The sequence below is a fragment of the Muntiacus reevesi genome, chromosome 1 (assembly GCF_963930625.1).
Source record: "Muntiacus reevesi chromosome 1, mMunRee1.1, whole genome shotgun sequence".
Lineage (NCBI taxonomy): Eukaryota > Metazoa > Chordata > Mammalia > Artiodactyla > Cervidae > Muntiacus > Muntiacus reevesi.
The window spans coordinates 92,539,524-92,678,849 of record NC_089249.1 but is presented as its reverse complement, the minus strand read 5'-3'; the positions used below and the strand labels follow the sequence as shown (position 1 = coordinate 92,678,849).

The 139,326-nt window shown below is 42.8% G+C and overlaps 1 protein-coding gene, 1 non-coding gene and 1 pseudogene across 3 annotated transcripts; 1 reads left to right on the top strand and 2 right to left on the bottom strand.

Moving 5' to 3' along the window:
- Positions 1 to 4,789: 4,789 nt before the first annotated feature.
- LOC136156624 (U6 spliceosomal RNA) lies at positions 4,790 to 4,896 on the bottom strand. The gene has a single exon (XR_010661117.1). It is a non-coding gene; the product is annotated as a U6 spliceosomal RNA (small nuclear RNA).
- Positions 4,897 to 40,747: 35,851 nt separating this feature from the next.
- On the bottom strand, positions 40,748 to 69,627 carry LOC136162809 (monocarboxylate transporter 1-like). 2 transcript variants are annotated; one of them, XM_065927264.1, is made up of 5 exons: positions 69,589 to 69,627; positions 49,694 to 49,954; positions 48,347 to 48,490; positions 43,046 to 43,912; positions 40,748 to 41,088 (listed from the first exon to the last, which is right to left on the bottom strand). In XM_065927264.1, exons 2-5 carry the CDS (start codon positions 49,908 to 49,910, stop codon positions 40,841 to 40,843), a joined length of 1,476 nt encoding a protein of 491 aa, XP_065783336.1. In that variant the 5' UTR covers positions 49,911 to 49,954; positions 69,589 to 69,627; the 3' UTR covers positions 40,748 to 40,840. The 2 variants fall into 2 exon arrangements, with proteins under 2 accessions (XP_065783336.1, XP_065783330.1); XM_065927258.1 differs by having other exon boundaries at positions 69,518 to 69,626.
- Positions 69,628 to 103,429: 33,802 nt separating this feature from the next.
- LOC136162797 (ribosomal protein eL22-like 1 pseudogene) lies at positions 103,430 to 103,795 on the top strand (annotated as a pseudogene).
- Positions 103,796 to 139,326: the final 35,531 nt, after the last annotated feature.

Here is a 139,326-nt window from a genome sequence, read left to right as displayed (position 1 = left end):
GCTATTTCTGCTTACTCATCGTGCTTGGGAACATGCCTGGTTAAGCCTGTCAGAGACACATGGCACAGAGTCAAGTCCCCCCAGTCATTCTAAGATGTCATTCCTAGGTCACCCAACAGCTAATTAGTTGTTCCATTATTTAGTTTTAAAAACATGAGTAACTACATATATATTTATTCATCTCTCTGTATTACTTTCTTGGGTTTGCTGTAACAACGTATATCACAACTGGGTGACTTAGAAATTTATTTACTTTCACATTTCTGGAGGCTAGAAGTCTGAAATCTAACTGTTGGCAAGGCCCTGCCTCCCTCTGATTGCTCTAAGAATCCTGCCTTGACTCTTACTAGCTTCTGGTGGTGAATCCTTTGCATTCTTTGGCTTGGACCTGCATTACTCCAATCTCTGCCTCTGTCATCACGTGGCCTGGCTTTCTTTGTCTCTCTGTCTACATTTCTCTCTTCTGCTAAGGCCACCAGTCACTGGATTACATTCCACTCTAATCCAGTATGACTTCACTTAACTTGATTATATTTGCAGAGACCCTATTGTTTGTTGGTATGGGAAGGTCCACCTCCCACCCCCACCCCTGCACACAGAGTAGAATTGAATGTAGAGCCTCTAAGCTGGTTATTGGGCGTCTCTAGCTAAGGATTTTGGCTGCCTAGACAGAATGTACCCAAGATCATTCCCTTGACCCTGGCCTGAGATTTTCACACTGTACCTGGAAACCTGTGCCCCCTACTCCTAGAAAAGAGTTTGCGAATCTGTCATTCCTGCTCCCTATGAGCCCTCCTCCACCAGCCCCAACATCTGGCTCTGCCTGATGAAAGGCCAGATTATTCATGACTCCCCTTCCAACATTTCCGGTTAAAGTCACTTCCCACAGCTGTTTGTATTTTATCAGAGGCTTTGGCAACCTGACTCTACCACCCCCAAAGCCATGTTTCAAGGGAAGATTTCAATATGGGACATTCAGATCAGCAGCAGCCTATCTGCAGGCTTGTTTTTATCCCCTGCAGTCTTCTTATTTCTAGGCTTGAAGGAAGCAGATGGGAGCTATGGAGGGAGGTAGGATCACGAAAGAACCCAAGAATGGGTTATTTCCTCCCAGAACAAACGAATCAGTGTCTGAGGAAGCCTGAGGCAAACCTTTCTGAAGGGGCTGGAGACAGCGGAAGGAATTTATTGTGAAAAATGAAGACCCTCCTGATTGATTTGTGGCCAGAGAGTTCCAAGCTCATTTGTCTAATTGCTCCTAAATCTGCTGCTTGGGGGGCATTGCTGGGGCATTCAGGGCCACCTCCCCCATCTTCCTCACACCTTCTGAGGTCCCCCTGGCTTCCTTTATTCTAACTCTGATTAGGGTAACATTTGTAACATTTGTCTGGTGTAACATTTGCCTCTGGAAAGCCAATGGCTTGGAGTTGGGGTGGGATCTTCGTGGGGTCCTGGTGCCACCATGATCTAACTGTGACTTTGAGCAAGTCATCATTCTTCTATGGAACTCAGTCTCCTGAATTATAAATTGGGAGCAGAATCTCAGCCTCGTCTATTTCACATGGCTATTCTGAGGGTGAGGTGTGATGATGGAAATTTCCTGTTTACTTGTTTGACCTACACATTTCATGCTCCAGGGAACAGAAGTATGTCTTCCCTGTTAATTATTGTATTCCCAGCACCCGGAAGAGTCCCTGGCATGGAAGCTCAATAAACACATGCCGAATAAATCATTGTAAATGTGCCTCATCAGCTGTCAAATACCATTACATAGAATTCTATTTACTGCTGCTCGGTCTGATTTATGGGAGGTCCCTCCATGTCCTCTTCGGTGTGGCTTGAGTTGTGGGTCTGCCCCTCCAGGCTGGGAGCTCCCAGAGAGCAGAAACATCTCTACCTCTGTGCACCTAGCACTGTACCTGCCACACAGCTTTAAAAATGTCTGAGGAATGAATGGATGGGTGAACAATACAGAGTGTTTAAGTGGTTTGCCTGAGATCACTCAACTAGGATTATCAACTGAAAAGCAGACATTTTTTAAAAGTTGAATAAGCGCACTACGAACCTGGGTTTTTGCGAAGTATTTTTCACTACCTCATACGAGGTGTCCTGACTTACAGTGCCATATTCTCTCCGTTGCCCTTTCATGAGCACACCTCACTCATCCCACACTGGTCAATGGTGAGATTAGTACTTTCTTGTGAGGGCAGGTCATTCTACTTGGAACCCACCTCAATGGAGGCTCTAGGGGAGCCCTGCTCCCCTACTGCTGCTCCCCTCAACTACTGTTGTTGCTAACACTGCAGGGCCAGAAGTTAGAGCAACAAAAATTGAAGTGATTTGTCTTAGCTTGAGTTTTGCTTAAGCGGACCCTGAGACATAGATGTGGATGCAGAATGTTTTGGGGAGGTGATCCCAGGAAACATTCGTGAGGGTTGGGAAAGTGAGATAAGGAAAGAAAGAAAGCCAATGAAGGGCTGTTACCAAGCCAGTTACCACTGTGGACACCTGGAGTCCTGTCCTGCTGGGGAGCCATAGGAGTTGGTGTGGCGCGTGCTGTAGAGTCATCTCAACTGAGGACGAGGAGGCTAGGTTCTTATGCCCTACCCTGTTGTCATTTGTGGAGGGCTGCTCCTTCAACTCTCTGGTACTTCTGGTTTGCCAGACATGCAGATGTTCTAGGTGGCACCTTTGGAGTGTGGAGGTAAATGCCAAGGATATGTGGCAGAGCATGCGCAGAGTCCACCGAGGTCTCATCAGAATCCCAGCCTGGCTTGGTGTCCTTTGAACCTCATCTTCATCTTCTGTTAAAGAGAGGTAACAATCCACCTCCCCAGCTAGGCTGTGGTGAAGTTAAAGGAGATGCAGTTAGTTATGTGACATCACTTACAGGGTGATAATCGACATTTGTGACTAATGGCCAGTCCCACTTTTCTAGTATACTAAAGAAAGATTTAGAAATCAAATGACAAAGAGAAAGCTGGGCAGGTCACTCCAAAGGGGAATGGCTTGAGATTTAGATCTTGATTAAATTTCTGAGTTGTGTAATGATGGAGGCAGGACCACCACCAGGCTGTGCCCAGTTACTGGTCAGTTCACATTCAGCCCATACCCAGACCTCTGGGAGGAAAAAACACTTTCATCTCAGCTCCAACTCTTGGCTCAATTAGGACTCCCCAGTAGGCAGGGATGGAGGAGGAAATGGCAACCCACTCCAGTATTCTTGCCTGGAGAATCCCAGGGACAGGGGAGCCTGATGGGCTGCCGTCTATGGGGTCACACAGAGTCGGAAACGACTGAAGTGACTTAGCAGCAGCAGTGGGCAGGAAATGCCAAAGAAAAAAGAAAGACAAAGTTGTTAAGATAAAAAGGGCTGATTGCTGTTTGGCAGGAGGGAAGAACAGGGCAGGATGTGGGGGAAAACAGATGAAACTGCCCCCATGGATGCTGATCATTGAATGAATGGCATGTGTGATTCATGTGCTCTTACCCTTGAAGATCTAGAAGTTTCAGGGAGTGGGGAGAGGGAAGGAGAATGAAGGAAAGCCCTAAAAAAAGAACAGAAGTCTCTGTTTACTCTGCTTTTTCTCCACTACTGGCCAAGGCTGCTGGCAGTAAACTCAGCAAATCTATTTGATGTTAATCTTGTTAGACGAATTTACTGTAATTTGGTTCACTAGGGCGGTAATCAGATTTGTGTAAACTTTCGTAATAATCTGCAAATGGTTCATATCTCTTGACAGATACAGTCTTTAAAATGCCTGTGCTCTGCTCTTAGTAAAAGAGAGACTGGGCTGATGGGGACCTTGGTTTTAGGAACCAGAGAGGTGCGCAGGCCTGCTTTTTCCTCTGGACTCCCACTCTCAGGCTTTCACTCCACCCCTTCCTCAATGCCTGGCTCCAGAGTTGATGGGGTCCTCTTGGTGGGTGGTACTGACAGTAGCCTGGGAAAGCAGTATCCTAAGGGTGAGAAAGCCCACCAGGTCTTCCCTGGTGGCTCAGTGGTAAAGAATCCGCCTGCAAATGCGGGAAATGCACATTTGATCCCTGGCTTGGGAAGATCCTCTGGAGAAGGAAATGGCAACCCACTCTAGTCATCTTCCTTGGGAAATCCCATGGACAGAAGAGCCTGACAGGCTACAGTCCATGGGGTTGCAAAGAGTCAGACACAACTTAGTAACTGAACAACAACAACAAGAATGAGAGAGTAATTACTCTCCATGTCCCCAGATCTAATTGTTCAATAATTCCTGATCAATCAACCAATGTATTGCCTTTAAAAATCTTTGTTTTGCAATTCCTGTAGCAGCAAACTTGATTCTTACCAATATTTTTATAATTTTCCAATTACCAATAGAATTATTTCTGTTTATATTTTATTTATTTTTGCTTTTAATTTGCTTTATTTTTTCCCCCAATTATTTTTATTAGTTGGAGGCTAATTACTTTACAATATTGTAGTGGTTTTTGCCATACATTGACATGAATCAGCCATGGATTTACAGGTGTTCCCCATCTTGAACCCCCCTCCCACCTCCCTCCCCATCCCATCCCTCTGGGTCATCCCAGTGCACCAGCCCCAAGCACTTGTCTCATGCATCCAACCTGGACTAGCGATCTGTTTCACACTTGATAATATACATGTTTCGATGCTGTTCTCTCAGATCATCCCACCCTCGCCTTCTCCCATAGAGTCCAAAAGTCTGTTCTATACATCTGTGTCTCTTTTTCTGTCTTGCATATAGGGTTATCGTTACCATCTTTCTAAATTCCATATATATGCGTTAGTAAAAATATGGAATGCTTCATGAATTTGCGTGTCATCCTTGCACAGGGGCCATGCTAATCTTCTCTGTATCGTTCCAATTTTAGTATATGTGCTGCCGAAGCGAGCACTCTGTTTATATTTTAAAACCATAAAAATACTTACTCTTTGCACTTTTTCATGCCTAGAAAACTTGATATAAATAGCAACTATTTCAGTATGATAAGCATGAACTATCCTTTTAAGAAGCAGTTGGGATTTTTTTGTTTGTTTATAACAATAGGAACTGGATTCTTGGAGCAAATGGTGGAAAGTTAGAGGTGAAGGGGGAAAACTAGGATCTGGGAGGACAACTGGGGCAACTCGTGTTTCTTGTAGGATGGCGAGGTCCAGAGGGCATGAATTCGTATTTTTTAATGATGACATGAAACTACCCATCTCCTTTCCTCAAACAAAAATAGACCACAACTCCAAGCGAAACCAAGCCTAAACATTTTACCATAAAATGTAACTCAATGTGGCCCATTGAAATCAAGTCTGGCTTCTGTACCCTAACACCAAATTAAATCTCAGAGATAAGTTTGGGGTGACGTAGAAAAGAACAGTTTTATGGCTTTGCCAAGCAAAGGGAACCAGAGTAGGCTAATGCCCTTAAAACTATGTATCTTCACCTGGAGGGGATAGAGAAGAGTTTTGCAGTAATGGCTCAAAGAAGGCATGATCTGGGTTAAAACTCCACACTTCCAGGAGATGTGTCCGACTCTTTGCTACCCCATGGGCTATACAGTCCATAGAATACTCCAGCATCTGAGAAGCCACGGGGAAAAATGTCCTCAGGAGAATGGGCTCTGAGACAAAGCTGTATCAGCTTGGTGAGGAGAGCTAAGGCCAGAGTGCTTTCAGAGAAGTTGAGATTCACTGCAAAAAAAAGGCAATTAAAGCTGATATCCAGATCAGGTATGGGGCTGGGGGCATTGGAGAGTGATAGATCTAGAATGGGGCTTCCCCAGTGGCTCAGCGGTAAAAAATTCACCTGCAGTGCAGGAGACGCAGGAGATGTGGGTTTAATCCTTGGGTCAGGAAGATCCCCCTGGAGGAGGGCATGGCAACTCACTCCAGTATTCTTGCCTAGAGAATCCCATGGACAAAGGAGCTTGGCAGGCTGCAGCTCATAGGGTTGCAAAGAGTCAGACATGACTGAAGTACCTGAGCACGGCACAGGACACACACACACATCTAGAATGACTGTAGGTTTGTTAGCTTGGGGATAGGAATATGGTGGTATGATGAGAAATGGAACCATTGGGAAAGAGGAGCATTTAGGTAGAGAAGATGATTAACTCAGGGTTGGTCACATTGAGAAGTGGCTTTGGGCAACTGACAGAAACATCCTACATTAATGGTTGGCAGAGGACTGAGCAAATAGGGCAGAAAATAGAGAACTGAGAATTACATAAAGAACCTTTAGCGAGTCCCTGCTGCATGCCAGGAGTTCAGGTAAATGCCAGGTGGAGAGGTGCCTGGGTCCACAATCGGAAAGTGGGGTGATGAAGTGGTCCAACTTTAGATTACACAGATCCGTGTTCCAGTTCCCACTTTGCCACTTACTAGCTGTCGGCACCTTGGGCAAGTCATTTAATGTTTCTAAGCCACAATTTTCTCATCTCACAAAAAATGTGGAAAAGCATGTCTGGCACACAATCATCAATAATAAAGGGAGTTTTCATGAAGATTGGAGAAGATAATGCATATAAAGTGCACAGCACTGTGTGTAGCATACAGCAGATACTTAAAAAATGTTACCAGTTATTATCAGGGAAAAAAAAAAGCGTGCTTTAAGGCACCCCTAGTCTAGTATGCTCTATGAAATCGATATGTAGTATCTAGTATGAAAACAGCAAGATAGGAGCTCAGCTGAGCTGGAGTAGAGAGAGAGCAGTAACTGAGCTCAGTTATCTGTGTAGCTGATTCAACCAACTGTCAGGGAAGAAGAAATTTTCCTCTACCCTTCTAGGTTCTTCTGGCCAGTTTAAGATTAACAGATTAACAGGAGAAAATAATATAAAAGTTTAATACCATATATGCATAGGAGAGGCCCAGAAAACCTGAGTAACTGGCCCAAATGACCCCAATTCTCACCTTAAATACCATCTCCAGCTAAAGACAAAGAAGAATGTTGGGGGTAAGATGTTGGGACTTCGAAGGGGAGGAAGGCAATTGACATGGAGATGGAAAAGCAAAAGTCTGGGAAACAATTGTTTGGTGGGCTAGGCAGAGGCACTGGGACACAGAAGACTTTTAACTGACTTTGCTAGGGTCCTCCCTTTCTACACACCTGGTTCATACTACAGTTATCTGTGGTGATGACTGCCTTCCTGCAATAGGTCCCCTGTCTATGTTCTTCAGGCAGTTAGGGGGAAGTTCAAAGTTTCTTCCTGAGACTCCTGGGCCTTGGTTGTTGTCAGCTCAAAATAATCTTCATACTGAAGAGACATTTTGGTATCTTAGAAGGTACATGACAGAGGAACGTCAGCCCAGCAATGTTTCTGTGACGATAAGGCCAGCCCAGCGAATGAGATCCCAGGTGGCCTCTGCCTGCAGCGGCTTGAAGTTCCCTGTCCAGAGACTGAGGTCAGGTCACAGTGGTGAGAGCACCAAATCCTAGCCACTAGGCCAGTGGTCAGTGACAAGGCCCTGGCCCTTCAGCTTTGCAGAAAATAATTCCCACAAAGACAGAAAGTAGTGAAACAAGTAAAGTGTTTATGAGGGGGAAAAGGGGAGCAGTACGTGTTGATAGACACATGGGCAGACTCAGAGGGAGAGTCCTGAGTCGTGCCTTCGTGGCAGTTTAAATCACTAGTATGGGGGCACTTCTTCTGGGTTTCCTTTGGCCAATCATTTTGATTTGCCTGGTTCAGAGTCCATATTTAATATATCTCAGGATCCTCCCATGTGTGTGCATGCATCTCTTAGCCAAGGTAGATTCTACTGCAAAGGCCTATGAATACAGCATCCCTCAGCATTACTTCCCTTTGACCTCTAAGGAGCCTTTCTGTGTGTGTGTGGTCAGGAAGGTCTCTTGACTTAGAGAATGAGAAATATGTGGTCTGGGCAGGGCCCAGCCTCTTCTCTTAATTGTCCTGCTATTCTCTTCGTGGAGTTTCAGTCCATAAGGAATGAATCTCCTATCACTTTACCCTGGAAGGGGGGCATCTACTTCCTGGCTCCTGTTTCTAACAGGAGCCCACAGTTGTGAATGAGTTAACCTAGGCTCTGAATTTGGAGTTCTCATCAACTTTGCAGGATACTTTAGTTCATCAGCACCCTTCTCTGACTCTCCTTGGTCTCTTTCCTTTTGGTGTTATAGAGTGAAACAAGGTGACTATGTTTTCATTCTGACTACCATACCATACCACATACCTCAGATATGCAGATGACACCACCCTTATGGCAGAAAGTGAAGAGGAACTGAAGATCTTCTTGAGAGAGTGAAAGAGGAGAGTGAAAAAGTTGGCTTAAAGCTCAACATTCAGAAAACTAAGATCATGCCATCCGGTCCCATCAGTTTATGGCAAATAGATGGGGAAACAGTGGCTGACTTTATTTTGGGGGCTCCAAAATCACTGCAGATGGTGACTGCAGCCATGAAATTAAAAGACACTTACTCCTTGGAAGGAAAGTTATGACCAACCTAGACAGCATATTAAAAAGCAGAGACATTATGTTATCAACAAAGATCCATATAGTCAAGGCTATGGTTTTTCCAGTAGTCATGTATGGATGTGAGAGTTGAACTATAAAGAAAGTTGAGCACCAAGGAATTAATGCTTTTCAACTGTGGTGTTGGAGAAGACTCTTGAGAGTACCTTGGACTACAAGGAGATCCAACCAGTCCATTCTAAAGGAGATCAGTCCTGGGTGTTCATTGGAAGGACTGATGTTGAAGCTGAAAGTCCAACACTTTGGCCACTTGATACGAAGAGCTGACTCATTTGAAAAGACCCTGATGCTGGGAAAGATTGAGGGCAGGAGGAGAAGGGGACGACAGAGGATGAGATGGTTGGATGGCATCACCAATTCAATGGACAGGAATTTGGGTAAACTCTGGGAGTTGGTGATGGACAGGGAGGCCTGGTGTGCTGCGGTTCATGGGGTCGCAGAGAGTTGAACACGATTGAGTGGCTGAACTGACTGACTGACTGACCAGACCTGTCCTGCATGCTGGTAGTTACCTGCAAGGCCACTGGCTATGAAAGTAACATGTTCAGTTTAACGTGAAGAACTGGGTTTTCATTCTGTTTAGTAGGAGTAGAAGACAGCCCAGGGAAATGGTAGAGGTTTCTTTCCCACAGAAGTGTTGGCAAATGAGTTTTCAAGTAATTTTCTCCCCTTTGTCCTTTAACCCCAGGAGATAAACGAGATGGTTACTGACAGTTCTTACAATTTGCGTGTCAAAGTAATGTATGCAAAAATGAGGCATTTTAGCACATGCTTCAAAAGCATATTAAAACAAATTGGCTTTGGGTCCTTGCCATTTATATCTTTCTCATTCTAGCTCCATGTCCCTTAATGCATTTAGGAAGAAAGGAGGAGAAACAACTTGGTAGAGTGGGGAAGAGAGAAAAGGGCTTCCCAGGGGGCTCGGTGGTAAAGAACCTGCCTACCAATGCATGAGGTGCAGGAGACATGGGTTCAATCCCTGGGTCAGGAATATCCTCTGGAGTAGGAAACGGTAACCCATTGCAGTATTCTTGCCTATAAAAATTCCACGGGCAGCAGAGTCAGGCAGGCTACAGTCCCTGGGGTTGACGGAGCACGCATGCTCAGGGAAGAGAGAAGCGTGAAGCAGGGATCTATAGCGCCTGCTGTGTGTTTGTCTGGAGGGAGTGGGAATCTTACTCATCTCTTTACCCAGGCTCAGGCCTGTGGTATTCAGAGACCCTAGAGTGAAATGATTGCTGTGAGATGAGTGTGTGAAGACATCCTATTCTCTGGGGAAATGAGAGGAGCCCTCCTTGGGGACACCCACCACCGCTATCATCACCACCCAAACATCCTGTGGTCTCTCTCCAATGCTAGTATAATTAGATGATGTGGTGTCTATGGGTGCTCTTAGAGGGGATAGAAACTGCAGGTCCCAAGAAGTTCCCCTTGTCAAAATATAATTTTCAGAAGGTAAAATATGGCCCTCATGTAAAGATATAGTGAGCATTTATTTAATTCATTAATGAGGGAATGGGTAGAATCATAAAGCCTTGTCAAAGAAGAGTATGTGAGACAGTATATACAGTAAGAGAAAGAGAGATTGCTAAGCTAACTACAAATCTTGCTTAATTTACTACAGTGCAAGAAAGCTAAAATGTTTGCACCCCTAACTGGACCAAAAAAATCATTTGCAACTTATTAATTATCTAAAAGTTAACATCTCACTTTACAGAGTAAGGGTCCCTGTCAAAGTCAGACAAAGGTGTAGTCCCTCAAAAGTCAGGAGATGCTTAGGTAGGCTCATTGGGAAATGCTCTAGTGTGAATTTGCTAGTGTATGTGGTGATATCTTTGCCTTATGTACAAGTTTTGGATAGTTTTTCTTAAAACTCAGAGTATACCCCAACCCTACCATAGTTTTATAGTTCAACAATTTGGCCAATATCTCTTTGAGCAGGTTGGGAGTCAGGTTGGAAGAGGCTTTAGGCCTGAGGTTCACCTGGACCTCTCTCCGTCCCAGTCCTCCCAGTTCTTCCATCCCATCCCTACACCCAGTCCCTGGAGATGAGACTGTAGGACCCTGAGTCCAGAATGGGAGCCCTGGAGCTTTTGTTGGCTTCACACGAGGGCACAAATAAACTCCATGCTTCAGTGTAGTGACGGTTTCTGCCCCCTGTCCCAAAGCATAAGAAATTCCCATAGTCGAAGGTTAAGGGTGTGGAGCCAGACCCCCGGCCCTGAGGCCTGTGTGTTTGTTTATGAATTACCCCTCCTCCTGCCACCCACACACAACCCTCCCATTGCCCACAGAACTGCTTACAGCCACAAAAATAAACAGATGTGCACCGTGCTGAGAACTGACAAAGACTCTCTCTTTGACCAAACTGACAAAGGCTCTTCTAGGCCTTTTTTCCTTGGCCCCCATCCTATGTCCTGCGCTGGGTTGCTGCATAGCCCAGTCCCAGCAAAGAACCCTGCCTGCTAAGTCCGTGTGGTGAGAAATCCCCCACCTTTGACATCTGACTTTCCTCATCCCTACTCCATCTTTGATGTAGAAGTTTTTGACTTTTCCTTTGGTAAGAGTCTGGTTAAGTCAGCTTAGCAAGACTCCTGCTACCCTTGATGTCTTCTCTTAAAAATTTTCCATCCACTGACCCCCCCCTTATTCTGCTCATTGGCCATAAGTCCCCAGCTGCCTTTGCTGTATTGGGAGTGAAGCCCAATCTCTTCCCCCTATTGCAAGTCATGAATAAAATCTTCCTTACTAATTTAACGAGTGTCACACTAATATTTTCTTTAACGGAACTAAAAATAAAGTGTACCCAGTACAAATCCAGTCCCTCATGCTGCTCTCAGACCCCCACTGTCAGAAGGAGTCTCCATCTGCCCCAAGTTTCTTCCACTGGACTTAATTGCTGCTTCCATTAGGGAATCAACACGGATGGGGCCTCTTGTTCGAAAGCAGGGAAAAGTGCCATTAAAATCGCTAAAATATAAAGCCTTTTTCTTTCTCCCCTTTCTTTGTTTCTTGATTCATTATGGTGTTTATTTGCAATTTAATGTCATTTTCTTTCTTCTGTTACTTCCTTGAATTAGCCAGCCACTAATACGGAAAATGATGGCATTGAAGGAAAGGAAAAAACAGGACCACTCACAGTTCCTTCTCCTTTCAGTCCTTCTTTAGTCATTGACAAGCTGTAAGTAGATAGAACTGGTAGGATGTATACATATCAAGAAGTAAAATGAAGGGACTTCCCTGGTGGTCCAGTGGCTAAGACTCCATACTCCCAGTGCAGAGGGCCCAGGTTCCATCCCTGGTCAGGGAGCTAGATCCCACATGCTGAACTAAGAGTTCACATGCTGCACCTGAAGGACCCTGCCCCCTGCAATGAAGACTGAAGACCCCACATGCCACAGCTGAGGCCTGGCACAGCCAAATAAATAAATAACTCTTATTTAAAAAAGAAGAAGTAAAATGAAAGCAGCTGAGTTAGTTTCATGCCCTTCTATTCTTTTGATAAGAACAAAATATGCATAGATGTACAAATTATGAAAGGTGAATTATGTAACTTCGGTGATTCTGCATATGAACTAAATGACCTTAGATTTGCATTTAAAACTGGGATTGTGCAAAATAAAGATGAACAGTAAAATTTATGTTAATAATCCAAAAAAATTTTAGTTTCTTTTTACTTAGAATGACATTAAATAGCAAATAAACACCATAACGAGTCAAGAGAGAAAGGAAGAAAAGAAAGAAGACGGTTTTATATTTTAGTAACTTTAATGGCAAGTTTTCTCTGCTTTATGGTTTCTTTAATTTCTTTAATAAGGAAAAGATAAGGCTAAACGGATAGTTCCGGTGGGTCAGCTGGATGAAGTTCCATGAGTTACCCCTGTGGGCTTAGCCGAGAGTCCACTCCTCTGACCCTTCCAACAGTTGTACGAGCCCCTCATTCTGTTTATTAAGTTTCTCGCTGCTTCAGATAGCTAGAGTGGTTTGTTTCTTGGGCAGACCCTGACTGATAAATGAGTTTGACAGCACAGGCCAAAGGGAGTAGTGTCAGAGACTCGATGGAAACTGTGTCCTGCGGGACAATATAGATCTGCTCTTTGCTGGGAGCTTCTCTGTCAGATCAACCAAATCCCTCTCTAATCAATTAAGCCCATTTACTCCTTTACCATCCTCTGCTGAAAACCAGAAGAGCTAGACATTGGGCTCCATTTCGGACACTGGGGAATTAATATCTGCTGGAGAAAGCGGAAGCTTAGCCTGCCCTGGTTTTGTCTGGGATGTGGTGGTGTGACTCCTACTCACACAGTGGTTTAAGAGGCCCTCCTGACGAGCCTTTGTGAGCTCTGTTAGAAGCCAGAGCGAGATTGGATAACCACAGGGCCACACCTTCCATCCATGCAAGATTGATTTCCTGAGGCAAAAGCACCTCCTGCCAAAAGCCTCTTACCTTGTTCCTTGAAGCTAACTTCCATTTGGCTGACACCATGAAGCAAAATGCATTAATACCCATGATGGGTGATCAGCCTTCAATAAATAATGCTAGTTGTTCTAATGTACCTGGTATGAAATATTTAGAGCTATTAATGCGTTTCTGTTTAAATCGTCACCAGGGCATTAGTCCAAATCAGTGATGAACTTAGGTTCTATCATCTTTTTCTGCACAGATCAGATGTAGAGTGTAGGCTGAGGGTTCCAGGAAATAGCACCAAGGAGCCAACCCTCTGCAGAATGGAGGAGACTCTGCGTGTAAGAAGATGTGGTGGGGGAATACCAGAGTCCTTGCTTGGGTTCCAGGGTTCCTGTCCTAACCTGGCTGCACTGAAGGACTTGATAAGCAAAATTTCAGAAGCGGAGACCTGATGGAGATGGAAATAAAGAGGCATTTATTTGGGGTTTGTTAGGACTACAGCTTGGAGACAGGGATTCAAGAGGCAATTGAATTGTGTTCTGCTGGACTACAAAATGGAGAAAGTTTATAAAAGCAAAAACCTTAAGGTTACACTTGGTTACATGAGTTGTTTATCAAGGATTACAGTTGGAGCTGGCAAGAAGTAAGAATGTCTATTTAGCAAGGATTGATTGAGGTCTGAAATATTTGCATGGTTACCAGGGGGAACGATCTTGGGACTCAAGGTTGCAGCTAGCAGATGTGTTAAAAATGGCTGGTGCCCTTGGGTTTGGTACAGTTCACAAAAAGTTTAAGTTCTCAGTGAGGCAGGGGCATGTCAGACCAGATCCTCCATAGCCACTTAACTCCATTTTGGATGCTCAAACTATGATTACTCCATCAAGATTTCAATCCGTCATCATTCTCAAGGCTTCTGTGGTCATGGGAAGTCAGATTAGAGCATTATAAGATGTCTTCTCCTCTCCTTGATTGTAAGCGCTTAAAATGCTTTCAGTCTCTCGAGGCTATAGAGGGAAGGAACATTGGGGAGTGGGGGAGCCTAAACAACCACATAGATTGGGAGTGGGACTCAAATTACCAAGCACTAGGACCTCCGCAGGAAACTTTGGGTAGTGAGAGATTTGAGAAGGTTAAACTCAGATATCCTGGCACTGTGGAGATGGTTGACAGGTTTATAAATTATGTTTGCTTGTGAGCTGTGGTCCTGATTGGCAGGTAGTGAGCAATAGGAAGAATCTGAAGAGTGAGCTGACAGAAGTGGATCAATAAGGACCAAGTGGGGCAGGAGTACTTCCTGCCTCTTTCTGCCTTGTTTGTTCATTTTTAGGACTTTAAATTAGAGGTAAAGAATTGTTGGCATGGGAGAACTCTCCAGACAGACAACTGAATTGCCTAGGTGCCCCCAACACCAATGTCCCCACACCCTTCTCAGATCCCTGGTTTCCCATCCCGCCCCATCCCAGGTGAAGTCCATTAAGAATGTAATCCAGTTTTTTAAGAAATCTCCACACTGTTCTCCATAGTGGCTGTATTAGTTTGCATTCCCACCAACAGTGTAAGAGGGTTCCCTTTTCTCCACACCCTCTCCAGCATTTATTGCTTGTAGACTTTTGGATAGCAGCCATCCTGACTGGCATGTAATGGTACCTCATTGTGGTTTTGATTTGCATTTCTCTGATAATGAGTGATGTTGAGCATCTTTTCATGTGCTTGTTAGCTATCTGCATGTCTTCTTTGGAGAAATGTCTGTTTAGTTCTTTGGCCCATTTTTTGATTGGGTCATTTATTTTTTTGGAATTGAGCTGCAGTATACTAACGCATATATATGGAATTTAGAAAGATGGTAACGATAACCCTATATGCAAAACAGAAAAAGAGACACAGATGTACAGAACAGAATTTTGGACTCTGTGGGAGAAGGCGAGGGTGGGATGTTTCAAGAGAACAGCATCGAAACATGTATATCATCTAGGGTGAAAGAGATCACCAGCCCAGGCTGGATGCATGAGACAAGTGCTCGGGCCTGGTGCACTGGGAAGACCCAGAGGAATCGGGTAGAGAGGGAGGTGGGAGGGGGGATCGGGATGGGGAATACATGTAACTCCATGGCTGATTCATGTCAATGTATGGCAAAAACCACTACAATATTGTAAAGTAATTAGCCTCCAACTAATAAAAATAAATGAAAAAAAAAAAAAAAAGAACGTAATCCAAAGGGATCTGAAAGGAAGAACAGGGTTATTTAGTTCCACTAAGGGTTCCCTGCTCCTCCCTCCCCCGAGCAGAAATGGATGTAGGAAGACGAGATTTCAGAGGCAGAATTAGCTCCCTGAGATCTACTCTCTGAATCCCAGCTGAAAGCCTGTCTTATCCTTATTCTTATGTAATCCTGATCGCCCCCCACTCTTGCCTCTCCTCTCACCCTTCCATCGGCCTAGGTCACTCAAATGCTTTCTTCATGGGTTTCTGACATTGTCAGTTCCCAGCAGCTCCATTCCAATCTGTATGCTAAAAAGCTGATCTCCACTGTCGTCAATATGGCAATTCCCTCAGCTCATGCCAGTTCTGCCTGATCTTTGCTTTACTCAACCACTTCTTCACTCTCAGAGCCCATGAGGTAAACATGGCAGAAAGCAGTAGTCAGGCTGGCCTTAGGGACTAAGCAAGAACCTTAATGTGTGCCGGTTATCTAGCTATTGTTTCTCAGCTTCAGTCTATCTTTCTGTCCTCTGCTTTGTGATGCTGGGGCTAGAACTTTGAAAGCTACTTTTCTGCTCAGCTAGTTAGCTCACTGTTAGTTTCTGCCAGTAGGGGTTGCCAGAGGTAGACTGGCAGGCAGAAGGGATACACTTTTCACCTGTGCTGCGCTCAGTTGCCCGTCCGACTCTTTGAGACCCCATGGACCGTAGCCCACAGGGCTCCTCCATCCATGGGATTTCCCAGGCAAGAAGACTGGAGTGGGCTGCCATTTCCTTCTCCAGGGAAACTTCCCAACTCAGAGATCAAACCCATATCTCTTGTGTCTCCTGCATTGGCAGGCGGATTCTTTACCACTCTGCCACCTAGGAAGCCTCCACACTTTTCCCCCAGCCTTGATATTTCACAGCAGATGAGGCAGTTCATTCAGTAGCAACAGTTGGTTCCAATTTGCAGTTGCTCCTCCTCTGTTCAGCTTCTAAATGTTGGGTGATCCAGGGCTAAGGTCCAGTCCTGCATGGCCTTCATTTCTCTGTGAACACATTTTGAACACTTCAGCTGGTTTATGGATTTATGTGCCAGATATTCTGATGACTCTCAAATCTGCCTCTCTAACTCTGACCCTTCCCTATACTCCCTATTTGAAATGTTAGATGCATCTTCAATTTAACATGTCCAAACATAATTTCAAATTTCTCCTCTTCCAAATAAGGTTCTCCTTTTGTCTACTTCACCTCAACTGACCATGTGTCACCCTCTTCACCACACCACCCTCATCTAAGCAAGCATCAGCTCAGAGTGAGTTGGGTAGAAAATCAGGAAAATTCTTGCAGTAAAGCTCTAAAGATATTTTTTAAGTATTTATTTATTTACTTATTTGGCATGCGAGATCTTAAATTGCCACATGCAAACTCATAGTTGAAACCTGCAAAGTCTTAATTGTGGGATGTGGGATCTAGTTCACTGACTAGGACTCGAACCCAGGCTCCCTGCATTGCAAGCACAGACTTAGCCACGGAACACCAGAAAAGTCCTCCCAGTAAAGCTTCTAGAATGTCCAGTTATAGACTCTGAGAGCACAGTGAATTTCTCCCTGAACAAAAGGAAACGGGATAACAAATCTGTCGGGAGTGAAACCAGAACTATGAAAGGAAGGAGTCATGAGGGAACATTCGTAAGAAGTGGCAAATTAAAAAGGGAAATTCGCCCTTGTTGATGACCTCAGCCTCCCTGCCTCTCAGGGGCCGCGTGCTCCTGCTCATTACTGAGACCGTGAGCTGTGCTGGGGCTGGAGCCCATCATTACTCATAATGACTTCACAGAGCTCAGCCCAGGTAGGAGCCCAGACATTTCAAGATAATGGCTTTTCTTCCCTTTTTATTCTGAGTGTGCTAGCTCCCTGCATGGATTGAAAGGCGCTTATTGAAAGTGCCTTTGATAATTAGGTTGGTCCTGGCTTCATTAAACACCGATAAGCTTCCTGCTTCTAGGTCCAAACATGATGAGTCAAAAATCTGGATTCGCCTTTAAATGAGGCCTCGGGACACAGAGAGTGCAGAAGTGCTTCCCTCTCTGTTTCTGGGTTGAGTTAGTTGGGGAGTGAGGTTGGGGGGTTGTGCCGGGGGTGGCGGGCAGGCAGGAGGCAGGTCCCCATGAGGCTACTGAAGGAAGTCTTTTTTTCCCCATTCATGCCACCCATCAAGGCCCAATCAGGCCTTGATTTTCTTTTTTCTTTTTATTTATTTATTTGGCTGCACTGGGTCTTAAGTTTTGGCATGCGGGATCTGGTTCCCTGACCAGGGATCAAACGCGGTCCTGCTGCATTGGGAATGCAGAATCTTGGCCTCTGGACCACCAGGGCAGTCCCTAAGCCTTGATTTTCTTATCTGTTATATGGAGCTTAGAACCTGGAGAATGTCAGAACCAGAAAGGACCTCAGGTGTATTGATGCCTACACCTTTACCCTACAGAGGAAAACATATAGCTATGGAGGCCCAGAGAAGGAATGCAACTTGCCCAAGGTCACACAGTTCAGCTGTGACAAGGCCATGCTCAGAACCCAGGTCTTTTTTGGTGGCTCCAGGCTCAATGAGGGCTTCCCAGGTGGCACTAGTGGTAAAGAATCCACCTGCCAATGCAGGAGACACAAGAGACATGGATTTGATCCCTGGGTCGGGAGGATCCCCTAGAGAAGGAAATGGCAACCCACTGCAGTATTCTTGCCTGGAGAATCCCATGGACAGAGGAGCCTGGCAGGCTACAGTCCATGGGGTCACAAAGAGTTGGACACGACTGAAATGACTAGGCATGCACACAGGCTCAGTGATCCCCAGTGTATCTCAAATGATTATGACAGAACCTTAGAAAGTAGGAGAGAGAAGATGAAGTAGTTTGAAAAAGGACACATGCTTTGCAGATGTGAGGGAGGGGTTCCTGTCTGGGGGATGGAGAGGAGGAGGTTCACGGGTCTCCTGGGTTTAGCCTCTCCTACCAGGCATGAGAGCATGCCCAGGTCATTTGGTCTCCTTGAGTCTCATGAGCTGCCCTGCTTACCTCACAGGGCTGTGGGGAAGAGAGGGTGAGGTGAGAGAGGAGACTTGAGAAAGTGCCTCAATAAACACAGCCCATCAGTCTGCATGAAAGGCTGGCTTTGTGCTCACTCCCTCCTTGTCTGCCCCAAAGTCATCGAAGGTACTGCTCACAGTCCAGTCTGGCTCAGACCTCCATTGGCATCGGCAAGTCACTTCTCCACATGCTTCCTGAGTTATTGAGCCCTCATCTTCCCGACCACCCTTAGACCTTTGACAACATCAAACCTTTAAAAAGGCCTGGGCCTTGACTTGGGTGACCATTTCCTTACTGTGCCTGCCACTGTCTCCACTGTTCAGAACCCAGAACCCCATGAAGAAGGCTCAGCTCTGCACAGATTTTCCCTTTGGCTGTGATTGTGGTGGTGGATTTCACCTGGGTCCTAATTCAGGACAAGGCCCGGCCCTCAGTGCTGCCCTGGACTCACCCCTTGCCATGGGTTCTTCCATCTATCCCTTCCCAGCACTCGCTGAACATTGACTACCCTGTGCCCAGCTAGCCCGTGGCTGTCCCCGGGCTGGAAGCCTCCCCAGGAAGCTGTTTTGTCTCCTCTGCTCTCAGACTGGTGCAGACGCATGTTAGAGACAGTTGTTAACTGCAGCTCTGTCTCACCCCGACCCCCACCCCCACCGTATCTCCTTCCTAGGGAAGGTCCAGAGGGTGAACGCTTGGGTGTCCACATCAGTCCTGGAAGAACTTTTGTGTGGACTATCCAGCAGGTGCTGGTTGTTGAGACAGCCCAGAGGAACAGCCAAGGGAGAGAGTGGTGGGACCACTGGGGGTTGGGGATGGGTGTCAGGGCCAAGAGGATAAAGTGTTGTGTGGGGCTCAGGAGAGTCCCACTGAGATGAAAGGAACCCTGCCTGCTTCTGAGAATCTCATTGGCCCATTTGTTTGTGGGTCCTGCCCAGATCAGCCAACCATTAACAGTCTATCCCTCCTCTCCATCCTGCCTTACTCTGGGCCCAGCCTGCAGAAACCTTTGGTCAGCTCACCCCACACCCCCTCCACCTTCCCCACAACCTCTTCTGGCTGACTCCCACCCCTCTTGACCTCTCAGCAAATACGTGTTTAATGAACAAGTATTGCTCTGAGTCCTGGAGGAAGGAGTGGGCCTTGTCTCCAATGGGCTCTGATTGTGACCTCATTTAAGGCCTAGGCCTGGGGTCCAGGAATGGTGTGCGAGCCCCTCTGCATCCATGCAGTCACGTGGGTGTGTGCTGGGTGGGCTGGCTGGTGGAGCCAGGGCAGGGACCAGTATGAACAGACAGCTGCACCTGGGCCCAGAGCAGCACCAGGGTCCTAGAGTCAGCTCGGTAAAGGGGCGTCACTTAGGGATTCCCTGGGCACCGGCCAATTCTTTAGCAGACCAATGGCCTTTCTGACTTACGGGGGGTGGGGGGAGGTGTGATACAATCTCAGCCTGATTGGCCCTTGGCGTGGGCACCTGTGCTGCTGAAAGGGGGGCCCAGGTCAGGCTGAGGATACCCGTGGAGAAGCCCCAGGTGGGGACTAGGCTAATCAAAAGCACCTGGAGGAACTTTCCCTGGTGTTGCAGTGGCTTAGAGTCTGAGCTTCCAATTACCGGGGGCCAGGTTCACTAGTAAAGATCCTACCTACCACAATGAAGATGGAAGATCCTGCATGCTGCAACCAAAGACTTAGAGCAGCCAAGCCAGCGGCTGACTGGGCTGCTTACAGAAGCCAAGTGTAAGGCCGCGGGGTGACCGTCTCACTGTGTGTCAGCCCCGCTGTCTGGGGGCAGTGCGGCACCTCGGCTGAGGGTCACATGCGCGTTCTCAGGGCTGCTGAGGGGCGGGGGCAAGGTCTACCCGTCCCGTCTTCCCCACAGCCTGGCCCGTCCTGCCCCACACAGGTCCTTGTGCTGTGGTTTCCCTGGCAGGAGCTGGCCAGTATGAGAGAAGCCGTCAAGCAGCCCCCACTGTCCAGGCACTGGAAGGGCCACTCTGAGATGATGTGTCCCTTCACGGTCAGCGTTCCACCAGGGCCCCATCAGCTGGGTCAGATCTAACCGCGTCGCTGTGTTGGGAGGGAGGCTGGGCTACATGACTTTTGAGCTTCCTTTAGTTTATGATTCTATAACCAGGACACTTTTTAAAAAAATTAATGTATTTATTTAATTGGAGGCTAATTACAGTATTGTGGTGGGTTTTGCCATACGTTGACATGAATCAGCCACGGGTATACATATAACATGGACACTTTTAACACTGCTCAATTTAAATCTCTGTCACAAGTTGGGATGCCTGAGAAGCAAACTCTGAGAGGGAGATAAGTGTGCAGGACATTCACGAAAGAGTTCTCTTGGGATTGCCACCTGTGGAAGAGGGTGTGGCAGCAGGGTTGGCCAGAGGCGTGAGCCACACTGCAGTCAACCCTCCTGGCAGCACAGGAGCTGACAAGGTGTTCAGAGGTGACCAGCCTCATGTTGCTCTTCAGCTGGTGCTGGCTGGCCTGGGAAGGCGGTGTGACCTCAGGCAATCCGGAAGGGTGGCTGCCTGTTGGCAGCAGTCCCAGTGGCTGGGGAGTGCCCTGCATGCCTGGAGGGGCCTCTGGGCCTCAGAGCATCCCAGCATCTGCCACAGTTCCTGTGGTGACATTTTAGGCAGCAGTGAAGCAAGCAAGACTCAATGGATGTGAATTAGAGCAAACTCCTGGAGACAGTGGAGGGCAGAGGAGCCTGGCGTGCTACAGTCCGTGGGGTTGTCAAGTCAGACATGACAGCGACGGAACAACAAGAAACAAGGAAGAACGGTGGGTTCGGGTTGGTGGACCCTGTCCCAGTGTTTCTAACACCTGCTCGTGGGCATCTCCCTGAGGGAGATGGCCAGAGTCCTGGAGGCAGTGGTTGGCCCTCTGGGCTCCACTTTGCCTCCTCTGAGAGGAGGTGCAGCTGGAGGCCTTGGGAAAGAAGCCTGCCCAGGAGTTAGAGGCCTTCGCTCTAATTGCTAACAGTCACTTACAAGAGAAACCAGCTCATTCCCATTCCCACCATGCAGAGGCCCTAATTAAAATTTAAACTCATGTTTCCTTTTTTCTTTTTTAAAATTTCCATGGTAGGTAATTAACTTTTCCTTTCTGTGGGTAAGCAATTAATCAATGCTGCGTTAGTGACAGTGGAGGCCAGAGCACTATTGATTTGCTTGGGAACTTGTTTCTTTCATTTACTTCTACTTTCCCAAAGAAGGGGCTGTAGCAGAGGAGGGAGCAGGGGGAAGTCAAGATGCTCTAAAGAGTGTCTGCTGTGCAAAGGATTCTTGGTTAGGTCTCCCATGAAGTCCTTACAACAAGAGGGATAAATGGTTTCCCCCAGAGCAGCAGAGCAGCTGAGTGCAAAGGTCGTTGTTGTTTAGCTGCCAAGTCTCTTCCGACTCTTTTGTAACCCCGTGGACTGTAGTGCCCCAGGTTCCCCTGTCCATGGGATTTCCCAAGCAAGAATACTGGAGTGGGTTGCCATTTCCTTCATTTCTTTCTCCAGGGGATCTTCCCGAGCCAGGGATTGAATCCACGTCTCCTGCATTGGCAGGTGGTTTCTGGATCACTGAGCCAGCAGGGAAGCCCAAGTGCAAAGGTGTCCCTGTCTAAATGAGCCTTCCTCAAGAAGGGCCAGCTGAATGCTTCTGGGGGCCTAAATTGGTTCCTGGACCCAATTCCAACATGTGGGAGTATTGTGCATGCATAGTGTGTATGTGTGTGTGTTGGGGGGGGGGGGCTCTCCCCACACCAACAAGCAATTCTCCAAGACCATGTGGGTGTCCTACATACAATCTCACTTGATTCTGACACTATCGACCCAGAGACAGTGATGCTGAAAGCTCAGCTTCTCTGTACACCGGTGCTGAAGCAAATCTCAGAGACAGAGTATTGGGTGAAGAAAAAATGGATAGGTTTATTGCTTTGCCAGGCAAAGGGGGACACAATGGGCTAATACCCTCAAAACCACGTGTCCCCACTTGGGGAAGACAGTGACAAGTTTGATCGTGGTGATTCCAGAACAGGTTCTGGCAATCCCTGTCTTGTGACATTCCTTCTGGAATGAAGAATGCTCCCAGAGCAAAGGAGCATTAGGGAGTGTCATCTTGAAGGCTAGATGACAGATATTCTTCTCCTTCCTGAGTTCCCTCAGGGTTCACTGGCTCACATTGGAGGGCTGCAATCACTGATGACTGTGACATCCTTGTTTACTGTTGTGTGTCTGACTCTTTGTGAACCCATGGACTGCAGCACGCCAGGCCTCCCTGTCCTTCACTATCTCTCAGAGTTTCCTCAAAATCATGTCCATTGAGTCAGTGGTGCCATCCAACCATCTCATCCTCTGTCACTCCCTTCTCCTCCTGCCTTCAGTCTTTCCCAGCATCAGGGTCTTTTCCAATGAGTCGGCTGTTCGCATCAGGTGTCCAAAGTATTGGAGTTTCAGCTTCAACATCGGTCCTTCCAGTGTATGTTCAGGATTGATTTCCTTTAGGATTGACTGGTTTGATCTCCTTGCTGTCCAAGGGACTCTCAAGAGTCTTCTCCAGCACCACAGTTTGAAAGTATCAATTCTTCAGTGCTCAGCCTTCTTTACAGTCCAACTCTCTCCTTGTTTACTGATATGGCAGAAAATATTCCACTTCTCAGATATAACTCAGGAACAGCCAGGTGGAAGAGATGCATAGGGCAAGGAAGGCCTGGGAGAAGGGAACCAAACTTCCATGCTCTCTCCAAGTGCCACTCTCCCCGGCTCTCCATTCACCAACCCGGGACATGTTCACCAACCCAGAAGCTCCCTAAACCCTCTGCTTCAGGGTTTATATGGCAGCTTCATTACACATTCATGATTGATCACATCATTAGCCATGGGTAATTTATTCAACCTCCAGCCCCTCTTCCCTTCCTAGAGGTTCGTGAGTAGGACTGAAAGTTCCCACCCTCTATTCACACGGCTCCTCTGGTAACCCGCACCCAACTTTAGGTGCTGCCCAAATGTCATCTCATTAATACTTTCATCTGTTCTCCTCACTTAGGACATTCCAAGGGTTTTAGGAGCTCTGGGCAGAAATGGGGATGCAGATGAAGAGCATATGCATATTTCTTGTCACAAATCACATCACAGGGCCTGAAACTTAACTGGTGGAGTTGGGCTGGGGCCCATGGGTGTGTGGGCCCTCCCCTTGGCAGTCTCAGTGCCCAGGAGCCTCTCTTCTCTCCCAAGGCCAGGGGTCCACTTCCCCACCACACATACCTGAGAGAGAACATGTGGATCAGTAGGATTTTATACAGCTTGCAAGTAAGAGTGTAAATTGGTGCAACCACTTTGGAAAATATTTTGACACCGTCTTGTTTGCATATCATAGAACCCAGCACCCTTTGCTTAGGTATAAACATGGGGAAACTTGCCTACATGTACCAGGAGACATGTACCAAAGTGACTTAGCATCATTTTTCAACTTGAAGTGGAAACAAATGTCTATATACAGGAGAATGGATAAATAAAGAATGCTTAGGTAACCTAGGGGCTTCCCAGGTGGTGCTAGTGGTAAAGAATGCAGGAAACACAAGAGGTGTGGGTTCGGGAAGATCCCCTAGAGAATGAAATGGCAAACCACTCCAGTATTCTTACCTGGGAAATCCCATGAACAGAGGAGCTGGGGGGGCACAGTCCAAAGGATGGCAAACAGTTGGCCACGAGTGAGGGACTGAGCACACACAGAGAGAAAATTGAAGCTGGGAGGAAGGAGTACCACTTACCACCAACAGCCATCATTTCCATAAAGATAAAACAAATGAAACAAACATTATTTAGACACATGCACCTATGTAGCATAACTGTTTGAAAAGCAAAGGAATGACAGACAAGTAGATGAAAGGGGACATATAACGTTCTGGTTCTTGAGTGATCGGTGGATTCATGGGTGTTGATCATATTGTATTTTAAGCTGCTCCAGGATTTCTAACCATCAGAAGCTGTGTGAGGAAATGTTTGCTATTTTAAGGTGCTACATTTTAGGGTAACTGGTTACATAGGGTTGGAAAACTAATACATACTCTTTGACACACATAGAACATTGAATTTTAAAATATGAGTGAGACAACATTCGAAGGCATAAGAAGGAGGGAATGTAGCTTGGAGGCAGGCCAGTTGGAGTAGTGGACGTGGGCGGTGCCACAGCCTTGACATCCCTGGGACAGTGCGGCCGGGGCTCCTGGAAGCCGGCAGCACTGATGAGGAGAGGAGGGCAGCCTGGGATCCTGATGGCGCGGCTGCAGGGCCGCTCTTGCCCACACAAGGGTGCCCCACACTGCCACATCCAGCGGGGCCTGGGGGTGGCAGGCAAGAAGAGGTGGGCAGCTTGAGGGGAGGCCCTCTGGGGAGCGGGGCGGAAAGCTTACTGTGATCCAACGCTGAGACCCTCACGTGGGATGTGGAGGGTGGAAGGGAACCAGAGGCCGCCTTCCTGCTGCTTTGGCTGCTCCCTTCTGGCGAGCAGGGCCATACAGACGGGCGTCTTTTCTGGCAGCAGTGTCGTGTGCGGTCCCCACCCCTAGCAGCAGCAGTGGAGCCCCTGCCTGCTCCCTGGATCACAGCCAAGTCAGTGTATCCTGAACTGAGAATACTCATGTTGCCAGTAGTAACCTCCATTTGCCCACCTTCCTCTTCTGCCCGGAATGAGGGAGCAGATCTCCTTACCTCCTCCCCTCCTGCATCCAACCATCCCATAAGCATCTAGTCCCGTCTCAAGTCACTGTGCCCAAAACACCTCAAGTGGTTCCTATTTCCTGCACTGAACTCTGACTGATACGACCATTGTCATCCATATTTTACAGATGGGGAAACCGAGGCACAGGGAAGCAAAGTGGTCTTCCCAGAGCCACACAGCCGGTGAGTGGTAGGGCCAGGCTCCGAGCCCAGGTGTTCCTGAGCCCCAGGCCCCCTGCACCATCCTGCCTGGTGAAGATGTGTTGGTGTTGCCGGGTGTGGGAGCAGACGGGATGAGCTTTCAGGCCGTGGGCTGGGCTGACTCCCACGGCTGCTGCTGAGCAGGCCCCCATGCTGTCTGTTCCCTCCTGAGAAGCACAAGCAGCTCGGGTCCCTGGGGGCCTGATCCTGAGGCCGGGGCTGAGCCAGGTGGGATGTGAGGGGCAGGGGGGCTGCCAAGAGCCCAGCTGTCTGGGCTCCACGTCAGTCACCTCCCAGGGTTGAAGCCCATCAACAGTGTCTGGAGAAACACTTCAGTGATCAGGGCAAAATCGAAAGATGGGGATGGTGAGGGAGGCATCATCGGGCCCGTGGTGCAGGAGGATGAGTCTGGTGGTACCACCTTGGTGAACCTGTGGTGGTTTGTTCTTGTCTGTCCCCCAGGGTTGAATGAAGCCTGAGAGGAGCCTGACGGACTTTTGACCATTTCACTGACTGAGGCCACAGCCGGATCGTCAAGCAGGGAGTTCGTTTTTAATTTTTATGCTGCAAGCTTTATTTAGCAATTTATTTGTAATAAAAAGGAAGTTTCAAAAGGCCTAATGGGATAGCATTTGGATGAAGAGCTTACGTGGAATAATTTTAAGCTGTGAAAGGAAGCACAGATAGGACTTTGTACTTTTATTCAGTGCCTGAGGCAGAAAGAAAAATGGATGGAATTAGCTGACCCTAGGGCCTCCTAGGTTGGAGAAGGCAATGGCAACCCATTCCAGTACTGTTGCCTGGAGAATCCCATGGTCAGAGGAGCCTGATAGGCTGCAGTCCATGGGGTCACTAAGAGTCGGACTTGACTGAGCAACTTCACTTTCACTTTTCACTTTAATGCATTGGAGAAGGAAATGGCAACCCACTCCAGTGTTCTTGCCTAGAGAATCCCAGGGACGGCGGAGCCTGGTGGGCTGCCGTCTATGGGGTCGCACAGAGTTGGACACGACTGAAGCGACTTAGCAGCAATTTAGCAGTAGCAGCAGGGCCTCCTAGGTAGTGTTAGTGGTAAAGAACCCACCTGCCAATGCAGGAGACCCAAGAGACATGGGTTCGATCCCTGGGTCAGGAAGATCCCCTGAAGGAGGAAATGGCAACCCACTCCAGAGGAGCCTGGCAGGCTGCTGTCCATAGGGTCGCAAAGAGTCGGACACAACTGAAGTGACTTAGCACAGTACGGGGTTCCAAATAATAATGGTAGAAAGAAAGTAAACAAATTACAAAATTAATAAAATTTAACACAAAATTCTTGACTATGATTTCTGACTCTTTTGAGGAGGTCAAACTGCAGAATCTCAGTATTAATCTCTTCCATATTCTTTGAGTGAAGATAACTCAAACTCTCCCTTTTTGTAAGCCCACTAAAGGCATAATGACCTCGTCTATCTTATTGAACTCGTCTGCCAGGGAATCATTTCCTATCCAGAAGCATCAAAATTAAATCCAGATTTCATGACAATCAAGAGTAACCTCCATCAAGAGGTTTCCCTTGACTTTGTCAGCCTGTGAACCTCTATGCTTCTCGAGCTCTATGGGCCGATGTAATCTGTCCTCTGCTTCGGCTTGTGCTGTTGTTCAACCTAGCGGGGAATTCTTGCAGTAGGGTTTCAGTCATCCGGAATGTCCTTCCAGCATGTTGAGCATTCTTGATTTCTTTGGCTAATAGAAACTTGGGTGGGGGAGGTGAGGCACGTGCTGCTGGTGGGGAGAAAGATAAGCCCCAAAGAAGTGGTTGATGTTTCTGGTGTTTAAAGGACACCACTCTTAGGCTACCTTGGAGGGCACATAGCAGGGAAGTTTGTGTGCGAGTCCCCACCCCAAGAGGATCCATCTTTTGAGTCTTCATTCACTCACGCATTTATTGTTTTATACCTTTAGCACATACTCGAATGCTACCACAAACCAAATCTTTGTCTGCATACCAGAGATGGAGTCTTCAGATATTCAAAGTTGGAGCTTACATTCCTGGTGGAACACGTTTTCCTGTCTTGTGTTCGCTTTTGATAAATTTTCTTTAGGCATGTAATACTGTTTTCTTCTCCATAATTTTAGATGTGCTACCTTAACCTCTGATTGCCTCTTCTGTGATTGGGACCTTAATTCCTGGAGAACTGGGCTCAAGGAATAGGGGCATTCACTTCCTACTCAGTACTAACCCACCTTCACTCCAAAGGAGGAGGAGGTTGAGGGGATGGGTGTAGAACATAGATGCCACTTCAGCATTTCTCCAAGGCAGCCCATAGACCCACGGGGATGTCCTCTGCCCTCTGCCCTCATCAGGCCTGGGCTTGGGAAACTCTCTGCCCTTGATTCACGTTTGAGTCCTTGGACTTGTGGGGTCCTCATCATATTGTGATTGTAAGCACTGATTTCTTTCTCTTGCTCCCAAAGGACAAAAAGCTTCTTATTCAGCATTCTATCTTCCTAGCCCAGCCTGGGGCCTGATGCAGTGTCTGTTAACACATGGTTCCTCAATTAAGATAATTTGCAAGATTTCGAAGTCTAGTTGGTTTCGACCATTGGTCTCTCTATACCTAACTGTTTTTTTCTTTCCAAGAGAGATGCCATCCTTCCCCTATTTACCTACCCCAGTCCAACAATTCATGGTCAGCTGACGTGACACCTCTTCCAGGAAGCTTCCTCAACTCCCCAATCAAAAGGTGTGTCTCTTTGCTCAAGAAGTTCACACTCTGGTCTGTGTGTTGATGGTGGTTCTGAAAAGCAAGTCAGTGGTAGGTGTTATTTATGACAGAGGTAATGATCATAGTGAATACTGAGTATTTATACTAGGTGAAGGTCTGTGCTAAGAATTTTACTGCCATTATCTTATTTCATCCTCATAGCAAACTTCTGTTTGTTTTTCTGGCCATGTTACATGGCATGCAGGATCTTAGTTCCCCAGCCAGGAATAGAACTCGTGCCTCCTGCAGTGGAATTACAGAATATTAACCACTGGACCACCAGGGAAGTCCCTAATCCTCATAGCAAGCTTCTAAGGGAGATATGCTATTATTCCCATTTTACAGGTATAGAAACTGAGGCTTAGAGTAGTTAAATACTTTGCCTGGGGAGTCAGAGCTGGGGAGGGCCTGAGCTGGAATTTAGCATCTAAGTTCATTCTGTTAATAACCACTGCACTCTAGCCATGAGGAGACATCAGAACTCTGGGCCTAGAGGGCCTAAAGGATTATTGAGAAAAGTTGAGATGTGTATCAGTCAGGATTGTGCAGAGAACAGAATAACTAAGAGTTATATGAAATAAGCAATTTATGATAGGAGTTAAACCATATGTAATTATGGGAACTGGTGGGAATTATTCCAGGAGAATAAAACTTAAAAAAAATTTTTTTTATTTTATTGAAGTATAGTAGATTTACAATGTTGTATTATGCCATACAGCAAAGTGATTTAATTGTACAAATATATATACACACCCTTTTTCACATTCTCTTCCATTGTGGTTTATCACAGGGTTTGAATATAGTTCCCTTTGGTATACAGTAGGACTTTGTTGTTTATCCATCCTATATATTAGTTTGCCTCTGCTAATTCCAAACTCTTAATCCATCTCTTCCCCACCCCTTACTCCTTTGGCAACCACAAGTCTGTTCTCTATGTCTGCGAGTCTGTTTCTGTTTCATAGATAAGTTCATTTGTATCATATTTAGATTCCACATATAAGTGGTTTCTTACGATATTTGTCTTTCTCTTTCTTATTCACTTAGTATGATCATCTCTAGGTTCGTCCGTATGATGCAAATGGCATTATTTCATTCTTTTTTATGGTTGAGTATTATCAGGAGAATAAACCTTTGCTGTCTATCTACTTACTGTTGTTTAGGCCCAGGCTCTGGGATGCTCTGTGTTCACGCATACCTTTGAGGTAGGAGACAGCCTGTAAATACCCAGTCTAGGCATTTACAACTGACCTCCTGTTTCCACTTCCTGGAGTAAGAAAAAGATGGGCTTCAGTCTGGACACTTGCAGCTAGCTTATTTGTATTGCCTATTTGTATTTCCTAAAGCAGGGGATAAGGGGGCTCCAGGTTAGATATTTACAATCAGCCTCCTGTTTGCTCTCCAAAATGGAGAACAACTGAAACGGTAAAAAGCCAGGTTTTGTTTCCTGTGGACACTTAAGGTAACAGTCATGGCAGGAACAGAGGGGCTAAACCTTGTTTGAATAAAGGATCAGGAGTTCATGTATTTCCCATCCTTGGGGCAAAGGAGACATTTCATATATGCAGAAAGCCTCCTTGGGGGTCAAAAAGGAGAAGGCACCACTCCACAATATGTGATGCTAATATGTGACTCCATAGGCCTCTGGGCTGGAGTCCATCATGGAAAAAAGCTGTACACACATGTCAGGGAGGGCCCTAGGATAGGTCAGGTGTAGAAAAAGAAACAGATTAATTGTCTAAAGGTAAAAAGACCCAAAAGAACTGTTCTATATAAGTAAGTGACTCAACTGCCTCACTGCGTTCCTCCTCACTAGGGAAGATGCCCATACACTTTCTCTCCGGGTGTGCACCTCTGCCGTGTGTGCATGTGTGTGTGTGTGTGTGTATGCACAGGGGCGCTAAGTCGTGTCCGACTCTTTGCGACCCCATGGACTGTAGCCTTCCAGGCTTCTCTGTCCATGGAATTTTCCGGGCAAGAACATGGGAGCGGATGGCCATTTCCTTCTCCGGGGGATCTTTCCAACCCTGGAATCAAACCTGTGTCTCTTGCGTCGCCTGCATTGGCAGGCAGATTCTTTACCACTGTGTCACCTGGGAATCTCTGCCTTGCTTCTATCTTAATGATTTTTCTGTGTGCTATCCCACTAGTTGCTTTCTATATCTAATAATAAACTTTGTACTTGCATTTACAGTCCTTGCCTCCACTGAGAAATGCATGTTTCACTGGGGGCAAGAGCCAAGGAAAATTAGCTTCTAGTCTCTAGCCCTTGCTGGTCTGGTGAACAGGATTCATCAAGGCTACCCAGGTTCACTTCCCGGGCAGGAAATTCAGATCTTGCTTCATACCACCACTAACAGCTGCCTCTCTGAAATCACCTTTTTGTCTCACAAACATGCAGATGGTCTCTCATCCAGTAAATATACAACCCTGTCCAGAGCCTGGCTGAGCCAGGAGCCAGAAAGAGGTCAGGTGTCAAGGGCAGCCAGATAAAGCACAGCCCTAAATGGAAGAGGTAAGCCTGTAATCACTTGCTGTGGTGGTGTAAACAAGAAGTCAAATTCCAGGAAGCAGGGGCTGCGCCATTGCATTTTCCTGAAGTTCATGTGGAGCAGCACAGACGTGGGGTCATAACAGTGTTGCAGGGAAGAGTCGGTTCCGACTCCAGGTTGAAACTGTTTCTTTGACTTGATTTTCATTCCCTTTGCTCTTATAATCACACATAATGGCCCGCCTCAGAGAACCCTGCCTCTCTGCCGGACTGTTGAAGTGCCTTCATTCAACTCACAGAGAGATTATCTGACCCTGCCCACCTGTGAAAGGCTGCAAGAAAGAAGAGATTAACACATTCCTTCCACAGGCTGGCCATCCCAGAGATGTTTTGCAATACACGACTCTTTTTACTCTGCATCCTCATTGCCTCTCGCTCTCTGTTCTGCTTTTTTATTTTAGTTCCTCACCTCTTCTCTCTCTGGTTTTATAAGAGAACCTGGCCTCCAGACCCTGACAAGATGGTTATTTTGAGACATTAATCTCAGAATCTTCTTGGTCAGCTTTCCAAATAGTCATCTTCCTTGCCTCAACCCCTCGTCTCTCTGATTTAGTGGCCCGTCATTCGCTGACCTTGAATTCAGTATCATCACTGTTGAGGGAGCACCGAACAAAACTCTCCAGCAGTTTGATGGACACGGGTTGGGGAAGGGTGAACTGTGGAAAGACCTGGATCCTGAAGACTTGAACTTGTCTTCCCCTCCCCCTCCCGCAAGGAGGCCTGGATGACCTGAAGTGCCTGAAGAAGACCTGGCCCACCTGAGGCCTCAGAGTAGGAGACCTGGGAATGGAGCCACTGGCAAGGAATGTAACTTTGTGAAAGAGCTAAGGTTAGTTTTATCTCTTTTATCTCTAAGTCTGCAGTCTTTCCAGCATACCTTTTATCATCCACTGTAGCTTCTTGAACTTTCCTTTGAACTGGATTTACTACTGTGCTAGTTACTTCGTTAAGGAGTTAAATTAGTCTTTGTCACATGTTCCTTATATATGCACACGACAGGCATATTTTAACCTTGTCATGGTTATACTGTGACGGTAGCAGTGTTGAGGGGGGATTGGAAGTGAGGAGTGTGACCCCAGGCTGGGGGTGTCCTTAGACTATTTCAAGAATCCTGATGGGCGAGTAAGGGCCCGACCCAAGACTATAGCAGGGAAAACAGGTGAGGAAGGGATGGACAGGGCAGACGCTGAAGTGGAACAACCTGTGGGTGTTGGTCAGTCAATCAGTTCAGTCGCTCAGTCAGGTCTGACCCTTTGAGACCCAGTGTACTGCAGCACGCCAGGCCTCCCTGTCCGTCACCAACTCCCGGAGTTTACTCAAACTCATGTCCATCGAGTCGGTGATGCCATTCAACTACCTCATCCTCTGTCGTCCTCTTCTCCTCCAGTCTTCAATCTTTCCCAGCTTCAGGGTCTTTTCCAGTGAGTCAGTTCTTCGCATCAGGTGGCCAAAGTATTGGAGTTTCAGCTTCAGCATCAGTCCTTCTAATGAATATTCAGGACTAATTTCTTTTAGGATTGACTGGTTGAATCTCCTTGCAGTCCAAGGGACTCTCAAGAGTCTTCTCCAACACCACAGTGCAAAGTCATCAGTTCTTTGGCGCTCAGCGTTCTTTATGGTCCATCTCTCACATCCATACATGACTACTGCAAAAACCATAGCTTTGACTAGAGGAACCTTTGTTGGAAAAGTAATGTCTCTGCTTTTTAATATGTTGTATAGGTTGGTTATAGCTTTTCTTCCAAGGAGCAAAACATCTTTTAATTTCATGGCTGCAGTTACCATCTGCAGTGATTTTGGAGCCCCCTAAAATAAAGTCTGTTACTGTTTCCATTGTTTCCTCATCTATTTGCTGTGAAGTGATGGGACCAGATGCCATGATCTTAGTTTTCTGAATGTTGAGTTTTAGGTCAATTTTTTCAGTCTCCTTTCACTTTCATCAAGGGGCTCTTTAGTTCTTCTTTCTGCCATAAGGGTGGTGTCATCTGCATGTCTGAGGTTATTGATATTTCTCCCGCCAATCTTGGTTCCAGTTTGTGCTTCATCCAGTCTAGCATTTCTCATGATGTACTCTACATATAAGTTAAATAAGCAGGGTGATTATATACAACCTTGACATACTCCTTTTCCGATTTGGAACCCAGTCTGTTGTTCCACATCCAATTCTAACTGTTCCTTCTTGATCTGCATAGGGGTTTCTCAGGAGGCAGGTCAGGTGGTCTGGTATTCCCATCTCTTTCAGAATTTTCCACAGTTTGTTGTGATCCACACAGTCAAAGGCTTTGGCATAGTCAATAAAGCAGAAGTAGATGTTTTTCTGGAACTCTTGCTTTTTCTTTTTTTTTTCTTTTTAAATTTTTTTAAATTTTTTTCTCTCTTGCTTTTTCAATGATCCACTGGATGTTGGCAATTTGATCTCTGGTTCCTCTGCCTTTTCTCAATCCAGCTTGAACATCTGGAAGTTCACAGTTCACGTACTGTTGAAGCTTAGCTTGGAGAATTTTGAGCAGTACTTTGCTAGCCTGTGAGATGAGTGCAATTGTGCGGTAGTTTGAACATTCTTTGGCATTGCCTTTCTTAGGGATTGGAATGAAAACTGACCTTTTCCAGTCCTGTGGCCACTGCTGAGTTTTCCAAATTTGCTGGTATATTGAGTGCAGCCCTTTCACAGCATCATCTTTCAGGATTTGAAATAGCTCAACGGGAATTCCATTATCTCCACTAGTTTTGTTCATAGTGATGTTTCCTAAGGCCCACTTGACTTCACATTCCAGGATGTCTGGCTCTAGGTGAGTGATCACACCATCATGATTATCTGGGTTGTGAAGATCTTTTTTGTATAGTTCTTCTGTGTATTCTTGCCACCCCTTCTTAATATCTCTTGCTTCTGTTAGGTCCACACGGTTTCTGTCCTTTATTGTGCCCATCTTTGCATGAAGTGTTCCCTTGGTATCTCTAATTTTCTTGAAGAGCTATCTAGGCTTTCCCATTCTATTGTTTTCCTCTATTTCTTTGCACTGATCACTGAGGAAGGCTTTCTTATCTCTCCTTGCTAGTCTTTGGAACTCTGCATTCAAATGGGTATATCTTTCCCTTTCTCCTTTGCCTTTCACTTCTCTTCTTTTCCCAGCTATTTGTAAGGTCTCCTCAGACAACCATTTTGCCTTTTTGCATTTCTTTTTCTTGGGGATGGTCTTGATCACTGCCTCCTGTACAATGTCATGAACCTCCATCCACAGTTTTTCAGACATTATTTTAAATTTCACATATAAGTGATATAATGTATTATCCTTCTCTCTTGGACTTCACTTAGTATGATAATCTCTAGGTCCATCTATATTACTGCAAATGTCACTATTTCTTTATTTTTTTATGACTGAGTAATATTATACTGTGTGTGTGTGTGTGTGTGTGTGCATATGCTACATTTTCTTTCTCCATTTATCTGCTGTTAGACCCCTAGGCTGCTTCCATGTCTTGGCTATTGTAAACAGTGCTTCTGTGAACATTGTGGTTACATGCATCTTTTCAAATTAACAGTTTTCATCCTTTCCAGATATATATCCAGGAATGAGATTGCTGGATAATATGGCAGCTCTATTTTTAGATTTTTAAGGAACCTCCATACTGTTGTCAATAGTGGCAGTTTAACAGGAGGGAACAGGGCAGAGCACATCTTTTGAAAGATTGACATAGACCAAGGACACAACATAAACCGATTAGAATCAAATGGGACCAAGCTGGCAGACAAGACTAGACCTTGATCCTCAATCAGCAAGTGAAATGACACACCCAGAGGTGCCGTAACAGTTCCCAGGCACTGCTAAAAGAACAAGGTGGCCCAAATCCTGGAAATCTCTGCCCCTTCCCCAAAATAGTTGGAATAATCCTCCCACTCATTAGCATGTGAAGTTACCCAGCCTATAAAAACTCACCAGGCCAAATTTCAGGGCTGCACTCGCCCTCTGCGATGGCCCGGCTCTGTCTGTGTAATGTGCTTCTCTCTGTATCTTAAAAAATCCACTTCTTAACTATCACTTTGTTTCTCACTGAGCTTTTTCTGTGATGAGACGTCAAGAACCTGAGTTTCATTAGGTCCTGAAACCAGGTACCATGGGTTTTGTCTGGGTTTGAGTCCCAGCCATGTGGGTTCAAGTCTTAAGCAGGGTTTTGGCTCAGTTTGAGTCCCAGCCACCTGGGTCAAGTCCCAGCCAGGGTTTTGGCTGGGTTCGAGTCCCAGCCATGCGGGTTTGGGTCCCTTTGGCTGGGTTTGAGTCCCAGTCATGCGGGTTTGGGTCCCTCTGGGCTGGGTTCGAGTCCCGGCACATGGGTTCAAGTTCCAATCTGTGGTAAATGGTTTCAGCACACCAACTTACATTCCCGCCAACAATGCAGTAGGGTTCCCTTTTCTCCACACCCTCTCCAGCACTTATTTGTAGCCTTTTTGATGATGGCTATTCTGAGAGGTGTGAGGTGATACCTCCTTGCAGTTTCGATTTGCATTTCCCTGATGATCAGTGATGTTAAACATGTTTTCCTGTGCCTGTTGGCCATCTGTAGATCTTCTTTGGAGAAATGTTTATCAGGTCTTTTGCCTATTTTTTGATTAGGTTGTTTGGTTTTTGTTACTGAGTTGTATAAGCTGTTTGTATATTTTAGAAGTTAAGCCTTTGTTGGTTGCATTGTTTGGAAATATTTTCTCTCATTTCATAGGTTGCCTTTTTGTTTTGTTCATGGGCAATCAGGATTTTTAAATGCTGCTTTAGGAAAAACTGTTTTGATAGACTGGAATGTATTAGAATTTACTTAAAAAAAATCCAGGTGTTTCACAAAGTGACATCATAATAGATCAAATACAACCATCGGGTGATAAGAAGAAACATAGTGTTTCTGGTTCTGCCCTTAAATTTAATCACAGATTATGTACTCTGTTTAATGTCTGTTTTACTTTCTAGACTATAAAACTCTCTGAGGAAACATTTCTTGTGTTAGTCACTGTTGTGTATTCCCAAGGCTCTATACAGTGTTGGGCATGTGGTTGGGCTTCAGATATTACGTATAAGATGAATAAAGAAACACATAACATTTTCTTAAAATCCTCCTCCAGCCTCAAACGTGAAAAGTACTCAGAAGTATTGGGTGTGTTTCTTCCTTTTTTATAAGTGGGGTGGTAAGGCAAAGAGAGTGAAACAGCAACAAGAGAAAAACACCCCAGGGTAAACATCTCTTGATTACACATTTGTAGACTGTCAGCATAGCAAGAGACTTACTCCCAGCCCACTTCTCCTTCTGGCTTCCTAATGACTACTGGTCACCTCTTCCTATGACCCAGCCAGCAGGAGCTCAGTAATGCAAGTTCTTTTATTTCTTAAAATGGTAGAGCATGGTAGGAAAGAAAGTCTGCAAATGAAGAAACCATGTTATGAATTCCGGTGCCAAGAATAGAGACCGTAGATCAGATTATGAATACACCGGAGACCAGGAATCATCTTGCTCTTTTTGGTGCAGGACCTGAATGATTTCTTTGGCCACTATTTACCCTCCAAGATTACCAAGGACTCCCTTCTTCCATTCTAGTGTTTTTTCCAGAGTTTCCATCCACTCTTGAGTCTGAACCTTCAGACTCAGCTACTAGCTGAGTCGAGCTTTCACACCCACTGAGCTGCCATGTGCTTCTGAGGGCAGATGACCTGCTAGGATGAAGGGTTGTGTTGTGTACTTTTTTCCCTTCACTTTTCACTGAAATTTAAAATTCATAGAAAAGTTGGCACATTGAGTTCCTATACTCTTCACCTAGCTCTCAGATTTTTTTTAATTTTTTTAAAAAAGTTTTATTTTATATCGGAGTATAGTTGATTCACAATGTTCTGTTAGTTTCAGGTATAGAGCAAAGTGATTTAGTTATACATGTTTTCCTTCCTCTGATGTTAATTTCTTTCACAATCATGGAACATTGGTCATAACTAGGAAGTTAACATTGGACAGTTCTATTAACTAAACTACAGACCAATTTTTCCACTAACTTTTTTTTTTTTTTTTGGTTCCAGGACCTAACCCAGGATACTGCATGTATTGTTTTACTTCTAGCTACCTCCCTGGGGTTTTGTGGGAGTTGGATAATAAACCGCATGTAGAAGGGCTTCATAGACTGTGAACGTGTGTTACCAGCAGTTCTCTTCCATTATTGTTCTGGTTAATGATAAAACATACACTTCCCTCCCTGCACTGCAGGGTGTGAGTAGATTCCAATTCCATTACTAAAATGACTAAAACTATATGCTGGGCACTTTAATCCTCACAACAATTATATTATGCTTCTGTTATAAGATTCAAGAGTTGATATACTCTTAGGCTTCCTAGGCCCTCCCAAAGGGAAGTTAGCTGCTTTTTCATATGCTATCTCATCACAGCACTTACTGTGCCATCTTCCCCACTAGACTAGAAGCTGGGGCTGCCAGGAACTGGATTTTGTTTCGTTATCCCCTCTATCCAGCAAATAGGTACCCATGCTGTGCTGTATTTAGTCCTCAGTTGTATCCGACTCTTTGTGACCCCATGGACTGCAGCCCACCAGGAACATGGGGTCCATGGGGATTCAGGCAGGGATGCTGAAGTGGGTTGCCATGCTCTCTTCCAGAGGATCTTCCAAGTCCAGGGATCAAACCCAGGTCTCTTGCATTGCAGGCAGATTCTTTATCAGCTGAGCCACCAGGGAAACCCAAGAATACTGGAGCGGGTAGCCTATCCCTTCTCCGGGGGATCCTCCTGACCCAGGAATCTCCTGCAGTACAGGCAAATTCTTTACCAGTTGAAATACTAGGGAACCCCAAATATGTACTTAGATCATGCTCAAAACACGCTGCTTAGATAAATGAATAAATGATCTTTTACCCACTGCTCTATTCTGAAAATTGCTGTCTCCCTTTCAACTTACTGTTCACTGTTTGCCTTCCCCTACCAGAAAGTAAGATCCATAGAACACAGACTGCTGAGTTTCACTCCCTAATGAATTTTCAATACCTAAAACCTTATTTAGAACTGACAACTCAGATAGGGTAAATGTCAATAGTATCTGTTGAATGGATGTGTGGAAAGGTCGACTTCCTCCTTTGGCCCATAGCATCCTGTCTTTTTATGACATCATCATATTTTTCTCTGATGCTGATCTCATTAAGATAATGTTCAATAATGCTGTGATGTGGGTGAGCACTGACAGCTCTGGTTTCCTGAGTTAAACAGTCATTTGTAGCTGAATGGTGACTAGAGGGGGAATCACAGGAATGCTGTCTCCAGGAAGGAGGCAGTGATGGTTGGCACAGGTGGCCTGTGGACTCTACACCCCACAGCTTTGTCCAGGACCAGGAGAACCATGCCTTGAGGCCATTTGTGCTCTGTGCTCTTTGTAACGTTTTTTTGTTTTTAAAATTGCTATTTATTTGGCTGAGGCAGGTCTTAGTTGTGGCACGAGGGATCAGCATGTAGGATCTTTCGTTACAGCATGCAAGATCTTTAGGTGAAGCATACAAACTCTTAGCTGTGGCATGTAGGATCTAGCTCCTGGCAAGGGATTGAACCCAGGTCCCCTGCACTGGGAGCGCAGAGTCTTAGCCACTGGACCACCAGGGAAGTCCTTGTGGTCTGTGCTCGTGACTTCCAAGTCACACTCACCTCCCTTTCACCGGAATGCAACTCTTCATGATAAACAATGGCTTATAATAGTCATTAACTTTATTCCCTTAGGAGATAATTTCCTTTTGTCACAACTCTTCTATTTCAAATCTCTTTTTCCTGTCACTGATGAAAAGATAACAATCACATTCCCATTAAGAAAAACAGATATAGGGTAAAAGTCACCATTCCAACACAAGTATGGTTGGAATTTTATGTTTTCCCCTTCCCTTCCCACCCCCCCCAAGAGTATATTATATATGCTTATCTAGTTTGTGTTCTGCATTTTTCACTTAACATTGTATCATGCTTATAACAGAAGGATCTTTTCATGCTATGAGACTTCATAACCATCTATTTAAATATACTCTACACATTTAAGGATGTTCAAATACATTATTCATTTCACTGTCAGATATGCCAAGCAAAGTCATCTAAAGAATTTGAAAGATAAAAACTCAAGTAACCTAAATATTTTTGACTGTTAAATGTCAAGCTTAAAAAATAAAACTCTGGAATTCCCTGGCAGTCCAGTGGTTAGGACTCTGCACTGCACTTCCGCAGCAAGGCACAGGGATTCATCCCCTGGTTGGGGACCTAAGATCCCACACGCCACACAGCACGACCAAAAAAAAAAAGTCTCTAAAAGTATATGGAGGGCAACACATGAAAAAATGGTCAATATCATTCATGTTCAAGGAAATGTCACCCACTACATTCCAACTAGAAAGGGAAAGTTAAAAGGATCAATGCCAAGTGCTGACAAGAATACAGAATAGCTAGAATTTTCATACATCATTAGTGAGATTAGCAAATGGTATAGCCACTGAGAAAATAGTGTGATGATTTCTTACAAAGTTAACCATGCATTTGCCATGACTCAGCAATTTCAATGCTGGGCATCTACGCAAGAGCAATGAAAGCATATGTCTGCTAGCCCCTAAGTAAATATTTACAGCATCTTAACTTGTAACAGCTAAAAAGTGGAAACAGCTCAAATGTCCAACTGGTGGATGGATATACAAAGTATGGTACATCTGCACAAAGAAATGGGCCTCCTGGGTGGCTCCATGGTAGAGAATCTGCCTGCCAGTGCAGGAGACTTGGGTTCAATCCCTGGGTCAAAAAGAGCCTCTGCAGGAGGAAATGGCAACCCACTCCAGTATTCTTGCCTGAGAAATCTCATGGATATAGGAGTCTGAAGGGCTACAGTCCATGGGGTCACAAAAGAGTCAGACATGACTTAGCCACTAAACAACAAAACAACAACAAATACTCCTCAACAATAAAAGGCAAAGAATTACTGAAAAATGCAACAGGATGGATCATAACACATTATGCTATTGTGACGTCAGACACAGAAGGCTACTCCCAACTATTTTTACTCAAACACTTCTGACACCAAACGTATGCGTTATTTCCACACCAACAACCACTTTGCCAATTCTCCAGACACCAAGTGGGTGTCCTACAGTCCGATTCAATTCTGACCTAAAGTACCCAGAGTTAGCATCAGATTCCACAGATTTAAAGGCTTAGTCTCACAAGACTGCCTTCACTTCAGATTCCATGCTCAAGTCCCAGGTTACCACCTGTACGTGAGTTCCCATGACTCCTTTGTCAAGGTTGATAATTTGCTAGAATGGATCACTGAACTCAGGGAAACACTTTGCTTACATTCAGTGGTTTATTGTAAAGTATGCATTTCAGAACAGCCAGATGGAAGAGAATCATAGGGCAAAATATGGAGGGGAGGAGCGGCAGGGAGCTTCCATGCCTTATCTGGGCATGCTACTCTCCTAGTACCTTAAGATAGTCACCAGCCAAGAAGCTCTCTGTAGTTTAGGGGGTTTCATTACATAGGTGTGATCGATTATTTTATTGGACATTAATAATTGAACTCAATTTCCAGTCCCTCTCCCCTCCCCAGAGGTCAGGGGATGCGGCTGAAAGAGTCAACCTTCTAATCATGCCTTGGCCTTCCTAGAGACTAGCCCCCATCCTGAAGTTAGGAAGGGGGCCTCCAGCCAGCAGTCACTTAATTAGCATGCAAAAGATACTCTCATCACTCCCAAGGTTCCAAGGATTCTAGGAGCTGTATACCAGGAACTGAGGATAAACATCAAATATATGCTATCATGCCACAGTTACATATTATGTCGTTCCATACAGGCTTCCCAGGTGGCACAGTAGTAAAGAATCGCCTGTCAATGCAGGAGATGCAAGAGATATGAATTGGGTGGGGAAAATCCCCTGGAAGAGGGCATGGCAACCCATTCCAGAGACTCCCATGGACATAGGAGCCTGGTGGGCTGCATAGTCCATGGGATCCCAAAGAGTCGACACTACTGAGCATGCAGGCATAGGGGAAGTAGGTATCAGGTGATTTAGTTAAGGAGAGAGGACTGACTGCAAAGGAGGAGAAGGGAATTATCTTGGCTGTTCGAAATGTTCTACATTGGAATGGTAGTTATTTGACAAAAGAACTTTGTCAAAATTCATTAAACTTCACTTTTATAAAAGGAGTATGAACAGTATATAAATATACCTTAATAAATATGACTTCAAATAAAAGCTATTTCCTCTGTCATCTTTTGCAGATGTCCCTTGCCCCTAAAAAGTGTGACTTATTTATTATGATGGGTGTAGAGGAAGGAATAAAAGTTCCATCAGTGAACACCTGATCTGACTTCTGCACAGGTGTCCACTGTCCACGGTAAGCACCAAGAGTAGAACATGATTCAGTAGCATTTTTCATGTATCTTTGGTCCAAAGCTTCTGTTTATTCCTGATTTCAGCCTCAGAGCTTCTCCTCTTTGGGTCCTTCTTCTGTGCCATTCAGTTCTGGAGACTGAGCAGCTTTAATAACTTCTTTTGGTTCCATCTCTTTACTTTCCTTTTTCTGTTTCTCTTCTGCCTTCTGTTCTTTAGCCTCAAGTCGGTAATTGATGCCCATGCCGATGAAAAGATAGATGCCAGAGACAATAAGGATTATGCCACATGTCCAGTATGTGTATTTATAGTCTCCATATATGTCACCGAGATGACCTAAGGATGTCCAAAAAACAAAGTTATGTGGGTAAACAATTATACCCTTTCCCAAATAAAGGTTAAGGATCCTTTCAAAGAGCCCACAAATGACAAATTAGTCTAAAAAGAAAATGCTCAAAATTATAAGATCTTTTGTTTATGATGTAACACTGATTTTGGGGTGTCCCTGCTAAAGATAACATTCTCTTATCTTTAGCAACTTGAAAATAATTAAATCTTGGCAAATTTGAATTGAGAAAGTCCTGGAGATCACCTAGAATCAATTCTCTCAGTAATCCAATGGAAAAATTTGCTCAAAAGAGGTTTAGGAGTCTTGCCCAAGGCCACAGAGCTAATTCCAGTCTCCCAGGCCAATGCACTTTTTCTGACATCAGCATTTCCCAAAGGGTGTTCCTGGGAACACTCACCCTCTGTTGAAACATTAACTAACAGCAATACTTTCCACCATTCTAACCTCACAACAGGAAGATCATTCCCACTGTATAACATAAAAACTGAAGTACAGAAACTTTAAGGAAGTCATCCAAGGTCACAAAGCTTTAAGTGAAACAAATTGGCTTTAAACTGAGGGAGTCTGACCCTGAGGTGTGCACCCGTAACTTCTTTGCTTCAGGCTACCTCCCTAACATTTGCACAGTCAAGTAAATTTGGAAATGACACATCATAATCTTTTCTATTCAAGTTTTTTATGAGGTGTGATAGTAAAGAAACTTATTTAATCCTTGTTATAGTAAAATTTATTAGCAACTCATCAAATTAGTATTAAGAAATAAACTTTGGAAAACTCGACACATATACAGGCTGTAATAACCAATTCAAATATGATTTCATATGGTTTTCCAATGCAGGGCAATACTCACTCAGCAATACTTAGTTTCTATATATCAATACAGCCCTGGGTCTGCTAAGCCCTGAGTTAAGAATGAGCAAAGCAGATAACATCCACGGTTCAGTGGAGAAGAGAAATGTTAATCCAATAACCACACAGACTGTGACAAGTGCTACAGGTGTGTTTGAAAGCAGAAAATAGGGGTTTGGGGCTAACAAGGAGGGTCAGGAAGGCTTTTTGAAAGTGTAAACTTAACCAAGACTTACAGAAGGATAAGAATTAATCTAGGAGAAAGGAGATGGGAAAAGGATCCGAGCAGAGAACAGCCAGTGCTGAGGCAGGTGGTAGGAGGAAGCACCAGGTGAGAGGGGAAGCACAGAGGGCTGATGGAGTGGTAGGAAATGAGGCTGGAGAAAGAGGCGGGCAGGGCCATGCAGGAACCAGCAGCCACAGTAGGGAATCTGATCCTCACCCTAAGAACGCAGGAAGCAATTGGAGTGTTCTAAGAGACTGGAGAACAGCTAGAATGGATGTGGGTAAAGTTAGAAGGCTACTGATAGAAGATTGGAGATTAGGATAAGAGCAGTAGTGATGGAGAAAAAAATTAGAAGATTAGAAAGAGATTTAGGAAACAAAACCGAATAGGATTTAGAATCTCCTTGGATATACTGGGTTGGCCAAAAGAGTTCATTTGGGTTTTTCTGTAAGATCTTATGGAGGACAGAAGGTGGAAAAGTTTTGACAGGTCAGTAGTGGGTTTTTCACTATGTGTCCTTCCTAACTTTAGAGTGCATAATGTCAAAAACATGCATCACATCCAGAGGTCCAAATTATTGTTGTATTTTGTATTAATGATACTTTAAAAATGTAAACTGTTTAGCACTGACTGAGAGGATAATACCTCAGGTTTTAGAGTCACTTCTTAGCTGTGTGATCCTGGGCAAGTTATTTCACTTTCAAAAGCCTCTATTTCTTTAAAGTGGGAACAATAATAGTCTGACATCATAGTCTTGCACTATATGACAGAATACAGAAACGATTAGGATTCTGCTTTCCATCACCTTCCCAATCTTCTCTGCCTGTTTTATGTTAATAGGACCATAGAAACTGGGAGACATACTGTACCTAGAACTGGTGGCCCCAGGAGCATAGGACAGCACTCCACAATGGTCACCAATCCCACAGCACTGGAGAATCTCTCGGCTCCCACAAGGTCCATCAGTGTTTCAAACAGTACGGCACCAAACCACCCAAAAGCAAATCCAAGGAATCCCGAGTAGACACAGAACCCTATGTAGCTGGAAGATAAAGGAACTAGCATATGACATACTCCGTTCGCGATAATGGAAGCAGCCAAAAAGTACTGAATTCGTGGTCTTACCCACTTTGTGTTGGCTACAAATCCCATACAAGGTCTGGATACCATGTCAACAAAAGCCTGAATGGAAAGAAGGAAAGCAGCCTTCTCACCAGAGTGATGTTGACTCTTGGCGTAATTGACAATAAAGACTAAAGGTGCAGCCAGCGCAAAAGACATGATCACATTCCCAAAGAGGTACAGCAGGAAGCCTCTGTGCTTGAACAGGGATAGGTCCAAAAGTTTGTTAACTGTTTGAGAAAGTAATTGTTTCTCCTTTGGGGAGTGTCCGCCATTAACTCCTGTCTTTGGATTACCTGCCCCCTTGTTTGCATCACATTTTCCAGCTTCCTGAAGGAATTCTTTAGACTTCTCTTTCTCTGCAGTGGTTGGCTTGGGCCCTATTGGTCTCATCAGGGCTCCAGCCACACAGCAGTTTAGTAGGAGGCCCCCCAGAATTAGGAAGCTTCCTCTCCAGCCAAAGAGAGCAAAAAGAGCCTGGTTAAGAGGGGCCATGGCAAAGAGGAACACAGGGCTGCCTGCCATGGCTAGTCCATTTGCTAACGGTCGCTTCTTGTAGAAATACTTGGCAATCATGGTCAAAGCTGGATTCAAGTTGAAGGCAAGCCCAAGACCTGGGGAGAGGGGAGGAAAAAAGAATCACATACTATCAGAAACATATTTGGAAATAATTAACTAGGGAAAGAACTGACATGGAAAGAGGTCAAAATCATGAGAGGCTATTGTAACTCGTAAGTCATGAAGTGGACTATTATCAAATAAATACAGACACAAAATCTCTTTTGCAGCAAATACTAGATTTATATACACACACACACACACACGTGTGTGTGTGTGTGTGGCGTGCCATATGGCTTGCAGGATCTTAGTGCCCTGAACAGGGATTGAACCCATGCCCCCTACAGTGGAAGTGTGGAATCTTAACCACTGCATCACCAGGGAAGTCCCTAAAAAATGTATATTATTAAAAACAATTCTTTTCACTTCAGCAACAAAAAGAACAATAGAGATTCTTTGTCTAATTTCATAATTACAAATGCATTAGAACTATTGGAAAAGGATACATGATTGGTGGGCCTACCCTAACAAATAAATAAACATATTGTACAGCTACAGTAATAGAACAGAACACTTACTCAAATTGAAAAACTGATTTCTAAAAGTGGGCAGAAAGTCCAGAAATAGAACCAAAAGGTACATTTAAATTAATAGGGAAAAAATGGATTTTTCAGCTAATGGGGTTGGGACAGTAACTATGCTGATAACCTTTTAAGTGGTCTTCCAATCTTGCTTTCCTACTAGGTAAACCAGGTTAGGATGCTTGTCCATTTCCATCTCTATAATGACTGCCTGTCCATAACTTTTCACTCTGGATTAAGAGGTCCTATGACTTGGCTCACACCTACCTCCCTGCCCTCATTTCAGTCTGTTCTTATTTGTGCAAAGTTTAACTATTACTCTAGGTTTCCACAAAGACTTCTCCTGGCTATCATTCAAAACTCAACTGAAAATCATGATCTCAGAAGCCTTCCCTTTAGGGATCTTTCGATCCTTCTCTATCAAATTCTGTTTTAAGTCTTTGCAAAGCACTTATTGCTACCTGAATTTTTATTTATTCATTTATTTGTTGGCCTGTTTATCGTCTGATTCCCTCCACTAAAGAGCAGGAATCTTGCTTGTCATATTGGGTCTCCCCACAGAGCTTGGACCAGTGCCTGGCATATAGTTAGGGACTCAATGAATATTTGCTGAGTGAATTAATGACATGAAATAATGAACAGGTTGAATAACCATGTAGGAACAAATAAAGTTCTATTCCTTCTTTGTGTTATTCAAATATCCCAGATGAATTAAAATATTTAAATGTTTAAAAATTTAATGTAGTAAAAGTATAGATCTAAAAAGATAGTACCAAACAAAAAAAAATAGTACCTATTATTAGCATTATCTCAGGTCCTGCAGGTGGGGCTGTAAATTATTTAAACCTTTCTAAAAGAGTACTTGACCAATCGTATCAAAAACATATTCTTCCCCCAGCAATTACACTTCTACAAATTTATCCGAAGAAAACTATCATTTTCAAAGATGCATACAGAGGCACTATCATACACTTTATTAAGAGTGAAAATATAAACAATCTAAATGTCCTTCAATTAAAGTGAAATAAATTATAGTACATCTATCCAGTGAAAAAATAATAGCTGCTAAAGTATATTTACTGAAATGGGGAAACTATTAATATGTACATGATGTATTATTAAGTAAAAAAAACTTGTTATAAACATTTCACATAATCTGGTCAGTTTTCATTCCAATACCAAAAAAGGGCAATGCCAAAAAATGTTCAAATTACTGTATAGTGGCACTCATTTCACATGCTAGCAAAATAATACTCAAAATCCTTCAAGTTAGGCTTCAGCAGTACATGAACTGAGAACTTCCAGATGTACAAGCTGGGTTTAGAAAAGGCAAAGGAACCAGAGATCAAATTGCCAACATTTATTGGATATTAGAGAAAGCAAGGGAATTCCAGTAAAAAGGGAATTCTGCTTCATTGACTAAGCTAAAAGTCTTTGACTGTGTAGATCATAACAAACTGGAATATTCTTAAAGAGATGGGAATACAAGACCACCTTACCTGCCTCCTGAGAAACCTGTATGCATGTCAAGATGCAACAGTTAGAACTGACGTGGAACAACAGACTGGTTCAAAATTGGGAAAGGAATATGTCAAGGCTATACATTGTCACCCTGCTTATTTAACTTATATGCAGAACTTACATCATGTGAACTCCTGGGCTGGATGACTCAAAAGATGGAATCAAGATTGCTGGGAGAAATATCAACAATCTCAGATATGCAGAAGATGCCACTCTAATGGCAGAAAGCAAAGGGAAACTTAAGAGCCTCTAGACGAGGGTCTTTCACCTCATCTTTCACCTCAGCCAGAGTGAAAAAGCTGGCTTATAACCCAACATTCAAAAAACTAAGATCATGGCATCTGGTCCCATCACTTTGCAGCAAATACAAGGGGGAAAAGTGGAAACTGTGACAGATTTTATTTTCTTGGGCTCCAAAATGACTGTGGAACAGTGACTGCAGCCATGAAATTAAAAGATACTTGCTTCTTGGAAGGAAAGCTATGACAAACCTAGACGGCATATCAAAAAGCAGAGACATCACTTTGCTGACAAAGGTCCATATAGTCAGGGCTATGGTTTTCCCAGTAGTCATGTATGGATGTGAGAACTGGACCATAAAGAAAGCTGAGTGCCGAAGAACTGGATGGCAAGGATATCAAACCAGTCAATCCTAAAGGAAATCAATCCTGAATATTGAAGGACTGATGCTGAAACCAATGCTCTGATACTTCGGCCACCTGATGCAAAGAGCCAACTCATTGGAAAAGACCCTGATGCTGGGAAACATGGAGGACAGGAGGAGAAAGGGGCAACAGAGGATGAGATGGTTGGATGGCATCACTGACTTAACGGACATGAGTTTGCACAAACTCCAGTAGATAGTGAAGGACAGGGAAGCCTGGTGAGCTGCAGTCCATGGGGTCACAAAAAGTTGGACACGACTTAGTGACTGAACAACAATATCCCTTTTTAAAAAAAATGTTAACTTTACTGGAGTAGAGCTGATTTTTGTCAGTTTCAGGTGTATAGCAAAGTGATTCAGTTTTACATATACATATATTCATTCAAGATTTTCTTCTCTTACAGGTTAGCACAGAGTATTGAGTAGAATTCTTTGTAGTACTGTCCTTGTTCATTATCTTTCTTAAATACAGTAGTGTGTGTATGTTCATCCCAAGCTCCTGATTTTTCCCCTACCCCTCAACATTTCTCCTTTAGTCACCATAAGTTTTTTCAATATCTATAAGTCTGCTTCCGTAAATAAGCTCATTTGTATAATTTTTTAAAATTAGATTCCACATGTAAGTGTTATCATGATATTTGTTTGAGACTTACTTCACTTAATCTCATCCCTTTTTGTTCTAAATCTCATCCCTTTTTGTATAGAAGAATTTTTTTTAAAACAAAAATTTTTGTTTTGTTTTTAGAAAGATAGAAAACTGTAGAAAAAGCATATAGAAAAACTATAGAAAAATCGGTGGGTAGGGCATCAAAATGTTTTTTAAATAAATCTTATTGGTGTATAGTTGATTTACAGTTAGTTCCAGGTGTATAACAAACTGAATCAGTTATACATGTACATACATCTACTCTTGTTTTTTTTAAGATTCTTTCCCATATATGCCAGAACAGAGTATTGAGTAGAGTTCCCTGTGCTGTACAGCAGATTATTATAAATTATCTTCTTTACATATAGAAGTGTGCATATGTATGACAAAACCCACTGAAATGTTGTGAAGTAATTAGCCTCCAACTATTAAAAAAAAAAAAAAAAAAAGAAGTGTGCATATGTCAATCCTCATCTCCCAGTTTATCCCTCACCCCCCATGTCATCAAAATATTCATGGTAGTTTCCTCTGAACTGTAGAGCTCTGGGTGTTTGACAGTCTTTATATTCAGCAGTTCTGTTTCCTTAATTTAGCTATTAGAAAGGGGGTTTTCCCATGTGTGCTCTTTATCCTTTGAAAATGTATCTGACTTTTCTATCAGAAAACTCTTTCTATGTATCTGACATTCTCTCTTTCTCCAATTTGAGCCAGTGTCTTCTTAGGCAGAAGGGGGAATGAGTGGGAACAGTTAATGACCTCCCTTTCAACAACTTTTTACCTATCACTGCAATCTTCTTTATTAAAAAAAAAGAAAAGAAAGAAAAAGAATTTTTTTTCACTGTATTCATTCAATAAAAAATAATCACTCATTAAGTGTGATTACTTTTACACTTAATCTGAACTTTCTTTAAAGACTTGCTTTTCTAATACTATTAAATTAATGTATCAACAGCTCTAAAACATAGTGACCTAGTAATTTTCTAACAAAGAACTTTCATTTTTCAAAAGAGTTGGCAAATGGATGCTATAAATAGTCCACAAAGAAATTATTGCTTGGAAAGGCATTAGTACAACTCACCTACAATAACTCCGATACAAATGTAAAGTTCCGTCACAGTGCTACAGAAGGAAGCTGCAATCAAGCCGCAGCCTGACAAGCAGCCACCAAAAATCATGACGGGGCGACTGCCATATTTATTCACCAGGATACTGCTAATAGGACCTATGAGAGAACAAACAGATTAGTAATAATATAGAGCGGAAGCCCAGCCCTCCCATCCACACCTGCTCATGCCATTACTGACATGACAGGATGCTATCCCAGAAAATAAACAGATAGAAGACAGTGCTAAAGAATATTGCTTTCTATCTTTATTTCAGAGTCACAGGTTTGTCTAATGGAAAAAAATATAGTATTGATTATGCATCTTCTATATACCTAGGACATGTTAGATGGATTTTAACTGAAGTATGAAAGACCATAAGCTAACTCTTCTAAGGCAGAAGAGGCTGCAAGTACCCTGATTATAAGTGCTTATAGGATCCTTCATTATCTAGGATATTATCCACATATATGTAGTTTACTTATTTTAGATTTTTTAAAAAATATTTTAATTTATTTATTTGGTTGCTCTGGGTCTTAGTTGCAGCATATGAACTCTTTAAGTTGTGGCATGTGGGGTCTAGTTCCCTGACCAGGTTTGAACCTGGGCCCCCTGCACTGGGAGCATGGAGTCAGCCACTCGACCACCAGGGAAGTTCTTGTTTTAAAATTTTAGATGGAATTTAAACATACATGACTGATGAGATATATGAACTAGTCTGATCATACTTCTGACTTAAGGGCATATTTACTACAAACTACCTAAAATATTGTTTCTCATAGAAAACAATAACAAAACCAAAACAGGCCTACAAAATAAGAATGCCTACCATCACCACTTTTCTTCAACATTATACTGGAGGTCCAAGCCAGCGCAGAAAGACAGAAGGAAAAAAGGTGTAAGAAAAGGAAGAAACCAAACTATCAGTATTTGCAGAAGATTTGTTTGTCTACCTAAAATTTTTGAAAAAGAAATCTACCAATAAACTACTGGAAATAAGAGTTTAGCAAGCTTACAGGATATATGATTAAAGTACAAATACCAATTACCTGTCTATACCCAGCAGCCAACACAAAACAGTATTTTTAAAGAAAGCTATCCTTTATAATGACACTGTTTTATATTATACTGACCCAACAGAGCACATGGTTGCTATGTAGCTTTCATTATTAGAATGAAAAATATGATTCTAATCACATAACTCCAATAACTAACATTTCAGTTATTTTTACTGATAAAGATATCAAGAGCAAAAAGTACTTAATACAGAATTGCTGTCTACCCACTGAAAGTTAAAAGAGCAAGCCTTCATGGGTACTTACCCCCAGCATACATGACAGCAAACGCGATGGAAGATAACCACGACACTTCGCTGGAGCTGGATTTAAATACTTCCCCAATGTCTTTGTAAAATACACTAATAGATTTGCCAAATGCACAAGAGAAACCAATGGAAATGAAAGCTCCAACGACTACTGCCCACCCCCAGCCTCCATCTGGTGGGGTGTATCCAGCTGGACCTCCATTTGATGGTGGCATTGTAAGTAAAGATGAATTCTAAAATCCAGTTCAAATCCAGATATCTAAAGGGTATGAAATCAAAATAGTACAGAACAAGCAGATAAACAGCAAAGCACTTCCAGAAAATCCCTTACATTTATGAAATAAATAAATAAAGGCATATAGCAATTTTCTAAATAAAAGGTCAAACACTAGATTCTCATTTAATGGAAAGTTATCTCAGTAAAGTTTATTTTCCATCCAGATACTCAGACTTAAGTTTTTTGTTGTTTTATGTGACTAGAAAGATTACTAAATGATAGCTGCCCAATACAATTTAAATCTGCAAAATGAACCCTGATATTAGAGACTAGTAGTTTTAAACCAAAGATTTCACCTTTTTTTAAGCCCCAGCATTAATGAAAAGCATAGCTAGAAAAAGAAGTATAATATGATTATGAATTACCAGCAGGTGGGAGAAGTTGAGAGCAGATTTACCAGTCTAGAGAAATTAAGTTCTCCTTGGATTTACTTAAACTGGATTCTATTTTATGTCAAAATTAACAACAACGATATGCTATCATACACATTTCTGGCCACCCTAACATTACCTGGAGAGAGCTAGTACAGTACTGACACTGTACAATGACAATATGCTATAAATGATATAAAATGGTTAACAATAACAATATCACATTTTACTATTCCTTTTTAATACAAATCCTACCTTCCTATCCATAGAAATTAACTTTTAAATAGCTCACATTCTAACTAAACACTTCAAATATAATTTAGAAAGTGATGCTGTAGTGATTAAAAAAAACTCAGAAAGAGTTCTGCTTGAGAAGCTAAAAGACTAAGTTTTTTAAATAAAACTTTTATAGAAGTAAAGTTTCTAAAACCTTTATAAAATTATAAAATTCCTAGAGTTTGCAAACTTTTGTTAGATTTATTCCAAGGTGTTTTTATTACTCTTATAGACAGTAGTTATAAAAAATCATTTTCTGTTAGTTGCTGGTGTATAAAGACACAACTTATTTATTTAAATAATAGGTTTACTGAGATACAATTCACATATCCTAAACTTTAAACTTTATATTTCAGTGGTTTTCAGTATATTTACAAAACTATCAACTATCATCACTAATATCAAGCATTTTTATCACCCTCGAAAGAAACCCTGTACCCATTAGCAATTTTATTGCTAAATATTTTTTATGACCTTGTAAATCAAATTGTTTTCTGAATTTCACTTTTGGATTTTTCATTGCTAATGTCTAGAAATTGATTTTTTGATGTTAATTTTGCAGCCTGCAAATTCGCCAAACTCATTTATTAGTTCTAATAGGCTTACCTAAGTATCTGTGGATTTCTCAGGATTTTCTATTTACAAAAGCATGTAATCTGTGATGGTTTTACATATTTCTTTCATTGCCTAATTCCTTGGATAAACCCTCCAGTACATGTGGTGAAAGTAAACATCCTCATCTTATTGCCGACCTTAGAAAGAAAGCTTTCAGTATTTTACCATTAAGTATGCTGTTAGCTGTGGGGTTTTGTAGATGCCCTTTATTAAGTTTGGGAAATTTCCTTCTATTCCTAGTTGTTGAGTATTTTTATCAAGAAGGATGTTCAATTCAGTTCAGTCGCTCAGTCGTGTCCGACCCTTTGCAACCCGATGGACTGCAGCACCCCAGGCTTCCCTGTCCATCACCAGCTCCTGGAGCTTGCTCAAACTCATGTCCATCAAGTGGGTGATGCCATCCAACCATCTCATCCTCTGTCATCCCCGTCTCCTCCTGCCTTCAATCTTTCCCAGCATCAGGGTCTTTTCCAATGAGTCAGCTGTTCCCACAGGTGGCCAAAGTATTGGAGCTTCAGCATCAGAAGGACATCGGATTGTGGCAAATGCTTTGTTATGTATCTATTAAGATGACCTTGTGGTTTGGTACCTTTATTCTATTAATACAGTGTGATTTGACTGATTCTTTTAAATTTTGACCCACTTATGAATTCCTGCACTCCTGAGATAAGTCACAGTTCATCATGATATATAACCCATTTTAAATGTTGTTGGATTCTGTTTGCTCATATTTTGTTGAAAATTTTTATGTCCATATTTACAAGGGATATGGTTTTCTCCTCTTGTGATGTCTGATTTTGGTTTCAGGGTAATTCTGGCTTCAAAGAACAAGTTGGGAGGTGTTCTGTTCTTTGAAACAATTTGTAAGAGTTGTGTTTGTTCTTTAAATGTTTCATAAAATTCACCAGTGAAGCCATCTAGGCTTCAGGTTTTCCTTGTGGGTAGTTGTGGGGTTTTTTTATGATTATGTCAATCTTTTTACTTTCTATAGGTATATACAGATTGTCTCTATCTAACTTGAGTCATTTAACAGTTTGTCTTTCTATAAATGCATTCATTTCATTTGGGTTATCTAATTTGTTGGTCTGCAATTGTTCATAGTATCCCTTTATAATCCCGTTTTTATCTCTGTAAGATTAGTAGTGATATATGAAGAGTTGCTCAGTGGTAAAGAATCGACCTGCTGATGCAGGAGACACGGGTTCCATCCTTGGGTCAGGAAGATCCCCTGAAGAAGGAAATGGCCACCCACTTCAGCATTCTTGTCTGGGAAAACCCATGGGGAGAGGAGCCTGGCAGGCTACAGTCCATGAGGTTGCAAGAGAGTCAGACATGACTTACAGGCTAAACAACAACAATACCATGAAGAGTTTCAACAAGAGTACTATTAGAGGGAACAGGCCTCACAAAATTGACCTCACTTCTAACACCAACTGGAAGTTTAGGCATTGGAGGTGGGGATGTGTGGGGGGAGGTGGTTTCAAAATCAGGTTTGGCAATTCTACAGGACTCACAGAATTCACTGAAAGTTATTATACCCCTGATTTATTACAGGGGAAAGGACACCGGTGGAAATTAGCCACAGGCAGAGATGTACAGAGTAGAGTTTGGGAGAGGTTCAAGTGTGGAGGTTTTGATCACCCTCTTTCCATGAAGTCATGGAAGCATCACCTTCTCCCAGTCACACTGTGTGGCAATACAGAGTATTACCAACCAGGGAAGCTCAGCTAAGCTTTTAGTGTCTAGAATTTAATGGGACTTGATCACACACTGCCCACATGACTGCTGACTGGTAGTCTCCAGTCCTTACCAGAGGGTGGGTTAACTATTAAGCCTCAAGCCTCCATCTCTTTTGGAGATTGGAAAAAAGACAATATGGCTAAAAGGCCCAGCAAAGACACTCTTATCAGACAGGACTTTTCAAAGGGCTGTGACTTTGAAAAGGTCAAAGGGTACCCTTTACCCTTTGAAAAGGCAGAGGGTAAAGCATCTGCCTGTGATGCGGGAGACCCAGGTTTGATCCCTGGGTCGGGAAGATCCCCTGGAGAAGGAAATGGCAACCCACTCCAGTATTCTCGCTTGGAGAATCCCATGGACACAGGAGCCTGGTGGGCTAGAGTCCACAGGGTCGCAAAGAGTCGGACACGACTGAGCAACTACACTAGAGATCATGTTCCAGTAGCCAAGGGCAAAGACCAAACCTCGTTTTTCGTAAGGTTAATTCCTCACTATACATACTGTATCCTCTTGCATTTCCGACTTCAGTAATTTGAGTCTTTTCTCTCTTTTCTTGGTTAGTCTGGCTAAAAATCTGTCAATTTTATTGATTTTTATCAAATAATCAAACTTGATTTTATTGACTTTTTGTTTTTGTACTTTCTAGTTTATTTCTGTTCTAATCTTTATTATTTCTTTCCCTGTTTGCTTCCATCTAATTTGCCCTTTCCCCCCAGCATTTCTTATGGTAAAAGTTTCAGTTATTAATTTGAGATTTTCTTTCTTTTTAAATATAGATGTATACAGCTATTGATTTCCTGCTAAGCATGGTTTTAGCTGTATTCCAGAACCTTTGGTATTTTGTATTTGTTTTCATTCATCTCAATGTGTTTCCTAATTTTATTTAGAATTCATTCCTTGAACCACTGGTTATTTAGGAATGTGTTGTCAATTTCCAAATATTTGTTCATTTCACAAATTTTCTTTTGTTATTCATTTCTGATTTTATTTCATTACAATCAGAAAACATACTCAGTCCTTTCAAATGTACTGAGACATGTTTTATGGCCTAATGGGTGGTCTATCATGGAAAATGTTCCGCATGTTGCTTGAGAAGAATGTGTATTCTGCTCTTGTTAGATAAAATATTCTATGGATGTTTGTTAGATTTATTTGGTTTATACTCAGTATGTACTTGGTTGTTCCAAGTCTTCTATTTCCTAGTTGATTTTCTGCCTAGTTATTTTATTGACGTTCCGTTGAAATCTTCAACTATTGTTACTGAATTGTCTGTTTCTCTCTCTAATTCTGTCAGTTTTTGCTTTATGTATTTTAGGGCTCTGTGGTTAGGTATACACCTATATTTATAATTTGGAGAAGGAAATGGCAACCCACTCCAGCATTCTTGCCTGGAGAATCCCATGGACAGAGGAACCTGCCAGGCTACAGTCCATGGGGCCACAAAGAGTCAGACACGACTGAGTGACTAACAACAACAACAACATGTTTATAATTGTTATATCTTCATAGTGGATTAACCTTTTACCATCATAAAATGTCCTTATTTATGTCTAGGTCTCTTTGGTTACTGTTTACATGGCTTTCGCCCCCCCCCCCAACCCAATCTGTATAATCTAATTCAGTCTGCCTTTGAGTCTATAATGTGTCTCTTGTAGATAGCATAAGGTTTGATCCAATCTTTCAATCACTGGTTTTTGACTGTAGTGTTTAATCTATTTACATTTAATTAATGATAAGGTAGGACTCAGTCTGCTGCTTTACTATTTGTTTTCTCTGTCTTACGTCTTTTTTGTGTTTCTAGTCCTCCATCACTGCCTCCTTTATGTGAGGTATATATTTTTACTGTGCCTCTTTAATTACCTTGTTTCTTTTATTCTGCTTTTGGTTATTTTCTTAGTGGTTGTCCTGTGGATTACAATGAACATCTTAAAACAATCTAGCATGGCTTAATAACCAATTTAATTGTAATCATGTACAAAAATTTTGCCTCTGTACAGTCTCCCCTTTCACACTATTGTCTTACAAATGACATCTTTATATAAACCTATCAAAAGTTGTATAATTATTGTTTTAAAATTGGGTTGAAGACCAAAAAAAAGAGTTTAAAAAGAAAAAATATATTTATACTGTCTTACTGTATATTAACCAATGAAGTTGCCATTACTGGTGCACTTAATTTTTTTCCATGTGGATGCAAGTTATTGTGTAGTGTCCTTTCAATTCAATATGAAGGACACACTCTTTGGTATTTCTTGTAGAGCAAGCTTGCTGGCAAGAAATTCTCTCACTTCTTATCTGGGAATGTCCTAATCTCCCCTTCATTTTGAAAGATAGCTTTGCTGGATATAGAATTTTTGGTTGACAGTCTTTTTCTTTCAGCACTTTGAATATTTACTCCCATTGTCTTCTTGCTACTATGCCCACTAAAGAAAAATTAGCTGTTAATCTTATTGAGAGGAGATACCCCATGTCCAAGGTCAGGAGCGGTGGCCAAGAGGAGGTATCCCATGTCCAAGGTAAGGAGCAGCAGCTGCGCTTTGCTGGAGCAGTCATAAAGAGATACCCCACGTCTAAAGTAAGAGAAACCCAAATAAGACGATAGGCGCTGAGAGAGGGCATCAGAGGGCAGACAGACTGAAACCACAATCACAGAAAACTAGCCAATCTGATCACATGAACCACAGCCTTGTCTAACTCAATGAAACTAAGCCATGCCGTGTGGGGCCACCCAAGGCAGATGGGTCATGGTGGAGAGTTCTGACAAAATGTGGTCCACTGGAAAAGAGAATGGCAAACCACTTCAGTATTCTTGTCTTGAGAACCCCATGAACAGTATGAAAAGGCAAAAAGATGGGACACAGAAAGATGAACTCCTCAGGTCAGTAGGTGCCCAGTATGCCACTGGAGATCAGTGGAGGAATAACACCAGAAAGAATGAATAGACAGAGCCAAAGCGAATGAACTGAACTGAGTCTAATTGAGGCTTGGTTTGTAATGAGTTGCTTCTCTCTTGTTGCTTTCAAGATTCTCTCTTTGTCTTTGTCTCTGAGGTTCTATTCATTTTTCATCTATTTTCTTTCCCCTTAGATTTGATAACTGCACAATATTCAATTTACTGATTCTTCTGCCAGCTGAAGTTGCTGTTGAGTCCCTCTTACAAATTTTTTCACTCAGTTACTATACTTTTCAGCTCCAGAATTTCTATTTGACTTTTTCATTTTTAAATAACTACTGTCTATTTGATGAGATTTTGTTCTCATCATTTCTTTTAGTTCTTTAGACATGGTTTTAATTCTTTAAAAAACTTTTTAATAGCTAATTTAAAGCCCTTGTCTAGTAAGTCCAAATGTCTAGGCTTCCTTGGGGATAGTTTCTATTTAATGACTTTTCTGTCTACAGACCATACTTTTCTGTTTCTTTGAGTATCTCACATTTTGGGTTTTTTTTGTTTGTTTGTTTTTGTTATTGTTGCAAACTGGACATTTAAAATAATACAATGTGGCAAGGGTGGCACTCTGATTCCAGATTCCCTTCCTCCCCATGGCTAGTTGTTATTGCTGTTTGTTATTCATGTTGACACTACTACTATTGCCCTTTGTTTGTTTAATGAATTTCCTAAATAAATTCTGTGAAGTTCGTATTTTTTTGTCATATGTTACTATTGAAATCTTGCTTAGCTCAGTGATCAGTCAATGGTTGAACAAAAATTTTCTTAAAATGCCTTGAATCAGTTAGTATATCTCTCAGGCTTCACCAAAAGGTATTATGTATATGTTGGGGCATGCTTTCAATTATCCAGCAGGCAGCTTACAGTTCTGCCTTAGTCTTCAATTCCTGCTTGTATAGAGTTTCAAGGTCAGTCAGAGGAGGGAGATTTAGGCCTTCTCAGGCCTTTCCTAAGCATGGACACAGTATGCTCATGTGCATGACCTTCTAGTATCCTGGGAATATGGCAGGGCTTTTCAAAGCCCACTGTTGAACATCTCGATCCCCAGCTTTTGTTTTGAAGTGCTTGGTCAGCTTTTTGTTTGCCCCAATTGTTTTTCCAATTCAGGCAACTGAGATGTTAAGTAATTGCCCCTGATTGTTTTCAACACATGTCCTGGAGAAAAAACTGTTTGCAGTAGGCAAACTCTGAATCAGGTCAAAGGCAAGCTCTGTGAGTTAGAGTTTCCATGAAACTGTCAGACATGTTGGCTAATAATAATTCTCTAAGAATGGGACTTTTTTGTGAGTTCCAAACAATTCTGTCCCCACAATGGTTACTACACTGATGATTTTCATGGCCCCTATGATTGTGAGGTTTTTTGTTTTCAGTTCTACTGGAGTTGGGGAGATGAGAACAGGAATAGATCATGTTAAAATACCACAAATCTTGCTGTTCTGAGGTTCAGCTGTTTCTTGATTATATTCTCTTTGGATTATTGCAAGCCTCAGGTGAAAAGTGAAGTGTTTTTTTTCTCTCTTTTTTTTTTTTTTTTTTGCCAATGTTCTTAAGGCTTTTATGAAAGAGCAAAGTTTCAGAAGACCTTACTTTACCATTCGAGAAGCAATTCCGCTATAATTGATTTTGTATATAGTAAACCCACTACAGTATGGCTCAATGGGTAGAGTGCACCTGCAATGCAAGAGACACAGGAGATGCAGTTTCAATCCCTGGGTCAAGAATATCCCCTGGAGGAGGAAATGGCAACTCATTCCAGTATTCTTGCCTGAAAAATCCCATGGACAGAGGAGCCTGGTGGGCTACAGTCCAAAGGGTCATAAAGAATCGGACATGACTGAGCTACTAAGAAGTTCCCCTTATCTGAAGTTTTGCTTTCTGCCATTTTAGTTACTCATTGTCTGAAAATATTAAATAGAAAATTCCAGAAATAAACAACTTAATAAGCTTTAAATTGCATGCTATTCTGAGTAGCACAATAAATCTCACGCCATCCCACTACTTCTTGCCTGGGCTGTGTATCATTCTTGTGCCAGCAGCTCCATGTTGTATGTGCTACCAGCTCATTAGTCATTTAGTAGTTGTCTCAGTTTTTAGATTGTCATAGTATGGCAATGCTTGTGCATAAATAACCTTAATTTTATTTATTAAATAAATAAAATTATGTATATAGTGTCTCATCATCAAGAAAAGTACTTACTCTGAAGTTTGTCAAATGTATTATCAAATTTGGGAAGTTTCATTCCTAGCTCATTAATAACTTACTTTAAATCCAGTGACCACTGAATTCAGGTATTTTTCTCCCATAATACCTTCACAAGGCATTTCTTCTTTTATCTGTACAAATAGTGAGTAACATTTACAGATTTTTTTTTAATGTTAAACCACCCCTTGCATCCCTAGAATATGCCCAACTTGGTCACAATATACGTTTTTTAAAGTATGTTTCTAAGTTAAATTGTTATTTTGTTTGGATCTTTTTTAAATGTGTCCATAAAGTATTTGGAAATATAATTTTCTCTTCTCCTATTGTCCTTTTCTGACTTAAATATCAATTTTATATTAGAGTCATAAAGTAAGTTAGGAGATTTTTTTTTTCCTCCTCTGAGACAGAGATTATATAAGATTGGAATGATCTACTCCTTTGAAGTTTGGTAGAATTTACTGGTAATACTATTTGGACACTTTTTTGGGGGGGGGAAGATTTCAAATCTTATCTTCAGTTTTCTCAACAATTATAGGTCTATTCATTCCTTCAGCTGCACTTTGAGTCTATCTTTTTAGGATATATTTTTTATGGCTTCTTCTATTTTGTCAAAGTTTTCAAATTACTGGCATAGAATTTTTATATTTTAATCTCTTTATGGATATAGCTATATCCTCTTTATCACTGATTCTTGTGTCTTCTTTTCCCACTTTAATCTCAGGAATTTATCTATTTTATAAGTTATCTTCAAAGAACATTCTCACAAGAACCTCTGTCCTGAACAGTTTTTTCCTCCAACTGCAGTATACCCATAAAAAAGAACATTCTTGGTTTATCAATATTTTATTGTACTTTCTCCTTATTTCATTGATTTGTTATTTTTTACTATCATGTGTATTCTTCATATGTGGAATTTATTCTATTCCATTATTTATTTATTTATTTATTTTTGGCTACACTGAGTCTTCATTGCTGTATGCGGGATTTCTCTAGTTGCAACAAGTGAGAGCTACTCTCTAGTTCTGGTGCTCAGGCTTCTCATTGCAATGGCTTCTCCTGTTGCAGAGCACAGGCTCTAGAGTGCGAAGGCTTCAGTAATTGTGACACATGGGCTCAGTAGTTGTGTGGCACAGGCTTAGTTGCCCTGTGGCATGTGGAATCAATTCCACCAGACCAGGAATTGAACTCCTGTCCCTTGTACTGGATGGTGGATTCTTTACCACTGGACCACCAGAGGAGTCCTATTTGATTCCTTTTCAAACATAAAGGTTACTTTGCTGATTAATTTTTAGACTGATTTTTTTTTTCTAACATGAGCATTTAAAACTACAAATTTAACCACCCCTCACCGCACCCCCCCCCCCCCCCCCCCGCCAAAAAAAAGACTTCCCTAGCATTCCACTGGATAAGAGTCTGTGCTACCAATGCAGGGGTCATAGATTCAGTCCCTGGTCAGCAAACCAAGGTCCTGCATGCCATGTGGCATGGCCAAAAGTAAATAAGTAAAATAAAAATTTCCATTGTGATTTCTTCTTTGACCGAAAGAAGGGGGTTTTTAACTCTCTAAAGGAAATCTTCTGTTTAGCTTTATTGACTTGTACTTAACAACACTCTGGTGATATGATATGGCTGGTACAAATCAGTTTTTTGATATAAGACTAGCATTTGTGGACTGATATATTAACTTTTGAAAATATTTCATGTATGCTTAGAAAGAATATACATTTTCTAGCTGTTGGGTTGAACTGTTTGTTGAATTAAACTTTTTAAAAATTTTCTAAATCTTTGCTATTTTTCTATTTTCTTCTTCATCTATTAATAATTGAAGAGAAGTATGTTGAAATCTCCTAATGATGATGAGTTCTCATTTTTCTCTGTTGTACTTTTGGTAATGTTTACAAGCTTAGTTGGCTGACTTTAATCTCTGAGAAACCTGAGGCCCTAAACTGAGGGCCTTTCTTCCACAAAGTGGGAGATGCAAATATTTTCCTGGAAGAATCTCCCGGAAGCTAGGAACATTATGGACCTGGATGATTTTAGCCAGGATTCCTGGCTTAACATGGAAGCTATGGTTAGTTTTCCTTTGGTGCTGATCCCTCGCTTACATTCCAGTTACTGGCCCAAGGATGCAAAAAGCACAACCCTATGAAGTTAAGTACCAGTACTATTCCTGAATTAGAGCTGAGCGAACTGAGGACCAGAAGGGGTAAGCACCTTAGGACATGGGGTTCAAACCTAATCAGAATGGCTCCCAAGTTTGTGCGCTAAACTACCAGCCCATGTTAGCTCTTACTGTTGTCAGTCTCCACACCAAAAAAAAAAAAAGGCTGCATGAAAATGGGGACTTTTTATAGTGATATAGCTCTAGTCCTTTGGCATATAATAATAGATACTCAACAAATATTTGATGAACAAATAAAGAGGAGGCCAATATAGCCAGAAGAGAAAATGAATGCTTAAACATGAACTACACACAAGCTGCCCTAAATAAACACTGCAAACTCAGGGCATATCTATTCCAGCGGTTTTCTTATCACCTATGTGATGACTCAATCGCATAGTTCCAGCTAGGGAGTCCAAAATCCTGGAGTTATCCTTCTGTCATGTGCCTTCATGCCCCATGTTTTATCAATCCAAATAGCTCCACATTTGTCCACCTCTCCACCCTCACTGCCACTACACCTTAGATCAGGTCACCATCTCCCATGGGTTAATGCAATAACCTAATTGGTTTCCCTACTTTCCACCTTTCAGTCTCCCCTGCTCATTCTCCACACTGCAATCCAAGTGATCTTCTGAAAGTAAAGTCTGGTCCATTTTGCCTTTTAAATAATTATTCTGTGGCTCCAGATACACTGAAAAGTGAAAGTGAAGTTGCTTAGTCATGTCCGACTCTTTGCGATCCCATGGACTGTCGCCCACCAGGATCCTCTGTCCATGGAATTTTCCAGGCAAAAATACTAGAGTGGGTTGCCATTTCCTTCTCCAGGGGATCTTCCTGCCCCAAGGATCTAACCCAGGTCTCCCGCATTGCAAGGCGGATGCTTTACCGTACCCTTGGAATAATTTATTAAAGCATTCAAAGCCTGTTCTACTCTCACCCTTGTTTGCCTCTTCAACTCAATCTCTTCCTGATTTCCACTATACCCTATGCTCCAGCCTTAATAAGTACTAGAACTTCTTCAAAGTGCCATCTTCTCTCATCCTCTGCCTTTCACACATTTCTGTTTCCCTGTGCCTAGTTCTGGTTCTCCCATCACTTTGTTGTTGTTTAATCTTAAAAGTAGTGTCCAATACTTTTGCAGTCCCCCATGGGCTGCAGCCTGCCAAGTTCCTCTGTCCATGGCATTTCCCAGGCAAGGATATTGGAGTGGGTTGCCATTTCCTTCTCCAGGGGATCTTCCTGACCCAGGGATCAAACTTGCATCTCCTGCCTTGCAGGCAGATGCTTCACCGCTTAGCCACCAGGGAAGACCCTTCCATCACTTGGCTAACTGCTATTTGTCTTTTGGGTCTCATTTTTCCTGAAATGCCAGAGACAGGTTTATCATCTCTGCTATGTGCACTCACAGTACCCCAGTCTTAGTTCTATCAGAACACCTCTGTTGTGGTATAATCTGTTTGCCCATCTCTCCCATTAAATGCTGTATGCTCTTGTGAACAAACACAATTATCTACTGTGTTCAGCCATATGCTTTCATTATTTAGAATAGGTTCTGACAGATCCAAGGCAATTATATTATTTGGAAAATTAAATGAAGTCCCATTTTATTGGTGAAGATGTGCTTAAAGTTGTTAAATGGTAGAACACATATCCAAATTCAAGTGAGTCTGGTTCCACAACACATGTACTTAATGTACAGGCCCCTTTAAAAGGGGAAAGATAAAAATTCTTCTGATCATTGGGTTGATAAAATTATCTTATTTGTAATGCTACTAACATTGTAATGCCATTGCTATATTAGATATAGTACTACTAAATGATCACTGTAAACAAACATTAATTTATAATTATAGAATTATAATTTATAATTATAAATTAATGCTGTGATCAGATTAGTGCTATAACAGTGAATATGCTTATCCTATTACATACTCTTTTTTTTCCTACTTAAACTAATACTGAATTTGTTTTAACAGTTATGTTAAACAAACAATTTGTTTAACAAATTTGTTTTAACAGATTATGCCATAAAATCATCTGGTCTACGTTTACCTAAACCTATCATCTAAATATTAAGTATTCTTCCATATTCTTCACTAGCCTGTGTCTTTAAATCCATCCTAGTTTGTGTCTGCATTAATCTTAATTAAATACAAATGCAAAGTACTTTCCTTTTAAAAGAATGGTCAGCCTCAATATCAAAAAAGTACTGTATCTATTTTAGATTGTCAATTAAAAACAAATAAAAGATATGCAAAATTCTCCTACAGAACTAGTTATCTCTAATAATATGCACACATGAACACAGATATCTAAGACTTATTTTACAATCTCAATTAAACACATGCACACACACATACACCCCCAAAGCAACTGTCACCACAAACAAGCAGGGGCCTGGGCAAACTTTTCAGACTCCTCCTGTTTCTCCAGGAAGACTTCAGACTTCTTCAATAATGTTCCTTAAGAAACTCTGGCCTTGCCCCAAACTTCCCCAGAGCGGTCTGTCTAGAGAAAACATAATGGAGATATGACCAGAACCAGCAAGTTCCACTAGGCTAGCCCCGTCCTACAGAAGCTCAGAGAGTGACTGCTTCAAGTCCTCTAAAGTGACTTGGCAAAACAGTCCAGAGATCACCTTCTAATATTTAGAAGCTTCTACGTAGCTCCTCAAGCCCAGAAATTAATGAAATCAAATCGGAACATGAAGGCACCATTATTCTAGGGTCTGGTAACAATTACAGATTCATCTCCTTCAGAGATTTTCTATTATTTTGACTATTCATCAGAATGAGTAAGATTATACCATGACATTATCAGAAATATAATTTCCACCCATTCCCATTCATTGATGGAGACAAACAAGGATTAGTGAAAGACCTCAAGTAAATATAGAATATGTTGTACATTTCCCCTGTGTGTTTGGTGAAAGGAAGGAAAAAAAAAATCAGGCAAAATTCGTGGTTGATATAAAGTCTAAATTATACAATTCTATCCTCTCTTAATCTCTTCAATTAAGTTACAAGTGGCTACCAAGTCTGTGGTGTTCAATCGTTTTGCCCCCCACCCCAAAATTTGGAAACTGTAGTTCCTCACACACTGACTACTAAAATGTGTTAAGTTTAATAGTTGCAAATACGTAGTTTCTGGCATATTGTACAGTGTTTTAGTTTTGCATTAAGTAGATTACTGTCAAAACCTTGGCACTTGAGCTCATTCAGTTTTTGGAAAATGGCCACCATATAACCGGCCAGTTCTCACTATCAGAAAAGGTGTGACCTCATTTGAATTTGAAAGGGAACAGAATATGCCACCCCAAAACATGCCATTTGGCATATTGTTTACTCTGAATTAATATTACTTAAGAAATAGCTGGTATAAGAAGAACACTCTGATTTTCTTATTTCCTTTGCCCCCATAACAGCAGAACATAAGTCTCCCATTGGGAAAGTACCCTCCCACTACCAGGAGGTTAGAAGGCATCCTTATTATCATAGATAGTGAGTAGGACTGACAAGGCTGTACAAATATATCTTGTTACTTCTTTACTGATTTGCCACCCAAGCCCATTTTGTCAATTCTTCACAAATGTAGTTTCCTTGTCTAGAAGGTACAAAAGCTGCCTGCTTAGGTCACTTCTTTGAGTGTCATATTTTTATGGCTCGCATATGTATGAAATTGTTTTCCTGATGTTAATCTGTCTTACGTCAATTTAATTATTATTATTGTTTAATTATTAGACCAACCACAGAGCTTAGAAGCGAAGAAGCGGAAAGTTTTCTTTCCCTACAAATTCAAAGCAGTGAAAAACACTCCTGTTATAACCTATTCCTGTCTCCTTCAAAATTTCTCTCTCTGAGGCTATGCATTCTGGATGTTTCCCTTTGTTTGGATTGTTCGCCAAATATTTTGATAGCATGGAATGGCACACCAAAGGAAGAACAGGGATGAGTGAGGTAGCCTTTCTTTTGTGAAGAAGGAGAAGGGAATAAACAAGGGCCTACTGCACAGCAAGGGAACTACACCTTGTAATAACCTGTAATGGAAAAGAATCTGAAAAAAGATATATAAATATATATATATATATATATATATATATATGAATCACTTTGTTATATACCTGAAACACAATATTGTAAAGCAACTGTACTTCAAAAATAGGATTTTTTTTTTTTAAAGACAAAGATGAGATTTAAGTCCTAAGGCATCCACACATCTTAGAAGAGCTCATTCTAAATTCCGGGTATATTTTGCAAACTGAGGATTTGCAAAATTAGTCCTTAAAACTATACCACCACGTGAGAATGAAGATTACCAGTTCCAGAGCATTGCACCTAGCTTTGCTGAAGATAGGATAATAAAATATCTCCAAGATTTCTAAAATTTCCATTTGAGCTATAGAAGCTGTAACATCTCAATTCAAAGGAAACAGTCTGGGTTCTGAGGTTAAATAGAAATGCTCCATGGCATGAACTTTACAGATTTTTTTCTGAAGAGTTAAAACAAAAGGATTAAATGGTAATCAATCTCAGAATACTTATGCTTAAATTTACATCACACTCAATGATAGTAGAGCTGTTTGATACAGTCAGGTTCAGTTGGAACAGCTAATTTTTAATTTTTTTTGGAACAGCTAATTTAATACTTATTGAATCTGACTAAACTTTGAGCTTAGTTGCCAGTTATAATTTCTCACGATTTCTTGTATTTATCTTATTTTTATTTATTATTTTTTTTTAATTTATCTTATTTTTAATTTTTATTTTTTTGGTTACATCTTGTGGCTTACAAGATCTCAGTTACCCAACCAGGAATTGAACCATGGTCATGGCAGTGAAAGTATTAAGTCCTAACCACTAAACCACCAGGGAATTTCCACAATTTGTTTTTTATTTTTTAATTTAAGATTTATTTATTTTTGCTTCATTGGGTCTTCATTGTTGAGTGCTGCGGTGAGCGTAGGATACTGTCTAGTTGAAGGTGCAAGGACTTCTCATTGCAGTGGCTTGTCTTGAGGAACAGCCACTCTAGAGCTAGGGCTTCAGTAGTTATGGCTCATGGGCTTAGTTGCCCTGTGGCACGTGGAATCTTCCCAGTCCATGGATTGAACCCATGTCCCCTACACTGGCAGATGAATTCTCAAGCACAAAACTACCAGGGAAGCCCCTCAATTTGTTTTTTAATGGTTACAGTTTTTGGTCACCAAAAACTGTCTCATCAGTCTTAATAATAACACTGTCTTGTATTAAAAAATTTATTCCACAGTGTCAAAATTAAATTTAAACCTGCAAGTATCTTCAGGAAGAAAAACATTAAGAGAGAAGAAGAAAGTGAATAAAATACAAGCAATCAAAAGAAAATTTATGAATAAAAAAATTCAAAATCCAGACATGGACTCAACACAATTCTGCCAAATTACCAAATTCCTGTCTTTGTCATTTGAAATATCTTATTTTGGCATGATTTCTTAAATACCAATTTTCTTCACATTTTAAAGAGGACATAAAGTTCTGAAGTAATAGTGAAGAAAGGGAAGTTACAGATTGTGTTCTCTGAAGTCCTTTACACCATACAGGAGAGTATTGCTCAGTAGAATTCCAGATAATAATCTAGACTATAATCTATAAACATTATTTTCTGCAGCAATCCAAAGTAGACTATCCAAAACCTAAATGTACTATTTTTACTTATTAATATATGACTGGTTTTGTCCCAGGGTTTGAGGCACAAATGTATTGGTACTTTAAAATAACAAACAAGAATGGAGTTAGGGTTATGGTCATCTATGTTACTCCTTTTGAAGAGAAATGCTAGTATACCACTGCCAGTATCTAATACACATCCAGTTCTTTGAGGCCAAGTTGGGAAAATAAATAATCATAAAGAAGACAGCAGAGAAATTTGTCTTTCCTTTTCTTGGAAAAAAAAAAAAAAGTATGAATGGCTCATAGAAATACTTAACATTATAATTAGCTTCATGATTTTCAAGTTTTATAGTTTATAGTTAGTTTTATGTAACAGTATTTCACATGCTTAGTTGTGTCCTACTCTTTGGGACCCTTTGGACTGTGGTCTGCCAGGCTCCTCTGTCAATCAGATTTTTCAGGCAAGAATACTGGAGTGGGTTGCCATTTCCTCCTCCAGGGAATCTTCCTGATCCAGGGATTGAACCCACACCTCCTGTGTCTCCTGCATTGCAGGCAGATTCTTAACCTACTGAGCCACTAGGAAAGCCCTAAAATATCTCATAAGTTTTTTATTTAGTTTTAATTAGAGGAAAATTGCTTTACAATGTTGTGTTGGTTTCTGCCATATATCAACATGAATCAGCCATAGATACACGTATGTCCCCTCCCTCTTGAACCTCCCTCCTACCTCTCACCCCATATCACCTCTCTAGGTTGTCACAGAGCACCAGATTTGAGCTCCCTATATCATGCAGCAAATTTCCACTGGCTATCTAATTTTACATTCTCATAGGTACTGATGTTGTTTTGTCATTGTTTAGTTGCTAAGTCATGTCCAGTTCTTTGTGACCCCATGGACTGTAGCCCTCCAGGCTCCATGGGATTATCCAGCAAGAATACTGGAGTGGGTTGCCATTTCCTTCTCCACGGGATCTTCCTAACGCAGGATCAAGCCTCAGTCTCTGGCACTGGCTGCATTGGCAGACAGTTTATTTACCGCTGAACCACCAGGGATGACTAAAGACTAAAATTTTACCTCTATGATTTACTCATCTTTCTTAAAAGTTTTCATCTCAAATGCAAGACAATTGAATTTGTCTCTTTTTAGTTCTCTCCTGTATGTGTAATTGTTTAATATCCATGACTGAGTCTGAACATCATTATAACTGTTACTTCTGAGCTCATCATTTGAAAGAAGTAACAAAGTTGTTTTGTAAAGAAGCTGATAATCCACAAAAGACTAATAAATTAAGTATTGTTTGTCTAACATTACTTACACTAAGCACAGATAGATACTTATTGGCAAGGTTGTTTTAAAGGGCCTTTCTGGACACTAAAAACATATCAAAAATAAAATTTTATTACCTCAAAATACTATTATAGGTTAACCTTAAGGGTCCTTAAATGTTGACAATGTAAGTCCTAGACTATACTATCAGTAAAACAAAAAAATCACTTTATAATACACTTACAGTAATTTCAACAATCTATTTCACTTTCCTTAAAAAAAAATAAATTGCTAATCTACTCCCCTTCTGGGCTGTTTTCTATATGAAAAATATCAGCATAGTGCAATCACAACAGAGTGAGGTCAACGGGTGCATTCCTAATTTGCATCCCAAATCTGAGTCATCAGCCTCTAGAGCCTGTTACTGGCAACTGGCATGACAAAGGCCTATACATTGAGTGAATTATTGAAGACAAGGTTTGGGGCTAATTTAAATAATGTAACTGATGTTACTGGATCCACAAGAAGAGAGGATTCCATGGGTCATGGTAATTAGCTGAAAAATTGCTCAAGACACACTGTTCCATTTAACTATGCTTATGGGAATTTCAAAGACAGACCTTAGAAACTTACAATGGTGGAGAGAAAGTAAAAATAATACAAAAGTAAAGATTCACATAAAAGGAAATTCCCTGGTGGTTCAGTGGTTAAGTATCCACCTTTCAATTTAGGAGACCTGGTTCCATCCTGGCTCTGAGAACTAAGAACCGACATGCGGGAGGAGGGTGCAGTCGCAGGGAACTATGCCAAGTAGCCACAACTACTGAGCCTGCTCCAAGCAGAAAGATCCAGCCTTAGGCAACTAAGACCCAAGGCAGTCAAATAGATAATTTAAAGAAAAATCAGTAAAGATTCTCATGTGGTGGTTTAGTCCCTTAGTCTTGTCCGACTCTTTGTGACCCCATGGACTGTAGCCCACCAGCCTCCTCTGTCCATGGGATTTCTCCAGGCAGGAATATTGGAGTGGGTAGCCATTTCCTCCTCCATGGCAATCTTCCCCACCCAGGTAGCAAACCTGGGCCTCCTGAATTGCAGGCCGTCTCCTGCACTGCAAGCGGATTCTTCATCGACTGAGCCACTAAGATTCCCATAATATAGTACAAAAGAAAAGAAAAGGAAAAAAAAAAAACAGAGACCAGGGGTGGTAGGATTTGAGGAGAAAATGGAATTTCTATGGGGCAAAATCACGGATAATCAAGAATGGGATAGAATTCAGTCAGGATGAGTCAAAGGAAGATTTAAAAGGTTAAAGAGCTTTAAAAGAAGGTCTAGAAGAGTTTGAAATTTAAACTCTTGAAATTAAAAGACGCTTGCTCCTTGGAAATAAAGCTATGACAAACCTAGACAGCAAATTAAAAAGCAGAGACATTACTTTGCCAACAAAGGTCCGTCTAGTCAAAGCTGTGGTTTTCCCAGTAGTCATGTATGCATGTGAGTTGGGATATAAAGAAGGCTGAGTGTTGAAAAGAATTTATGCTTAACTGTGGTGTTGGAGAAGACTCTTGAAAGTCCCTTGGACAGCAAGGAGATCAAACCAGTCCATCCTAAAGGAAATCAGTCCTGAATATTCACCCGAAAGACTGATGCGGAAGGTGAAACTCCAATACCTTGGCCACTTGATGCAAAGAAGTGGCTCACTAAAAAAGACCCTGAAGCTGGGAAATGAAGGCGGGAGGAGAAGGGGACGACGGAGGATGAGATGATTGGATAGCATCACCGACTCCATGGACATGAATTTGAGAAAGCTCCGGCGTTGGTGACGGACAGGGGAGCCTGGCGTGCTGCAGTTCATGGGGTCGCAAAGAGTCGGACACGACTGATCGACTGAACTGAACTGAACTAGAAGAGTTTACGGATTAGAAGGTTACAGGTGGCATAGCACGCCACGCCAGAAAAAAAAACAACCGCCCAAATCACCGCCCACCCACCCCTAGCTGAGGCACAACCCGACTCAGAGATGCTGCAGGCAAGAGAGTAACCAACCCTATCAGATTTTACACCCTAGGTCACTCTACTCTTCCTCCCGGAAAGCATCCCCACGGTGGATGAAACGATTTCCTCCAGATCACCACCCCAGATCACTCGTCTCCCCGAGCCGGTAGCCTTATCACCAGCCTCTCGGTGATTCACAAACGCTGCCGCCGGGCCGCCTCCATCCCCGTCCCCAGAGACCAAGCTCTCCGCTCCCCAAGGCTCCCTCCCGCCCGGCCGAAGCCGCCTGGGCTCCCGGCTTGCAGCCCGCCGTCGCCCAACTAACCGAGGTCCGCGGCTCCCGGCGCCGCGTGTGCGTGGGCGGGACGGACCCGGATGGCGCCGGGCAGAGCTCACCTGCACACCACGCGCTCCGCACGCCACCGGGGTTGGCCAGACAGCGTGGAACCGGCGGGCGCCGCCGCCTTATACCCCGCCGCTGGGGCCCGAGCCGGCGTGCAGGGGCGGAGTCGGCCCTCCCGGCCGCCGCCCCCGAGGCGCTAACCGAGCTGCAACTCCCTCCGGGCTGCGGGCGTCGGCTCCCGGCCCCTCCGGGTGTTCCCCCGCCATCTCCAGGGCCCGCGAGCACACTTGCGTGACCCCAGTGTCGGCCTCTCCCTGGGTCTCTGGAGGAGAAAAGGGGAACGCTGCCAAGGACGGATGGGGCGTGCCCCCAGGGCCCTGACCCAGGTTTGGGGGGGCAGTGGTGCGGGGAGGAACGGGGGACTGATGGAAGTGGGGGACCCGGTGGAGTTTGCACGCGGGTGCACCTCGGACCCCGGAAGAGGCCGAGGGCCAGAGGTTAGGACGTGGGCTGTGACCTGGCCACTGGCGTTCGGTGACCTCAGGGAAGTCACTCAAAACCCTTGGGGCCTATTTCCAGCGACCTCATTAAATTTTAATGGTCTTTGAGGGATGGTAGGTACATGGAAGTCGATGGTCCCCTTTTGGGGGTGTGTGTGTGTGTGTGTGTGTGTGTGTGTGTGTGTGTGTGTGTGTGTGTGTGTGTGTGTGTGTGTGTGTGTGTGTGTGTGTTGGGGTGTGTGTGTGTGTGTGTGTGTGTGTGTGTGTGTGTGTGTGTTGGGGTGTGTGTGTGTGTGTGTGTGTGTGTGTGTGTGTGTGTGTGTGTGTGTGTCTTAGAAACATGGAGTAATGCAGAGGCCCAAATGTTTAGGACATGATATAATTATGGCTGGCAGTTTGGGGGGGGTGTTGATTGTATTACTAAGCACTTCACCGTGAACCTTCATGACCCTGTGAAGTAGGTTCTGTTGACAGTGTACAGATAAAGAATCCGAGGCTCAGAGTTCTGTAACTTTACAGAAGTCACTGACCTAGCAGCAGCCAACCTTTGAATTCAGATTTCAGAGGCCGATTTTCCCATAAGAGCCTTGGTTCTTTAGCAAGTCCAGATACCAAAGCGTATCTGTTAAAAGTTTTGATTTAAGAAATACCAAAAAAGTATGTCAAAGGCCCTTGCCATCAAAGAATTTAAAAATTCTTTGTGACTACTGAGACACAAATCAGCCTACATTTGCTGAGCATTTGCTCATGCCAGGACCTGTCCTACCACTCCTCTCTCTGTCTGTCTCTCTCACACACACACAATTAATTCCTACAACAACTTTTGAGAGCAGACCTTATAGTTTGTTCTGCAAATGAATAATCTGAGATTGAGGAGAAGTGGGGTTTGTGGGGTCAGGCTTGGAGCTTTCCTCTCACCCACTTTGCCTCTGTTTCACAGCAAAGTTTTCAGTAAGAATTCAATGTTTAAAAAAAAAAGAATTCAATGTTAGTAGAAGACATTGCAGAATCTATGGTCAAGTACAGCTTATGAGCAGTAATTGTTTTTTATGTTCATAAATGCAGAGAAGGAAGGCACTTCATGTCACTGGAATGGCCAGGACTTAGATCAGCAACGCCTCAGAGTTGTTAGAGTGGTGGCAGCATTCAGGGTAGGTGGTAGACAGTTGAATTAGGAAGACAGTGGGAAGCTCTGGCTCAGTGTGAATTTATAAGGGTCTGAACTACAGAATGACAGTGTGAAGAGGTAGATAAGAGGTTCCCAGGAAACTTCTCCAAAGGCTCGTGAAGCAACAGTATGGTGAGTTCAGAATACAGACTCAGGAGGCAAGACTACCCAGTTTTCAACAAAGTACCTTAAGGTTGCTAGGAGAATAAAATTAGTGTTGTGAAGCACTTGAAACAGAGGCTAGCATACAGCAAGTGCTCAATAAGTATTTTTAAAACTTGAAAAAATTGGAAATTAAGGAAATAATTTCATTTACAACAGCATCCAAAGAATAAAATACCTGGTGTTAGTCTCTCAGTCGTGTCCAACTCTTTGCAACCCCTGGGCTGTAGCTCCTCTCTTCATGGAATTCTCCAGGCAAGAGTACTGGAGTGGGTTGCTATTCTCTTCCCCAGGGGACCTTCCCAACCCAGGGATCAAACCCTGGCCTCCTGCATTGCAGGCAGATTCTTTACCATTGGAGTCATCAGGGAAGCCTCAAAACACATAGGGAGTTGCCTGAACTCTTTGCAACCTCTTTTGTTAAAACGCTTAGGGATAGATTTAACTAAGGAGGTTGTAAAGAATTTAGGCAACTCTCCTGTTGGAAGAAACATTGCCGTATTTCAGATACCATCTGCAAGGTTGGGAGTCTCCAGGGCCACCCTGACTTCAGACCATCTGGCCACAAATTCAAGTATTCTCATAACCTTGCTTAGACTCAATAATTCACTACAAAGATTCACAGAACACACTGAAAGCTATTATATACACAGTCACATTTATTACAGGGAAAGGATACATTGAATTGAGGCAAAGGAAGAGTAGCCTAGGGCAGCATCTGGGAGGGGTCCAAACTGGAAGTTCTGGTTGTCCTATCCAGATGCGGTCCTAAGTGGAGTTGTCTCCTTTCATCTATGATATGTGAAGTGCTCCAAGAATATTGCCAGTCAGGAATGCTGACTGGTGTCCAGTGCTGGATGAGGCTTCTTTACCTGGGGAGAATTATTATCCATGTGATTGAACTAAAATCTCCAGCCACCTGCTTCCCTGAAGTTTGGGCTGTTATCTCGTGACACACAGCCCTAACTTTCCAGTCACATTGTTGGCTTTTCTAAGGTTGCCAGCTCTACCCTGAGTCACTGCATTAGCCTGAACTATGAAGGGGCCCACCCTGAGACACCTTATTAGCATAAAACTATTAAAGTTGGTCTGAGGGACTCCACTATGAATTATACTCCTGTCTCTTGGGAAATTGCAAGGGTGTGGAGGTCATCTCCCAAGAGCTGCGGCAGAGGCCAGACCGCCCTTTAGATGAGGCCAGATTCCTTACTACACAAAAGTGAAAGACCTGCACACTAAAAACTATAAAATATTGCTGAAAGATACTAAAGAATATGTAAATAAGTGGAAAGACATTCATGTTCATGTATTGGAAGACAATATTGTTAAGATGGCAATACTACCCAGCTTGCTCTACAGAGTCAATGCAGTTCTGATTAAAATCCCAATAGCCTTTTTTGCAAAAGTGGAAAATGCATATAGAATTGCACAGGACCCTGATTACTTAAAATATTTAAGAAGAACAAAGTTAGAGGACTCACATTTCCTTGCTATAAAACTTATTACAAAGCTACACAGATCAAAACATTGAGGTATTGGCATAAAGATATGTATATAGACCAAGAGAATAGAATTAGAAGTCCAGAAATAAACATAAATCTATGGCACATTGATTTTTTTCTGATCACTCAATGGGAAAAGAAAAGTCTCTTCAACAAGTGTTTCTGAGACAGCTGAATATCTATATGCAAAAGACAATGAAGTCGCACCCCTACCTTATGCCATATACAAAATTTAAAAATGGATTAACCAATAACCTAAATATAAGAACTAAATTATAAAACTCTTAGAAGAAAAATATGCATGGTAAATCTTAATGACCTTGCATTTGACGATCAATTCTTAGATATAACACCAAAAGAAGAGTAAAGAAGAAAAAGATAAATTGGGTTTGATCAAAATTAGAAAGTTTTTGTGCATCAAAGGGCATTATCAAGAAAGTGAAAAGACAGCCTATAGAATGGGAGAAAATATTTGCAAATTAGGGTCTAATGTCCAGAATACATAAATAACTCATACAACTCAACAACAAAAAGACAACCCAATTAAAAAATGAGCAAAGGACTTGAATAAGTGTTTTCCAAAAAAGATGTATTAGTGATCAGCAAGCACATGACAAGATACTCAACATTATTATTCATTAGAAAAATGTAAGTTGGAACCACAAGATGCCACTCTGTACCCACTAAGATGATTATAATAATAATTTTTTAAGGAAAATAAGTATTGGCAAGAATGTGGAGAAATCTGAAAATTTGTACATTGCTCATAGGCTTATAAAATGGCATAGCCACTGTGGAACAGTTTGGCAGTTCCTCAGAAGTTAAACATAATATTACCATATGACCCAGCAATTCTACTTCTAGGTAAAGACCCAAAGAATTGAAAGCAGGTATTCAAACACATTTGCTATGACCAGCACATTCTCTTGGCAGAATTCAGTTAGCTTTTGCCCTGCTTCGTTCTGTTCTCCAAGGCCAAACTTGCCTGTTACTCCAGGTATCTCTTGACTTCCTACTTTTGCATCCACAAAAAAGATCTTAATGAACCAGGTTACTGCGATGGTGTGGTCAGTCACCCAGAGCCAAACAGTCTGGAGAGCGAAATCAAGTGGGCCTTAGGAAGCGCTGCTGTTAATAAAGCTAGTGGATGCAATGGAATTCCTGTACAACTATTCAAAACCCTAAAGGATGATGTCATCAAGGTGTTGCATTCAATATGTCAGCAAATCTAGAAGACCCAGTAGTGGCTACAGGACTGAAAAAGGTCAATCCTCATCCCAGTTCCCAAGAAGGAAGTAAAGAATGTGCTAACCCATGGACAGTTGCACTCATCTCCCATGCTAGTACCTGGAGGAGGGCATGGCAGCCCACTCCAGTGTTCTTGCCTGGAGAATCCCCATGAACAGAGGAGCCTGGCGGGCTACAGTCCGTGGGGTCTCAGAGTCGGACACAGCTGAGCGACTAAGCAAAGCACCCATGCTAGTAAGGTCATGCTTAAAATTTTTTGCATGCTAGGCTTCAGCATTATGCAAACCAAGAACTTCCTGATGTCCAAGCTGGGTTTAGAAAAGGAAGAGGAACCAGAGATCAAACTGCCAACATTTGCTGGATCATAGAGAAAGCTAGGGAATTCCAGAAAAACGTCTACCTCTGTTTCAAAATTGATTAGTTCAAGATTGAGAAAGGAGTATGACAGGGCTGTCTGCTGTTACCCTGTTTGTTTAACCTATACAATGAGCACATCATGAGAAATGCCAGGCTGGATGAGTTACAAGCTGGAATCAAGATAGGCGGGAGAAACATCAACAGCCTCAGATACAGGAATGGTACCACTCTAATGGCAGAAATCGAAGAGGAACTAAAGAAGCCTCTTAATGAATGTGTAGGAGGAGAGTGAAAGAGCCAGCTTAAAACTAAATATTAAAAAAACTAAACTAGGGTGAAACAGATCACCAGTCCAGGCTGGATGCATGAGACAAGTGCTCGGGCCTGGTGCACTGGGAAGACCCAGAGGGATCGGGTAGAGAGGGAGGTGTGTGTGTGTGTGGGGATTGGGATGGGGAATACGTGTAAATCCATGGCTGATTCATGTCAATGTATGACAAAAACCACTACAATATTGTAAAGTAATTAGCTTCCAACTAATAAAAATAAATGGAAAAAATAAAAACAACTAAGATCATGGCATCCTGCCATGGAAAACTAGTACAGATAGCTTTAATGTGTATACTTCAGGTCCCACAAAACTTATATCTTCTCATAATGAATATTTCATGAAGAGTAAGGCTTCATGAAGAGTTGGAAGGCAGGTGCTATTACTTGATGGCTATGTTTCTGCAGGCAATTCGCTGAACTCTTCTAGGCTTCAGTTTCCTCACCAGGTACATTGGAAATAATACCTACAAACCTGATTTGTCATGAGTATAAAAAGAGAAAATAATACGTGAAACTGGAAAAGTACTCTGAGAATGTTTTTATCATGTTTTTATAAATTATCAGTTGTTGGTTAATTGCTAAGTCACGTCTAACTCTTGCAACCCCATGGACTGTAGCCCACCAGACTCCTCTGTCCTTGGTATTTCCCCAGGCAAGGATACTGGAATGGGTTGCCGTTTCCTTCTCCATTGTATCTTCCTGACACCAGGGGTCAAACCCATATCTCCTGCATTGGCAGGCTTATTCTTTTTTTTTTTTTTCAGTGGGTTTTGTCATACATTGATATGAATCAGCCATAGAGTTACATGTATTCCCCATCCCGGTCCCCCATCCCACCTCCCTCTCCACCCGATTCCTCTGGGTCTTCCCAGCCCACCAGGCCTGAGCACTTGACTCATGCATCCCACCTGGGCTGGTGGTCTGTTTCACCATAGATAATATACATGCTGTTCTTTCGAAACATCCCACCCTCACCTTCTCCCACAGAGTTCGAAAGGCAGGCTTATTCTTTACCACTGAGCCACCAGGGAAGACCAAATTATCATTAAAGGGTGATTAAGTGAAAGTGAAAGTCGCTCAGTCCCATCCCACTCTTTGCGATCACATGAACTGTACAGTTCATGGAATTCTCTAGGCCGGAATACTGGAGTGGATAGCCTTTCCCTTCAGGGGATCTTCCCCACCCAGGGATCGAGCCCAGGTCTCCTATATTGCAGGCGGATTCTTTACCTGCTGAGTCACAAGGGAAGCCGAAAAGGGTGCTTAAGGGGGGAAAGAAAATTGAGAAATAGAGAAGATGGGAAGAGGAAACAGTTTGAGTGAACTGGAAAAAATGATAAAGCAGGTGTAATTCTTACTGTTTTTCCAGATGTCATCCTTATTTTAAGGCAGTATAAGATAGGAGTTTCAGGGTTGACAGTCAGTTCAGCCACTCAGTCGTGTCTGACTCTTTGCATCCCCACGGACTGCAGCTTGCCAGGCTTCCCTGTCTAGCTCTAACTGCGAGCGCTTGCTCAAACTCATGTCCATTGAGTCAGTGATGCCATCCAACCATCTCACCCTCTGTCATCCCCTTCTCTTCTTGCTCTCAATTTTTCCCAGCATCAGGGTCTTTTCAAATGAGTCAGTTCTTCGAATCAGGTGGCCAAATTATTGGAGCTTCAGCTTCTTCATCAGTCCTTCCAATGAATATTCAGGACTGATTTCCTTTAGGATTGACTGGTTTGGTCTGCTTGCTGTCCAAGGGACTCTGAAGAGTCTTCTCCAACACCACAGTTCAAAAGCATCGATACTTCGGCACTCAACTTTCTTTATGGTCTAACTCTCACATCCACACAAGGACTACTGGACAAACCATAGCTTTGAATATACAGACCTTTGTTGGTAAAGTAATGTCTCTGTTTTTTAATATGCTGTATAGGTTTGTCATAGCTTTTCTTCCAAGAAACAAGTGTCTTAATTTCATGACCACGGTCACCATCTGCAGATGCTTAGAGATCTTGTACCCAACCTCACACGTTATGCAGATGTGCATTATGCAGATGTGGAAACTGAAACCAGAGATGGAACAGTTTCCTCAAACCTCAGCTAGTGAATGGTTTGACCAGGTGAATAGACAAACTTCCTGGACTTTACTGTGTGAAGCGTGATCTTGAAGATAAAAGTATTTCTGCACAAAAACCTTTACTGCACACCAGAGGGGATACAGTGCCCTCTAGTGGCCTTTTATTTTATTGTACAAATCCCCATTACTTCACATTTCTACTGGAAGGAATGGAGATGATGCAAGGTAAGGCAGAGGAACCAGAAATCAAACTGCCATCATACACTGGATCATACAGAAAGCAAGAGGTTTCCAGAAAAACATATACTTTTGCTTTATTGACTACACCAAAACCTTTGACTGTGTGGATCACAACAAACTGGAAAATTCTTCAAGAGATGGGAATACCAGACCACCTGACCTGCCTTTTGAGAAATCTGTATGCAGGTCAAGGAGCAGCAGTTAGAACTGGACATGGAAGAATAGACTGATTTCAAATCAGGAAAGGAGTACATCAAGGCTGTATATTGTCACCCTGCTTATTTAACTTATATGCAGAATACATCATGCAAAATGCTAGGCTGAATGAAGCACCAGCTGGAATTAAGATTGCCGGGAGAAATATCAATAACCTCAGATATGCAGATGACACCACCGTTATGGCAGAAAGTGAAGAAAAACTAAAGAGCCTCTTTTTTTTTTTAATTTTTTTTTTTTTTTGGCGAAAGACAGTTTATTTTATTTATTTATTTTTTAATTTTTTATTTTTCAGTGGGTTTTGTCATACATTGATATGAATCAGCCATAGAGTTACACGTATTCCCCATACCGGTCCCCCATCCCACCTCCCTCTCCACCCGATTCCTCTGGGTCTTCCCAGCCCACCAGGCCCGAGCACTTGACTCATGCATCCCACCTGGGCTGGTGGTCTGTTTCACCATAGATAATATACATGCTGTTCTTTCGAAATATCCCACCCTCACCTTCTCCCACAGAGTTCAAAAGTCTGTTCTGTACTTCTGTGTCTCTTCCTCTGCCCTGCATATAGGGCCATCGTTACCATCTTTCTAAATTCCGTATATATGTGTTAGTATACTGTAATGTTCTTTATCTTTCTGGCTTACTTCACTCTGTATAATGGGCTCCAGTTTCATCCATCTCATTAGAACTGATTCAAATGAATTCTTTTTAACGGCTGAGTAATATTCCATGGTGTATATGTACCACAGCTTCCTTATCCATTCGTCTGCGGATGGGCATCTAGGTTGCTTCCATGTCCTGGCTATTATAAACAGTGCTGCGATGAACATTGGGGTGCACGTGTAAGAGCCTCTTGATGAAAGTGAAAGAGGATAGTGAAAAAGTTGGCTTAAAACTCAACAATCTGAAAAGTAAGATCATGGCATGTGGTCCCGTCACTTCATGACAAATAGATAGGGAAACGATGGAAACAGTAATAGGCTTTATTTTGGGGGGCTCCAAAATCACTGCAGATGGTGATTGCCACCATGAAATTAAAAGACACTTACTCCTTGGAAGAAAAGCTATGACAAACCTAGACAACATATTAAAAAGCAGAGATACTACTTTACCAACAAAGGTCTGTATAGTCAAAGCTATGGTTTGTCCAGTAGTCATGTATGGATGTGAGAATTAGACCATAAAGAAAGCTGAGTGCCAAAGAATTGATGCTTTTGAACTGTAGTGTTAGAGAAGACTCTTGAGAGTCCCTTGGACCGCAAGGAGATCAAACCAGTCAATCCTAAATTGAGTCAGTCCTGAATATTCATTGGAAGGACTGATGATGAAGCTGAAGCTCCAATACTTTAGCCATCTGATTCGAAGAACTGACTTATTGGAAAAGACCCTGATGCTGGAAAAGATTGAAGGCGAGAGGAGAAGGGGACAACAGAGGATGAGATGGTTGGATGGCATCACCGACATGATGGACGTGAGTTTGAGTAAACTCCAGGAATTGGTGATGGACAGAGAGGCCTGGTGTGCTGCAGCCCATGGGATCACAAAGAGTAGGACACGACTGAGCGACTAAACTGAACTGAACTGAAGCTGCCTTGGAGAAGTCCCTTATAGTTATTTTCAAACTCAGGAAGATTTCAAGCAATTTTTTTTCCACTTTATTTATTTTTTAATTGAAAGATCATTGCTTTACAGAATGTTTTTGTTTTCTGTCAGACATCAACAAGAAGCTTCCGTAGGTACACCCGTGTCCCCTCCCTCCCAAACCTCCCTCCCATCTCCCTCCGCATCCCACCCTTCTAGATTGTCACAGAGCCCCACTTTAATTCCCTGAGTCATACCACAAATTCCCACTGGCTACCTATTTTACGTACGGTAATGTAAGTTTCCATGTTACTCTCTCCATTACATCTCCCCCTCTCCCTTCTCCGCTCCTCCCGTGTCCATAGGTCTCAAGCAAGTTGTTGTTGTTGTTGTTTTAATATATAATGTTATTTATATTTTATTCTCGGCTTGCCGGGTCGTCGTTGCTGCGCAGGTTTTTCTTTAGTTGCAGTGAGCATGAGCTGCTCTCTAGTTGCGGCGCGCAGGCCGCTCACTGCCGTGGCTTCTCTTGTTGTGGAGCATAGCTTCTAGGCGCGTGGGCTTCAGTATTTGTGGCACTGGGGCTCAGTAGTTGCAGCTCCTGGGATCCTGAGCACAGGCTCAGTAGTTGTGGAGCGTGGGCTTAGGTGCTCTGAGGCATGTGGGATTTTCCCGGACCAGGAATCCAACCCGTGTAACCATCAGGGAAGCCCTCAAGCAAGATCTTTGTTTTTTTTATAATTTATTTATTTTTGGTTGCACTGCATCTTTGTTGCTGCACGCTGGCTAGTTGTAATGAGCAGGGGCGACTCTCTAGTTGCAGGGCTTCTCATTGCAGTGGCTTCTCTTGTTGTGGAGCACCTACGCTGTGTGGGCTCAGTAGTTGCAGCTCTCAGGCTTAGTTGCCCTGAGGCATGTGGGATCTTCCCAAACCAGGGATCGAACCCATGTCCCCTGCATTGACAGGTAGATTCTTAACCACTGGATCACCAGGGAAGTCCAAGCAAGTTTTAACTTGAGAAATTAGGGGCTAGCATGAGAAATACCATTAAAGGAAAGGGGTAGAGGATTTACATACAAAATCAGAAATGGTGGCTCAAATGGTAAAGACTCTGACTGCAATGCAGATTCTATTCCTGGGAAGATCCCCTGGAGAAGAGAATGGCCACCCATTCCAATATCCTTGCCTGGAGAATTCCATGGACAGAGGAGCCTGGCAGGTTACAGTCTAAGGGGTCGCAAAGAGTCAGACACAACTGAGTAGCTAATACCTAATGGTGAACACATTGCTCAAATATTTTATCTGGAAAATAAGAAAAATAAATTTGTGTTGTGTTTTCATGACAAACTCAGTGAAATAAAAAAGGTTTACTTATTGTTTTATTGGCATATAATCCTTATAACTTAAAATCCATCATTTTAAAGAATACATTTAAGTGATTTTTAGTATAGTCACCATGTTGTGCAATCATCACTATCTAATCGCAGAATATTTTCTTTTTTTTTAATTTTTTTTTTATTAGTTGGAGGTAATCGCAGAATATTTTCATCTCTCCCCACATCCCCACAACCCCCAAACATATTAGCAGTTAATTCCAATTCCCCCCTTCTCTGGGTTTCTAAGGTGACTCAGTGGTAAAGAATCCACCTGCCAATGCAGGAGATGCAGGCAAGAGAGGCAGATTCAATCCCTGGGCTGGGAAGATCTCCTGGAGGAGGAAATGGCAACCCACTCCAGTATTCTTGCTGGGAAAAATCCCATGGACAGAGGAGCCTAGTGGGCTGCAGTCCATGGGATCACAAAGAGCTGGACATGACTGAGCAGCTGAGCACACACTCACCTCTCCTCCCATCCCCCGGCAACTACTAATGTACTTTCTGTCTGTGTATTTGTCCGTTCTAGATATTTTATATAAATGGAATCATACAATGTGTGAACTTTTGTGTCTGGCTTCTTTCACTCAGCATGTTTTCAGTTTTCACCCATATTATGCATGTATCAATGCTTAATTTCTTTTTACAGCAAAATACTATTCTGTTGTATGGATATATCACATTGTAATTATTTATCAGTCCATTGGTATTTGCATTGTTTACACATTTTGACTATTATGTATCGACTTAAAAAATATTCACATCCAAAAAGCTGAGAATTGTGTTTTATTTAGTGGAAATGTTTTGAACTTTAAGCCTGGGAGACAGGATCTCAAGTAACCCTGAGAGAACTGCTTCCTGGAGGTGGAGGGAGGAACCAGGTTATATAGAAGTTTTGCAACACAGGCCAGGTAGTCTGACTGTCAAAAGTTTTTTATAAATTAGAGAAAACCAAATATCCCAAGTTTTAAAATTTAGCACTTTTCTGTGTAGGGAAGGACTCAAGAATCTGGGCTCACTGAAACCTTTCCTTTGATATGCACCTCAGCTATCTGGGACCAGTTTCCTGTTTTCATATCCTGAGCTTCCTTTCCTCAGGGCAGATTTTTTTCTCTCTTTATTTTTTATTTGTGATAAAATACACAAAACATAAAATTTACCTTTGTAACTGTTTTAAGATATATAGTTCATTAATGGTAAGTATTTCACATTGTGGTGCAGCCAATTTCCAAAACTCCAGCTTGCAAAACTGGAATGATGCCTGTTAAGCAACTCCCATTCTCTCCCCTCAACCACCATTCTACTTTTCTGTCTGTATGAATTTGATGATTCTAGGGTATCTCATATTAATGGGATTATATAGTATTCATCTTTTTTCTTTTTTATTTTTAGTATTCGTCTTTTTGTGATTGATTTATTTCACTTAGCATAATGTCCGCAAAGTTCATCTGTATTGCAGCATGTGTCAGAATTTCCTTTCTTTTTAAGGTTGAATAATATTCCACTGTAGAACTTCCCTAGTGGTCCAGTGATTAAGACTCCAAGCTTCCACTGCAGGGGGTACAGGTTCCATCCCTAGTCAATCCACAGCTGCACAGTGTGGCAAAATAATAACAAAATAATAGTATTCTGTTGTGTGTATATATATATATACATATATATATATATATATATATACCACATTTTATTTATTCATTTCCTTGTCGATGAACTCTTGGGTTGCCTCTACCATTTGGCCTTATGAATAACACTGCTCTGAACATGCGTGTACAAATACTTCTTCAAGACCCTCTTTTCCATTCTTTAGATGTATGGTTAGAAATGGAGTTGCTGCTTCATGTATAAATCTGTTTTTAATTTCTTGAGAAACTGCCACACTGTTTTCCATAGTGGCTGTACTATTTTACATTCCCATCAACAGTGCAGAAGGGCTCCAACTTTCCCATGTATTCTGACACTGGTTTTATTATGTATGCACTCTGGCTGTGCTGAGTCTTCATTGCAGCGCTCCGGTTTCTAGTTGGGGCACACGGGGGCTTCTCTTCTTGGAGCATGGGCTCTAGAGGACACAGACTCAGTAGTTGCCGTGTGAGGTCTCTGTAGTTGTGGCACATGGGCTGTGGAGCTCATGGGCTCTCTAGGGTGTGTGGGCTTAGTTGCCCTGTGGCATGCAGGATCCTAGTTTCCGACCAGGGATCAAACACGTCCTCTGCATTCAAAGGCAGATTCTCAACCACTGGACCATCAGGGAAGTCCCTTCAAACGCTTGCTATTTTCCAGGTTGTTCTCTTTTTTATAATAGCCATCAGTTGGTGTGAGTTAGTATCTCACTGTGGCTATGATTTCCATTTCTCTAATGACTAATTATATCGAGCATCTTTTTATGTGTTTGCTGGCTATTTATTATATATATCCTTGAAGAAATGCATTATGAATCCTTTGCCCATTTTTGAACTGGATTGTCTTTGTGTTGTTGAGTTGGATGAATTCTTTATATATTCTGGATACAAATTCTTTTTATCAAGATACGTGATTTGCAAAAGGATTTATTTTAAATTGTCTTCTATTGAGGTATACTTTACGTAAAGTGAAATACACAGATCTTAGGGGAGCAGCTGAATGAAGTTTGACAAATTCATACATCCCTGTAACTGTCATCCAGGGCAAGTTAAAGAACATTTTTGTCACTCCAGATAATTCCCTTGGGACCCTTTCTGGTCAGCCCCCCGTTCCTCTCTACCCAGTGCAATGACTATCTTTATTTCTGTCAATATAAATTAGTTTTGTATGTTATTGAAATTTATAAAACAAATTTTAGGGACTTCCCTGATGGTCTGGTAGCTAAGTCACAACTAAAGAATCCACATGCTGCAACTAAGAGCCGGTGCAGCCAAATAAATAACAAAAAACCAAATTCTGTAATATGGACTATTTGTGTCTGGCTTCTTTTACTCAGTGTTACATCTGTGAGACTCATCTGTGTTATTATTGCATGTATTCAGTTAATACTTTTTATTGCTGAGTTTTAAATTTTGATGTAGTCAAATTTATCTACTGTTTTCTTTTGTGGGGGAGGACTATTGTTGTTTTTTACAGATAGTGCTTTTTGTGTCCTATATGAAAAATGTTTTCTGACCTCCTATTTCTCTACCCCCAAGTTACAAATATATTTTACTGTATCTTCTTCTGAAAGATTTTTAATTTTAGTTTTCACATTTAGGCCTATGATGCATATCAAATTAATAATTTTTGTTTAATATGCAGTGAAGTTGAGGGGTAGTTGGTGGTCATTTTTTTCTCCCACAGTTATCCAGTTGTTCCAGCACTCTTTATTGGGACACTTTTTCTTCCTTCATTGAATTGCTTTGGTAGTTTTGTTAAAATTCCTGCAGGGTATGGTCTCTTTTTGGACTCTCTGCTCTGTGTTACTATTTGCTCATTCTATTGGCCATGACTACCTTGTCTTTCAGTATTGTAGCTTTTTATTTAATAAGTCTGCAAATGAGGTAAAGTTTGCCCTAGAGCTTTGCCGTTCTTTTTCAATATTGTTTTAGTTATTCTGAGTCCTATCCACTTCCATGTATATTTTAAAATAAGTTGTTGATTTCAACCAAAAAAGCCCTTATAGGGTTTTTATTGGAATTGCATTGAATCTATAAAAGATATGATGAGAATTGTCATCTTAGTAATATTAAGTCTTCTAATACATGAACATGGTATATCTCTTAATCTGTTCAGGTCTTTTTTAGTCTTTCAGCAAATGTCTTGTTTTTAAGTAGAAATTTTGCACAGTTTCATTAAAATTATTCTAGATATTTTTGGTTATTTTTGGTTATTTTAAAATGGCATCTTTTTATTTTAATTTTTGAGTTGTTCATTGCCAATAGAAATAAAACTTATTTTGCATATTGAATTTGTATTCTGTAACCTTGCTAAATTCACTTATATTTCATCATTAAGTCTGATGTCAGTTATAAGATTTCATATACAACCTTATTAGATAAATGAATTTCCTTTTAATTTTTAGTTTATTAAGATTTTTTTTATTAAGATTTTTAATCATGAACAGGTGTTAAATTTTATGAAATGCATTCTGGATGTTTACTGAGATGATTACATGCTTTTTCTCCTTAATTCTGTTAACTTAATTCCTTTATTCTGGTAAATCACACTATTTCTTTTTTTAAAATGTCTTTTATTATGGAAAGTTTCAAATGCATATGAAGCAAATAGAATAAACTCCTAGGTTGCCCATACCTAACTTTTTATGTCATTTGTACCTTCATCTAATCTCCATACTCAAAAATTCTTTCAAGTTTTTTACCTTGGATCTTCTGTGTTTGTCACTTTCTAATTTTTTCATTCCCCATTTTCTCCCTCTTTCATGTCCCCTCCTACCTTGTCTTTCTCCTTCTGCCTCTTTCCTTCCTTTTTCCTCCCCTCCCATCTTTATCTTCCTCTTCTCCTCCCCTTCTCTCTTTCTCTCATCCTCGTCATCTTCCTCTTCTGGTCAAGTTGACAAACTCCTCATTATTATTTAAGATACATAAACTCACATAAAACTCTTTTCTTGTATTCTCTTTCATAGACTTCAAATCAGCAAAGTTTTCCGTATGCAATGTAATCTATTAGAATACTACCAGAATTTTATCAAGCACTGAAATACTATACATTAGTCATGATTATCAATTCCGTCAGTGTAGTCTAAAATACGTAAGTGCATTAACTGGAACTTAGTTAATTGCACAGCCCTCTTTCTTTTCTAAGACATGTTAGAGCCCTGTATCATTTTTCTATTTTGGTAAATAATCTGAAAATGAACTGCATATGGCTGTGCTTAAAAAGTTGTGCTATATTGTGGAAAAATAAGAGTTACACAGAATCAAAAGACAACCTCTAAGTGTTTTATGTTTTTTGAATTGGGGCCCATGCAAGTTAAATGAAAAATTTGAAGTTTATATGGGGTTTTTTTTGTTTGTTTTTGTTGCAGGTTTTACTCTGAAGAGGGTAGAATGAAAAACGAGATAAGAAATCAGCTTGTTATGAAGCACATGAGAAAAAAAGCAAAAATAAGGTAATTTGGATGTTATATGAGAGAATATCTTCAGGCCTATGCTTACTTTTCAAAATTAAAAAAATTTTAATAGTAAAATATAGCTGGAAGAAACAGGATAATAAGGGATAATAAATTAATTCCCATCTTACTTTAAGGGGAATAACTTTTACTAATAGAAGTCATGTAGAATAGCCAACGAAATTAAATGCGTGAAATCAAATGAAATGAAGTTTAATATTTTCATTATCTGGGTACTCTTAGTAGTGTTTATCTCATCAAAAGTGTTGATCTGAAGGTACTGTCACATTGTATTATAAGAAATTAGAAAATCATCTTTTATCAGGTAGCTTCATTTTTTATATGAAAGATCTAAAAATAGTTCTAAACATACTTGGGCTATTCCAACCCTTAAAATTGTGTGGAAAAACTTAGAGCAGTTAAATTTTGTTTTTCTGGGAGAAGATTGCATTAGCTTATCACCAAATTCCTCCAAACATTTATTTGGAGGTGCTAGTAATACACACCATTTCAAACAATATTTCCACAGCAATCATCAGTCACATAAACATGTACTCCCATAGCCAGATTCCAGATCCAATAAAAGCACTTGCATCTGTTCTTCTTTCTCCTCTACCCCCAAATGGAAAATAAACAACACTTCAAACTAGGGAGCTACAGGAGACAAGGTGGAGGTGGGCTGAGGGCAGGAGCTGCTGAGCCCAGCAATCACATTTCTTCTCCTTCTCTCCCTTTCTCCCCTATCCATTTTTGACTGAGGTAATAAGGGTAAAATTACACATGTAGATCTTATGCAATCGGTTTAAATGAGTGTTGACAATCTTATATTCCTTTCTAACCACCACATGAAAAAAAGGTATAGAACATTCTGTCACCCCAGCAGGTTTCTTCATGCCCTTTCCAGTCCGTTCTCTCTCTTTCCAAGGAAACACATTCCTGGTTTTTTTTTCTCTCTCCATAGACTTGTTGAGGCTGGTCCTGGGCCTCGTATATATGGAATCATACAGTAATGTACTATTTCATGCCTGGCTTCTTTCAGTCAGCATATTTCTAAGATTTATCCATGCCGTAGTTCATTTAAGTAGTATGTTACTTTTAGTTGCTGAGCAGTATTTCATTATATAAATATATTAATACCACATTTTTAAAAACAGTTTTAGGTTTACAGTAAAACAGAGGTAGGTAAATAGATTTTCCATATACACATGCATAGCCTTCCCCACTGTCAATATTACTCACCAAAATACTATATTTTACCAAGAATGACACTACCTTGATGTGTCATAATCTCCCAAAGTTGATAGTTTACACCTAAGGGTTTACTCCTGGTTTGTATGTTCCACAGTTTTCAACAAATGTATCCATGTATCCATCTTTATATAATATCATACACAATGTTTTTCACTGCCCTAAAAATCCTTGTCTTCTGTGTTTCATTTCTCCAACACCCCCCAGCCCTTTCAGATCCCTAGCAACCATTGGTCTTTTCACTGTCTCTTTAGTTTTATCTTTTCCATGATGTCATATGATTCCATTGGAGTCATATAGTATGTAGCCTTATCAGATTGGCTTCTTTTAGTAATATGCATTTAAGGAATCTCTCATGTCTTTTCATGGCTTGATAGTTCATTTCATATTAATGCTGAATAATATCTCACTTTCTGGGTTATGTTTATGTATCTGTTCATCTACTGTAGAGCACCTTGGTTGCTTCCAAGTTTTAGCAATTATGAATAAAGCTGCTCTGAACCTCTTTGGACAGGTTTTTAAGTGGATATAAGTTTTCAACTCTTTTGGATAAACACCAAGGAACACAATTGCTTGATTGTTTGCTAAGAGTATATTTAGTTGTTTTTTTTTTTTAATGTGGATCATTTTATTTATTTATTTATTTATTTATTTATTGGCTTAAACAACAGAATTTATTCTCTCACATATTCTCTCATATATTTAGTTTTGTAAGGAACCACCAAACTGTCTTCGAAAGTGGCTGTACCATTTTGCATTCCCACCAGTGATGAATAACAGTTCCTGTTGCTCCACATTCTTCAAGCATTTGTGATTGTCATGTTCTAGATTTTGACCTAATTAGGTGTGTGATAATATCTTACTGTTGTTTTAATTTGCATCTCCTTGATGATACATGATGTGCAACATCATATGCTTACTTGTCATTTGTACGTTGTCTTTGACCCATTTTAAAATTCAGGTTTTCTTCTTATTCAGTTTTCAAAGTTCTTTGTATATCTTAGCAGTCCTTTGTTAGGTGTGTCTTTTGCAAATGCTTTCTCCCAGTCTGTGGCTTCTTTTCTGATTCTCTTTCTAACTTTGTTTCACAAAGCCGAGTTTTTTATTTTCATGAAAAAAGTTTATCAATTATTTCCTTCACGTTTTATACCACATTTTTAAAAAAAGTGTTTATTGATTTAATTATTTGGCTGCACTGTGTCTTCATTGCTGCGTGTGGGCTTTTTCTAGTTGCAGTGAACACGGGCACTCGAGTTGTGCTCAGGCTCCTCACTGCTGTGGCTTGTCTTTGGCAGAGCACGAGCCCTAGGTGTGTAGATTTTAGTAGTTGAGGTTTGAGGGCCCTAGACCACAGGCTCAGTAGTTGTGGCGCTTGGGCTTAATTGCCCCATGGCATCCCAGAGCAGGGATTGAACCCACGTTCCCTGCATTTAGCAGGTGGATCCTTAACCACTGAACCACCAGAGGAGTCCTACACCACAGTTTTTCAAACCCATTCTTCTGTGTTCGTACTTTTAGTTCATTTCTAATTTGAGACCTCTATAACAAACACTGCTGGGACTATCTGTGTAGTTCTCTTTGGTAGATACCTAAAAGTATAATTATTAAGTCATAGGGTAAAGGTATGTTTGAGTTCATTGGAAACTACTAAGTCCTCCAAAGTGGTTGTACTATTTTACCAGCAATGTATGATGGGTCAAGTTGTCTCAAATTCTTGCTAACATTTAACATTGTTAGAGTTGTTTTTTTTTTTTAACTGTGGCCATTCTGATGTGTAGGAAATGGTGCCTGATTGTGGTTTTAAATTACGTCTTCTTAGTTTCAGGTATACAATATAGTGATTCAATATTTTTACAGGTTATATTTAAGGTTATTATAAAATATTTAAGGTTATTATGAAATATTGGCTACATTCCCTGTGCTGTACAGCATATCCTTGTAGATTAATTATTTTATACGTTGTAGCTGTACCTCTTAGTTTCTTACTCCTATCACTCCCCTACTCCCTTCCCTCTCCCCAGTGGTAACCAATAGTTTGATCTCTGTATCTGTGACTCTGTTTCTGCTTTGTTATACTTATTCATTTGTTTTATTTTTTTAGATTTCTCATGTAAATGATAACATCCAATATTTGTCTTTGTCTACCTGACTTATTTCACTTAGTGTAATACCCTCTATATCCATCCATGTTGCCTCAAATGGGCAAGATTTTATTTTTTTGTTTTGCTGAGTAATATTCTATAGTATGTATACACACACACACACACACACATATGTGTATATGTTGTTGTTTAGTCACTAAGTCACGTCTGATTCTTTTGCCACCCCATAGACTGTAGCCCACCAGGCTCCTCTGTCTGTGGGATTTCTCAGGCAAGAATACTGAATTGGGTTGCCATTTCCTTCTTCAGAGGATCTTTTGACCCAAGGATCAAACCCATGTCTCCTGCATTTGCAGGTGGATTCTTTACCACTGAGCCTCTAGGGAAGCCCACTGTATGTATCTATGTACACCATATCTTCTTGTTAATTCATCTGTTGATGGACACTTTAGTTGCTTCTATGTCTTGGCTATTATAAATAGTGCTGCTGTGAATATCAGTGACTTCCCAGGTGGCTCAGTAAAGAAATGTTAAAGAATGGTAAAGAATCCATCTGCCAGTGCAGGAGAGGCCAGAGACTCAGGTTTGATCCTTGGGTCAGGAAGATTCCCTGGAGAAGGGCATGGCAACCCATTCCATTAATCTTGCCTGGAGAATCTCATGAGTGGAGGAGCCTGACAGGCTATAGTCCAGGGGGTCCCAAAGAGTCAGACATGACTGAGTGAGTGCACATGCATGAATATCTGTGTGCTTGTGTCTTTCGAAGGAAATTACAAATATTAATAAGCTTCCCTCTTAATAGTTCAGCATACTCATCACTAACTGCGTTCATGCATGCTCAGTTGCTCGGTCATGTCCAGCTCTTTGCGACCGCATAGACCATACCCACCAGGCTCCTCTGCCCATGGGATTTCACAGGCAAGAGTACTGAGGTGCTTTGCCGTTTTCTTCTCCAGGGAATCTTCCTGACCCAAGGATCAAATCCGTGTCTCCTCCATTGGCAGATGGTTTCTTTACCACTAAGCCACCTGGGAATCCCATATCACTAGAGTTCAATATCTGTTGATAATATTTTTTTCTTTTCAGTAAAATTTAAGTGAATGTATTTTATGGTTGTAATTGGTAATATAAACTTATTATGGTCAGTGACTTTACCAGAGCGAACTTTTGATCATTATAAGAGAAAATTTTGTAACTGGAATGTTATATAATAATTTATTTCTCCATTTTATTTTGTTTGGACAGTACTGAAATGATTGATCAAAATAAGTACTCACAAATATAGCAGATTTTTAAAATATCTCATGTAATTTTAGGAAATTAAATCCAAATTTTGTAATTTAGGTCACACTTCAGTGACATTAATTCTAAAACTGGAAGGAAGTATATTAAACATTTTTTCTTTTCAGGTTGGAATCATATCTAATTAGAGTTCAGGTTTTTTTTCATATATGTAATAGTTGGGCATAACTAATCCCAACTAATAAAAAATACTAGAAGTGTCTATAAATTCGTGTAACTCTATGGCTGATTCATATCAATGTATGACAAAACCCACTGAAAAATAAAAAATTAAAAAAAAAAAAAGAAGTGTCTATAAGTGTTTGCTGATCATTGCAATGTGAAGAAAATTTGTTCCAAAAAAATGAACCTTGTACATTTATTGAGTGCTTTTTTTTGGATGTCCTGTGTTATCTGCTCATGTGTTTATTTTACAACCTGGATTTTTGAGGAGTCAACCACGTATTAAGAAGTTTATATTAAGTATGCAGCAATGCAGAACTCTGTTCAGAAAGCTGAGTTTCTGCCAAAGGAGGACCCTAGAATGCCACGCTTAGGAATCAAAGGAGGTCCCTGGCAGCCAGGTTCAGCTGTCATAGCAGATCAGTCTTTCTAATCCCTGCCTGGGAACACTCTGCTCAACACTCCCTGCTGTGGTGCAGGAAACCAGACCTGCTTCTTTGTGCGTAAGGAGGGCGCCACCAGCCTGAGGACTGTCAGAAGGCAGGGGAACTATTGCTAGGGTAGAGGTCTTTTTTTTTTTGCTTCAGGGCACTAGGCTAGTTGGAATGCCTTGGAGAGTCCAGCTGGAAAAAGCCACAAAACCCACGCAAGGCATCCTAAATAACCACTCTTAAGTTAAGGTAGAGGGTTGCCTCTTGAAGAGGTTTAGGACCTTCAGTCCAGGAGTGATTGGCACTTCATTTGATTTTACATGGAGGGAAAAAAAGAGCTTTTAGGATATTTGAAAACTGCCCCAATGACCTGGTTTCATTGGAATGGGCCCATTCTCTTCTGAGGCAGTCATGCTGCAGTTGTGGTATGGCAAGAAGAAAAGTATTTTTGGAGTAGGGAATATGTTAGCTTGGAACATAAAGCTCACAGACCTTGAACAAGTCATGTAACCTCCGTTTCCTCATCAGTAAATGGATTCTGTGGTAGGACTGCGTAAAATAATCTATGTGGAAGTACCTAACACTAATTCTTAACATATATTACTAAATCTGAACAGTCTCCTAAGTAAAACAGATATTCCTTATCATACCAACAGATGCTCTGAGTGAGGGAGGGAAGAAAGCGGGAGGACTTGTGGGGGATCTCCTTGGTGGTCCAGTGACTGAGACTCTGTGCTTCTAATGCAGGGGGCCCAGGTTCCCTCCCTGGTCAGGGAGCTAGATCCCACATGCTGCAGTGAAGATCAAAGATCCCGCATGCCCCAACTAAGACCTGGTGTAGCCAAAAATAAAATATTTTTTAAAAGGAGGAAATTTTTAATTGAACTATTACAAAATAAATTGGATGGTTCATGTAATTATAGCTATTATTACTTCACCCTTTAGAATTGAAAGCAATATGAAATATCACCTAAGATAATGCTAAGGTAAATACATGTAACTTTCACTCTCTTATGTCTGCTGTTAGATACTGTTAGTACTTCTGATGAGGGCTTCCCTTCTGGCTCAGTCGGTAAAGAATCTGCCTGCAATGAGGGAGATCTGGGTTCGATCCCTGGGTTGGGAAGATCCCCTGGAGAAGGGAAAGGCTACCCACTCCGGTATTCTGGCCTGGAGAATTTCATGAACTGTATAATCCATGGGGTCACAAAGAGTCAGACATGACTAACCGACACTTTCACTTTCACTTCTGGTGAGGCCAAGTCACAAGTTGGCCTTAAACATATACAGTGAAATGAAATGAAGTCACTCAGTCGTGTCTGACTCTTTGCAACCCCATAGACTGTAGCCTACCAGGTTCCTCTGTCCCTGGGATTTTCCAGGCAAGAATACTGGAGTGGGTTGCCATTTCCTTCTCCAAGAGATTTTCCCAACCCAGGGATTGAACCCAGGTCTCCCACATTGTAGGCAGACGCTTTACCGTCTGAGCCACCTCTTGTCCGACTAACATTCATTCCTCCTTTTTATGTTTATAGCACCTGGTTTTCCTCTGTCACGCCCAGTTCATCAGTCCTGGGGGAAAAGAGTCCACTCCAGCTCCAGAAGTGGACTTGCCAACCAGGCTCTGCCAGATGGCAGATCCCATTGATTGGCTAACCTAATTCCCATCCTCAATCCCCTTCTTCCCAGCCTAACTCAACTAGAGAGTCTGGAAGAGCAAAATACTTGGCTCCCAACCTCCCTTGAAGGTAGGGGTAGCCTTGTGACCCACTTATGATCAGTGGGTCATAAGCAGAAGTCTGCCAGGTGCTTTTGGGAAAACTTTCGCTTTCTCCAAAGAGGAACATTTTCTTCCCATAGCATCCTTTTTCCTGCCTAAAACCTGGATGTGGTTTTTTGGAACTGCAGCAGCCATCTTACAATAAAAAAAAAAAGAACTATAAAAAATGTCAATCCATTGAATCATCAGCAGTGACTTTCTACTCCATACATCTTTTAATATAAGGAACGTGCACTTTATTTTATCAAGTTTGCTGTTGTCTGCAGTTGAAGGCATCTCTAATTGATAAAATCTCTCCGTGGCTGTACTGATTGATTCAAGGATGGCCGTGTGACTCAAGTTAGAGCAATCAGAGCCAGTGAGACTCAGTTTTAGGACTTTCACTGAGCTGTAAGAATAGAAGTTCTCTATCTGTAGTGTTAAAACTATTTTTAACACTTTGTGACCCCATGGACTATAGCCCGTCAGGCTTCTCTGTCCATGGAATTCTCCGGCAAGAATACTGGAGTGGGTTGCCATTCCCTTCTCCAGGGGATCTTCCCGACCCAAGAATTAACTCCAGATCTTCTGCACTGCAGACAGGTTCTTCACCATCTGAGCCACCAGGGAACGTGAAAGTAAAAAAAAATACATTAGCCTAGAACGGCTGGCAGCCAACTTGCCCCAACATGGAATCAGCAGGATGAGAATGAAGCCAGTAAAGAGGAAAACACAGATGAGATAGAGAGTGAATTACAATGATATTGTTTGAATCCCTGATCCAGATTTGCCTAAACTGAGGCTGCCTCTGGACTTTTTAAATACAGGATGCCATAAATCCCTCTTTGGCTCAAACTTGTTTGAGATATGAGTTTTCTGTCATGTATGGTAACCTGACTAATACTTCACAGCGTATTACCTGTGCTGCTGCTGGTCCATATTTTCTCCTGCCTTCACTGCCTCAAGTAACTAAGAGCAGGGCTTAATATTTATCCCCTTTTAGTGAGTTCCTTCCTCCCTCAGTTTCTCTGTTGATGCTTTTGTGGGTCCACCCCTCCTGTCCATGTATGGAGACAGGCCTCTCCTCTGGGTGAGAAGAGATGAAAGATCCACACATTTCAGCAGAGACTTTCCAGCACAGGGAAGCACAGAGCACATGTTTCTTCTCCAGAATTCATGAAGAAGTTGTTCAGAGAGGTAGGAAAGGGAGACTAGAAGGCATTGCTGGGAGGAAGGATAATTTGATTTATTACAATTCAATTGTTTCACCTCCCGCTCTCCTTACTATCATGGTCATACAGTAAATATAGAAAGAGGGGATTCCCTGGCAGTCCAGTGGCTAGGTTTCTGCACTTCCACTGAAGGGGGCCCAGTTACCCCCCCAAAATAGAGATCAATGTGTTTCTCTAGTCTTCAAAATTCTATCTGCTGGCAAGCATTCTTTGATCATCAAAACAAAATGATGGCTGAATCAATTTGATAGCAACAAACCAAGTCTTCAAGGCCAAGAGATGGCAGTAGTCTGGTCCATTGTCAGGAGAGTCCTAACCACTGGACTCCCAGGGAGCTGCTGGTAAGTGCTGTGTTTGAACTTACTGCCTTCAGGCTTTCACTCCCATAGTTCCAACAAAACTGCCTTTGCTGATAAGTACACATTGTCAAATTCAGTGGTCAGTTCTTGGTCTTTTTCCTTCACCTGATTGACAGTATGTTACACAGTTGTTTGGAGTTCAGGTAGTGAGGCAGTCAGGAGTGTGGACTCTTAAGCCAGCAAAGGTTCAAAATTAGAGCTCCAACCACCAACCTGGATAGAGACCTTTAAACTCTGCCTCAAAACGTGGGGGGTTAAAAAAAATAAAATAAAATAAAACATGGGGGGTGATAATAATATCATCTAATTCATAGTGTTGTGATGATTAAATTGTACCAAGAACAGTAGTGGGAGTAATGGTAGTAGGGGTATACTTGCTTGACTTGGCTTCCAGAATCTCATATTCGCTCATCTTTTTTCTGACTTCACTAGCTACTTCTCCTAAACTGTTTTGCTGCATCCTTCTTATTCGCCTGATCTCTCAAGGTGCCTCGGAGCTCTGTCAGTATACCTCTTTATCTGCATCACTCTCTTGGTGAGCTGATCCAGCCTTATGATTTTAGATACTATCCATGGTGGACACTCTGATGTACCATCGGGTGCACCTTCAAGGAAGGACTCGTGCTCCAGCTGCTAAGGCTGTTGTCAGTGGACAGGCTTCATCTGTCAGCCCTCTCAGGGGTAACCTCAGTTGACAGGACCTCCTCGCCTGAGGTCACATCCTTCTGGGGGTGGTTGACATTTGAAAGCTGGTTGAGGCAAGAGTATCAAGGGCTTACTCTCTCAGCCTCACATAGGACAACTCTGACAGGCCATTTCAGCTCCAGAGCTTCCCATATAGTCATCTCGGGTTGTCAGGCCTGCATCATAGCTCACCTCCCTCCTGCCTTCCAGAGATGTTGATTCCGATGACATTATCTATTCAACATTCTAAACACTGAAGTCTGCCTTAGAATCTGCTTCCCCCAAAATCCAAATGTGGTGCTATTTATATGTTGATGATTCTCAAATTTTACATCAACAGTCTCACCTCCTCTGAACTCCAAATGATAGAGTCAACTGCCTCCTTGGAAATTTAACAGACATCTCAAATTTAACATACCTAAAATTGGGCTCTTTTTTTTAATTAATTTTTTGTTGAAGTATAGTTGGTTCACAATGTTTCAAGTGTACAGCAAAGTGATTTCATTATGTATATGTAGATATAGATATAAGAATATATACTCCTTTTCAGATTGTTTTCCATTATAGATTATTGCAGGATATCAAATATAGTTCCCTGTGATAGGTCCTTGTGTTTTATTTTATATACAGTGTATATATGTTCATCCCAAATTCCTAATTTACCCCTCCCTGGTCTTCCCCTTTGGTAACCATAAATTTGTTTTCTGTGTCTGTGAGTCTATTTCTGTTTTGTAAATGAATTCCTTTGTATCATTTTTTTTTTTAGATTCAAAAGTGATACATATTTGTCATTCTCTGTCTGACTTAGTAGGATAATCTCTAGGTCCATCCATGTGCTGCAAATGGCAGTGTCTTATTCTTTCTTCTGGCTGAGTAATATTTCAATGTGTGGGTGTGTACCACATCTTCTTTATGCATTCATCTGTTGATAGACATTTATGTTTGTTTCCATATCTTGGCTATTATAAATAGTGCTGCTATGAACACTGGGGTACATGTACCTTTTCGAATTTAGAGTTTTCATCTTTTCTGGATATATGCCCAGCAGTGGGACTGTTGGATCACATGGTAACTCTGGGTTTAGTTTTTCTAAGCAGTCTCCATGCTGTTCTCCATAGTGATGTACCAACTTACATTCCCACCAACAGGGTAGGAGGATTCCTTTTTCTCCACACCCTCTCCAGCATTTGTTATTTGTAGACTTTTTGGTGATGGCCATTCTGACTGGTGTGAGGTTTTGATTTGCATTTCTGCGATAATTAGCAATGTTGTACATCTTCTCATGTGCCTGTTGGACATCTGTGTGTCTTATTTGGAGAAGTGTCTATTTAGGTCTTTTGCTCATTTTTTTGATTAAGTTGTAAAACTGCTCTTAACTTTCTCATTTCCAAAACTTTTCTTCTTCTCCCAGTAAATGACAATTCTTTCAGTTGTTCAGACCAAAAACTGGTAATAGTACTTAATTCTTCTGTTTACTTCATACAGGTGTACCCTAATTCCTGCTATCAGTAAATCCTATCTGCTCTACTGTCAAAATATATTATAAACCACTTATCATTTCCATTGCTAATGGCCTAAACTATACCACCATTATCTCTGCTTTGGACTAATTTTATACTCTTCTAATTGAACTCCCTGCTTGTCTTTTCCTCGTCTACATTCTATTTATCCTTTATTGTGTGTGTGTGTGTGAAAATACAAATTTTGTTGTTGATGAATAGTTGATTTACAGCATTGTGTTAGTTTCAGCTGTACGGCATAATCATTCAGCATTTTTGCAGATTATGTTCCATTATGTTGTTATTGTTTAGCTGCTAAGTTGTATCCAACTCTTTGTGACCCCATGGACTGCAGCGCTCCAAGCTCATCTGTCCATGAAATTTTCCAAGCAAGGTTACTGAAGTAGGTTGCCATTTCCTCCTCCAGGGGATCTTCTCTACCCAGGAATCAAACTTGCATCCCCTGCACTGGCAGGCAGATCCTTTATGGATGAGCCACTAGGGAAGCACTATATTCCCTTGTAGCTTATTGCAAGGAAATGGGTATAATTCCCTGTGCTATACAATAAATCCTTGTTGCCTATTTACTTTATATATAGTAATGTGTATCTGCTAATCCCCTACCCTAATTTGCCCCTCCCCACTTCCCTCTCCCCTTTGGTAAGCACAAGTTTGTTTTCTATATCTGTGAGTCTGTTTTTCTATGTCTGTGTTTCTGTTTTGTATATACATTTAATTTGTATTTTTAGATTCCACATATAAGTGATATCACGTACATTTGTTTTTCTGTCTGCTTACCAGTCCATCCATGTTGCCTGCACATGAAGTATTCATTATTTTTATGGCTGAGTAATATTCCATTGTGTATATATACAATATAATATTATATATATATATATATACACATGGTAGTTCTGTTTTTAGCTTTTTATTAATCTTTTGGCCATGCATGTGTGTGCATGTTGGATCTTAGGTCCCCAACCAGGGATCAAATCCTTGACCCCTACAGTAGAAACATGAGTCTTAACCACTGAATTGTCAGGGAAGTTCCTATTTTTAGCTTTTTGAGGAACCACCATACTGTTTTCCATAGTGGCTTTGCCAATTTATGTTCCCACCAACAGTGTACGGGGGTTCCCTTTCCTCCAAATCCTCCTCAACATTTGTTATTTGTAGAGTTTTTGATGGCAGTCATCCTGACAGGTGTGAGGTGATACCTCATTGTGGTTTTGATTTGCATTTCTCTAATAATTAGCCATATCAAGTATATTTTCATATGCCTATTAGCCAGAACCTCTGTGTCTTCTTTGGAAAAATATCTGTTCAGATTTTCTACCCAGTTTTTTATTGTACTGTTTATTTTTTGGATAAATAAGTTGTGTGTGCTTTTGTATAATTTGGATATTAACCTATCGTTGGCTGCATCATTTGTAAATATTTTCTCCTACTCAGTAGTTGTCTTTTTATATTATTGATGGTTTTTTTTGCTGAGCAAAAGCTTTTAAGTTTAATTGGGACCCATTTGTTTATTTTTGCTTTTATTTCTTTTGCTTGGGAGACTAATCCGAGAAAATATTGCTATGATTTATGTCAAAGAGTGTTATGCCTGTGTTCTCTTTAGGAGTTTTATGGCCTCGTGTCTTACATTTAGATCTTTAAGCCATTTTGAGTTTATTTTTTATGTGGTATGAGGGAATGTTCTAATTTCAGTGTTTCACTTGTAAGTGTCCAGTTTTCCCAGCACCACAGTGGAGGTGACTGTCTTTTCTCCATTTTGTGTTCTTGCCTCCTTTTGTCATAGACTATTTGACTCTAGATGCAGAAGCTTATTTTTGGGCTCTGTTCTGTTCCATTAATCTATGTGTCCATTTTCATGCCAATACCATGCTGTTTTTCTACATTCTATTTTAGATCAAGTAACTAGAATGATAGTACTAAATATAAATCATATCATGTCACTCTTTGGCTCAACACCCTCCAGTGTGAGAAGAAAAATAAAATTGGTAAATCTCTATCCAGACTGAATAGATAAATAAAATGTAGTGTGTATATATACATACATATATATATATATATATATATATACACACACACACATATACAGTGGAATATTATTCAGCCTTATAAAAGAATGAAATTCTGATATATGCCACATCTTGGGCAAAGTTTAAAAACATTTTGCTAGGTGAAGTAAGTCAGTCACAAAAGCGCAAATGATGTATGATTCTACCTATCTGAGTGGTATCTAGAGTAGTCAAATTTTGTTTAGTTGCTAAATTGTGTCCAAGTCTTTTGTGACCCCATGGACTGGGGTCCACCAGGCTTCTCTGTCCATGGGATTTATCAGGCAAGAATACTGGAGTACATTGCCGTTTTCATCTCCAGGGTATCTTCCAGACCCAGGGATTGAACCCGCGTCTCCTGCTTGGCAGGTGGATTCTTCACTGTGGAGTCACCAGGGAAGCCTATGTAGAAGGGAAGTCACATTTAGAAAGACATGAAGTACAGTGGTGGCTGCCAGGGCCTGGGGGTAGAAGGGAGTAGGAAGCTGTTGTTTAATAGGTATAGAGTTTCAGTCTTGCAAGATAGAGAGTTTGGGAGATTCGTTTCCCAATGTGAATATACTTAATACTATTGAACTGTACACTTAAAAATAGTTCAGTTCAATTCAGTTCAGTTCAGTCGCTCAGTCATATCCAGCTCTTTGTGACCCCATGAGCCGCAGCACGCCAGGCCTCCCTGTCCATCACCAACTCCCGGAGTTCACTCATACTCATGTCCATTATGTCGGTGATGCCATCCAGCCATCTCATCCTCTGTCGTCCCCTTCTCCTCCTGCCTTCAATCTTTCCCAGCATCAGGGTCTTTTCCAATGAGTCAACTCTTTGCATGAGGTGGCCAAAGTATTGGAGTTTCAGCTTCAACATCAGTCTTTCCAATGAACATACGGGACTGATCTCCTTTAGGATGAACTGGCTGGATCTCCTTGCAGTTCAAGGGACTCTCAAGAGTCTTCTTCAACACCACAGTTCAAAAGCATCAATTCTTTGAGGCTCAGCTTTCTTTATAGTCCAACTGTCACATCCATACATGACCACTGAAAAAACCATAGCCTTGACTAGACAGACCTCTGTTGGCAAAGTAATGTCTCTGCTTTTTAACATGCTATCTAGGTTGGTCATAACTTTCCTTCCAAGGAGTAAGTGTCTTTTAACTTCATGGCTGCAATCACGATCTGTAGTGACTTTGGAACCCAAAAAAATAAAGTCTGACTGACAGTGTTTTCACTGTTTCCCCATCTATTTGTCATGAAGTGATGGAACCAGATGCCATGATCTTAGTTTTCTGAATGTTGAGCTTTAAGCCAACTTTTCACTCTCCTCTTTCACTTTCATCAAGAGGCTTTTTAGTTCCTCTTCACTTTCTGCCATAAGGGTGGTGTCATATGCATATATGAGGTTATTGATATTTCTCCCAGCAGTCTTGATTTCAGCTTGTGCTTCATCCAGCCCAGCATTTCTCATGATGTACTCTGCATATAAATTAAATAAGCAGGGTGACAATATACAACCTTGACATTCTCCTTTTCCTATTTGGAACCAGTCTGTTGTTCCATGTCCAGTTCTAACTGTTGCTTCCTGACCTGCAAGAGGCAGGTCATTAAGATGATAAATGTAATGTTATGTGCATTTTACCACAATTAGAAAAATATTTTACTTAAAAAGGAGCAAAAGAAGCAGTGGAGTTAGGATTCAAATCCAGGTCACCTGCTGACAGTGCATGCTCCTAACACTAGGCTACACTTGTCCTGCAGGTAGCAAGACCCATGAAACTTAGAAGGTTGTTCATCTGGCAGCCCATCTTGCCAGAGCATGTCCCTTTGATTCCACTTACATGAGGTATCCAGAACAGGCAAATTCATAGACAAAAAGAATAGAGGTTACCAAGCGCTAGAAGGAAGAAGAAATGGTGAATTATTGTTTAATGGGTACAGATTTTCTATAGAATAATAAAAATGTAGACCTCACACCATAGAACATTCTTTTCTCTTGTGACATGGCATCTAATAACTGAATAGTGCAAATGGTATTGCCAGAATAAACATTTTTCTGATCACTGTTTCTTGAAATTCATGAGGATTCTTCAATTCTTAATGAGTTTATAGTTCATTTGGACCCAGACTTACTTATATTGTTATATCCTAATAAAGTCCAATCTGAAGATCTCTGCAGAGGTCTTTCAGGGTCTTACTTAAGCACCCACCTACTTTTCATAAATTCTTGTTATTTAGTTGGTAAGTTGTGTCTGACTCTTTGTGACCCCATCCTTTTGTCCATGGGGTTTCCCAGGCAGGAATACTGGAGTGGGTTGCCATTTCCTTCTCCAGGGGAATCTTCCCCACCCGGGGATTAAACCCCTGTCTCTTGCACTGTAGGTGGATTCTTTACTACTGAGCCACCAGAGAAGCCCCTCATGGATTCTTACTAAGACTTTAAAGACCTTAGATTACCTTGTTATTTTATGTCCATCAAATACATAGCTAACATTTTGTTGCATTCTAGATGAAGTGAGCTCTAGGACTGGTATCAGTCCATTTAGTTTTTTAGCTAAAATATTCTAAGTTTTTAGTACAGCCAGACATCCTGGAATGTGAAGTCAAGTGGGCCTTAGAAAGCGTCACTACAAGCAAAGCTAGTGGAGGTGATGGAATTCCAGTTGAGCTATTTCAAATCCTGAAAGATGATGCTGTGAAAGTGCTGCACTCAATATGCCAGCAAATTTGGAAAACTCAGCAATGGCCACAGGACTGGAAAAGGTCAGTTTTCATTCCAATCCCAAAGAAAGGCAATACCAAAGAAAGGTCAGTTTTCATTCCAATCGCAAAGAAAGGCAATACCAAAGAATGCTCAAACTACCGTACAGTTGCACTCACCTCACACACTAGTAAAGTAATGCTCAAAATTCTCCAAGCCAGGCTTCAGCAATCCCTGTAAACTGTGAACTTCCAGATGTTCAAGCTGGTTTTAGAAAAGGCAGAGGAACCAGAGATCAAATTGCCAACATCTGCTGGATCATTGAAAAAGCAAAAAAAAAAAAAAAAAAAGAAAAAGCAAGAGAGTTCCAGAAAAACATCTATTTCTGCTTTATTGACTATGCCAAAGCCTTTGACTGTGTGGATCACAATAAACTGTGGAAAATTCTGAAAAGGATGGGAATACCAGGCCACCTGACCTGCCTCTTGAGAAACATGTATGCAGGTCAGGAAGCAACAGTTAGAACTGGACATGGAACAACAGACTGGTTCCAAATAGGAAAAGGAGTACGTCAAGGCTGTATGTATATTGTCACCCTGCTTATTTAACTTATATGCAGAGTACATCATGAGAAACGCTGGACTGGATGAAGCACAAGCTGAAATCAAGATTGCTGGGAGAAATATCAATAACCTCAGAAATGCAGATGACACCACCCTTATGGCAGAAAGTGAAGAGGAGCTAAAAAGCCTCTTGATGAAAGTGAAAGAGGAGAGTGAAAAGTTGGCTTAAAGCTCAACATTCAGAAAACTAAGATCATGGCATCTGGTCCCATCACTTCATGGAAAATAGACAGTGGAAACACTGTCAGACTTTATTTTTTGGGGGCTCCAAAATCACTACAGATCATGATTGCAGCCATGAAATTAAAAGACACTTACTCCTTGGAAGGAAAGTTATGACCAACCTAGATAGCATGTTAAAAAGCAGAGACAAGAGAATGAATAAAAAAGGAAAAAAAAAAAAAAAAGCAGAGACAAAAAAAAAAAAAATAGCAGAAACATTACTTTGCCAAGAGAGGTCCATCTAGTCAAGGCTATGGTTTTTCCAGTGGCCATGTATGGAGGTGAGAGTTGGACTGTGAAGAAAACTAAGTCCCGAAGAATTGATGCTTTTGAACTGTGGTGTTGGAGAAGACTCTTAAGAGTCCCTTGAACTGCAAGGAGATCCAACCAGTCCATCCTAAAGGAGATCAGTCCCGTATGTTCATTGGAAGGACTGATGTTGAAGCTGAAACTCCAATACTTTGGCCACCTCATGCAAAGAGTTGACTCATTGGAAAAGACCCTGATGCTGGGAGGGATTGGGGGCAGAAGGTGAATGGGACGACAGAGGATGAGATGGCTGGATGGCATCATCGACTCGATGGACATGAGTTTGAGTGAACTCCGGGAGTTGGTGATGGACAGGGACGCCTGGCGTGCTGCCATTCATGGAGTCTGAAAGGACTGAGCAACTGAACTGAAGTGAACTGATCCTAAGTTTTCAAAGAAAGGTTACAATTGTGTCAAGCCAAAGCTCATTACCTAGGGCATGATTTATGCCAAGAGGGCAAAGCCCTGACTTGCAGGCTTTAAGGAAGCTTTTCATTTTCCAGGCTTATTTTCAAGCAAGAGGATTCTTGGTTAGGACTCCTAATTATTCCCAGCAATGGGTCCCCCAACTTTTCTGAGGTTGCTGTTTAACAAAGTTCTCAGTAACTCACCCTCTTCTTTGAAAACCTAAACATGACCAGGCATTGTGTGATGCAAATTTTGTTCTCCAATCATCTCCTTCAATCTGGAACTAATTATTATAAACCTTTCTTTTTGTTTGTTTGTTTGTACATGCATGACCTGGACCTAGACAGGCCCTTGGTGTTCTGACTCAATTTCATAGGAATCTGACTCAATTTTCACTCAAAGCATGGAGACTAGTTGCTTAACACAGCTTCCTCTAATAATAGGTTTATAATAACTTTTTTGATGTTGATTTTTTAAACTGGGTGCCTTTCAAAACCCCGGTGGATTGCAAAATGCCCCTTGTCCTCCTCTTGACCCCGGTCTGGGCTACCATCCACTGGGGGCCTGTCTTAGTCCTTTCCACCTGCTGTAACAAAATCCCACAGACAAGATAAAGTTTTCATAAACAACAGAAATTTATTTCTCACAGTTCTGGAGGTTTGATATACAAGATCGGGGTGCTAGCATGGTCCAGTGAGGACTCTTGTCCAGGTTGTAGATGTCTCATTGTGTCCTCACATGGCTAGGGATCTCTCTGGAGCCTCTTTTATAAGTTACAAGTACAATTTATGAGGATCCCCCCATAACTGAAGCACCTCTCAAAGCCATTACCTACTACCACCTTTGGTGTTAAAATTTCAACACATTTGTGGGGTTCACAGACATTCAGACCATAGCAGAGTCTGTCCTCATTGGCTATGAGCTAATTCTCCAATAAATCAATCATCCGGTCTCTTTCAAATTCCCTGCCAGTCTTCAAGATGATGCTGCAGAAAGACAAGAAGCCTGAGAAGTCAGCCTGGAGGTTTAATTTGGACCCAACTCATTCAATAGAAAGTGGATTTTTGATTCTGGAAATTTTGAACATTTTTTTGTTAGAGAAAGTTAAAGTCAATGGAAAAACTAGAAATCTTGGGAATGTTGTTCACACTGAATGCTTCAAGAATAAAATGATTTTTCCTTAGAAACAGTTCTCCAAAAGCTATTTGAGGTAGCGTACCAAGAAATATCTTAAGAAGAACAATCTTCATGGTTGACTTTATGTGGTTGTATATGACAATGAGACTTATGAACTTTATTACTTCAAGATTAGTCAAGATGAAGGTGGATTTGAGTCTGAGGATTAGGTAAAACTGCCCCTTATAGGACTTTGTTTAGTAATAAAACAAATGAGGAAGAAACAAACTTGTTTCTAGAAACAAACTTTTAGTTTATTGGTGAATAAAAAACATTGTACTCTGTTTTAAAAAAATGAGCCATCCAGGAAGGCATACCTGGACTGATTTACCTGTGCTTCCTTCCACCCCATAGTTCTATTGTTGCACATAACAATACTTTGAAAAATCACCAGGAGCTTTGCAAACCATACAGAAAACCCTAGACCCCATACAAAGCCTTCTCTGTGGAGGTGAAGAGGGTAGCACCACAGCAGTGTCACAGAAGGTCTGCTACAGCATAAAATTTAATTAAAGCCCAAAGTTTTATAGCATAATACCCTGAATGTTCGTGCTTTGATAAAAAATCACTCATCCAAGAATCTGGAAAATCTCTCAATGTGAGTGAGAAAAAGCAATAATCATATACCCATATCCAGATGGTATAGGGGTTAGAATGACTTGTCGAAGAAAGACTTTGAAGCAACAATCATAATAATGTGTCAGTGAGCCATTATGAGCACACTTGAAACCAATGAAAACAGAAAGTAAAGAAATAGAAGATAAGGAAGGGGTGAATGGAGATTTTAGGACTTAAATATAAAATACAATAAGTGCAAACAAAAAGTTCAGTGGATTGGCCCAGTAGTAGAACTGTGGAAAGAATCCATGGACTTGAAAATAGAACAATAGAAATTACTCAATCTGAACAACAGAGATAAAAATAGAAAAAAATGAACATAGAATCAGGGCCTTATGGAGCTATATATAAGATCTTAGTGTTGTGGCACCAGAATCTTGGAAAGAGGGCAGAAACTAAAAAGTACTCAAAGAAATAATGACTGAAATTTTTCCTGTTTCCTGAAAATTTGTCCAAAAAGCATAAGCTTACAAATTTAGAAACTGATGAACCCAAATACCATCAACCCCCAAACTCTATGCCAGGCCACATCACAGTCAAATGTTTGAAAACTAAAAGTAAAGAAAAAATTCTTGAAAGTAGCGAAAGAGAAAAGATGCAACATTTATAGGAGATAAGCAATTTGAATGACAGCAGGTTTTCTTAACAAAATCCATGGGGGCCAGAAGAAGGTGGCACATTTCTCATGTGTTAAAAGAAATGTCAACCCAGAATTCTATAACCATCAAACATATCCTTTAGGTATGAAGGAGAAACCGAGACTTTCTCAGAGGGAGGAAAATTAAGAGAACTTGCCCAGGAGACCTATCTTAAAAGAATGGCTAAAGGAAACTCTCTAAACAGAAAGAAAATGATGAAAGAAGAAATCTTGGAACATCAGGAAGGAAGAAAGTGCAACACAAAGATTAAAAGTATAGTGACAACATATTGAGATAAAGAATACTTTGAGGAACTTCCCTGGCGGTCCAGTGGTGAAGAATTCGCCTTCCAATGCAGGGGATGTGGGTTCAGTCCCTGGTTGGGGAGCTAAGATCCCACATGCCACAGGACTACTCAGCCAGAGCACTCTAGAGCCCACGTACCACAACTGGGGAGAAGCCCGTGTGCCGCAAGGAAGATGCCAAGTGCTGCAGCCAAGACCCAACAGCAAAATAAATAATATAGATGCAACCAAAGTGTCCACTGACAGAAAAATGGATAAAGACGATGTGGTACATTTATACAATGAAATATTACTCAGCCATTAAGAGAATGAAATCGTACCATTTGCAGCAACATGGATGGACCTAGAGATTGTCATGCTGAGTGAAGGAAGTCAGACAGAGAAGGAGAACTGTTGTATGACATCCCTTATATGTGGAATCTTAAAAGAAGCAATACAAAAAGAAAAAAAGAAGCAATGCAAATGAAGTTACAAAGCAGAAAGAGACAGAGAACAAACTTGTGGTTGCTGGGCAAAAGGGATAGTTAGGGAATGTGGGATGAACATGTACACACCGCTTTATTTAGAATGGATTGGGACCCCGTGGACTGTAGCCCACCAGGCTCCTCTGTCCATGGGATTCTCCAGTCAGGAATACTGGAGTGGGTTGCCATTTCCTTCTCCAGGGGATCTTCCCAACCCAGGGATCAAACCCGGGTCTCCTGCATTGCAGACAGATGCTTTATCCTCTGAGTCACCAGGGAAGCAGGGTCACCAACAAGAATTAATTGTATAGCACATGGAACTCTGCTCGATGTTATGTGGCAGCCTAGAAGGGAGAGGAGTTTGGGGGAGAATGGAAACAAATATATGTATGGCTGAGCCCTTTTGTTGTTCACCTGAAACTATCACAACTTTGTTAATCAGCAATATCCTAACACAAAATAAAAAGTTAAAGAAAAAGACTACTTAGAATTGCTATAGATGGAGAGAAGTCCCACTAACCCATATCAGAGAATTTAAATTGTGTTTTTAGAAGTCATTACGATTTTGTTTGATACTTTCTTCTGCAGTATATCCCATTTTACTGACTGATTAAATCATGATGAATTGTTTTATTTTTTTTCAGCCTCCTTGCTTTTTTTTAGAAAAGTATTTATTTATTTGGCTGTGCCAGGTCTTTTTTTTTTTCCATTTATTTTTATTTAATGAATTGTTTTAACTTTGTAATTTTAATTTTCTATTATATTTGTGTTCACTATAAAACTTTAAAAAATATTAATATGAAATTTTAAATTGTCTTTAAAAAATCAGTGTAACTTACCTAACCCTATAGGAGTGAAATCATTATGACCAGCTCAATAAATACAGAGAAAAATATTGTACAAAAAAGTAATTAAAGGAATATTCAATTAGAAAGAGAAAGTAGATCATGGGCGAATTCAATAGAATATAGACTTTAGAATCAGAAAGACCTACATTCAAATTACGATCATGTCATAAAATTTCCTGCAGATTGTTTAACTCTTCAGAGACTGTTTCTTCTTTTGTAAAATGAATTGTTTAGAAGATTAAAGGAGGTACTGCTTATCAACAAGCTGTCTAGCACATAATAGAGGCTCAATACATAACTGTTACTGACAACATTTAGATAGGATATATATACATTCTTAAAAGTCCTGTACTAGTGGAAGACATAAAAAAAAGAACCTGTTTGGGAAAACATATGAATACTTATATTATTAAGAAGTCCCAAAAGCTTAAAATCTATACTACATGAATACCTTATTCAAAGTTATACTTTGTTTTATTAATTTGTTAAAAATTATTTATAAAAATTAGTAATAAATATTTTTTTGAAAAAGAAAATCACACAAAAAATTAATAGCAAGAAATCAAGAGATGAGAGAATGAGATGAGGTGGGACAAACAAGATGAGGTTATAAGGGGCCTATATGAGCGCTTTTGGAATTAGCAGCAGACACTGCTTCTCCAAACCACTCATCAGTAAAATTGTTCCTGTCAACCACACTTGGGTATGACCAGTGTGGGAACAATAAAAGGCACAAAAATGATACTTTTCCTAAATGTGCTATATTATCAATCTTATGTTTAACTATGTTAAGCTTTGACATGTGCAGAATTCCATCAAAATGTCTCTGTGTTATTTCATGGGAAATATGTTTAACCAAAACTCTCTTTGGCTGATCTTGAAGGAACCAGTTTCCAAGTTTATTTGCCCAGCTGCTGCCTAGAACACGTGGGGCTGGGATGAAATCGGTGATGAGGTTGGCAGGTGATCAGCCAGCCTTGGACAGAAGATTTCAGATAATCACCTGTGTATTACTTTTTAAGCTTCTGCAATTTTAACTTTAATAGATTTTTCATATTTTAAACATGTTTTAAAGTTCACATATTTTTAGTTTTTGCACAAAGGCTCAAGTTGGACTCACGTTTTTGTCATGCTATTGCAGTGAGAAGCTTTAGGACTTGTTTTTAGTCCCATCCTCATCACTGAACAGTGGTGCCTGTGGCCAGTCTTCCTGGGCCCTGCTAACATGGGCACTGCAGCACAACTCAGAAGTTGGCCACATCTGGTGGTTTGACTGTGTCAGCTCTACACATTCAACTTAACACTGCTAACTTTTGAGTCACCCATAGAGACATGGCTTCCTGCTTCTTCTTGGCAGCTGGGAAGGCCGAACATCATAAAGGAGCTAGTCAAGGCCACATACATGCCTCTACCATTCAAATTTTGAGTTCTTTTCTATTAACAGACAGACAGCACTGACTCTTGAAACATGCCACTAATTAAAATGCCTAGATGTGAAGAAAAAATAAATAAGCATTGTGCTTAAAAGAGGTCCTCAATAGATAGAAAATGAATGAGAAGAGATAACTCATAAACAGAAAAAGAGTAGAAGGGACAAGTAAAAGGGAAAACGTTAATCTCTAAGAATTTTTTCTCAAGTGTGACAGCATTTAATTAATGAAAGAAAAAATTATATTTCCCCCTGACTTCCCTGGTAGTCCAGTGGTTAAGACTCTGCGCATTCACTGTAGGGGCATGAGTTCGATCCCTGGGCAGGGAACTAAGATCTTGCATGTCACAGGGCCAACCACACATGCACGCACACACCCCCCCCACACACAAACACACACACACACATTACATTTCCAGCCTCAGTCTGTACTCGTAGGATCTACCATTCTATTGAGATTTTCTTGGGCAGTGTGTCATCTAAGATGATCTAAGAGTAATTTTTTAAAATAATAACATCTCTTAATTATTAAAAAAAAACTTATAAAAAATGTTTAATAAAAATGACCAATTCTGATGAAGCTGGGGTGAAATAGGCATTTTCATCTAGGGCTGCAGCAGCTCAAGTTGGTACAAGATAGACTTGAAAGGCCAGAATCTCATGAAAAATAATGCAGAATAGTTTTGTATTATATTACTCCCAGAATATATGTTTAATAGTTTGATTTCTTTAACAGTAAGTTAATGTGTGTGTGTGCATGTACTCAGGCCTGGCTGACTCTTTTGACCCCATGGACTGTAGCCCACCAGGCTCTTCTCTCCATGGAATTTTCCAGGCAAGAATACTGAAGTGAGTTGCTGTTTCTTCCTGCAGGGAATCTTCCTGACCCAGGGATCAAACCCATGTCTCATGCATCTCCTGCATTGGCAGGTGGATTCTTTACTACTAGCGCCACCTGGGAAGGACAAATTAATATGTACAGGATAACAAACTACAAAAATGTACTGGTTGGGCTTACGGCCTTTTTTGAGGTGGTCAGTTCTGAGGAGTCCAGAGAATTATCTCACCAGTCCAGCTTTTCCAACCCATCTGAGTGTCCTGTATCAAATCCCTTTCTACTCAGAGCACCTAGAACATCCAGAGGGGTTTCAATTCCTTGTGCAGAACCCTAACCACTGAATGGGTTTGATAACATAGCCCGAAGGAGCAGTGTAATAGACTCAACTGGATGAAAATAGCATTACTGCTTATTACTGTGAGATTCTCTCAGTTCAGCTCAGTTCAGTCACTCAGCTGTGTGTGACACTTTGTGAACCCATGGACTGTAGCACGCCAGGCCTCCCTGTCTATCACCAACTCCTGGAGTTTGCCCAAACTCATGTCCATTGAGTTGGTGATGCCATCCAACCATCCTCTGTCATCCCCTTCTCCTCCTGCCTTCAATCTTCCCAGCATCAGGGTCTTTTCAAATGAGTCAGCTCTTTGCAACAGGTGGCCAAAGTATTGGAGTTTCAGCTTCAACATCAGTCTTTCCAATGAACACCCAGGACTGGTCTCCTTTAGGATGGACTGGTTGGATCTCCTTGCAGTCCAAGGGACTCTCAAGAGTTCTCCAACACCACAGTTCAAAAGCATCAATTATTTAGTGCTCAGCTTTCTTCATAGTCCAACTCTCACATCCATACACGACCACTGAAAAAACCATAGCCTTGACTAGACGGACCTTTGTTGGCAAAGTAACGTCTCTGCTCTTTAATATGCTGTCTAGGTTGGTCATAACTTTCCTTCCAAGGAGTAAGCGTCTTTTAATTTCATGGCTGCAATCACCATCTGCAGTGATTTTGGAGCCCCTCAAAATAAAGTCAGCCGCTATTTCCACTGTTTCCACATCTATTTCCCATGAAGTGGTGGGACCAGATGCCATGATCTTAGTTTTCTGAATGTTAAGCTTTAAGCCAACTTTTTCACTCTCCTCTTTCACTTTCATCAAGAGGCTCTTTAGTTCTTCTTCAGTTTCTGCCATAAGGGTGGTGTCATCTGCATATCTGAGGTTATTGATATTTCCTCCAGCAATCTTGATTCCAGCTTGTGCTTCCTCCAGCCCAGCGTTTCTCATGATGTACTCTGCATGTAAGTTAAATAAGCAGGGTGACGATATACAGCCTTGACGTACTCCTTTTCCTATTTGGAACCAGTCTGTTGTTCCATGTCCAGTTCTAACTGCTGCTTCCTGACCTGAATACAGTTTTCTCAAGAGGCAGGTCAACCTAAATCCCTCTTAATACTAAAAATTTTATTTACTTCTTGTCAAACCCTTGCTGAATAGCTACAATGTTGAACTCCAATCCAAGTGTCAGGAATTAACATCTCTGCTAGAGAAAGGTGCATCTTAGGCCAGATTGGTGGCGCCTGGGACCTAACCATGGCCCTCCCTGCCCCACGGAATGGTGTTTGAAAGGCCCTCATATCGCTTCTCGGCCTTTTGGCTAAGATCAAGTGTGAAAGGCCCTCATGAGGAGTTCCTGGGAGAAGTTTTGTGCGGTTGGGTGATACGCTTGGTCACATTAGACTCAAAGCTAACATCCATCTGGTTGACACTGTGCTGCTAAGTCTATTAATACCTACAATGGGTGATCAGCCATTGACAAATCCTATTATTGTTCTACTCTAACCACCTGTCCTAAAATATTCAGAGCTAAAAATGAGTTTCAGTTTAAATGGTCACTAGGGCTTTAGTCAGGCTTCCCAGGTGGCACCAGTGGTAAAGAAACTGTCTGCCAGTGCAGGAGACATAGGGATGCTGAGTTGATCCCTGAGTCACTAAGATCCCCTGGAGGAGGCCATGGCAGTCCACTCCAATATTCTTGTCTGGAGAATTCCCATGGACAGAGGAGCCTGGCAGGCTACAGTCCGTAGGGTTGCAGAGAGTTGGACACAACTGAAGCAACTTAGCATGCACGCATCCATACAGGCCTTTAGTTCTGTTCAATAGCAAACTCAGGTTTTATCATATTTTTGCATAGGCTAGATGTGGACCACAAATGGAAGAGTTCCAGGAGAAGCACCAAATGGCCCACCTTACACTGAACGTGGGGGCCTAGGTGGTGGAGGAATATGTGATGGGAGGAATGTACAGAGCCCTCCATGTGGCTAATCCTATCCCAAGCCTGACACTGCCTCTGTGAGAGGCCACCTGAGGCTTGCTTGACGGCAGATTAGAGTATCTATCCTCCCAGAGGTATTTGCACCCTTATCAAAAGATATATTTTGGAGAGGCTTCCCTGGTGGCTCAGATGGTAAAGACTCTGCCAGCAATGCAAGAAACCCAGGTTCAATCTCTTGGTTGGGAAGATCCCCTGGAGAAGGAAATGACAACCCACTCCAGTATTCTTGTCCTTGGAGAATCCCAAGGACAGAGGAACCTGGCAGGCTACAGTCCATGGGGTCCTAAAGAGTCAGACACAACTGAGCTTCTAACATTTTCACACGAATAAAGAAGATGAGAATAGATTTTGGTTACCTTGAGTCAAAGAGGCTTCTAAGGGAGAACCTGGGTGTTCCACATGTGAGAATTCCAGTTTTGCACAGAGCTTTCCTCATAGTTCCCCACTCATCCTCTCCTTTCCACCTACTTCCCTTATTCTCTCACCTCCTTTCCTGGCAAGTCAGTGCTCTTTGTTGACAGGAAACCTCTGCCCCTTGCTATGAGAACTCTCTAGAGTCCTCCCCAAATGTGCTTGTTGTATGGCAGCTGACTTCTCTGGAGCAAGGAATGACAGAGAGAGAGCATGGAGGCGCCCCCTATTCTTTTTATTTCCCAATCTCTTATACACCATAACTTCTGCTACTGTCTATTTAATGGAACTGAGTTGTGAGATTTAGCGTACAACCTAAAGGGAGGTGAGTTGGGTGCCACCTTTGAAGGAAAGAGTATCAAAAAATTTGTGAACATATTTTGCTGAAGCTGTGGGATGAGCCGTTGTCACTGCCCTTCGTAGTTCAATCCATCAGCAGGTCCTATTGCTCTCCATTTAAAATATATCTCAAACTTGAGCATATTTTTCCATTTTCTTTATTAAGGTATGATTCATATACAGAAAAATGTACCCTTTTGTGGGTATAGTGCTGCAAGTTTTGACAAACATATTAAGTCATATAATTAACACCACAATAAAGAGAACAGTTCTGTTAATCCAAAAATTTCCCCCATGGCCCTCAATGGGAAATCCAGGAAGGTCCTACTGGGCTTTCTGATGCTAATGGAAATAGGCAGTCTGTCTTCATGGTAGCTGAATCTTCTGGAAACTCCCTGGGAAGAGGAGTTATTGATATTTTTCAGGAGGCTCTCCTTTAGGCAGATAAGATTTCTTTCTGTATCTTTTATAGCTTAAAATTTTCACTTTACCAACTGTGAGGGGCCCAGTGGCGCCACACCTCTCACCCTCCCAAAGGCTAGACTGGCTTCCTTATTTAGCATTCTATAGGCTGTGTTCTGAGAGAAAGCAGAAGCTACAAGTGTCCTGAGACTGAGGCTCTGAAATACATACTGAGACAGGAGGGAAGGGGGCAGGGTGCAACCCTTAAAGAATGACACAGCTGTTGAGAAAAACTGATTATGACAAAAACCTGTTAGAACAAATTAGTCCTAAGATGGAAGAAGATTCAATGTCCAGTGGTCCTCGAGCCTCATTATAAGCTCATTGTAAGACGTTGGCATACGCTGCATGAACTTAGCCACAGGCACCATGACAGTTCCGAGGTTTATCATAAAAGGTCAAAAAGTGAGTGGTGGCCCAATTCCTGGAATTCCCTGTCTCATCCCCAAAACAGTTGGAACAATCTTCCTACTCATTAGCCTAAGAAATTACCCAGCCCTTAAAAACTAACCACCCCACACGTCAGGGCCACCCTCGCCCTCTGAGATGGAAAGCTTTCTGCCAGTGGAATTTGTGTCTCTCTCCATAAACCTGCTTTCACGTCACTGTGGCTCACTCTTGCAGCCAAGGACCCTCACTTGGTATCCATTCCAGGGACTCACTCAAGACCTAGGACATGACCATCCTCTTGTCCCCCATTTTCCTGCAGCATCTTTACAAAGGAAGAGGAAGAAGGGAGTCCTCTCTCCTTCCCCACTTTTCCTTTGATTATAAAAATGTAGGCAAGTTAGTGAGCCCTTTTGCCTACCCGTTTCTATCCCTCACAAGTGCACTATATTAATAAATCTACTCAAATTAGCTTCTAAACCACCGTCACCACTTCTTACCTATCACTTTACCTCTCACTGAATTCCTTTTGCACTGAGACATGACGAACTCGAGCTTCATTAAGTCCTGGGCCAAGTTGTGCCGTGTCAATACAGTAGCCATTCCGCTGTGTTCTGCTGGTCAAAGCAAGACACAAGAACAGGCCAGACTCAAAGACTGGAGAAATAGACTATATTTCTGAGGGAGGGAGAGCAGAATCTGTGGCCATATTTAATCTTCCACAAAGAGTTTGACTAGTATACGGAGCTGTTATTGTTTATGTGCTAAGTCATGTCCGACTCTCTGCGACCCCATGGACTGTATAGCCCACCAGGCTGTCTGCCCACGGGATTCTCCAGGCAAGAATACTGAAGTAAGTTGCCATTACCTTCTCCAAAGGGTCTTCCCAACCCAGCTATCGAACCTGCATCTCCTTAATTGCAGACAAATTCTTCACCACTGAGCCACTGGGGAAGCCAGGAACATGGGGTAGGTGAAGGCAAACCATCCGCTGCCTTACTGAGCTGGAGTCTTGAAGGAGCCATAAATCTCCCTCCCTACACCCTGCTCTGCTCGCTTTAGAAAGAAATCAGCAAAAGCCTGGTCACCCCCAGAAATGTTCACCCTAAGCTCTAAGCATCTCTCCCTTCCCTGCCTTCTCACAACCTCTGTTCTGTGGCTGAACTACAGCCAAGCCCTATGATCTTGATTTGGTTTTGTTTGTTTTTAATTTTGCTTATTTTTGGCTGTGCTGGGTCTTCCTTGCTGTGCAAGGTGTTCTCTAGTTGCAGAGGTTAGGGGCTGTTCTCCAGTTGGGGTATCAGGCTTTTCATCGCGGTGGCTTCTCTTGTTGCAGAGCATTAGCTGTAGGCGAGTGAGCGGGCTCCGGTAGTTGCCGCACACAGGCTGAGTACTTGTGGTTCACCGGCTCAGCTGCCCTGAGACATGGGGGGTTTTCCTGGACCAGGGAGCAAACCTGTGTTCCCTCTATTGGCAGGTGGACTCCCAACCACTGGGCCACCAGGGAAGTCCACTCTATGATCCTGGGCATGTCACTTTTCCTCTCTGGCCCTCACACTCAGATACCCGCTGTTCTCCACGCCTTTCACAGCCTGAGAAGTCAGCTCAGAATGAGTTGAGTGGAGAATTAGGAAAGCTCTTTGAGGCTCCTTAGACTTCCCAGTCACAAAAGAAAATTTAGGATAACAAATCTGGGTGAAAAATGAATGATAGAATGGAAGGGCTTGGTGGGGGCACTCACAGGAAGGGGCATGGAAGGGAGCTAAAAACAGAAAGTTACCTTTAACTTCCCTGCCTCAGAGGCATTAACTGTAACATTTGGGGCCAGTTGTCTTGCTGAGATAGCAACTAATAGCCCGTAATTACCCATAATGACTTCACAGGGCTCAGCTCAGGTAGCAGCCCTGGCATTTCCAGGTAATGGCTTTTATTCCCTTTTAATTTTGAGTGTGTTCGCTCCCTGTATGGATTGAAAGGCAGTCATTAACACAAGTGCCTTTGATAATCAGGTTGGTTTTGACTCATGTGCTTTTCATTAACTACTTCAAGTCAGTATGGGTTAGGGCCCTACTTCTGGGCCAGGGCAACAGGAGACAGAAAACTCAGTTTTCTCAAAAGGGGTCCTTGGTGTCCAGAGAAGACAGAGGGAGCTTCATTGCTGTGGTCCTGGGGGAGGAGGAGAAGCAGGAGGAAGACGCTTGAGGGGACAGCTGCAAGGGACAGCACCCACAGGCTGAGCCTCAGTTTTCTCATTTGTGAATTGAGGCTTACAATCAGGGAATTGATCAGGGATTCCTGCCTGTATTTTTATTCATGTAAGGATGAAAGGCTTCCCTGGTGGCTCAGTGGTAAAGAATCTGCCTGCCAATGTAAGAGATGCAGATTCGACCCCTGGGTGGGGAAGATCCCCTTAGAGAAGCAAATGGTAACCCACCCCAGTGCTCTTGCCTGGGAGATCCCAGGGATGGGGGAGCCTAGCAGGTTACAGTCCGTGGGTTTGCAAAAGAGCTGGACAAAACTTAGCAAGTAAAACAACAAGGAAAAAGAGGGAGACTTTGAAATTACGTGGGAGGCCTGACGTGGACAGCTCATCGATCCAGGTAATCTCTTCCTGGTTTGTCTCTGGGCTATTTTACAACCCGTAGAGGTAAAAGTTTAAATACACATGCATGCATGCCTGCCTAGTCACTTCAGTCGTGTCTGAATCTTTGTGACCCGATAGGCTGTAGCCCGTCAGGCTTCTGTGTCCATGGGATTCTTCAGGCAAGAATACTGGAGTGGGTTGCCATGCCCTCCTCCAGGGGATCTTCCCGACCCAGCGATCGAACCCAAACACTCATCTCTGTCTCCTGCATTGGTAGGCGGGTTCTTTACCACTAGTGCCACCTCATAGTGGAGCAATTAATTCATTTCTAAAGAAATGCACACTGGCCATTTCACAACGGATGCTATTGATTCCTATGGGTATTGGCCAATTTTGCCAGTTCTTCCAGTTTGCAACTATTTCTTTATTCATTTTGACATTCCTTATCTGACTATAAATCTGTAGTCCTTTGGCATTCTTTAGACTTGGTTGTAATACCTCAGGGCTTCCTCATTAAATAACGAGTTAAGGTTTTGACACAGGCGCATTTTGTATCTGAGTAAGAGCTGTATCCTCTTAACATCTTACAGAGAAGCATAAGAAGGTCCAGAGAGGGGATGGGACGTTCTCAAGATCACACAGCTTATTTGTGCCAAAGCCATGACCAGAAGCAGGTTCTTTTGACTGTTCTGTGTTCAGTAGTCCCTGATGTAACTCGCAGAACTGTCATGAGAGCCAGAAGGGAGAAGAGAGAGAATGGTATGAATAGTGAGACACGCAACTGTGAAGAGGTGAGGGGTTCTTGTGTAGGAGGTGGGGGTGGGGAGAGGAGGCTCATCAGGTCCTGGGTTTCAGCCTCACCTACCAGGCATGTGAGCATGGCCAGCTCATTCAGCCTCCCTCAGTCTTATTACCTGCCCTGCTTACCTCACAGAGCCCTGGTAAAGAGGAGGTGAGGTGAGAAAGGGCGCTTGCGAAAGAGTTCTGGTGATTTTTTTAAAATGTACCCACGTATTCTCTGATAGTCCTCTCTTCAAGAGGGGGAGCCTCATTCCCCTTGCTTGCATGTGGGCTCAATTTTGTTAGAGGTGACTCAATTCTGACAGGGGAAAATAGAAGTGAGGGCGTGTTATGTGTGTGACTAGGTCATGAAACAGCCTGGTGGTTCCCACTTGGCTAAACTCTCTCTTGGGTTTCTCTGGGGGGAAAGCCAGCTGCGCTGTCCTGAGAATACTCAGACAGGAGGAGAGGGTCTCGTGAGGAACAGGGGCCTCCAGCCAACAGCCACGTGTAGTCAGTTTGAAAGATTCCAGGGCTGATCAAGGGAAAAGATAACCAGGAGGTTGGCAGTAGCAGACAATGAGCTTCATTTGGGTTTTCACAGGTAAAAGGACTTTCAAGTCCTTTATAACATGAGACCTTCCAATGGTCAGTCACTTGGGACCATCACCGAGAAGAGGAGGGCAAGGAACTCCTGGAGGAGAGGGAGATGGAGAGGCCCCCTCATGTCTAGATGATGTTGTTCAGCAATGTGATGGGGCGGTCTCAAGATGAGAGAGCCCCAAGGGGCAGCGGTAGCTTGGATCTTCAGTAGCCCCAGAGTTTACTGTACTGATGGCTTGCAGATGGAGTTCAGTGTGGGGAGGAATGCAAAGCAGGCAGGGTCCAAATGACTAGAGATAAATTTAAAACAACTGGGGCTGTAAAAATTTGAATTTGGCACCAGTAGGCTTTTGAGCCAATGGTCACAGCTGGCTGTGAGGGGCCATCTTTGCCTCATTAAATAACCATGTCAGTCTTAGAAGCAGAGACTTTAATCCCAATCGAGCCTCAGGTGACTATAGCCCCAGAAGAACTTGATTGAAATTTCATGAGAGACTCTGAGCCACAGCAACCCAGCTCCCACATTTCTAACCCTCAGACACTGTGTGAGATACAAATGCTTGTTGTCTTAAGCTACTACGCTTTGGGATCTCTGTTCCACAGCAGTAGATAACTGACACAAATGCACAAAGCCAGTCAAGTGGCAATAAAGGCTGACTTTGTGCTCACTCCCTCTTTCTCCCAGGAGACCAGTTGTTGCTTTGGGACCGAAAAGGCACAAATCCCATTAGCAACAGCTGCTTGTCGCTTGCTTTCTAAATTATTTAGCCCTCCTTTGCCTTGATCCACACCCCAGATCTTTTAAAATATTAAGACTTTAAATAGGCTTGGGCTTCAGCTTGGGAAACTATCCATACATTTCTCTCCCACCCTGCCACACTGTCCTCAGCCCAAAGCCAGAAAGGTCTTGAAGAAGGCTGTGTCTGCCCCGATTGATCTTTCCCCTTGGCTGTGGCTCAGTGTACTTGACTCCAGCTGAGTTCTAAGTAGGGAATTGGTTTCACCAGTCCTGGGAGCTGGATGATGGCACTGCCAAGTTGACGGACACCTGTCCCCTTCCATTCTTACCACCCTCAGCCTGGATGTTCTTTCAGGGCTCTGGCTTAAATCTCTCCTGATCCAGCTTAAATCTGCAGTCTTCTCACTTTCTCGACAAAGGAGTTTCTTCCCAGCAAATCCAGCCTCCTGTTTGCCCCAGCTCATGAGGCTTTGTCAGAGCTGATGGTCTGAGCCCAGCTCCTCTCGCTTCCAGCATGGCCCACTGACCCCCTTCCAGAAGAGGACAAAGCCCACACTGTGTGTGGCATGTCCTGCCCTCCCTCATGCTTCGTCATCAGCCAACTCTCAGCTCCCTTGCTGCCCCAGGGAGGCCGGTGACGCTTCTGGGGATGCCTGCACCCCGCACAGCTGAGACCAGGAGAGGAGTCCTGAGCTCTGTCCTCAGCTCTAACCGCTGCTCTCCTGGGGTGGCTCCGCTGGAACTCCATGTCCTCACTTGGTAGTTGAGAGGGGGCATCTGTCTCTCTGGGCTGCAGAAGCTTGAGTCGCCATTTGGCCTGTTGAAAAGCCAAGACAGGCCATCAGCTTGGCTGGGTCCCTGGGACTGGACTTCCTGCTCAGTGCTCAATCCCCCAGACAGCCAGGCTAGCCCTCACCTGCCACCCAGACCCTGCACTGGGGGTGGGGGAAGTGGGCCCCAGGATTCAAGGATGGTTCCCTCCTGTTTCCCAACCTCCCAGGGGTTCTTCCTCCATCTCCTCTGGTCTGGTGAACTCTGACGCTTCCTTCTGAGCTCAATGCAGAGACCACCTTCTCTGATCCTTCCCTGTCCCCTCAGAGTAGGACTGGAGGACCCGGGGACCCCTCCAGCCCCTTCTTACCCTATCCTGGTGCTTTGGGGGCACCCCCTATTTACACTTGTTCTCTCCCCTCTTAGGTTGTCACCTCCAGCCAGGACAGGAAAGAGCTCATGGTGCTCACGGCTGTGTCTGTGTTTCTGCCATTGCTGGTTATTGCAGCTGTAAGTTTGAGAGCCGCTTGGCTCATTCCCAGCCTTTCCCGACTAGGGAGGCACCACAGCTTCAGCTTAACACACCCCAGCTTGGGCTACTGGAAGGGAGGACGCAAGATCCAGATCAGCCCAGGAATACCTCAGAAGGGCCCTGGAAATGTCTGACTGGAGCCAGCGGCTGACTGGGCTGCTTACAGAAGCCAAGTGTAAGGCCGCGGGGTGACCGTCTCACTGTGCGTCGGCCCCGCTGTCTGGGGGCAGTGCGGCACCTCGGCTGGGGGTCACATGCGCGTTCTCAGGGCTGCTGAGGGCCAGGGGCAAGGTCTACCCGTCCCGTCTTCCCCACAGCCTGGCCCGTCCTGCCCCACACAGGTCCTTGTGCTGTGGTTTCCCTGGCAGGAGCTGGCCGGTATGAGAGAAGCCGTCAAGCAGCCCCCACTGTCCAGGCACCGGAAGGGCCACTCTGAGATGACGTGTCCCTTCACGGTCAGCGTTCCACCAGGGCGCCATCAGCTGGGTCAGATCTAACCGCGTCGCTGTGTTGGGAGACTGGGCTAGGTGACTCCTGTAAGTTGTCAGTTGCTCAGTATGAATTCCTTTCCACCACAGTCTAATACCTGAGTAAGTAAAGTCCCTGTGGTGAGCCCTTAGGTGATAGGTGAGGAAGGTAATTTTGGGGCAGTGGATCCAGGTCAGCGCTTCTGAAATCACTGCTCCTGGACAATTAGTACCCTGTTCCTCTAACTGAGCTGGGTCACCCCAGCTGACCTGTCCCTGAGAGGTAGGAGCCAGGGTCCTGATTGAGGTGGTCTGTTTCCTCTACCCCTTCCTCTCTGCCCGCCCCTGAGAGGCCCATAGAAGGAGTGTATAAGGAAGGGGCATCCAGAGTCTAACTATCTTTTTAATGATCATCCAGAAGTTCCAAGAGAAACCAGCTCATTCCAGTTCCCACCACGCAGAAAAGTGAAAGTTGCTCAGTTGTGTCCCACTCTTTGCAACCCCATGGACTATACAATCCATGGAATTCTCCAGGCCAGAATACTGGAGTGGGTAGCCATTCCCTTCTCCAGGGCATCTTCCCAACCCAGGGATTGAACCCAGGTCTCCTGCATTGCAGGTGGATTCTTTACCATCTGAGCCACCAGGGAAGCCCAAGAATACTGGAGGGGGTAGCCCATCCCTTCTCCAGGGGATCAGTCGAACCGGGGTCTCCCGCATTACAGGTGGCTCCTGCTGAGCAGAAGCCATATTCACATATCCAAATTCCACATATGCCTCTGTGTGTGTGTGGAGGGGCCCAGAGCCTGGGAGCTGAAAGGCTTTCATGGATCCCAGCCAACAGATAAATTTTTGTGTGCCTGAGGAAGCAAGAGACTAGCCTCACCTGAGGAAGACTCACTGGTGCTCTGAGTAGAGCACCTCCCACCACGCAGAAGCCCTAAGTAAAACTGAAAATCCTGTCTCCTTTTTTGGCGGGGTGGTAGGGGGTAAGCAATTAATGAGTGCCCTGTTCATAATGATGGAGATCAGAATTATGATTTGTTTGCAAGTTTTTCACTTTCTTTTACTTTCTTGAGAAGTGGCTTCAGTGCAGGAGAGGAACAAGAAAAAAGGAAACTAATGTTTAGTGAGCATTTGTTAAATGCAGCAGGATTCTTTGTTAAGGGCCCTCGTCAAATTGTTACCAGCTGCACAGTGCCTGTTCCCCCTTCTTACATATCAGGAGGAAATATGTGATGCTCCTTTGATCAACACGAGACCTGGGTGCAAAGGTAGATACCTCCATGCAGAGCACCAGTGAGCCGTCCTCAGGTGGGGCTAGTCTCTTGCTTCCCCAGGGACACAAAAATTTATCTGTTGGCTGGGATCCATGAAAGCCTCTTTCACCTCCCAGGCTCTGGGCCCCTCCGCACACACACAGAGGCATATGTGGAATTTGGATATGTGAATAAGCAGGATATTGTTGTATACAGTGCAGTGTAAGCCAAAAACAGATTGACAGTTGCCTGTTAAATGGGACATTTGTATACCCTAATATCCAGCATCTTATTTCTTATATATACATAGAGAAATGTTAGGACTGTATACCAGAACACGCATACAAAATGTCTTGATATCATTGTTCAAAGTGAAATAGTAGAAGTAGAAAATAGAAACAGTCCCAGAATCTATCAAAGGGTGAATGGGTGAATAAATAATGGCATATTCACTGTATCAGCTGGGATCCGGTCTGGAAAGCAGAAGATACACTTTCAATCAGAGAAGTTAATACAGGGTGTTGTTAGCAGATGCCCCAGAGGGCTGAAAGAAGACAGAGGGAGTGCTGAACTAGTCCCTTAATAAGTCAGACAGCAGCTCCCGCTTGGGGTGGAGAAACAAAGGGTAAGAAGAGAGTTTTATAGACTTCCAGGAGCTTGGAGGAAGAGCTCTAAGGAAGTGAAACTCTGACCTCCGAGGACAGGACGCCACCCACTGCTGCCTCTGAGAGGAAGTGAGAGGTTTGGGGGCAGTGAAGAAAGGACTGGAGGCTGGGGTTACGTGCCACCACTGGAGAATCACTGGAAGGAACCAGGGATGGAGATAAAAGGTAGTCTTTTCTCCACTCCTCCACCCTTTAATTTTTTTCAGCACTCCCTGTTAGCAGAACCTAACAAGATGCCAACTGAAAATGGATCAAGAACCTAAATGCAAGAAGTAAAACAATAGAACTTAAAAAAAAAAAACCACACATTTATTTTTAATTTATTTTTCTTTTTGGCTGTGCTGGATCTTTGCTGCTCCACCAGAGTTTTCTCTAGTTGCGGGGGGTGGAGGGGGGGGTACTAGTCTTCATTCCAGTGCACAGGCTTCTGGCTGTGATGCCTTCTCTCATTTTGGAGCACAGGCTCTAGGACATGCAGCCTCTGTGTTTCGACTTGCCCGCTCTAGCGCATAGGCTCAGGCTCAGTGGTTGTGGAGCATGGCCTTAGTTGCTCCTAGGCATGTGGAATCTTCCTGGACCAGGGATTGAACTGGTGTCCCTTGAAATGCAAGGTGGATTCTTAGCCACTGGACCACCAGGGAAGCCCCAAACTATACACTTTAAAATGGCTAATTTTGTAAATTTCATTTTACCACAAAAAGGAAAATTGGGGTTTAAAAAGGCAAGAGAAAATATGAAATTTGGGACAGTGGTTACTTCTTGTTTGGGGAGAAAGAAGGGAATGGGATGAAGAGCAACTCAAAGGAAGATGCAAGTTGTTGATATTTCACCTCTCTTGTTGGGTTGCAGCCTCATGGGTGTTAACTATATTATGTTTTACAGATAATATTTTCTTACGTATGTCTTTTTAAATGCATTGTAGTTCAATCAGTCATGTCCAACTCTTTGCGAGCCCATGGACTGCAGCATGCCAGGCTTCCCTGTCCTTCACTGTCTCCCAGAGTTTGCTGAAACTCATGTCCATTAAGTCGATGATGCCATTCAACCATCTCATCCTCTGTCATGCCCTTCTCCTCCTGCTCTCCATCTTTCTCAGCATCAGGGTCTTTTCCATTGAGTCAGCCGTTCTCATCAGGTGACCAAAGTATTGGAGCCTTAGCTTCAGCATCAATCCTTCCAATGAATATTCAGGGTTGATTGCCTTTTGGATTGACTGGTTTGGTCTCCTTGCTGTCCAAGAGTCTTCTCCAGCACCACAGTTCGAAGGCATCAATTCTTCAGTGGTCTGCCTCTTTTATGGTCCGGCTCTCACACCCGTACATGACTACTGGAGAAACCATAGCTTTGACTATATATACCTGTCGACTAAAAAAAGATGTACAACTTGAGAGTTGTGAGTTAAGTTTTATTTGGGGCAAAATGAGGACTGCAACCCGGGAGGCAGCATGTCAGATAGCTCTGAGAGTCTGCTCCAAAGCGGCAGTGGGGAAAGTCAATATATAAGGTTTTGGTGAAGGGGGAGTTCAATACCATTAAGCATTTATTTTATGAAAAATTTGTTGCTAGGACCTGATGTCACAATGAAGGGATTCAGTGCTCTTCTAGATATGAAGAGATGCAAGGATTGGGATCATAAAATCTGTTCCTAAAACATCTATCCAAAGACCTGTCCCGCCAGATTCCCTGGGGCGCAGAGTGCCTTACTCCAACCTGAACTCCCTCGGGGAGTGTTGAAGGTCAACAGCTTCAGTGCAGGGCTTAGTGTCCGCAGAGGCAGGTGGCGAATGCCCTAGTTGTTCAGTCGACAACCATCTTGGCAAGTGCCAATCTGTAGTTGACAGACCTTTGTCAGCAAAGTGATGTCTCTGCTTTTTTAACCTGTCTAGGTTTTAACAGCTGTCTTGGAGACCCCGGTTTGATTCCTGGGTTGGGAAGACCCGCTGGAGGAGGGATAGGCTACCCACTCCAGGATTCTTGGGCTTCCCTTGTGAGTCAGTTGGTAAAGAATTCGCCTGCAAGGTGAGAGACCTGGGTTTGATCCCTGGGTTGGGATGATCCCCTGGAGAAGGGAAAGGCTATCTACTCTAGTATTCTGGCCTGGAGAATTCCGTGGACTGTGTAGTCCATGGGGTCACAAAGAGTCGGACACGACTGAGCGACTTTCACTTCACTTCACTTCTAGGTTTTAAAATGCATATAATTTTAAATTATGTGAGAAAACATTCAGAGGTAAAAGAAGGAGGGAATGTAGCTTGGAGGCAGGCCAGTTGGCATAGTGGGCGTGGGCGGTGCGGAGCCCTGACATCCGTGGGACAGCCAGGGAGGGGCTCCCGGAGGAGGGCAGTGGGGGTGCAGAAGAGGGCAGCCCCGGATCCTGGCGGTGGGGCTGCAGGGCCGCCCTGGCCCACACGAGGGCGCCCCACACTGCCTCTTCTAAGCGGCGGAGGCGGCCGGGCGTGCCAGGATGGGCTGGGGACAGGAAAGGAGAGTAACCCGGGAGAGGCCTTCTGGGGAAACTAGGGTGGAGGAGAGCATCCTGTCCACCTACAGACTGGCCTCTCTGTCCAGGTTTCTGGTGTGGTCAAGCCTTGAAGACAGTCAGTGTGAGATTCGAATGGAAACAGAGCCGGCTTTCAGGCTGGGAGGAATTCATGGGAGTCTCCATCAGGGCTGCCTGTGGGGGGCGGGGTGGGTGTTTGCTACTTACTGAGGGGTGTGTGGTATGCCTGTGCTGTGCTGGGAGTGACTATATAGGTTAGAGGGTGTGGGTGTGTGTTTTCCCCAGGAATATAGTGGAGAGTGGGAGCAGGGCGTGGAGAGGGGCTGTTCCTGCTTCCCCAGGGTCTGAGGCTGGTACAAACAGGAAGGGGGACCTGCAGCAAGATCCAGCTGGTGAGGACTCAGAACTTGTCCCCCTCAGAGGAGCCCCGGGTGTGAAAGAGCAGGGAGGAGCCTGGCTGCTAGCCTGTGGAGGACGCCTCCCTCAGTCTGGCCCAGCAGGATTGTACACTGGGGCCTTCCTCGTGGGTCTGCAGATGCCCCCCTCCCCCACCAAGCCTTCTGGTGGTGGCTCGGCACCCAAGGCTAGCATGCTGCAGCGCTGCCAGACCCTGGATCCTGCCTCTTCCTGCTGCGCAGGGACTTGGTGTTAGTAACTTGTGCCCCAGGGCATAGCCCAGCAGAGGTCTGTGACCTGAGAAACCCCGCTGACCTCACTTTAGACCAGAACATTTTTTTTTTTTTCTCCTAAAACCAGTGGCAGGGAGCCCAGGTTTGAGGAGGGTATGAAGAGTGGGAGAATAGGCCATCTCAAATACGCCTCCAGGGCAGAAGGATTATTTTGAGCTGATTATTTTCAGAAACTGCAGACAAAGGAAGCTTCTGAAAAACAGTAGAAATGACTCTTTGACAGAGATGTGCATTTATAAAAGAAATCTCCATTTGTGAGGGTGTCTCCCTCAGTGGGTGGAGAAGTTGACTATAAATCACAGAATTATAAAAATCTGTGGAAAGGGCGTTTACTTAAATCTACATAACAAACCTTCCCCTTGTTTACTCTGCTCTTCCCGAGTAATCTCCCAGAACTGGCTTCCTCCCTGACCCGCACTCACCTTTGTTTCCTCTGTTTTTGGCTGAAGGTGGTGTTTAAACTGCTAGCTTAGGCCCCTTGGGAGAGTTAATTTTTTCCCCCTGGTTATCTCCCTGGTGTACAAGTATATGTGAATAAACTTCGGTTTCTTTCTTATTTATCTTTTTGTTTACAGAGGTCCCAGTTGAGAGCTCAGAAGAGTGGAGGAAAGTTATTTTTTCCTCCCCTATGGGGGATGGGGGTGAAGGGGGTTGGGGGGACAGCTAGGGGGACCTGGAGGCTCCGCCCCATCCCACCAGTCACAGCTCCTGCCTGTGAAAGTGCTCTGCGGGCTGTATCCTGGAGTCTCAGCCCAGAATTTGAGAGCATTACAGTGGAAATTAAGCCCAGGGTGGGAGCCTCTGGCCTGTAGGCTGAGGCCCCGGGCAGTGTCCCAGAGTAGAGAAGAGACAGTCCTGCAACCTCCCAGTCAAAGGAGGAGGAGGGATGGGAAGTCACAGGTGTCCTCTGGACGAGCAGGACTTTGCGGTGCCAGGAGACACCCTGTGGGGGAGGGAGAACAAGTGAGGCTGCAGACATCTCCCCAGTGGCCTGGCCCTGGCTCTGTACACCTCATCTTTCTAGGCACCTCATTTCTAGGTCCAGCCAAACAACCATGAGGAAGATGTGAGAGAACAACTTCCTTCTGGGATGGGACCACCATGGGGAGTAGTGGAAACCTGGCTGGTTCAGGGAGCAAGGCTTAATGACCATGTAGTCATTAAGAAGGCATTAGGGGGCTTCCTTGGTGGCTCAGTGGTAAAGAATCTGCCTGCTAGAGCAGGGGACATGGATCTGATCCCTGGTCTGGGAAGATACCACATGCCACAGGACAACCGAGCCCACGCACCACAATGACTAAGCCTTCACTCTAGAGCCCATGAGAACAGCAAGAGAAGCCGCTGCAATAAGAAGCCTGCAAATTGCAACTAGAGAGTAGCACCTACTTGCTGAAACTGGAGAAGGCCCATGCACAGCAATCAAGACCCAGCACAGCCATAAATAAATCTTAAAAAAAAAAAAAAAAAGAAAAAAAAGGCATTAGCATCAGTCCTGGATTGGTTGAAGTTCCACTCAGCCACCTAGCAGCCATGTGAACTTAAATGGCAGATTACTTAATTTCCGTTCCAGCATCTGCAAAATAGGGACAATAATTACATTGCAGAATTATGAAGATTTAGAAATTAGGAATGTGGAATGCTGAATCAATAGTAAATGCTGTTACTACTGAAACTGACCCCCACCCCCCCAAAAAAAAAACAAAACTGAGTTCCTCTGCTGAGTTTATGCTCAATCTTTCTATGCAAAACTTTATTCCCTTTCTTGTCCCACATGTGTTCCCTTCAGGATTGAGGATATCAAAGAAAAAAGTGAATTGAAACCTAGCAGGGGTCTCCCAGCTACAAAAAGCCTTTCCTTTTTTTTGTAGGAAAAGGCCTTATAGTCTTCTAGGCCTGAGTAGATTCAAGCAGCTACTGACTAGGAAAGTGAGGGAATGCTGAAATAAAGGAAAAGCAGCCAAGAGACAATAGTTGAGTGATAAATCAGAGTTCTGGGGTATATATAGCAATCTGACATAGATCTTTGGGTTCTGCAGGAACTGAGACCCCTACTCAGGTGGAGGTCAAGCTGAGCACAAGCATGCAGATCCATACTGGTAGGAACCAGAAGGCTGATATTAAGATTCCTGAAATATCACCCTGTTACCTCATCACCAGCCAGTCAGAAGAAAGTCAGGGCTGCACCCTGCAGCCCTTCACCCTAAATGTTGCCTTTAAAAACACTTCCATGAAAGCCATCTGGGAGTTTGGATCTTTTGAGTGTTCAAGCCGCCTCTCCGCCTTGCTGGGCCCTGCAGTAAATGCTGTACCTGCCTTCATCACAACTTGGAGTTAGTAAGTTGGCTTTGCTATGCCATGAGCAAGCAGACCCAAGTTCAGTTCGGTAACACTGTCGTTATTTTCCAATGCCGAGACTCACATAGGATGGATGGCTCCAGGCCTCTCTTCTAGGCTCTGACCAAAGCCAGTCTGTAATTTGCCTGCACTACCATACTGTGATAGTGAATCGCTAATGTCAGGCGAGTGTATGCTCCTCCGTTCTTTGTCTCGTCATAACAAGGATTTGGAGTGACGGACAATAAAGCCCCCCCCGCCTCGGCGTGCCACAGCGCTCGGGTCTTGGACAGACCATGTTATAGCTCTTAGGTCTCGAACGGACTGTGTTATAGCTCTTAGGCAAATCAGTGTTACAGCTCTATTTTATTTAAAAGATAGCAAGCCAATCCATCTTTGAGGTATGAGGACATGTCAATCCAAAGACGCAAAGAGAAGAGCGCCCCAGCGTGCAGAGTGGGGAGAGAGAGAGAGCCCTTTGGCTCCTCTTTTTGTATGTTTTTTTTCTTCCCCCTGGGCCTGCCCTATGCAAATTGGGCTTAGGCAGGAGCGCTGCACTAGCTGAAGTCCTCACTCCGGTCCTCAGACCTTCCTATGACCTTCCTCTGTTCTATTTTTGTGGCCTTTCTCCTCCTTGTCTGTTAGCCACTGCCATTTTGGACTCCTTTTCCCTATTCTAACTACCTAACATTTCCCCCTCAAGAGATGGGAGGCCCAATTCTTTGGGAACAGGGTGTCGAGGTCTTTCTGGCTACTTCCTGCTGAACTGGGACAGTGAGGGGTATTGGGCCTCCCCTCTTGCTAGTCTCGGGCCTCAGAGTCCTCATTGTGGTGTCCATCTAAGGGTAAGTGATATTTTCCATGGACAGCTGTAGTTTTGTATCTTTGTTGAACTGGCACCGCATGTTGTAACTTGTTGACCTGAGCAGTGGCAAAACAGGTTAGTCCATTGATAATACACGGAGCAGTCATAAGCAGCGTTAATATGGCATAGCAAGGACTAGTAGGGGCATTAGCCAATTCTAAATTCACATCGCCAGGATGGTGCAAGTCCCCCCTTGTTCAGGGACCAGAAGATCTATCTCCTGTCTGTTTTGGAGTACAATCTTTGTCAAGCTGTGTTGGCTCTTCAGTGCTATCCTGAAAAGAATTGGGCCTCCCATCTCTTGAGGGGGGAATGTTAGGTAGTTAGAATAGGGAAAAGGAGTCCAAAATGACGGTGGCTAAAAGACAAGGAGGAGAAAGCCCGCGAAAATAGAACAGAGGAAGGTCAGAGGAAGGTCCGAGGACCTGAGTGAGGACTTCAGATAGTACAGCGCTCCTGCATAAGCCCAATTTGCATAGGACAGGCCCAGGGGCAAGGAAAAAACATACAAAAAGAGGAGCCAAAGGTCTCCCTCTCTCCCTCTCTCCCTCTCTCCCTCCCCGCCCCACCTTGGCGCACTGGAGCGCTCTTCTCTTCGCGTCTTTGGATCGACGTGTCCTCAAGCCTCGAAGATGGATTTTCCTGCTATCTTTTAAATAAAATAGGGCTGTAACACTGAGCTGTAACCCTGATTTCTCTAAGAGCTATAACACGGTCCGTTCAAGACCTAAGAGCTATAACATGGTCCGTCCAAGACCCGAGCGCTGTGGCATGCTGAGGGGGGGGAGCTTTATTGTCTGTCACTCCAAGTCCTTGTTGTGACGAGACAAAGAACCGAGGAGCATACACTCGAGTGACACTAAGAAGGTACCATGTTACGATGGGAGCAGATTCATGTGTCTCTGTTGACAAGAACCTCTGGGAAAATGCCTTGATTCCAAATGCTGAGTCTGTTGGATGGTGGGCCTGTCCCTTCATCAAGAGTCTCACAGCAGAAGGAACATAGAATTTTCAGAGGAGAAGGAAACCAGGGGTGGCATCTGTCTCCATTGCCTGCCCCAATAGAAGCTGGGGGCCCAGGAGCTCTGTGTAAGGCTGTGTGAGGGTCAGACGTCAGGGGTCAGGTCCCTTTGGTGGTAGGACGAAGAGAAAATGGCCTGAACTTAGGCTTTCCTGAATTGTAACTTGTAACAGCTTTCCCCTTCTCTCTGCTCTGGAGTCTCTCAGACATCCAGTTAAAACTCCCTTAGGTGAGGTGGGGAGATGCCTCCCTGGTTCATAGCACGTAATAGCTGGTTAATAAATGTTGCTGGAACTGAATTGCATACAGCCACTAAGGTTGATGGGAGGGAAGGGGCTTTATGTGAGCTCAGTCTGCAGGCAGGAGCCTGTAGGTGGGCACCACCCAGGATCAGGTGCCAGGAGTTGATGGGGGCCCCGCCCATCTGGGTGTGCCTGCTGCTGAAACCTGGCAGCCACCCTGGGTTTCTCCCTGTTCCCACTCCCACCCTACTCAGTTCACTCTGCCTTGTAAATGCGATTGAATCTGCCCAGCCTTTTCTGTTGTCCTCTTCTTGGCAGCCCTATTTCCAGCCCAGACAACTGTAACGTCATACCTGAAATCCCTGCTTCCAACTGATTGCACAAAATGCATCCAAGTGATATTACTGAAACCAGAATGGGAGACCCTTCTCCCTGCTTAAACTGTACTGTGTGTACCCATTGTGCTTCCCTGATGGCATGCCTGCCAGTGCAGGAGATGTGGGCTTGATCCCAGAAAGATCCCCTGGAGAAGGAAATGACAACCCAGTCCAGTATTCTTGCCTGGGAAATGCCATGGACAGAGAAGCCTGGGAGGCTACAGTGTATAGGTTATGAAAGAGCTGGACACAGCAACTAAACAACAACAGCGGGCATCCCCATTGCCTACAAGATAAAGCTCAAATTCTTCCAAAAATGACATGTAAAGCTCCATGCTCCTGCTTTCTTCTCCTTTCTTATACACGCCCCACCCTACCCCCACTCTGGGCACTGGTCAGACTTAACTGTCCACTAGTGGGAAATGCCAAGCACTCTTTTATAATCTTCCAGGGTTTTGTATATGTATATGCTTCCTCAACGGAGAAGGCAATGGCAACCCACTCCAGGACTCTTGCCTGGAAAATCCCATGGATGGAGGAGCCTGGTAGGCTGCAGTCCATGGGGTTGCTAAGAATCGGACACAACTGAGTGACTTCACTTTCACTTTTCACTTTCATACATTGGAAAAGGAAATGGCAACCCACTCCAGTGTTCTTGCCTGGAGAATCTCAGGGACGGGGGAGCCCAGTGGGGGAGCCGTCTATGGGTCTATGGGGTCACACAGAGCCAGACAAGACTGAAGCGACTTAGCAGCAGCAGCATGCTTCCTCAAGGTGGAAATTAGCATGGACACACACAGACGTACACACACACACACACACACACACACACACACACACACACACCCTATTTCCTTCTGCTTAGTCTGGTTAATTTCTAGCTCTCCTTCAAGCCTCATATGAGACTCTGCTGCTACTGGGACCTGGCACTTACCTCTCTCCCCGCCCCTCCCCACCAGTGCTGGCCTGGGTGCCCCCTCCCCGTTCTCCCAGCTCCCTGGGCTCCCCAGGCCTTTACAGGACACTTCTGCATCGACTCCTTGCCTTCGTGATCCCGGTGTTTGCTCCCCTTGGGCTCTCCTCACTACTCCGGGATCTGGCCCTGCCTTGCTCACTGCTGTGTCTCCAGGGCTTGCACGTGGCAGGCATGTAGCCATAACCACTGTAACACTTGCCAGAGCCCAGGACCTGGGAGGGTGCCTCCTGGCATAAATGCGGTTAATCCCCACATGGTTAAGTAGCACCCAGAATCCATTCCGTTTCCTGTCCTTTAGAAGCGGAAAGCTGAAGCCTCACCTCCCAGACTCATTTCTTTGGGAGTGGTAGGTGCACTCTGTGATCCAACGCTGAGACCCTCACGTGGGATGTGGAGGGTGGAAGGGAACCAGAGGCCGCCTTCCTGCTGCTTTGGCTGCTCCCTTCTGGCGAGCAGGGCCATACAGACGGGCATCTTTTCTGGCAGCACTGTCGTGTGCGGTCCCCACCCCTAGCAGCAGCAGTGGAGCCCCTGCCTGCTCCCTGGATCACAGCCAAGTCAGTGTATCCCGAACTGAGAACTCATGTTGCCAGTAGTAACCTCCATTTGCCCACCTTCCTCTTCTGCCTGGGATGAGGGAGCAGATCTCCTTACCTCCTCCCCTCCTGCATCCAACCGTCCCATAAGCATCTAGCCCCGTCTCAAGTCACTTTGCCCAAAACACCTCAAGTGGTTCCTATTTCCTGCACTGAACTCTGACTGATATGACCATTGTCATCCATATTTTACAGGTGGGGAAACCGAGGCACAGGGAAGCAAAGTGGTCTTCCCAGAGCCACACAGCCGGTGAGTGGTAGGGCCAGGCTCCAAGTCCAGGTATTCCTGAGCCCCAAGCCCCCTGCACCATCCTGCCTGGTGAAGATGTGTTGGTGTTGCCGGGTGTGGGAGCAGGGTGAGCTTTCAGGCCGTGGGCTGGGCCGACTCCCATGGCTGCTCCTGAGCAGGCCCCCATGCTGTCTGTTCCCTCCTGAGAAGCACAAGCAGCTCGGGTCCCTGGGGGCCTGACCCTGAGGCCGGGGCTGAGCCAGGTGGGATGTGAGGGGCAGGGGGGCTGCCAAGAGCCCAGCTGTCTGGGCTCCACGTCAGTCACCTCCCAGGGTTGAAGCCCATCAACAGTGTCTGGAGAAACACTTCAGTGATCAGGGCAAAATCGAAAGATGGGGATGGTGAGGGAGGCATCATCGGGTCCGTGGTGCAGGAGGATGAGTCTGGTGGCACCTCCTTGGTGACCTGTGGTGGTTTGCTCTTGTCTGTCCCCCAGGGTTGAATGAAGCCTGAGAGGAGCCTGACAGAGATTTGAGGCTCATGTATGTGCCAGAATTCATAGGGGGAGCATGGTGTGCACTCAGATTGAATGTGCCTGCCAGCATTTGCTGTTATTTAGTCATTAAGTCATGTTCAACTCTTTTGCAACCCCGTGGACTGTTAGCCCACCAGGCTCTTCTGCCCATGGTATTCTCCAGGCAAGAATACTGGAGTAGGTTGTCATTTCCTCCTCCATTTGAACTTCTTGACCCAGATGGAACCTGCATCTCCTGCTTTGGCAGATGGATTCTTTACCACTGAGCCATCAGGAAGGCCCTCCTGCCAGCGTACCATCTCCTGTTAGGCAGCTAAGAGCATAGAGAAAGCCAAAGGATTGTCCCGTGAGGAGAAAAGTAAGCCTGCTTACTTACCAACAACCAAAAGTAGTTGGTTGATGCTTAAATACTAATTCCTTTAGTATTTCAAGGACACCAGTCTTGCTGACGACATGTGCGGGCAGCCAGTGGGCTAGCCCCTCTCCCTGAACAGATCTTCCTCTGAAGTCTTCACTCATTTATTCATTCATTCTTTTATAGATTCAACAAATAAGTGCTGTCACATAACAAGCACAGTCAGATCTTCCATGCCTCGCAGAGACGTTCCAGGGGGAAACAAGTCTTCTGCATTTTGCTGTTGACTAGTCCCTCTTTCAACATCCCATCTTTCCACAGGTGGACACCAGTTTCTTAGCAATGACTCCAAGCGTGCTAGTTGCCTGTGAGATGTGGGGAGTGCTGCAGGACTGCCTATGCCTGTAATGAGGACTTACATTCCTAGAGATCTGAGATGACTTGGATGTTAATTCTCCACAGCCACAGGTCTGCCAGCAGAAGTTCAGCCAAAAGGTAGGAAGGAAGGGGAGGGAGCCCAACAGTGGGTGTAGAACACAGATGCTTCTTTATTCATTTCTCTGAGGCTGTGCACAGGCTTCACAGGGATCTCCTGTGTTTATCTCTTTATCAGGCCAGGGCTTGGGAAATGTTGCTGGTAATTCACTCGAGTTCCTGAAGGTCACCTTTTGGATTTTCAGGGTCCTCATCACACTGTATTGTAAGCACTGGTTTTCTGTTATTGCCCTCATCAGACAGAGACTGGCCCTCCTCCATTTTCCTATGCTCCTAGTCTAACCCAGGGCCTTCTGCGTGGTCTGTGTCTCACATGTGCTTGCCCGTCGTTTCTACCATGGTGCCAACACAGGTCTCTCTGGATGCTCTTCTCCAGGAGAAATGTTGCTTTCTCTTTCTCCACCCAGCTCAAAAGGGCTCAACAACTTTGCATGTCATTCCCTCTGTCTCAAGGAACTCCCAGCCTGGTACAGGTTTAGCAAAGCAAAGTGATGTGTGCCATGCACTGCACTGCTAGGAAAAACTATAACAGACTTTGAAGTGGGCAAAGGTTCACTGAATGTTCTTTCAGTGGAATACTCTGCGTTGTCTAGGATTCCAGGCTGTCTGATCCTCTAGGGAACTAACTTCACACCCTTCACGTCTTTTGCTGGGCCACTTTATAATTCTGCAGTGATGGAAATTAACTTGTAGAGGGCTGATGATGGTGCACATGCTTCCTGTCTGATGTGCGATACAAACTGTTTCTGTTCAAGGCAATGCAGATGAGTTTTGTCCAGTAGAGAATTTGTTGTTGTTCAGTCACTGAGTCATGTCCATATCTTTGCGACCCCATGGACTGCAGCACACCACTTCCCTCCACTGTCTCCAAGAGTTTGCTCAAATTCATGTCCATTGAGTTGGTGATGCTATCTAACCATCTCATCCTCAGTCGCCCTCCCCTCCTTTTGCCTTCAATCTTTCCAGCATCAGGAATTTGGCTCTTTGCATCAGGTGGCCAAAGTATTGGAGTTTCTGCATCAGTCCTTCTAGTGAATATACAAGGTTGAGCTCCTTGCAGTCCAAGGGACTCTCAGGAGAGATAAGTCTCTGTAAGTCCAATGCTCATTTAAAAGTTGTAAGATCTTACTGATTCTTTCCTTAATTAATGAGTTATATAAACATGTAAATTTTATTATTTCTCTATGAGAGGCTTGATTTTACCACTCTGAAAATTATGCTTCAAAAAAAAAAATTATGCTTCAGTGGTCACTATTTGTGACAGAGGTAGTGAAAATAGGTATTGAGTATTCTGTGTCAGGAAGTATGCTAAAGATTTTATAGTTGCTGTTGTATTTAATTCTCATAGCAGCCTATAAGGTAAGTTCTATTTATTAGTCCCATTTTATAGATACAGGAACTGAAGCCTAGAGGTTAAGAAACTTGCTTAAGGACCGAGAGATAATCAGTGGTCTGTCTGCACTTTGTACCCAGAGACCTGGGATTTGACACCAAGATTCATGCTCTAACTGCACTGCAGACAGAAAGACACTCAAAAGCAAACTGGGGCAGCCACTGTGGGAAGCAGTATGGAGGTTTTCTCAGAAAAACAAAAATAGAACTACCATATGACCCAGCAATTCCTCTCCTGGCTATATGTCTGGAAAAAAAAAAAAGTACTAATTTGAAAAGATACATGCATCCCAGCGTATATAATAATAGCATTATTTGCAACTGTCAAGATATGGTGATTTCCCAGGCAGTCTAGTGGCTGAGTTTCCACTGCAGGGGGTGAGGTTTCGATCCCTGCTCAGGGAACTAAGATCCTACATATCATACGGAGTGGCCAAAAAACTAAAAAAAAAAAAAAAAAAAAAAAAAGATCTATCTAAGTGTCTATCAACAGATGAATGGATAAAGAAATGGGTATGTATACATACACACACACACATACACATACATACACACACACAATGGAATACTCATGGGTGGGCCTGCTGTCAGTCACTAAGTCCTGTCTGGCTCTTTGCAACCCCACAGTCTATAGCCTGACAGGCTCCTCTGTCCATGGGATCATCCAAGCAAGAATACAAGAGTGGGTTGCCACTTCTTCCTCCAGGGGATCTTCCGGACCCAGGGATTGAACCTGCATGTCTGGCATTGGCAGGCGGACTCTATACCACTGAGCCACCTGGGAAGCCCACAGTGGAATACTATTCAGTCATAAAAAAAGAATGAAATTTTCCCATCTGCAGCAACATGGATGGATTTGGAGGGTGTTAAACTAAGTGAAATAAGTCAGACAAAGACATACTATATGTTATTATTTGTATGTGGAATCTTAAAATTACAATAAACTTGTGAATAAAACAAAAAAGCAGACTCACAGACATAGAGAACAACCTAGCCTTGCTACCAGTGGGGAAGAGAGGGGCAATATAGGGGTAGGAGGAAAAAATGTGTTATTAAGAAGGGATTATATGGAATCATATGTGTGAAACTTTTGAAGATTGTAATGTGCCCATCTCCTCCTGAAAGAAAGCACCAAAATTGCAACTAGTTGTTGAAGAACCATCAAAAGGATGCTGGAACCCACTTCCAAAGACAAGAGACAGTAGGAGGGGTGCAGACATGATAAAATCCAGTCCTAGACCTGCCAGATGGGTGACCCAAACTGGAGAACAGTAATACCAGAGAAAGTCTCCCACTGTTGTGACCGTTCTGAGCCTCACATCAGGCTTCCCAGCTTGGGGATCCAGCAATGGGACTGGGAATCCCCCGGGAATCTGACTTGGAAGGCCAGTGGGATATGATTACAGAACTTCCACAGGACTGGGGGAAACAGACTCTTGGTAGACACAAATGCAACCTTGTGGAAACTGGGGCCCAGGGGAAAGGAGCAGTGACCCCACCGTAGACTAAACCAGACCTGCCTATGAATGTTTGAGGGTCTTCTGCAGAGACGTAGGTTAAGAGTGGCCTGCCACAAGGACAGGGGTCCTAGTAGCATCTGTCCTGGGAGGCACATGTTGGCATAAGTTCCCTTGGAGGTCGCCAATAGCCCTACAGAGCCCGTAGACTCCAGGACGAGGTTGCCTCCGGACAAGCAACAGGGAGGGAGCTCAGCCCCACCCTTCAGCAGACAATCTTTAATTGGATTAAAGATTTCCTGAGCATGGCTCTGCCAACCCAGATTTCCCCATAGCAAGTCCCTCCCATCTGACACCTTGCACAAGCCTCTTATCCTCATCCATCAGAGGGCAGACAGAAGAAGCAAGAACTACAATCCCACAGCCTCCAGAACGAAAACCACAATCACACAAGGCTAACCAAAATGATCACATGGATGACTTGTTCTGGCAAAGGGGCCTGTGTAACTCAATGAAGCTATGACAAAACGTGGCCCACTGGAAAAGGGAATGACCAATCAAGCCAGTATTCTTGCCTCAAGAACCCCATGAACAGTATGAAAAGGCAGAAAGATATGACACTGGAAGTTGAGCCCCTCGCCCCCAGGTCAGTAGTCATCCAGTATGCTACTGGACAAGAACAGAGAAATAGCTCCTGAAAGAGAGCTGTGCCAAAGCGGAGACAACGCTCAGTTGTGGCTGTGTCTGGCAGTAAAGTCTGATGTTATAAAAAACAATATTGCATAGAAACCTGAAATGTTAGGTCCACGAGTCAATGTAAATTGGAGGTGGTCAAGCAGAAGATGGCAAGAATAAACATCAACATTTTAGGAATTAGTGAACTAACATGGACAGGAATGGGCAAATTTAATTCAGATGAGCACTGTATCTACTACTGTGGGCAAGGATCCCTTAGAAGAAATGGAGTAACCCTCATAGTCAACAAGAATCTGAAATACAGTACTTGGGTGCAACCACAAAAACAACAGAATTATCTCAGTTCATTTCCAAGGCAAACCATTCAAAATCACAGTAATCCAAGTCTATGCCCCAACCACTAATGCCAAAGATCTGAGGCTGTCCGGTTCTATGAAGACAAACTTCTAGACCTTCTAGAACTAACACCCAAAAGAGATGTCCTTTTTAAAATAGGGAATTGGAATGCAAAAGTAGGAACGCAAGAAATACCTGGAGTAACAGGCAAGTTTTGCCTTGGAGTACAAAATGAAGCAGGGCAAAGGCTAACAGAGCTTTGTCAAGAGAATACACTGGTCATAGCAAATGTCCTCTTCCAATAACACAAGAGACAACTCTACACATGGACATCACCAGATGGTCAATAATGAAATCAGATTGATTATATTCTTTGCAGCCAAAGATGGATAAGCTCTATACAGTCAGGAAAAAAACAAGACCTGGTGCTGACTATGGCTCAGATTGTGAGCTTCCTTTGCAAAACTCAGGCTTATTGAAGAAAGTAGGGAAAACCACTAGGCCATTCATGTTTGGCCTAAATCAAATCCTTTATGATTATACACTGGAGATGATGAAGATTTGAGGGGCTAGAACTGGTAGACAGAGTGCCTGAAGAACTATGGATGAAGGTTCATAGCATTGTATAGGAGGCACTGACCAAAACTATCCCAAAGAAAAAGAAATGCAAGAAGGCCAAGTGGTTGTCTGAGGAGACCCTAAGGATAGTTAAGACGACACGTGAAAGGCAAGGGAGAAAGGGGAAAATATACCCAAATGAATGCAGAGTTCCAGAGACTAGCAATGAGAGATACGAAAGCATTCTTGTGTGAACAATGCAAAGAAATAGAGGAAAACAATAGAATGGGAAAGACTAGAGAGCTCTTCAAGAAAATTGGAGACATCAAGGATTATTTCATACAAGGATGGGCACAATAAAGGAGAGAAACAGCAAGGACCTAACAGAAGTAGAAGAGATTGAGAAAAGGTGGCAAGACTACACAGAAGAACTATACAAAAAAGGTCGTAATGACTTGGATAACCGTGATGGTGTGGTCACACACCTAGAGCCAGACATACTGGAGTGTGAAGTCAAGTGGGCCTTAGGAAGCATTACTACAAACAAAGCTAGTGGAGGTGATGGAATTCCAGCTCAGCTATTTCAAATCCTAAAAGATGATGCTCTTAAAAGGCTGCACTCAATACTTCAGCAAATTTGGAAAACTCAGCAGTGGCCACAGGACTGGAAAAGGTCAGTTTTCATTCCAGTCCCAAAGAGAGGCAATGCCAAAGAATGTTCCAACTACAACTGTGCTCATTTCACATGCTCGCAAGGTAATAGTCAAAATCCTTCAAGCTAGGCTTCAACCGTATGTGAACCAAGAACTTACAGATGTACCAGCTGGATTTAGAAAAGGCAGAGGAGGGACTTCCCCGGTGGCCTGGTGGCTAAGACTCTGTGCTCCCAAAGCAGGGGGCCCCGGGTTCAATCCCTGGTCAGGGAACTAGATCCCACATGCTGCAACTAAGACCTGGTGCAGTCAAATAAATAATTTAAAAAAAAAAAAAAAAAAAGAAAAGGCAGAGGAATCAGAAATCAAATTGCCAACATCCATTAGATCATTGAGAAAGCAAGGAATCCCAGAAAAATGTCTATTTCTGCTTCATTAACTATGTTAAAGCCTTTGACTGTGTGGATCACAACAAACTGTGGAAAATTCTTAAAGGGATGGAAATACCAGACCACTTTACCTGCCTCCTGAAAAACCCCTATGCAGGTCAAGAAGCAACAGTCAGAACCAGACATGGAACAGAATGGTTCAAAATTGAGAAAGTTTGCCAAGGCTGTATATTGTCACCCTACTTATTTAACTTCTATGCAAAATACATCATGCAAAATGCTGGGTTGGATGAATCACAAATTGGAATCAAGACTGCCGGGAGAAACAACCTTAGATATACAGATGATACCACTATAATGGCAGAAAGCAAAGAGGAACTAAAGAGCCTCTTCATGAAGGTGAAAGAGAGTGAAAAAGCCAACTTAAAACTCAACAGTCAAAAAACTAAGATCATAACATCCAGTCCCATTACTTCATGGCAAATAGATGGGGGAAAAGTGGAAACAGTGACAAATTTTATTTTCCTGGGCTCCAGAATCACTGTGAATGCTGACTGTAGCCATGAAATTAAAAGACGCTTGCTTCTTTGAAGGAAAGCTGTGACTAACCTAAACAACGTATTAAAAGTCAGACATTACTTTGCCAACAAAGGTCCGTCTAGTCAAAGCTATGGTTTTTCCAGTGTCATGTACAGATGTGAGAGTTGGACACATCTGAGCGCTGAAGGAGGCTGAGCACTGAAGAACTGATGCTTTTGAATTGTGGCACTGAAGACTCTTTAGAGTCCCTTGGACTGCAAGGAGATCAAATCAGTCAATCCTAAAGGAAATCAACACTGAATATTCATTGGAAGGGCTGATGCTGAAGCTGAAGCTCCAATACCATGGCCACCTGATGCAAAGAACTGACTCATTGGAAAAGACCCTGATGCTGGGAAAGATTGAAGACAAGAGGAGAAGGAGTTGACTGAGGATGAGATGGTTGGATGGCATTATCGACACAATGAATTTGAGCAAACTCTGGGAGATAGTGAAGGACAGAGAAGCCTGATAATGCAACAGTCTGTGGGGTCACTACTAGTCAGATATATGCCTTTGCAACTGAACAACAATGCACAATAGAATTTAAAGAATCCTTCATTCAGTAAAAAAAAAAAACAAAAAACAAAAAACAGATCAGCAGGACAACATAAACAATTTGGGCTCAGATAAGGCCCCTTGTAGAAGCAGGCATGAGCCAAGTTTCAAAAGTCAGAGTCGGTGCTGAGAAAAAAGGAGGGAGGGGCTTCTAGGCATTAGCATTTAGGAAGGCAGGGATCTGAAACAAGGTCTTAGTTAAAGAACTAAGTAATTCAGTTGAGCTCCGGAGCAGGGTGTGGGCTGAGGACTGATGCAGAAGCTAATTAAGAAGGGCCCTATGGGTCATGCTAAGGACTTTGGACTTTATCCTCAAATTACAGGATTTAAAGCAGAGTGAGTGATTAATGAGTTTTATTATCGTTATTGCTTTCAGGTTATAAAGGCAGTTGAAAATCTGGTCT

Bases quoted from the DNA above. Each gene is read 5' to 3' on its own strand.
- LOC136162809 (XM_065927264.1), bottom strand. From the start codon at position 49,910: ATGCCACCATCAAATGGAGGTCCAGCTGGATACACCCCACCAGATGGA. The intron at 48,491-49,693 runs GTAAGTACCCAT...GTTCTCTCATAG, and splicing joins TGCTGTCATGTATGCTGGGG to GTCCTATTAGCAGTATCCTG. The intron at 41,089-43,045 runs GTACAGTATGTC...GGACATCCTTAG, and splicing joins CCTGGGGCCACCAGTTCTAG to GTCATCTCGGTGACATATAT.